Source organism: Tachypleus tridentatus, chromosome 7, assembly GCF_004210375.1.
Source record: "Tachypleus tridentatus isolate NWPU-2018 chromosome 7, ASM421037v1, whole genome shotgun sequence".
NCBI lineage: Eukaryota > Metazoa > Arthropoda > Merostomata > Xiphosura > Limulidae > Tachypleus > Tachypleus tridentatus.
This window is the reverse complement of record NC_134831.1, coordinates 88,528,888-88,652,629: the sequence shown is the minus strand read 5'-3', so window position 1 is coordinate 88,652,629 and position 123,742 is coordinate 88,528,888. Positions and strand designations below refer to the sequence as shown.

At 33.1% G+C, this 123,742-nt stretch overlaps 1 pseudogene across 1 annotated transcript; it reads left to right on the top strand.

Annotated features, from left to right (window-relative positions):
• Nucleotides 1-9,820: 9,820 nt before the first annotated feature.
• LOC143256142 (stress-activated protein kinase JNK-like) lies at nucleotides 9,821-104,624 on the top strand (annotated as a pseudogene). The gene is made up of 13 exons (XR_013031184.1): nucleotides 9,821-10,173; nucleotides 14,349-14,622; nucleotides 37,606-37,738; nucleotides 51,825-51,883; nucleotides 57,399-57,537; nucleotides 67,339-67,504; nucleotides 76,553-76,624; nucleotides 79,298-79,483; nucleotides 80,049-80,173; nucleotides 93,103-93,166; nucleotides 94,172-94,249; nucleotides 94,924-95,006; nucleotides 104,378-104,624. The product of XR_013031184.1 is annotated as a stress-activated protein kinase JNK-like (transcript).
• Nucleotides 104,625-123,742: the final 19,118 nt, after the last annotated feature.

Genomic DNA, 123,742 nt, shown 5'->3' with positions numbered 1-123,742 from the left:
CACTTCATTCCAAATGCCAAATACCCTGTTTGACAATTAATATTGTCGAAATTTTAGGCAACTCCAAAGTTGCCAAAACTTGAATTTATGACCCCTTGTCCTATTGTTTTCATTGCTAAACACAAAAGATTTTGATGGACCTATATTGTCAATATTCTTAATAATCCTAAAATCTTCAATTAAATACCCTGCCCCTTCTCCTCTCCAGAGAAAACATGCTTAGAGACTTTGGTCTCCCTTGGACAATTCCAGGTAATTCCTAGTGGCTTTTTTGTGAAACTTTTCCAATAATTTAGTGTACTTCTTAAAAAAGGAACCCAGAACTATTCACAGTACTTTATACAAGTGATCTGTACAGTTAAACAACAATGTATGTTGTATTTAATATTTTTACAGATGCAACCCAAAATCCTATTAGCCCTATTGCTAACTACAATATGCTGTATAGAGGACTTAACTGGTTTTTTTTTCTTCAGTCATAGTATTTAATGTATTCCTTCTGCAACTATAACAATAATTTAAATTATGGAAACCTACACAGATCACCTTACATTTGGGATAATTAAATATCATCTGGCATGTATTAGCCCAATGCATCAAATGATCTAAATCCCCCTGTAAGTCTGCAGCATCTTTCATACAGTAGCCACCCCAAAAAATCTTAGTGTTCTACAAACTTCAAAATTGTGTGAGTCATTTGAGAGTAAATATGATTGACATAAATTACAAACAGCACATGCATCACTTGTAACTGTGATCCAGTCTGATATAACCACTTTACTGTTTTTATTATATACTGATTTTTACTCTCACCAATTTTCTATCCAACTGAATAACTTTTTCACTACACCCATAGATTTAATTTTTGTAACAAGTATTTTCTGAGGCACCTTATCATATGCTTTCTGAAAATCAAGTTAAATCATATCCTCCATATTTTCTTCATCAACTTTGCAGTAACATCCTTAAATAATGTCAGAAGGTTTGTTAAACAAGACTTTCCCTTAGTAAAACCATGCTGGCTTATTGACACTATATCAAACTGCTTCAAGTGACCCTGTAATCCATCTGTAATTACACTTTCCAATAACTGATGTAAGACTAACTAGCCTATAATTGCCTGCATTAAATATTGGATTAACGTTAAACAATTTCAAATATTTTAATATTCTGCCACTACTCAATTATCTATAAAAAATATTAGCTACTGGTTTACAAAAAAAAAATATTTAAGTTCCTTTAAAACTCTTGGATAAAAATTTTCTGGTCTGGGGATTTATCAGTTTTTAGGTTACCCAACTTTTATTACAGTTTAAGAACTTAAAATATGTTTCACATTAATATTTTCCACATATATTAAGTGCAGGTTGAGGCAAAATAATAATACCTGTATCTTCCTTTGTGAAAACTGAAAAGAACTCATAATTTAATAAGTTTATCTTCCCAGATCAGTTCCCCACTATCATTTTAAAGAGGCCCAATCCCCATCCTAACACTTTTTTACCCATCATATAACTAAAGAATTTCTTATTGTTTGACTTAACTCTCTTAGCCAACCATCCTTGATAAACAGGAAGTCCTTTTTAATCGGATTTCTTGATTTCCTCTAATCTTCCAAGTTCTTATTTTCAGTAAGTTTAAATTCCTTGAATTGATTGATTATTATCCCTGGTATGATATCTTAAACCTTTACTAAATAATATTGTAAGCTAACACTTAGTTATCAACAAATTAGTATCTGTAAACTAACACTTAGTCATCAACAAATTAGTATCTGTAAACTAACTTTATTTATTCAACAAATTAGTATTTATTGGTTTTACTTTAAGCAGAGCTTTAGTTTACAATTAGTAGCTTTACTGGTGACTGAATGCTCATTGATTTCATTCCAGTTTTGATTTTACCAAAACTTTGTTTAAAACTCTGATCTCGGACTGAGTGTTAATATTTCCCAACAAGTTACAACAGTTAAGTCACAAAGAAAGAAATAAGACAAATTTTCCACTAATACAAGAATATACAATAAAATGGGCAAGTGATAGTGTGTGTGCCTGCCTTTTAGTTTTAAATAGAAAAAAAAAAAGGCCCAACAAGAAGTAATACAACTTTTAACAGGACAACTCTCTCCTCTTGGTCCATGTGCTTCCCCTTGTAAGTTAGACTGAGTAAAACGAAACCACTAAAAATAATAGTTTAAAATATACTGACTTTATATAAATACACTAGAACTGTGAAGTCCAAGTCCTTACTTTGATTTCACCAGCAAAATAAATTAAATGACTAACAATGGCAGAGCCAACACTTCATGAACTCTGCTTTATGACTCAAAATAAGATGATCTCCAAGAATTATTCAAGTAGGATAAATATAAAATGAGAAACATAATTCTTTCTTTATTCATTCAACATATTCATGACTTTTTTATTCACTTCACAATTTCATAATATTTTGTCTCCCTCCAGAAAAAATTCTTTAGACACCCATGTACATAGTCTATACCAAATATATGAATATAACCCTATACTTGTCGAAACAGTAATACTTACAACAAAAGGAAATGATTCTTAAAGAAATAAGTTGTAAGTAATGATAAAAACTGATTATCCAGAATCAGGAGCTATGATCAAGACTGTCATTGGAGAAATGGTGCAGGTTGATACTTTGGTGTGATCTTGTTAGAAACTACTATCACAGACTATTTTGCTCTTATGGAATAAATATAGTGGCAGCTGATACTCTGGGGGTAGAGGTTACTGAATGAGTGGCTGTCTCAGATTCTTTTTTTACTGGTCTGGATTGTGGAAAGATTCTATTTGGGTATGGAGTATTACAATTCTACCTAAACTATTCACTCATACAATGTTGATTATGTTTCTCAGCCAATCATTATTTTAGGCCTATACAAGGGTCGGGGGGTTTCTCCCATTGAAATTTTTTGATAAATAAGTAATATGAGATTAAATCTGGAAGCAATTTTGCATGAAATATAGCTTAATCAGTTGCATGGCTATTCATAAAAATCCACAAACTTTCAATGAGAAGTAAAAAAAAACTGTTGTAACACTGTATGGTGAGCTGGACTTTAATTACCATAAATATGTATGTGTTGTTATAGGAGTATATTATTTACATGCAAAATAGTTTTTCATTTTTAAATTATATTACTAATTTAAACAATTCTGTATAACAGTAGTATATTAGCTATTTCAATCATTATGAATATGTGTTGAAGGATTATTATTTAGATCTATACTGTGTGATTGTGAGTTTAGCGATAAAGAGTGTGTAGTGATGTTTTTAAAAGAATAAATATAACAAACTGTATTTTAATAACAAAGTAGAGAAGAATAATTATTTTATCAGTTGTGTTCTAAAGTAATTGAACAAACCTGCATGGATTTTAACAAAAACAAAAGAGACAACTGTGATAACCAACAGTGTAACAAATATTTTTATATATGCTTGACATGTTTTAATACATAGTTTTAAAGCAAGTGGACTGTGTTGCTATTTGTTAAAAATTTGTCACCAATAACTTGCAGACACTAACTGTAAAGAATCCAGTCTACAAAACCTGAGAGCAGCAATACAGCTTTGGACTTTGAGTTACAAAGTATCAATAGAAGCCATTACATATGATTATTTTAAGCCAACAAAATATTAATATTTCATCAGAAGAATGTACACTACATAGGAAATGTTAAGTACCATAACTACATAAGCATATGTTTTATATCACGAAACTAGTGGTTCAGCTGAGCCTCCTAGAACCTCCCTGTATATATGCATACCTTCAATGTGCTACTTCTCTGGCTTCTGTAATGCTTTGATTTGTTATTCTTGTGTTTCTTAGTCCTTTTGGTTATCTCTTTCACATTACTATGGGTCATTATTAAGGGAATGGTAACCAGCTAACATACTGAATGTTGTGTAATAATCTGAACTTATTTTCTCAGACTCCTTATCATCAGATGTTGGTAGAATAATCAATAGTAAGGTGGCTAGGAGTGATTTAGAATGCTCTGGTGTCTGAAGGAACAAACCAGTACCCACCGACTCAAGAGCCTATATGTTGGATGCATTATCCAGCAATGTATCTTCATCCATTGATTCTATTTATTTATTATACATGTTATTGTGTGGCTGTATAATGTAAAGAACTGAATAGTGGTCAATGACACTTTCTTCACTTTACCTATCTAGTGTATAGGTTTTTATCATAGTGATTATAAAGCACGTTCATATCAACAATATGTTTGACTCTAAAGAAGTAAAAATTAATACAATCTGTGGAAAGAGTGTCTGTCTGGGAAATTCCATGGTATGAATAAAACCAAACGTAATAGTTCCTTTCATCTCAGCAGTTCTGTGAAGGTTTCTCCAAAAGATAATACTAAAGAACCACTGGTCAGTTTTGAAAATGAAGACTGCCAGTAAAATTAAGAACTTCCAGTTAAACAGGAAAAGTCAAAATTAAAAATACTGGGTCAAACAAACTGACAAACTCTATCAAGAGTGATGGATTAACACTTCATTCTGGAACTACCTGTCAGTGCGAAACATAAACTAACACAGATTTTAGCTACCTGTCTGTTTACTCACATACATGCCATGCCCTGATTAGTTCTCTGGTCATTTGGTATAAAACACTATCCTAAATTACTTCAAGATATCTTTTTCTCTAGATATTTAACTAAATACTAGTCACTGTCTGTACAATGTCTTCCTTAAATATCACATCAGTTATTCTTATTAGTAGAATATGTAATTTCATTATACATGTAACCCTTCTTTTTGATCAAGTACCTTGTAACAATTACCACTGCAAAACTTATTTCCTTTGAAAACCTTAATTGTAACCTATACAGGTTCAACCTTTTGATTGAGTTTTTTTTTTTTTTCAATCCTAATAGGCTGCAGTTCATACCTGACATACAGAGTTACCTCAGCCCTTCTTTTACAATCAACAATTAAATAATTTATAGTCTGGAATTTCTCATCTAATCAAATAGGTTAGTGAGTAATAATTTGATTATTAAGTTCTCTTATATCATCTCCATACCTGTATTATTTAACTAAAAATGAGATATTTCACAGTTGGTAGTTTAATAAAACATTAAAATATATATTAGTACCTACCAGCACTATTTTTTACTCGTAAACCACGTCTCTTTGTTACACCTAACTAACCGCAATTTTAATAATTAAATGTATTAAATTATTAGTAGCTACCAATATTCAGAAAAAAACAAACGAATTCATTCTTAAAGTAAGTGAATTATCTTTTTCATTTAAATGGCACTCACGATAAAATTTCTACTTTAATATAACAATTAATAACAGATTCAGCAAATGGCAGGCATAGTGTTAAGCGAAATCTAGTTCACGTTATTCAAAACTGATGAGTGCAAATGAATTTGAAGATAAACATAAGACATTTACTGCCGACCACAATCTTAAGACCAATGAACATAAATAAAAAAAACAAAAACATTTTGCGTTGTTAGACTCAACTACTTATTTGAGTAGAGCTTCGAAAGATGACAATAAGAAAAAAAGAAAATAAAAATAAAAAACTTTTTTAGCATTTAATAGGAAAAATGTGAACACTATGAAATTAGCCTAAATACTAGCTGGTCAAAAGTTTAAGACCATACTGAAACGGAGCGTTAATCGGTAAACACGTAACGAAATTTAGTCATTTGTGTTCAAGCAACAGCGTTGTCAACATCTCTCACTTACATCTCCTGTGTTACATTGGGTAAAAACATGGCAAAGGCTAAAAAGTTGACAGAATTTGAACGTGGCAGAATTGTCGAGCGGCAAAAGCAAGGTCTCTCTCAACGTGCCATCGCTAGTGAGAGTGGGCGTAGTAAAACTGCTGTTGCAAATTTCTTAAAAGACCCTGGGAGATACGGGAGGAGAATTTCAAGTGATCGTCCCAAGAAAATTTCGCCGGCGTTGAGCAGGAAGCTTCGTCGGGTTGTCTGGCAAGACACCAGCCGATCGTCTAACCAGATTAAGGCCCTTACGGACGCAGAATGCAGCTCAAGAACAATAAGATGGCATATACGAGAGAAAGGTTTTAAAAACCGTAAACATCTTCAAAGGCCACTTCTCCTTCTACACCACGAATCAGCTCAGTTAAACTTTGCTGAGAAGCACCAAACATGGGACGTAGAAAAGTGGAAAAAAAGTTTTGTTCTCTAATGAGAAAACATTTAACTTGGATGGTCCAGATGGCTTCCAACGTTACTGGCACGATAAGGATATTCCACCAGAGATATTTTCTACACGACACAGTGGAGGAGGCTCCATCATGATCTGGGGTGCTTTCTCCTTCCATGGAACAATGGAACTTCAGGTTATACAGTGGCATCAAACAGCAGCTGGCTACATTGGCATGTTGGAGAGAGCACCTTTATTGACTGAAAGCCCTCACTTGTGGAAAAATGACTGGATCTTTCAGCAGGACAATGCTGCAATCCACAATGCCCGCAGAACAAAGGACTTTTTCATGGCGAATAATATGATTCTTTTGGACAATCCAGCGTGTTCGCCCGAACTGAACTCTATTGAAAATGTTTAGGGGGTGGATGGCAAGGGAAGTCTATAGAAATGGACATCAATTTCAAACAGTGCACGATCTTCGTAAAGCCATCTTCACCACTTGGAATAACATTCCAGCCAGCTTTCTGCAAACGCTTATATCGACAATACCAAAGCGAATGTTTGCAGTTATTCACAATGACGGCCATGCAACTTACTACTGAGACCTCTTGTTGGGCATTTACTACCCTGTTTAGGACTTCTTTTTGGTATGATCTTAAATTTATGACCAGCTAGTATTTAGACTAATTTCATAGTGTTCACATTTTGTCTATTAAATGCTAAAACGTTTTTTTATTTTTATTTTCATCTTTCGAAGCTTTACTCAAGTAAATAGTTGAGTCTAACATCGCAAAATGCATATTTTTTCTTTATGCTCATTGGCCTTAAGATTTTGGCCAGCAGTGTATGATCAACACTGTTTTGTACCAACAGTGAAGTATCGTCGAGGCGCAAAAGCGTTAGTGTCATTGATTCAGAAAATTCTCAAGATACCAACAAAATTCTGAAGAATCAAATTTTGGGAGCCGACATGGAGATTTTCGAACATCAAACAGGTACGATATATCAACAAAAAAACACTCCTGATCATGTTTCTTAATATAATCAATATAGCTGTTTCACCGGAGCGCTTATCTGAACCTAATTAAGCAGGCGTGACACATTTAAAGGTGTGTAACACCACTCTAGTTGAAACCAGTTTGCACATGTTATTTGAACAGCGATGCAACATTGCATTTTATAATGCCTGATTCTGCCAAGATTTATGAGACGTGTAAAGTTGCCGTCAGGGAAAATATTTCGTATTAGAAACCTAATTTTCATTCTTGTGAGCACATTTTAAATAAAGTACATACAGTAGAACTGAGTTGAATGTGCGTATGTAACTCAACTTCTTTTAAGTTAAGGAGCAAGGATAAACAGTTAAATACTGCATAAAAATGATTAACAAGTTTGAAAAAACCTATATCTTATTAATTTACTATATACATACTACACTACAGTGTTAACAACAGTATTAAATACTTTGCACATCTTCTATCCTGCCAACACGAAAAACTAAAATATGCATTATTCCTTGTATATTATGTAAATAATAAGTGTGCTAAAAAGGTTTTCGTTTTAAACGCACGATATAATAATAAAATGCAGTTTAATAAATATTTTTATACCATATTCCTGTGTCATTATAACCATTTAACGTATGATATAAAAATGAAAAATTTAAATGCTCTAACACCTGGTTTTAAGCCTGAATAGTCCACGCGTTTCACAAGTACACTGATGGTGTCTGGTCACGAAATACATGCAATTTTGGATGTGAACATAATGTCTTTGTTTCTATATACGTGTTCTAGTTTTCGATACGTCGAAACTGCTTCAATTTCAGATACCAGAGTGGCACTCCTGTACACTCTAGTAGCACTACACTCTACATTTGAACATTTGAAGGTGGTATGGCAAAAAGTCATGACAGACTATTTGAGGACACTAAATGAAAGCTTGACACATTGATTTGCGGCAGTCAGTTTGGACTGGAATTAATACAGTATCACACTTATCCTCTGGATACATAATTATGAGGATACCGTATTACCTGAATACATACGCCAAACAGCATAGACTAGGGCTTAGAGTGGTTTAGTTGTTAATCTGCCAAATAAAAAAGTTCAAGGTTAAAGCCAAATTATAATCAGTGCTTCTAAACAATCCCAAATTTTCAGATTTGTGAATGTTATAACTTTGTTGTTGTAGATAATTTTGATTTTCGTTTAAGAGTAGCTAAATGTGTAGCAACTACTGCTCATTGATTGCTCTCCAATGGTCAGAAGTTCTAAATTAAGGATGGTTATGTCTGACTGGCCATCTGATATCGCATAAGGTGATATTCAGGATAAAAATACGAATACATATTAATAAGTCAAAATTAGAATGATAATTTACTCTATACTCTTAGTGATATTATAATGCTTTCAAATAGCACTAAATTTTAATTAACAAGTGAAATCCACCAAATAAAGGGAGATTCGTCAAGACAATTCAGTAATATCTGACAGAATTCGATAGAAATAAAAAGCCCAAACACAAATGCTGTTGTTGTTGTTTGAATTAAGCATAAAGTTATACAACACCGTTCTCTGCCCACCACGGTTATTGAAACCCGATTTCTAGTGAGTTGAGTCCACAGACATACCGTTGAACCACTGGGGGGTAAACACAATTGTACAATGACAACAAACAATCTTTATTTCACTAAACAATATTAAATATACTTACTTATTAGAGTAGACAGTTTCCTCTACTGAAGAGTCGGAGTTGAACTTGTCTACAGCACGTTCAAAAGAGGTTGTATGCAAGACTAATTTGCTATAGACGGCATATGAAGAGATCATTTTTCAGACTGAATAAATATTTCTTTACTTAGATAAATCATTTGCTGTGACTAGCATAACTCATGTAACTTGTTATTTCCAATTAAATATAAGATAGATATTTGTCTGAGAGATCAGTTGACTGCTTATGGAAAAAACGACTGTTTATTTTCACATACTGTAGGCCAGGATGTTCACAGAAAATTTTCTATGAAGGGTCAAAGTTTCTTGGAGGAGGGGACAAAGAAGTGCAAAAGTGTGAATTGAATAAAAAATTCATATATATATATATATGTTGATTGATTAAAAGAAAAAAAAAGAAATAAATACGTTTCTCATCTTCTAGAAGGTGGGGCCAACTATTGCCTACTTCCCTTTGGACGCCTGTATCTAGAGGAGACTTTGTAGTTATTTTTTACCATGGGAAGACAAAAAAATATTACTCTAGGTGAATGACATAAAACAATAGGTAACTAGGGTAACAGTAAATCACGACCTTCTTAACCAAGTGCAATGTGGAAATTACAAATACTTGCGCATATAACAAACCTTGAGAAATTCCTATATTAATACAAAGATATTTTTATTTGAAATCAAATACAAAGCTAGATGTGATCTGCATACTATAAATATGAAACTTGATTTTAGTATTATAGGTCCTCAGACTGAGCCACTCGGGGAGTTAATACAAGGAAGTAGAAAGTATATGGTGTACTTATACTTGTTTGTTTGTTGTTAAGCACAAAAGTTCACAACGTTGTAAGTCTGCAGACATACCGCTGTGCTACTGGGGGACAAGTGTACATGGTACAGCAATAAATCTATAGATATATGAAACTAAAAATAGAGTTTCGATACTTGTGGTTGGCAGAGTACAGACTGCTCATTGGGTGGCTTTGCGCTTAATTCGAAACAACAGCCATTAATACCACAATACATGAAGTACTAGCAGATCCGTATATCAACTTTTTTTTCAAAGATCAACTGTCTTTATAGGATCAACTTTTACTCGCCTTTTGGTATAATAAACTAAAATATCTTATGATTAGATATTTCTCCAAATTTTTTAAATGTTGAGAAAGGCTTTTCTTCGTATTTTATAGTGCTATGACAACTACTCACGTACTGATGACGTCAGCATTTCTCGATGTTCATGAGGCTATGGTGTTGCCGAGGTAAATGCAGAAGTAAGGTAGGCTTAGATTTTAGACAATTTTTTGTTAAATTGGATTAAATTGTTAAAGTAATTGATTTATGAGAGAAAATTACAAAATATAATAATATGAAGACTGATAATCTTTTAGTTGCGTCATGTGATAATTATATTATGCGAGAGAATGAAACGGCTTTTAAGCCGGAGACAGTCCGAAAACATGTAGAAATACTAATAGTAATACTAATACTAGTACCACTAATACTGATAATATAACTGTCAGTGTTATAATAGAACTTAGATAGATATTAATTATTTTAGTAATTGAATATATTTCTAATACAGTAATATGATTAGTTAATTTTAAACTACTAGTAATAATATTACCAGTATTAATAACATAATTTTATTAAATTAATATTGTTGTAGATGTGGCACAAACTACAAAAGTCCAAGTTAAATATGATTTATACAACTGATAAGTGGGGCTATTATTTGGTGATTTATACTTACAGTTATACTACATAGACACATTTTTTAATTTAAATGTTATTAGTTTGCATCATCACTACTCTGCCTTAAAAATTTTATTGTTATTTTGATTGAACTGCTGATAGTGTTGTGCTGTAATCAATGGTCTAACAAAATCACTTGTATATTTTACAGGTGGGATTTTTTAGACAAGAGTGCAGAATCTTTTTGATAAGTACTTTGATTTACATGTAATATTTGGTTAAGTAACCAAAGTATGGTTAAAAAATTAAAAAGTACCTCCAAATTGTCCCATCATTCTAAAAACTTTGTCCTTTAGATGAAAAACAAACACTTTCTATATTGGTGCTATTAAATTGTCTTTAATATAAAAAGCAAGAAAAATTTTGTAATAATGATAAATTGCAAACAATTTAGTAATTTTAACAATTTTATCATACAAGTTAAAAAAAACACTAAGGTTTTGTTAACTGCTGATTATTTACTACATCAGTTTTTTAACTGTTTAAATGCATAACAATATGTATAGTATTCATACAGAATGTGTTGTAAGAAATGAAAAGATTTATTGTGTTTCTAGAAATGGATTTATGTGCAATAGATTTGATCAACTCCAGAAGAATTAAAGAATTGTTTAAATGTTAAACATTTTCTGAAGCAACATTTTGCTTTGATAGGTGAACACACACTTATCAAAGAACATCAGTTTTGTTCTCTGTCGTATTAAAAGATTTAAGTGATAAAAGAAATCTGAAACTGAAAAGGAGAGTATGTTTGTGTTTTTCTTGTAGCAAAGCCATATCGGGCTATCTGTTGTGCCCATTGAGGGGAATTGAACCTCTGGTTTCAGCATTTTAAAATGAAGACTTATTGCTGTTTCACCAGGGGATAAACAGGAGAAAAGAATATATAGAAATGAGGAATTTTTTAAATAAGCTTTTGAAATGGCTGTATGGGAAGATGAAAACAATTATTAAAGTTTCAAAATAGCTGTTTATGGGGTGATGGATTTATATTAGTAAGTTTGTAACAGTGAAGGATTTACAATGCATTCACATTACAAATACATCCAATGAAATAATTATTTATTATGATACTAACTTCATTTGTTTTTAACTTAATAGAAACATAATGAAAGTTTTGCTGTTCTTTATTTTTGTGAGGTTTTAATTTTTTGATCATGACTCTTAATACTTCGAAACGTTTTCTTTTGTGAAGGTTTTTCTCTACATTTAATGTTTTAAAAGTTTGTGGCATCTCTGAACCTTACACTCACTTGTGTTTAATTTCATTTTTCATGTTCTTTGCTTCTGGTCATTATTTTTCTACTTGTTTCTCTTGTATAAAAATTTTCAGTCTTAACATTTCATTTTTTTTTTTACTCTGTAACATTGCCGTATGTTTTTAATTTCATAAAAACATTTAGTTCTTTTTAACTCTGATAAAACATAAGTTTATAACTGAAGAAAAAAGATGTTGTGAAATAAATCAAATATTATGAAAATATAAAATGTTTAAACTACTGTAATGTTCAAAATGTTAGAAATAAAGGTTTTGTGTATACAGTAAACTAATATTTGGAAACTACTATTTCTATGGGCTCTGTTAACATTCTTGAGTTTTTTTAGTATCTTTTAGAATTTGTTTGTGTTCATGACTAGAATTACAGTATTATTAAGAAATCTTTTAGCTCCCCTATTAAACCTGAAAGTTTTTTAATAATGAAACTGCTTCAGTACTGTAAGTTGCTTAGAATTAAGGAACTTCCTATGTAATATTTAAAACAAAATTCATAAATCACCTATTTTGTCTGATTTAACTGATATTTCTCCTAATAAGTTGCTTAATAAATATATAACATTTATTTATAAAACAAGTAATTGCGTATCAGATGAAAACATGTTATAAGTGGTTGCCACAATCTTTTTTATGAATAAATGTATTTTTTAGGTAGGTTTTATCAAGCTGTTTTATAGAATGTTGTAGTTTTATATGAAACATTTCATATAAATGAGGAATTGTCTATTTTAATTTTTAAATGCCAGAAATATTTAAATATATAATAACTTCTGCTGGGAAAGAACAATTTAAGGTAATTTTGGTGTATCTAAGCCATCCTATCCATCAAGTTAACATTCAAAAACTCTAAAGCAGCACCTTATGAATCAATTATTTATCAACTTTCTTTTAAACTCCATTAATTTATATTTTCTATCTCATTTGAAGGCAACTTGTTTAACTTCCTTGTTACAAAAGTAAAGCTGTCTTAATTAAAGATGACTTCTACCTGCAAATATTTATATTTATTTCCCTTTTCTTTCTATTCTGACTATGAACACTATAAATTCACCTAAACACTTGTTTCTCCCAGCTCTTTCTTCCAGAGAAAAGTTCTGTCATCTGTTACCTATTCTCATATGATAATCTTTTTATTCCAGGTTATGTCCTGGTTGCTTTTCTCTGATCTCTTTCCAAAAATTCAATGTTCTTTCTAAGGTAAAGAACCCAAGACTGAACACATTACCGAATGTGGCTTAAGCAGTGACCTGTACAATAATGCTATAACTTCTCTAGATTTGTATTTGACATTTCTCTAGATACAACCTGAAATCCTATTTGCCATGCTACTAGCCAACAGCACACTGCTTGGATGGTTTAAGAGAATGATCAACCATTACATCAATATCCTTATCTTTCACAACACTGTTAATTATACTTATAATTCAAATTATGATAAGCTACATATGTTACATAGCATTCATTATAATTGAAAGTCACCTGTCATTTCATCAGGTAATCCAAATCCTTTTGTAAAACAGTAGTGTACTATTTACAACCAAACCCAAAGTTTTATGTTGTCAGTTGATTTAAATAATCTGTTGAAGATTCATTCATCATTACCTCATATTAAAGATATGTTAACTTTTTGAACAAGGCTTATTACATAAGTACATTGATTCATCCTCTGAGTATTGCAGGTGCCTGTTTATGAAGGCTGTAGACCAAAATGCAGTTATTTCCCATTATGGATTGTGTTAGTTTAAGGTTATTCCCTTTGGCTTGTGTAAAGTAAAATCTAGTTTAATCTTCTATGTGCCAGAGCTGTTCTATAAAAAGTCATCTAATGATGATAAAAGTAGCAGCCTCCCATACATTTAAGTAATGTTAAGTAAATTTAAATGAGGAAATGCAGTGATTGAACCAAAGCTCACTACAAAGCTGAATATTATTTTTACCAGACTGAGTGCTCATTTTTAAGTTTTATTGTTTTAGAAACTGGCTGCATTTGTCATACTTAAAAAATTAGATACTACTCATAAAAAGCACTGTTATTTGGTTTACATAAAATTCATCACTTGTAAACCAGCACTGTCATCAGTATGGAAATAATTTGGGTATATCCAGGATTTATTGTATCATAATGAAAAGTTAATGTGGATAGCCAATAACAAACGATTAGCTGTTATTTCATGAGTCCTTGAAATTGTGCTGTGTCTCTTTATTAACTGTGATATATAATTTTTTTCATGTACTTAATTAAAATTGTTTTTCACTTAGTAAGTTAAAACTTACAAGTAATGTTTATACCTTGTGCCTATACTATTTGCTCTTTCATGGTGTAAGTGAACTTTGAAATCCATGGTGTTGATCTTATGTAATTATAGACCATAGCTATAATTAGTATATTGCACCTAATTAGCAGCCATCTAATTTTTTTGCAGGTGAACCTTCAGATACACCTTTATCTGAAGCCATAGCATCTAGCACCTTATTCCTGTAACTGGATATTTGTGAGATCTATGTTTCTTAAGTGGATGTGAAACCCCTGATGCGATTGTATCCTGAAGGATCTAGTGTAGCCAGCCACTCTAGTGACATGTCCAGCAAAAATTCTAGCATGTTCTATACTGTTGAGGTGGGCGATGCCCAGTTTACAATTCTTAAAAGATATCAGAACCTTAGGCCTATTGGTTCTGGTGCTCAAGGAATTGTGTGGTGAGTTCTTGTATTCGATACATCTACTTCTTTTATGTGCACGTACGTTAATAATGATGGTGTTAAAATAATGATAATAAACCTGATTTCTCTGTGATCTTCACTCTGACTTGAAGTATTGCCAGGATAGTGTTCTCTAATAAGTAATTAGGTAGTTCTCATATGCCTACTCATCATGACTAAAAATGTTAATATTGATTTCATTTTCAAAACAGTAACATTTTGTAAACATGAAATGGTAAAACAAGAATAAACATGTTGATTTGGTATAAGATCCCTTTAAATCACGAATAAGATGTGGTTACATTTCTGTTCATGGTGTTTTATCATTTTAAACAGCTTAGGAAATGAAAACAGGTGATATAAAGTTAGGTTTTTTTTTTTACATTAGGCTTAAGAAAGATATCAATCATAAAAATTGCTACACTTCACAGGTGAAATGATATAATTGTATTTTTATCTATAGTGTCTAATAATTTATTTGTTACCTCTCTAAATTTTTGAAAACTTCATGTAATTGCATGGTCAAAATAAATTGATCAAGTGATATGTAATTGTTTAAACCCTTCAGGTGCCAAAGTATAGTCACGTGTAATGGTTATACTAGTAAACAATGGATAAAGCAAAATACCTCATACTTGTATGACATGAGTTTTTGTAGGCTTCTAAGATCATCAAAGACTGTATTGTGACCAGCTGTTCAAATTTTCTTTTATCAAGTTCTACTAAATGTGCAATGACAAATGCTTGATGGTAAAAATAGAATAAAACAACTTGAGATACCCGATTCTCTATTGTATCATTATTAACTAATAGAGGTGTGTGATGGTATGGAGAGCATTGTAATAGTGTTTGGATTGCCTAATTTCTTTTGAAAGATAAATAACATTCACTGTGTACCTGAACATTATTGCCAGTTGTTTTCACTCCAAAGTTCTTTGTTTTTATTCTGCTAATGAGGAATCTTACCAAAATGATCACATAACAATCCAGGATTTTGGTATTCCTTCAGTAATCTTTCTCAAGCAGCTTAATCACCAAATCTCAGGCTGATTGAATATTCACCACCACAGTTCTCAGATGACATCTTGATAAGTGAGCTCAGTTGAATAAACTATCTTCTATCTTGATGAAACTTTGTAGAATGGACAGCAACTGCCTGCTGTGGAGACACAAGTGTAGAGGACGACACTTTGAAAGTCTTTCATCTTCAAGACAGAAGACTTTTGAAACGTTGTCCTCTACACTTGTGTCTCCACCACAGGCAGTTGCTGTCCATTCTACAAAGTTTCATCAAGGATACTCTGCCTAAACCATCTATCAAAGAATACCTTCTGTCATATTGTGAGGTCTGTGTTGAGAGCATTATTTCTACTAAAGATGATCAAATCCAGTATTACTAAGTGTATATGTCACTTTTACATGTGTACCCACCTGGTATTTATTCAATTCAGCATACATGATTATGGGTATAAAAGCTGAACCCAACTACTACAGTAATAATTGAGTTGTTACAACTCTGTCTATGTATATAGCTCATGCATCTAACATTTAAAACATTTCTCCAGTGAAGCAAAATAGCAGAGGTTTTGATCAATAAGTATGTAAATATTTTGTGGAATATCAAAGCTATTATTATAAATGAAACAAAACATGTTTAAGGGGTAACATTTGGAATTCTTGTAGTGTGTGTGCATGTGTTTATGAATTGTGTATTATAAATAGCTGAATTAAAAGTCAAAATGTTTTTAGCCTTTGTTATAATATCACTTGTTATGTAAGCACATGGTTAGTTTTAACTTATATAAAGACTGTTTTATAAATTATGATAGTTATTTTGTTGAATATTTGACTTCAAGTGACTTGTGAGAGAAAATTATGCTTTGTATATGTTGTAAAATTAACACTTGTTTTTGCAAAAAATATTGTAAACAGTAAATGATATAATAAACTAAATATGAAATTATTCTAAACCATTTTGTCAACATAGTTAAAGAACATTTCTGTCCCCCATGTGGCTTAGAAGGTAAGTCTTAAAGTTTATGAAATTGAGCTTCAGTGTCATTTGTGGCCACAGCACAGATAGTTTTGTTGTATATTTTTGTGATTAACAACAAAGAAACAAAAGAACATTTCTGATGTTACAAGCTGATATACAATAACTTGAACAAAACATATTCAGTAATACAAGGAAGAAAAAAGTATTTTGGTTAGCATATGATTCTGAATTAACACGTGTTATTGTATCATAACTGAACATTTGAATAATTTATATGAAAAGAAACTATATGTACAGTTGCTTAGTTTTGTGTTGTATAAAGTTCTTTGTAAGTTACTGATCAAAATGTTTCTCATTGTGTATAAGTGGGGCACTTATGAAACCTCTAAAGAAAGAAATTTGAAAAACAAACAAACAAAATTTAGTTAGTATATGAATTCTAATACTAGTGTATGATTTCCAGAAAGAGGTTGTGTGGTGATGGGTATACTGAAGGTTTTAATTAAAGGTTAAGAAGTATTTAAGATTACATATGTATTGTTTGAGTTGTTATCCAGAAAAATGTGCTGCCAGTATTTTTCTTTCCAATCCCTTTTGATTTGTGTTTTGAGGCAAAACGATTTAATTATGCATGTTTATGTTGTTGTGTTGTTTGTGTACTATGTAAAGATTTAGGTAATTGCATCCTTTTACCTTGTTGGTGTTTTTATGAGAGTGAAGATTGTGTGTACAACTATATATAAATGCATCCAGTTTTTTCTGTGATTGATGTATAAGACTGTTGTATTTCTAGACACAAGGTGTAACTGTAGATTTGTTGTTATAATTATTTTTCGAAGATAAACCATTAGCTTTATTAATCTGTACACTGCAGAAATCTAGAGATTATTCAGTAGGTCCAACATAATGCGTTTGATCTTTCTGAACACAGTAACTATTCCTTGCATGTGCATTTTGAAATTTTGTATGCTGATAGTATTGAGGTGTCTGAGATGTGTTTTAACATAAACTGAGTTGATCAAGTGGCACTAGCCTTCCACTTATAGCAGGGTGCAATATCCTTCATGTATAGTATAACACTAACGTATAAAATATAACCCATGTTGTGGATTCTTTAATACCTTCATTACCTCATCTTTTTGTCCTTACCTCAGAAGTACATTCCCCTCAATTTTAAATGGAGAACAACTATATTGATCAGCTTTTCCCTAGGTTTACACTGGGCTTCTCTTAGCCTGTAGATGACAATGTTCACCCTTTAAGCTCTTCGTGTATTTATTTACCTGGTTTGTTCTTTACTTTATCTTTCTCTCTGTCTTTTGACTCTTCTTCCTTACTGCATTCCCTCATGTTGAAAATTTAGTTTTCCTCTTACTGATATGTTAATGCTGTTTCTTTTGGAATAGTTTCATTTACATGCTTTATCCTTCTTAACTCCAGGATTTTGTTGCCATGGTTTACGGCCATTCCCCTTTACCATTCTTGTTTTTCCAGTCCTTTTTATCTACTTGGTAGGCTATAACCTCCTTACCTCCAATAATTTTCTTTAGTGCTAAATGTTCCTGTTTTTGTCCTTTTTCTTACACATTTTCTTTGTTACCTAACCTCTATTCATCATCTTTCCAAATCCTTATACTATGGTCTTGATAACCTTTCTGGGGATTTAAAGTTGGTACTTCTAATTACCTTGGTCAGGGTTTCTTCTACTTTGTATCATCTCAGTTTTATTTTCCTCTTGGGATGAGACACTCTTCACTCTGTTTTTCATCATCTTCACTCCTACTCTCATGACCTTTGTCTGGCTCCTTTTCTTTACCCTGAAGATTTCAGGGATATTCCTTATATGTTGAAGACACCAGTACTCTCTTTCCATGTTTTCTCATCATTTTCCAACCTCATGATTCCATGTCTGCTTCATAATCTGTAACCTCCCATCATTCTTTTCACATTTCTTGTCTACTTCTTGCTTGTACCCCTTCTGGATTTAATTAGCCATTGCACATCCCATCAGTGGCTACCTACTTTTGTACCTGGGGCACATTTGTTTGTGTGCACACATCTGGACCCTTTGCAGTCAATTTGTGGGTCATTCAGTTTTATACCACATGGATTTTCTCTTTACTTTTCATCTTTTCCTCCTTTTTTTAATTCCTTTTCCTTCTACTGACCATCAGCATCTCCTGCTTCTCAAGGCCATGGCCATTATATTTTGTGGACAAGAAAACCATCTCCAGAATTTTATTATCTTTTTGTTGTCCCCCCCCCCAAATCCAGGTACTAGTGTCTTGTCATTTACCTTTTTTTCTCTCAATTAATATCTTGTAGTTCCTCAGTTCAAAAAGAATTTTCTTCTTATCTGTAAGTTCTGCAAGTTAGGGCAGCTCCCAGAATCTCAGAGATTGTAGAACACATAGGAGCTTTGGGATGTCTCTGAAAAGAACCTTTCAGTTTACTCCCTTTCCATTTTAATGCAAGAATTTCATCATACTAATAGCAACAAGAATGTCATGGCTTGGTGGTTAGGGTATTTGTCTTGCAGTTTGAGTATCATGAGTTTGAATCCCTGTTACCAAATGTACTTATTATATATGGGTGTAAAAATTCCTAGCATACAAAAGTAACAGCCATCCTCTAGTTCAATGAGACTAAGAGTTAAATAGGAATGAAAAGTGGCTTGTTGAGAGCAAGCTAAGCAAAATGGTTAAAATATAGAACTTATGTAGCAGAAGTCAATCATTCTAATTGATAAGAAACTCTGTTAGGAATTTCACATTCAATGTTGTAACAGCCCAGCTGTTACAAGTTTGTGTTAATAAACACAGAGTATTAGAATAATAAAATTTGAGTGATAGCCAATTACATCTTAACATGTGAATACATGTGTATTCCTTATAGCTAATGCATTTTTTATACCTATAGGCTTCCCAGTGTGGTAGGTTTCACTCGATCTATTGCTTAATCTGTGCTATCTACTGCTGCCATTTCTGTGTCAACATCTTACACAGCTAACTCTGGAACCAGACTGCATTCCCTTTAATACTGTGTGTTTGTTATACTAGGAACCTGGTACCAATAGATTAAAAAATGGGGGATCTGTGGCTGTAAGAAATGACCAAGTTTGTGTGTAGGGGTTAAAATAAGCACATTTTTTCTTCATCCCAAAATTTAAAATCTTGTAAAATTCAGCCAAACTAAAAAAAATTTTCAGCTACACTTATTTCAGCCAGGATTAATATTCATGTTGTTGTTACATTATAGACCAACCTAGATAAATACAATATTCCACAACAAAATAAATATTGTCCTAGACAACTGCTAACATCAATAGCCAAACTAGTGAGATATTCTGTCACTATTTGTGGGTTGAATCACTCCATTTATTTGGTATCACAGATGTCATGCTACTACTTGGCTATACAGGATGATCTACTTTTACAAAATCTTGGAGACAGTTTTTGCTTAAAGAATTGCTTAGTAACTTAAAAAATAAGGATCACAACAATCTTTCAGCATTTTTGGATTTATAGTGATCCTGCTCCGTCATACAAACTGATGATATTTCAGTATTTCATCTGATAAAAACACTCATCCTAACTGTGTGATAATGGGTCTTGTAGATATCTTGTTATAAAACATCTTGATAGCTTGATAAGAAAGGGTTGCAAAGTGTTTTGGTCCAATAAATCTTGCATTCAACAAAACATTCTAACAATCAATCACACAACATAATGTACACAATTCACAGTGAAATACCACTTGATAGGTTCAGGAAGTACCTAATGTTGCATCACACAACAATGTATACACTTCATAGTGAAATACCACTTGATAGGTTCAGACAGCACCTAATGTTGCATCACACAACATAATGTACACACTTCATAGTTAAATACCACTTGAGAGGTTCAGGAAATACCTAATGTTGCATCACACAACAATGTATACACTTCATGGTGAAATACCACTTGATTGGTTCAGAAAGTACCTAATGTTGCATCACACAACATAATGTACACACTTCATAGTGAAATACTACTTGATAGGTTCAGAAAGTACCTAATGTTGCATCACACAACATAATGTACACACTTCATAGTGAAATACCACTTGATAGGTTCAGAAAGTACCTAATGTTGCATCACACAACAATGTATACACTTCATGGTGAAATACCACTTGATAGGTTCAGAAAGTACCTAATGTTGCATCACACAACATAATGTACACACTTCATAGTGAAATACCACTTGATAGGTTAAGAAAGTACCTAATGTTGCATCACACAACATAATGTACACACTTCATAGTGAAATACTACTTGATAGGTTCAGAAAGTACCTAATGGTGCATCACACAACATAATGTACACACTTCATAGTGAAATACCACTTGATAGGTTCAGAAAGTACCTAATGTTGCATCACAAAACAATGTACACACTTCATAGTGAAATAACACTTGATAGGTTCAGGAAGTACCTAATGTTGCATCACACAACAATGTATACACTTCATAGTGAAATACCACTTGATAGGTTCAGGAAGTACCTAATGTTGCATCACACAACATAATGTACACACTTCATAGTGAAATACCACTTGAGAGGTTCAGGAAATACCTAATGTTGCATCACACAACAATGTATACACTTCATGGTGAAATACCACTTGATAGGTTCAGAAAGTACCTAATGTTGCATCACACAACATAATGTACACACTTCATAGTGAAATACTACTTGATAGGTTCAGAAAGTACCTAATGTTGCATCACACAACATAATGTACACACTTCATAGTGAAATACCACTTGATAGGTTCAGAAAGTACCTAATGTTGCATCACACAACAATGTACACACTTCATAGTGAAATACCACTTGAGAGGTTCAGGAAATACCTAATGTTGCATCACACAACAATGTACACACTTTTTAGTGAAATACCACTTGATAGGTTCAGAAAGTACCTAATGTTGCATCACACAACATAATGTACACACTTCATAGTGAAATACCACTTGATAGGTTCAGAAAGTACCTATTGTTGCATCACACAACAATGTACACACTTCATAGTGAAATACCACTTGAGAGGTTCAGGAAATACCTAATGTTGCATCACACAACATAATGTACACACTTAGTGAAATACCACTTGATAGGTTCAGAAAGTACCTAATGTTGCATCACACAACAATGTACACACTTCTTAGTGAAATACCACTTGATAGGTTCAGAAAGTACCTAATGTTGCATCACACAACAATGTACACACTTCATAGTGAAATACCACTTGAGAGGTTCAGACAGCACCTAATGTTGCATCACACAACATAATGTACACACTTCATAGTTAAATACCACTTGAGAGGTTCAGGAAATACCTAATGTTGCATCACACAACAATGTATACACTTCATGGTGAAATACCACTTGATAGGTTCAGAAAGTACCTAATGTTGCATCACACAACATAATGTACACACTTCATAGTGAAATACTACTTGATAGGTTCAGAAAGTACCTAATGTTGCATCACACAACATAATGTACACACTTCATAGTGAAATACCACTTGATAGGTTAAGAAAGTACCTAATGTTGCATCACACAACATAATGTACACACTTCATAGTGAAATACTACTTGATAGGTTCAGAAAGTACCTAATGGTGCATCACACAACATAATGTACACACTTCATGGTGAAATACCACTTGATAGGTTCAGAAAGTACCTAATGTTGCATCACAAAACAATGTACACACTTCATAGTGAAATAACACTTGATAGGTTCAGGAAGTACCTAATGTTGCATCACACAACAATGTATACACTTCATAGTGAAATACCACTTGATAGGTTCAGGAAGTACCTAATGTTGCATCACACAACATAATGTACACACTTCATAGTGAAATACCACTTGAGAGGTTCAGGAAATACCTAATGTTGCATCACACAACAATGTATACACTTCATGGTGAAATACCACTTGATAGGTTCAGAAAGTACCTAATGTTGCATCACACAACATAATGTACACACTTCATAGTGAAATACTACTTGATAGGTTCAGAAAGTACCTAATGTTGCATCACACAACATAATGTACACACTTCACAGTGAAATACCACTTGATAGGTTCAGAAAGTACCTAATGTTGCATCACACAACAATGTACACACTTCATAGTGAAATACCACTTGAGAGGTTCAGGAAATACCTAATGTTGCATCACACAACAATGTACACACTTCTTAGTGAAATACCACTTGATAGGTTCAGAAAGTACCTAATGTTGCATCACACAACATAATGTACACACTTCATAGTGAAATACCACTTGATAGGTTCAGAAAGTACCTATTGTTGCATCACACAACAATGTACACACTTCATAGTGAAATACCACTTGAGAGGTTCAGGAAATACCTAATGTTGCATCACACAACATAATGTATACACTTCATGGTGAAATACCACTTGATAGGTTAAGAAAGTACCTAATGTTGCATCACACAACAATGTACACACTTCATAGTGAAATACCACTTGAGAGGTTCAGAAAGTACCTAATGTTGCATCACACAACATAATGTACACACTTAGTGAAATACCACTTGATAGGTTCAGAAAGTACCTAATGTTGCATCACACAACAATGTACACACTTCTTAGTGAAATACCACTTGATAGGTTCAGAAAGTACCTATTGTTGCATCACACAACATAATGTACACACTTCATAGTGAAATACTACTTGATAGGTTCAGAAAGTACCTAATGTTGCATCACACAACATAATGTACACACTTCTTAGTGAAATACCACTTGATAGGTTCAGAAAGTACCTAATGTTGCATCACACAACAATGTACACACTTCATAGTGAAATACCACTTGAGAGGTTCAGACAGCACCTAATGTTGCATCACACAACATAATGTACACACTTCATAGTTAAATACCACTTGAGAGGTTCAGGAAATACCTAATGTTGCATCACACAACAATGTATACACTTCATGGTGAAATACCACTTGATAGGTTCAGAAAGTACCTAATGTTGCATCACACAACATAATGTACACACTTCATAGTGAAATACTACTTGATAGGTTCAGAAAGTACCTAATGTTGCATCACACAACATAATGTACACACTTCATAGTGAAATACCACTTGATAGGTTAAGAAAGTACCTAATGTTGCATCACACAACATAATGTACACACTTCATAGTGAAATACTACTTGATAGGTTCAGAAAGTACCTAATGGTGCATCACACAACATAATGTACACACTTCATGGTGAAATACCACTTGATAGGTTCAGAAAGTACTTAATGTTGCATCACAAAACAATGTACACACTTCATAGTGAAATAACACTTGATAGGTTCAGGAAGTACCTAATGTTGCATCACACAACAATGTATACACTTCATAGTGAAATACCACTTGATAGGTTCAGGAAGTACCTAATGTTGCATCACACAACATAATGTACACACTTCATAGTGAAATACCACTTGAAAGGTTCAGGAAATACCTAATGTTGCATCACACAACAATGTATACACTTCATGGTGAAATACCACTTGATAGGTTCAGAAAGTACCTAATGTTGCATCACACAACATAATGTACACACTTCATAGTGAAATACTACTTGATAGGTTCAGAAAGTACCTAATGTTGCATCACACAACATAATGTACACACTTCACAGTGAAATACCACTTGATAGGTTCAGAAAGTACCTAATGTTGCATCACACAACAATGTACACACTTCATAGTGAAATACCACTTGAGAGGTTCAGGAAATACCTAATGTTGCATCACACAACAATGTACACACTTCTTAGTGAAATACCACTTGATAGGTTCAGAAAGTACCTAATGTTGCATCACACAACATAATGTACACACTTCATAGTGAAATACCACTTGATAGGTTCAGAAAGTACCTATTGTTGCATCACACAACAATGTACACACTTCATAGTGAAATACCACTTGAGAGGTTCAGGAAATACCTAATGTTGCATCACACAACATAATGTATACACTTCATGGTGAAATACCACTTGATAGGTTAAGAAAGTACCTAATGTTGCATCACACAACAATGTACACACTTCATAGTGAAATACCACTTGAGAGGTTCAGAAAGTACCTAATGTTGCATCACACAACATAATGTACACACTTAGTGAAATACCACTTGATAGGTTCAGAAAGTACCTAATGTTGCATCACACAACAATGTACACACTTCTTAGTGAAATACCACTTGATAGGTTCAGAAAGTACCTATTGTTGCATCACACAACATAATGTACACACTTCATAGTGAAATACTACTTGATAGGTTCAGAAAGTACCTAATGTTGCATCACACAACATAATGTACACACTTCATAGTGAAATACCACTTGAGAGGTTCAGGAAATACCTAATGTTGCATCACACAACAATGTATACACTTCATGGTGAAATACCACTTGATAGGTTCAGAAAGTACCTAATGTTGCATCACACAACATAATGTACACACTTCATAGTGAAATACCACTTGATAGGTTCAGAAAGTACCTAATGTTGCATCACACAACATAATGTACACACTTCATAGTGAAATACCACTTGATAGGTTCAGAAAGTACCTAATGTTGCATCACACAACATAATGTACACACTTCATAGTGAAATACCACTTGATGGGTTCAGAAAGCACCTAATGTTGCATCACACAACAATGTACACACTTCATAGTGAAATACCACTTGATAGGTTAAGAAAGTACCTAATGTTGCATCACACAACATAATGTACACACTTCTTAGTGAAATACCACTTGATAGGTTAAGAAAGTACCTAATGTTGCATCACATAACATAATGTATTCACTTCATAGTGAAATACCACTTGATAGGTTAAGAAAGTACCTAATGTTGCATCACACAACATAATGTACACACTTAGTGAAATACCACTTGATAGGTTCAGAAAGTACCTAATGTTGCATCACACAACAATGTACACACTTAGTGAAATACCACTTGATAGGTTCAGAAAGTACCTAATGTTGCATCACACAACAATGTACACACTTCTTAGTGAAATACCACTTGATAGGTTCAGAAAGTACCTATTGTTGCATCACACAACATAATGTACACACTTCATAGTGAAATACCACTTGATAGGTTAAGAAAGTACCTAATGTTGCATCACACAACATAATGTACACACTTCATAGTGAAATACCACTTGATAGGTTCAGAAAGTACCTAATGTTGCATCACACAACATAATGTACACACTTCATAGTGAAATACCACTTGGTGGGTTCAGAAAGCACCTAATGTTGCATCACACAACAATGTACACACTTCATAGTGAAATACCACTTGATAGGTTAAGAAAGTACCTAATGTTGCATCACATAACATAATGTACACACTTCATAGTGAAATACCACTTGATAGGTTAAGAAAGTACCTAATGTTGCATCACACAACATAATGTACATACTTCATAGTGAAATACCACTTGATAGGTTCAGAAAGTACCTAATGTTGCATCACACAACATAATGTACACACTTAGTGAAATACCACTTGATAGGTTCAGAAAGTACCTAATGTTGCATCACACAACAATGTACACACTTCTTAGTGAAATACCACTTGATAGGTTCAGAAAGTACCTATTGTTGCATCACACAACATAATGTACACACTTCTTAGTGAAATACCTCTTGATAGGTTCAGAAAGTACCTATTGTTGCATCACACAACAATGTATACACTTCATAGTGAAATACCACTTTGATAGGTTCAGAAAGTACCTAATGTTGCTTCTCTTCTGTCTTACAGTCAAGTAATTCCTCTAGTCACTGGTCTGATAAATAATACCAGCTGTAGTGACAAGAAGATTATCCTCAAGATTCCAACTGACACCCACAATTATATTTTTATGTTTTTCTAATCCAACTCATACAGCTAAATAACTATTTTCAGCATCTTCCATGTCATTGTCTGAATCAAGATATAAAACATTACTCTGACAACAAAACAGAATAAAATCATAATTCTGCAATGTTTTTATCTCTTTCAAGTCTTCGAAGTTAATAAGCCATCTGAATAACACACAGTACACCTTAATGATGATTTTCCCATACAGGTTGTGTCAGTAGTGTTTCACAAATACCACAACTGCTGGAAATTCTTTTGTTACACAGTATATGCCTTTATAGGAACCACGAGCATATGCATTACTTGTTCTAGCCCATTTCTGAAATTCTGATAACTCTGATTTGATGGCATTGGTATCTAACAAGAACTCAGAGTCTTAGCATGGATGTATTAACACAAGTTTCAAACAAAATCACACCAACAAGAACTCAGTCTTGTCATGGATATACTAACTCAACTTTCACACTTTATTGAAAGGAATATTTGTTCTCATTCTTTGGTCCATTTGAGATTATCATAAACTGTACATGTATCTCAGGATGGCTAGTATGGGTATTAACACTTGTACTAGTAAAGAAGAGAACAACATTTTAACATTCTAAGGTTATCTTCAGGTTAACAAACAGAGAGTTTACAACTGACTGTTGCTGGGCACATGTCTGAGGGATGAGAGAGGAAACAAGTGTGGGATTGTAGGGGGTGATGCAGTTAGATATTTAGTTATTAATTAATATAGGTATAAAGGTGTTCCTTTATATTGGTTTAATTTGGGTTTTGCTTATTTTTTGTTTTCCCTCCTTGGGTTTTCAATTCCTGCTATCATATGTAAATTATTGATTTGATGACTATTGTAGTTATTTTACAATACATTTCTTTATTAATAATTTTGCTGCTTCAGATATATCCAAATAAACATTTATGCCCACTGACTGCAAAACTTGGATTTACCCCACAGCTATCAAAAAATATTTCCTTTTACTGCAAATTATGGGAAAATCACCCTGCACTTGGAACAATCACCAAAGTTGCTTGCGTGCTGCCATCTATATTATACATCATAAACTCTGGATGTTTATATGCCTCATTACAAAATTGCCAACTCTTCAGGAACACCTATAGAATCTACATAAAGACAGCTTTTTTACATTGTGGATATAATTATTTAAATAATTTGTTTTATATTTTGTAATAATTTTGGCTTCTTACTGAGTTAAGTTTGTCTCTATTTATATCTTTTACTAAAGAACACTTAATTTTTCTCATCTTTTGTTTAAATTATTATTTTTCACTATCTAGTATGGTTTTTGAGGTATGTTACTGTCAGATATAGAAAATACAGTTTCTATCAGTATTGAAAAGGCAATACAAAGGGTCAAATTAATTATTTTAATTTTTGATGCATAATGGTTAATTTTTGGGAATTAGCCTGAAAATTAGTTGTTCAGTGAAGGGATTAAATGACTGTATTTGTTTTTTGTATATTGTTTTTTTGTTTTTTTTCTGAAGGATATTGTTTGTAGTTTTATTGGAAGACATGAGCATCTCATTTTTGAAGGGTAATTTTTCATATTAAGGCCTCTTTGTTAATGAATTATCTTGTATTTTAATGTGTTTCTTTGTTAAAGGGTTTCTGGTATTTTGTATTGTATAGCATAGTGTATTAACTGTCATCTCTTGAAGGGGCTAGATGTTATTTATTATTCTAGATGTTTTTTTTGTTACATTTTTTCAAGTATGGTTATTTTGTGATGGACAAGTGGTTCACTGAAGTAAAAATGAGTTAACTTGATTTCTGGAGTGGCTTGTAAGTAAATGGGAAGGTGAGAAATGTGGTACAGGATAATACCATATCTTTACTGACTTCATAATAACTGTGTACCTTTTTTGAACTATAATTTTTCTTTTATTTCAGTTTAGATTGCAGAGAATTGCTCACATGAGCAACATAGTATCATATTATCTGCACCTTGAACTACATCCTCATAATAATGTTAAAGTATGATCAGAACAAGCCATCTGTTTAAACTGATAGTGAACTTGGTAATGAATACAGCTAATTAAGTATTATTTTTGTACATTCTTACTTATGAAAATTAGAATGGATTGTTTTATCAGTTAATACTGTCACTGTTAACTCTTTCAACATGGGCTTGGTTGATTTCACTGACCATGTGGTTTCTTTGTACTTGTCTTTATTGATTTAATATTACTAACTTTTAATATAACAAGTATACCTTCACAAAATTTGGTAGTCTTTCAGTTAACATTATAAGTCTTTCACACACAAAATAATTGTATTTTTAGTGAAGTATTTTTAATAAAGTAAAAAGTTTGTTCATTAATATATTGAGCATTTGGTATATGAATATATGGTAAAATTTGAAAAGGCTGAATAACTGGTGACAAGGTCAAACTGTGGCCTGAAGTAGGGCTATTTTTAGCTAAATCATAAAAAGTTGCATGCAGCTAAATTTTTTTTACAGGAGATCTAACAGACTTTTAATTACAACAATTGCTGATTTATCAACTGATATGTTATAGAAAATTAGAAAAAAAAATCAGCTTTGTATCATATTAAGTATTAGAGCTATGGCTTATTACATAAACCAATGTTTTTTATGATTTTGGGTTTTCAGGTGATTTTACTGCCTCACTATGAAAATCATTAAGAGAGATAAACTTGGTTTGAGATCATTTTTGAATTCTGTGAGATTAATTCAGTCAGTGTAGCAAATTTCAGCCTTCTGCCACCATTACTCTTGCAGCTTTAAGCAGCCAAAGTCGCCCAAAAAAAAACAAAAAAACAGTAATTAAAGTTTACAGGCCTGTAAATCAGAAACTATTAGAGATATTGATCTAATCTTTGGCAAATTTTCATTATATGGGTAGATGAGCACATGTGAAGTATTGAGCAGTAAAACTATACCCTGGAGAGAGAGAGATGGACATTTATATAATTGTAGAAGTTACTTGTAAGTCTTTTGATTTTGAGTAAAATAAAAATACAGATTTAGTGTCATATTATTACAACTTCTATGTGAGGAAAAATTAAAATTTTGAACCTAATATTCAATTGCCATTTTTATTACTGCAAAGAGTTAACTGATCTGAAGAAATGTAGGTGCTTAACTTTTACATATTGCAACTTAGCATTTGGATTCCTAAATATTATTTGATCCTTCAGAGCTGTCCAAGTACACTCATCTTAATGAAAATTAAAACTTTAAACCCACCATTTATTTGTTCAGCAGTATTTAATTTCCTGTTGCATGACTCATGTAAAGTGCTGGCCTCAACTTCTGATGATGCCAGCTTGTTCCATAAATCTGTGAATGTTATTGGAATGAAAATGTCTCAGTTGGAGCTAAGCCTGTCTTTTACAAATCTTAAGCATATGTTTTCCTGTCCTATTAGCTCCTAGAATATAGCACAAGGAAATCACAATCATTCTGTGTGTTTGTATGCTTATGGCAGAACTTGAAAACAACCTTCATCATGGATAGGAAGGGATTATATTGGTAATAGTTCTGGAATGAGATTAATTTGGAAGTTTATATAATCAAATGTTGTTCAGACTTTGGTTTTTTGTTGAACACACATTTTATAGATTAATGTGTGTAGCATTTGATGAATTTTATCAGTGTTACATGTATTTTGTGTTTAAGACTTTTTCCATAAAAGCTGAGCTTTCTGACATTGTCTGTGTTGGTGATTGATTAAATAATATTTGCTTTTCTTCTAAGTTTATACATGTAGATAAACACTTCTTTTAATTTAATATGAATTTTACAGAGTAAAATAATTATGTTTGGAAAGTTGCCATATGTAGTTAATTTGACAGATACTTTTGTGCTTGTGTTTTTGCATTTTGAGCAGATAAACCTTCTGTGTTTGCAAGCTTAATATTTACTACATTGAATGACATGTATACAACTTACCATATAAATGAATATCTATACATGAATTTATTTCATTTTCTGAAAGAGAGCTGCTTAAGTAATGGTATTCCGTTAATATTGAATTTATTGAACATTTGTAGAATTTGTATTATGTGTGAAAGTTAAAAATTAAAACTAAATATGAACAAATCCTAGAATTCAGATTTTCAAGTATATGAATAAGTTGGACAGCTTCTCAGCAGCTTGGTAGTAAATCAGATGACTTGTAATGGTTAAAAAAACTGAGTTTTGATGCTTCATAGACATCTTTATTGTTTAGCTTTATGCTTAACAACCAACCAAATTTGACAGTGATTTATAATAATACTTTATAATAGCTAACAATTAATGTTTATTGACTCATTTGAAAGCTATTGATGTAATAGTATGTGTTGTGTTGTGCTAATTTTGCAAGAATATAGTTTATACATTAAAATATATAAAAGACTAAAGCTTAATATGTTATATGATGGTTTGTAATTAATAAATGATGCATGTTAAGATAAATGACACAGTTGGATGCTATACATTTACTCCAGTAACATAATGACATCACAGGAAATTGCATGTACTGGGATATTAAGTAATATAAACTTTCCTTTTCATCTCTTCAGTTGTATATTGGTCTAGGCATAACATTGTGTTTAGTGTTTAAATCCGTGAATTTAAGGGTCCATGTTATGGGTGTATTATAAGAATGATAAATATAAGAATTCCTATTACCTGATTATACGTGTCCAATAGTCAGTGGTGGGTACTGTATCTAGTTTGCCAAGTCAAAATTATGGTTGGTAGTGCAGATAGCTGTGATGTAGCTTTGCAGGAATATCTGAAAAGTTGTATATTTGGGTTTATTGGTACATTGTATTACAGATATGGTACCTGAAGTTGGTGAGTGTATTTCATCCATGTGACAAGGAGAATGTTATCAGTTATTGCCTACAGCACATTTCTTAACAATGATTTTCCAGTGTATGTAAACTTATATATGTGTGTGTTTATATTTCAATTATATAAACTTCCAGATTTTGTAATGTTTCATTAATACTTAATACAGTTAACAGTGGCATATTTAGGAAGGGGCTAGAGGAGGTTCAGCCCTAGGGCCCCTGGTCTTAATGGGGCCCATTGATAATTTTATTGTATGTAAAATTACATGGGATTTTGGGCCCACACAACCTTAAATCCACCACCGACAGCTAAGATGTACACCTCACATAAAAACAGCAAAAACTTTGGAACTTTGAACTATTTCATGCTCAGAACTCCTTTGATAATGTGTAAAGAAAGAACTAGGGTCATTGTTCCTTTAAGGTCCCCAAGGACTTGCATTGCTAAAGTCTAGGGTTTGATTGACTATGGTGGACACAGATGATAGTCCAGTGTGGCTTTGCTCTTATTCAGAGCAATGTTTTACATTACTTTAAGTGTTTTACTAATTTTATATATTTGGCTGCATTTCATTTGAATGAATATATCATCCAAGAGGATCACCAGGATATTGAAATAAATTCTACATGATATCCAGATTTTGCTGATGATATTGGGCATTTATGTCATATGCTTTCAATGATGTAACATATAAGTTGTCCATCATAGTAATCATATATGTTAACCATAGGATGCATGGATAACAGAACATACAGAAATGCATAGTAGGGGCCCTTTGAGCCCCTCATTATATTACATGAGAAATGAGAGGAAAAATTAAGTTATATGCCGTAAACATACATCTAGTAAACTTAAGTTTAAACAAAAACAAAAGTGGATGTTTGTTAAGGTATACAAGAACATGGTTTGACAATTCTTTGTTGTGGTACTTTCAGTTCGGTAAATGAAATGCTTAAAGCAGTGTTTAATTTTGGATGACTGACTAATACTCATTTTTCTGTTTATTTGATATTGTATAGAAATAAGTAATTGAGCTGAATGAAGAAATAGAAAACTGACAAATAAAAACAGATAGCTGTTTCCAAGAGACTATATGTATATCGTAGGGTTAAAATGAACACACATCATGCTTCTAGCATAACTAGAGCACAAAAGGAATATAATAGGAGCATGTTCTGCTTCATTTGGTTGAATATGTTTTTAAATTAATAATAAATTTGCAGACATAATTCAAATAACACTGAATAATTCAGGTCAGGATAAAAACATTAATGATGAGTTATTTAAGAAATTTGTAATGTATATTTATCAATTTTATATAATTGCAAGAGTTCCAACCAGAGTAATCTGTCAACTTGATGGAACCTTATGAGTTATAGGATTAATTCAGGTAGCATTGTGCACACTGGAGTGAAAATGTGTAAAATGAAAAGAAATAGCCAGTATCTGGTGAAGGTTCTTAATTTCCTTAACAATTCACCTTCATGTGAAAGTTTGAAGAAATATACTTTTGCTGGATACTAGCTGTTTCTATACATTGAACTTTATATCAACTGTTTTTTCATTTGTCATGTTAGTTATGTATTGGGTTAACTAATATTTGCATTTTAAAGTTTAATTTCATGCTCTTTTGTCAATTTAGACTTTTCAAAAATATTACTTTCTTATTTGCAGTAATGCCTACTAAGTACTGTAACTTGTACCTAATTTGATTATGACATAAAATGTAATTAGACTTAATGTAATGTAGAATAGATTGCTAGGCACAATAGCCTGTGAGTAATTCAGATAAGACAAAAACTTAATTATAGTAATTTAAGCAGTTTTATGCATCTGGTTTATTGAAAACATTTGTGGAAGTTTAGCTAATTTTGTGTTTGGATTTATAGCCTAAGTGATAAACCTACCAGTCTGGCCACACATGACTTTTAACATTTGGCACCCACTTGATAATTTTGTTTTTATGTTTGTTTACTTTGTGTAATTGTGGGTTAAATTCATGCTTAACCCTAAAATTACTTATGGGGTCATGTGTAAGATCTGATCAGCTGTACAAACATAATTTTATGGTATTTGTGCATCATGTTGCTTTTAACCCATGACTTTGTTATAGGTTTTCTAATGTATTTGTCAAACAAAAAAATTAGCTAAAACATCATCGGTAATGCTATTAATTTCACCTGTTACTAGTGGAACATCTACATATTTTAAACAAAAATGAGTAAGCTCAACCGTTGTTGTTTGACTAGTTATTTATAATGAATAATGCAACAGGTAGAAATAATTGGAATAAAGTAACCTATTTCATTATATTGTGTCATCTTTTGACTTCTTAAGACTGTATTAATTTCTGAATCTCTTCTCAAATAACTTTGTGAAAACAGGAAAACAAGTATCAGGAGTTCCAGGATTAAATGTATGGTGATTAAAAGTATTGGCATTTATGAAGGCAACTATGAGTTTAAATAGTGATTAGAACAGTATATAGCATTGAATAAAGAATAGTAAGATAATTTATCCATTGATGAAAATGATAATGATGCAAGTTATATTGATGATGAAAGTTAGAATAGTACTGATTAAAACCTAGATGTGTATTTTAGATAAATTAAGGAAGTGATGTGGTTTACAACAATAAGATAGCAGTAAAGTGGGAGATGGTAATATATCTGTGAAGGAACACTGGTTCCAATTAAATGTTCAAGAAAAATATGTACCTAATCTTTATGTGAAGAAAAGCATTTTGAAGAAATGGTGGAGTAAACAAATAAAGAAGTAGAAATTGCTGAGGAGAACAAAAGAAAACTGAAACCTATGAATTATGACAGACAGAAATATTTCTATTGTGTTATGGCTGCTGTTGTGTGTGGGATGGAAAAACTATCAAACAGCTTCAGAATTGGGAGAACAGTTTTAAGTATCAGAAGTTATGAAATTTTAACATACTTTTAGTTGATAAAAATGTAAAGAGTGTAATTTCGCATTTGCAAGTATAATGAATTCTATAAAAAATGTTAATTTGGAGTATAGCATAAGACATACAGTTATTACGTCTACTTCATGTCTGTTAACTTTATGTTTACTGAGTACACAAATCCAATAACACACATACTATACGTACATCTTAAATTTTTTTATTTCAGTCTTTTCTTGTCCACTAACTATACTCACAAGCTTGGTGTAATCCAAAATCCATTAGAACTGATTTAATTATATATATAAATGTCCAACAAGCTACTATTTATTTTTGTCAATGGAAGTATTACAAATTGGGATTTGTTTTTTATATATAAATACAAGAAGTAGATAATGAACAACTGATTTTCCTGATTGAGAATATAGTTCTCTTTGAATGAATGGTGGAGCTAAGAGTCAAATGCACTTTACTATTTCTGAACATTGATTGTAAAAGAATTTTTAGTGACTGAATCAGGAAACATTTTTCTGAAGTTATTTATACAAGTTAGCATCTTTATGTGTCTTGTTAGTCATCAGTGTTTTCATGCTGCAGATGAAATAAATTATTCTTATGATAAATTTTGGCAAAACCAGTTTTGCTTTAAATGTGTACTCAGAGAAATCAAAACAAAAATGAGTGAATTTGGTACTTTCTATATGTGCAAACACATGAAGTTGTGTCTGTTAGATATGTAAAATGTCTATCACATCTATAAATCATTATTAGATATGTAAAAAGTCTGTAACTGTAGTCTATCACATCTATAAATCATTATTAGATATGTAAAAAGTCTGTAACAGTAGTCTATCACATCTATAAATCATTATTAGATATGTAAAAAGTCTGTAACAGTAGTCTATCACATCTATAAATCATTATTAGATATGTAAAAAGTCTGTAACAGTAGTCTATCACATCTATAAATCATTATTAGATATGTAAAAAGTCTCTAACAGTAGTTTATCACATCTATAAATCATTATTAGATATGTAAAATGTCTGTAACAGTAGTCTCACATCTATACATCATTATTAGATATGTAAAATGTCTGTAACAGTAGTCTATCACATCTATAAATCATTATTAGATATGTAAAATGTCTGTAACAGTAGTCTATCACATCTATAAATCATTATTAGATATGTAAAATGTCTGTAACAGTAGTCTCACATCTATACATCATTATTAGATATGTGAAAAGTCTGTAACAGTAGTCTCACATCTATAAATCATTATTAGATATGTAAAAAGTCTGTAACAGTAGTCTATCACATCTATAAATCATTATTAGATATGTAAAAAGTCTGTAACAGTAGTCTATCACATCTATAAATCATTATTAGATATGTAAAATGTCTGTAACAGTAGTCTCACATCTATACATCATTATTAGATATGTAAAATGTCTGTAACAGTAGTCTCACATCTATACATCATTATTAGATATGTAAAAAGTCTGTAACTGTAGTCTATCACATCTATAAATCATTATTAGATATGTAAAATGTCTGTAACAGTAGTCTCACATCTATACATCATTATTAGATATGTGAAAAGTCTGTAACAGTAGTCTCACATCTATAAATCATTATTAGATATGTAAAAAGTCTGTAACAGTAGTCTATCACATCTATAAATCATTATTAGATATGTAAAAAGTCTGTAACAGTAGTCTATCACATCTATAAATCATTATTAGATATGTAAAATGTCTGTAACAGTAGTCTCACATCTATACATCATTATTAGATATGTAAAATGTCTGTAACAGTAGTCTATCACATCTATAAATCATTATTAGATATGTAAAATGTCTGTAACAGTAGTCTATCACATCTATAAATCATTATTAGATATGTAAAATGTCTGTAACAGTAGTCTCACATCTATACATCATTATTAGATATGTGAAAAGTCTGTAACAGTAGTCTCACATCTATAAATCATTATTAGATATGTAAAAAGTCTGTAACAGTAGTCTATCACATCTATAAATCATTATTAGATATGTAAAAAGTCTCTAACAGTAGTTTATCACATCTATAAATCATTATTAGATATGTAAAATGTCTGTAACAGTAGTCTATCACATCTATAAATCATTATTAGATATGTAAAATGTCTGTAACAGTAGTCTATCACATCTATAAATCATTATTAGATATGTGAAAAGTCTGTAACAGTAGTCTCACATCTATAAATCATTATTAGATATGTGAAAAGTCTGTAACAGTAGTCTCACATCTATAAATCATTATTAGATATGTAAAAAGTCTGTAACAGTAGTCTATCACATCTATAAATCATTATTAGATATGTAAAATGTCTGTAACAGTAGTCTCACATCTATACATCATTATTAGATATGTAAAAAGTCTGTAACAGTAGTCTCACATCTATAAATCATTATTAGATATGTGAAAAGTCTGTAACAGTAGTCTATCACATCTATAAATCATTATTAGATATGTGAAAAGTCTGTAACAGTAGTTTATCACATCCATAAATCATTATTAGATATGTAAAATGTCTGTAACAGTAGTCTATCACATCTATAAATCATTATTAGATATGTAAAAAGTCTGTAACAGTAGTCTCACATCCATAAATCATTATTAGATATGTAAAAAGTCTGTAACAGTAGTCTATCACATCTATAAATCATTATTAGATATGTAAAGAGTCTGTAACAGTAGTCTATCACATCTATAAATCATTATTAGATATGTAAAAAGTCTGTAACAGTAGTCTATCACATCTATAAATCATTATTAGATATGTGAAAAGTCTGTAACAGTAGTTTATCACATCCATAAATCATTATTAGATATGTAAAATGTCTGTAACAGTAGTCTATCACATCTATAAATCATTATTAGATATGTAAAAAGTCTGTAACAGTAGTCTATCACATCTATAAATCATTATTAGATATGTAAAAAGTCTGTAACAGTAGTCTATCACGTCTATAAATCATTATTAGATATGTAAAGAGTCTGTAATAGTAGTCTATCATATCTATAAATCATTATTAGATATGTAAAATGTCTGTAACAGTAGTCTATCACATTTATAAATCATTATTAGATCTGTAAAAAGTCTGTAACAGTAGTTTATTACATCTATAAATCATTGTTCCTTGCAGTACAGAGATATAATTATTTTTATCAATAGGCATTTAAAAAAAATGCTTTGTTTCTCTACAGTTCTGCTCTTGACAAAGTAACAGATCAGCACGTAGCTATCAAGAAACTAAGCAGACCTTTTCAGAATGTAACTCATGCCAAAAGGGCCTATAGGGAATTTAAACTGATGAAACTTGTGAATCACAAAATGTAAGTGAAAGGTTTGTTTTATATAATATTGATATGTTGAGCTGAATGTAGAGTGTAAGTACGTTTGGTATACTTGTACCTGGGAATAGACTATGTACGTCCATATAGTAGGGAAATAACAGTAGAATAATTGTTGAAATTAAAACTATGAATTTGGCTGAATTTATCTTGACTCTTGTGCATGTTAAATTTGGTAATTACTCATCTTTACCTTCTTTTGCCACATTTTAAGTAGTTTTTCCTTTAGTTTGTGATTTAACAGAAAAATAACATGCAAGTACTATATTTTAGAATATTTTTCAATGGAAATTAGTTGTATAACAGCTAGTTCTTTCAGTTAGTGATAGAAGGTAAAATTAACTAACCATTTAATAAAGTAACTTAAAATAAAGTTTTTTTTTATAAGCCACTCTCTCAAAAGACATTTTCTATAACATCTGTTTCTTTTAACCCTTTCACAACAGGTCATGGGTTAAAGGCCATGTCACTGAGTTTGTTGACTTGATTTCAAAATTTTATTGAACTACTATTTTATAAATTGATTCCAATAAGTTTGGAATCAAATTGTAGATTATAATTCAAACTTTATTATTATATATGAGTTAATTTTTTAACATTAAAGTTGCAGCACTGTGAATATGTTTATGATGTCAAAACACTAAGTCTGTAATACTGCATTTATAGTTTTGTACAAGTTAGGAATTCAAAGTATTAATACTGACAAGCTAGAATATAAAATAAGAACCTCGTATCTTTTTATTTTGCTGAGGTATGCTTGTGTACTGAATCAAACACTGTGGTCCTGTTCCACTCTTTTCATTTATTTTGAAGTGGTCTCTTATGTACTCTTACTACAGTATATGGTGTATGAATAACCAATCAACAGCTTAGAATGCCCCCAGAGCAGTTTTTCTCAGAAATTTTAATCTTTGAAAAGACTACCATGTTCTTTCAATCCAAGATTTCAATGAGGTAGGTTGTGTCTTTAGTCTGTTCAAGTTTCATGTGTTTTTTAATATAAATAAACCTTATCAACTGAGCTTGAGAAATTATAGAGGAATTCTGTGGTATCAAAATAGTTATTTGTGATTTTTTGGTCACTGAACTGTAAATATAAAACCTAAAAAAAAATTTGTTTGATAATCCTACACATGCAAAATTTTAAAAGCTTAGCAATCTATGTCAAGCAGCAACCCAATACAAAGGTTGTAGCGAGAAGAGATAATTGTTTACTTTATTTCTTGGTTTATTGTTCTATATTTTAAGACTAAACATTTGTATGTTCATGTTATAATATGTAATCATTCTAGCATGAAAAAGCGTAATTTATATAGAAATATATATTTTTTTATGATGGTTATGAAGTTCGTTAAGTGACAGACCCACATATTTGGAGTGTAGAAAATAACATTAGTAATAAAACAAACTATTTTCACAAACAAATCTTTGGTAAAAATTTTTTATTAAAAATTTTGAATTCTGGTATATAAAATACTTGTAATCTTTACTAAAAGTCTACTAAATTTTGTGAAGATACATATAATGTATTAAAAGTTATAGTGCAAATACTTAATATGTGCAAATGTGTAGATGAACTTGTGTTTATTATACTTGGCCCACAGCAAAAGGGTTAACCATAAATATAGTTTATGAAATTTACAAAAAAAAAGTTACAAATCAAAGTTGTTGTATTTCTTTGTCTATAATTTCAAATCTACAGTAGGATTATAAATTTGATGTATAAGTTTTTAAATTTGAGTGGTATATAAGAAAAAATTATCTTTTGTTGTATTATTACTTGGTAGAGAATGTTTATTTCTTTAGCAAACTGTAGCTATTGAAGCTTTCAACTTTAGCCTACAAGAGCTAGAGTATACACTAATTTATATGCAAAAACGGCTCGTTTGGGTTGAGAAAATATTTTACATAGAAGAGCGAACAAAAATATTTTCTCAACCCAAACGAGCCGATTTTCCATATATATTTCTCTACTAGTAGGTTTTCTCGACATCACTGAAACACTGATTTATTTCTTTGAGTATAGGATGCTGAGCTAGAGTAGTGTACATGCATTATTATTTATCAATATGTTTTTAAAACTTCTAAAATCTTTCTTTGTGAGGTGTCAGTGCAGGGTGATAAGATTAAAAAAAACTTCTTGTCTGAGAAACACCTTCTGATAAAAAGATTTACCTGTCCTTAATGATCAAAGACCCACTTGGTCTTTTTTTGTCCAACAAAAGAGTAGAATATAACTCTTGAGATTGAGCTTTCATTAAAAACTTGTGTGAAATTAAAAAAAATTATTTATGAAGTATACCATTACAAATTATTATATGAAAACCTAAAAATCCAGTTTTATTAATTATTTGAAATTTCATAAAATTGGTTATGTTTATTCAAAGGATGTTTTAGTCTAAATGTTGCACATCCATCAAAAAAACGTAATTGGAAATCCAGTTTTATCAGGAGTGGTGCAATTTGCACAAAAGCTCTTTGTTTACATTTATTTGTACATTTTGGTTTTTTTAACACTAAGATTTTACAATACAAGAGGTTTAGTGTCATGAATGTGTCCATGCTATAGACTTTGTTTAACATTGATATTTTACAGTACATGATGTTCAGTGGTATGTGTCCATGCTATAGACTTTGTTTAACATTAATATTTTACAGTATGTCAGGTTTAGTGGTATGAGTGTGTCCATGCTACAGACTTTGTTTAACATTGATATTTTACAGTACATGATGTTCAGTGGTATGTGTCCATGCTATAGACTTTGTTTAACATTAATATTTTACAGTATGTCAGGTTTAGTGGTATGAGTGTGTCCATGCTACAGACTTTTGTTCAATATTTTACAGTACATGATGTTCAGTGGGATGAATGTGTCCATACAATAGACTTTTGTTTAATATTTTATGGTACAGGAGATTTAGTGGTATGAATATGTCCATGCTACAGACTTTTGTTCAATATTTTACAGTACATGATGTTCAGTGGGATGAATGTGTCCATACAATAGACTTTTGTTTAATATTTTATGGTACAGGAGATTTAGTGGTATGAATATGTCCATGCTACAGACTTTTGTTCAATATTTTACAGTACATGATGTTCAGTGGTATGTGTCCATGCTATAGACTTTGTTTAACATTAATATTTTACAGTATGTCAGGTTTAGTGGTATGAGTGTGTCCATGCTACAGACTTTTGTTCAATATTTTACAGTACATGATGTTCAGTGGGATGAATGTGTCCATACAATAGACTTTTGTTTAATATTTTATGGTACAGGAGATTTAGTGGTATGAATATGTCCATGCTACAGACTTTTGTTCAATATTTTACAGTACATAATGTTTAGTGGGATGAATGTGTTCATACTTTAGACTTTTGTTTAATATTTTATGGTACAGGAAATTTAGTGGTATGAATATGTCCATGCTACAGACTTTTGTTCAATATTTTACAATACATAATGTTTAGTGGGATGAATGTGTTCATACTATAGACTTCTGTTCAATATTTTATGGTACAGGAGGTTTAGTAGTATGAATGTGTCCATGCTATAGACTTGTTTAACACTGATTTTTTACAATACAACAGGTTTAGTGTCATGAATGTGTCCATGCTGTAGACTTTTGTTTGACATTGATATTTTACAGTACATGAGGTTTAGTGCTATGAATGTGTCCATGCTGTAGACTTTAACATTAATATTTTACAGTACATGAGGTTTAGTGATATGAATGTGTCCATGCTATAGACTTTTGTAATTTAGAACTTTCAGAAAATTGCATGACTCCTGAGAAACCTACCCAGTCTGCTTTTCTAGCAGCAGAACAAATAATATAACAAAATAAATTTCTCATTCATTTGAAAGTATAATTTTAAAATTTGGTGACCTGAGTGATCGATGGCATGAATCCTACAACTTGCATTGTTTTTGTTTTTTATTTATTTATTAATAAATAGTAAGTGTATACACTTAACTATTCTGAAAACTGTTTAATCTTGAAATATTAGTTCAAGGAAAGTCAAGTTCAATCTACATCTTGATCAACATTTTTTGTTGGGTTTTACTAGTTTCAGAGAATTCCACTCACCAGTAACCCTGAACACAGTTTAACTAAAGAGTGATAAACTGGATCTTTATCATAGTGGAAAGTATCAAGCATGCAATTGGTATTAGTGTGCTTTGTACTCATTGTGAGAAAAATAAACTGAATAGTGGCCAATGACACTTTTTGTCACAGTGTATATGTTTTTCTCATAATGACTACAAAGCACATTCACACCAACAGTATAGTTGTATTCATTTGTTATTATCACAAAAAGTTTATTATTCAGTATTTCTTTTCTCAGGTTACACTGCCCTTTATATGCACACATTTTTGCTTGCCACTAGCCTTGATGAAATAATAATCAGTGATGTTGAGAAAACCCACTTGTAGAGAAATATATATGTAAAAATGGCTCATTTGGGTTGAGAAAATATTTTGCGTAGAGGAGCGAACAACGTTTCGAACTTCTTTGGTCATCGTCAGGTTTACAAAGAAAGGAAGAGGTAACTGACCGGAAGCTGACTGCATGTTTGAAAGGGGTTGTGTAACTGAGTGTTGGAATGTAGAGGGCAATGTTAGATGTTTGAATATATAATTTTATTTATTTATTTTATTATTTTTAATACAGGTATAAACATGTTCCTCTACGTAAAATATTTTCTAAACCCAAACGAGCCATTTTTACATATATATGCTACTTGCCTTGATATCCCCACCTACCCTCATGTATATTCTTGTGAAATATTGGTATAATATCATGCAAACAGTCATGCAGCAACCCTTCACCAAGATGAATATGACACAACTCCTGTTGTGTATAGTTCTCTCTATTCCATGCAGTCCTTAATCTCATTTTAGATTGGAGTGTTTGCCTGAACATGTTAATGAGGATTTGGACAGTCTGTTCCCCCTCCTGTTTATGGCTCACAGTCGTGTTGTTATAAGATAGGTGACCACACTTTCTCCTTCATTTCTAGATTTAAACAATCAGGTATGCTGTATTTTCTTTTATCTCCCATTTCCTATTATTATACTCCTGCCCTTCTCAGTGATGAGCTGTTGGACCACTATTTAGTGTTTCTCCACTTAGTCATTTTAGGAAACAGTTTTGTTTAGATGTCAGTATGCTTCAACCCCACATACTCTGGACAACCATGCTGGAGCATATCATTGTTCTGAATTTCCATATTTAGACTCAGTATTTAGATTTAATTGTCCCATTGTGGGAATTGAACCCTAATACTTTTGTGTTTTTTTTTCCCCAGCTCTGGTTGTACCATAATCATCTCACCCTGTATGTTCTTTTCCATTCTTTGTTTTCTCTGTATCTGTTGTTCAAGGCTATTTATTGCTTTTCTGATGGGTTTTTGATAGTCGGAATCCACAGTTTTCCACTTTAGCATGGCTCTCCTCTTTTGTCCTTGCTTTGCAAACATGGCTGATCTGTTTTTGGGATCTTTTGGGTAGGACATCCTTTTGTTTTGGGTTTGTTTGCCTCTCTCCTCTTTGTGTAATTTGCACATGACACCTTTTCTATACCAAAAGGATTTTTTAGGGACATTCCTAACTTTTTGAAGACCAGGATTGGGTCAGCCTGATTATATACCTCCCATTCATCCTTGGTCTCCTGCTTATCCCAAACTTCTCCCATCTCATTTTCCTCCTTTCTATCCCTTGCTGGTTGCTGCATCTTGTATTCCTGAGGTTCATCATTGGTCTGTGGAGCATCTCTTCAGGGTAACTGGTATTTTTGGTGACTGTGTAGTGGGTTCAGGGCTTGTGGAGGCTAGACTCCTCAGATTTTCCAACACATGGAGACATATGGGAGGGTCTTTGCATCCCATTTCTTTTCCTCTTCCTCAGAATTCTATTGCTGGACGTTACTTATTCTCTATCTTCTATAATTTGGGACTTGCTACACAAGGGAGCCATTAAACAGGGAGTTCCTTCATTTCTTGATGTTTATTTCCATTTTTTTGTGTTCCCTTATGAGACAGAGGACTGGCACCTCATCACTGATCTGTCTGCTCTAAAATTCGTGGTCCTCCCAAAGGTCATTGTGAATTTCTACTTAGCCCTTCATTGGATGTTCACATCTGATCTGTTGGTGATGCAATTCAATATGTTGGATGTATCTCCACATTTCCTTCTCCTCTTTATTCCAATGTTATCTCTATTTTGTTTATTTGAGATGTGTGTTTCAGTTCCAGTCTCTTGTGTGTGGACTTACATCAGTTTTAAATTTTTTGTTGAATGGTCTGGTAAGTTGTCTCTCTCCTTCATTCCTTGGGCCTTTGTTTTCTACCATAACCTGGATGACTGGCTACTTCTAACTTCCATACAGGCTTATTCTACCCTTTATAATCAGTTTATCCTAAGAGAAATTACACAGGGTGATTGGTTGGTGAGTGTAGAGAGATCTTTACTTAACTACTGCTTAGTCAGTCCTAGCCTTCTCCTCTTTGGTTGTGGGCTTTGAACTTCTAGCCCTTAGCTTCTCCTTCCACTGCATGAGAGGTTCTCTCTTTTGGGGATGTAGGCTTCTCTGTTCATCCCTCTTGTTTATGCCCACGTGCATTACCTTCAGTGGGTTTTGTTGCAACAGTAGAACCTTGTTTGAGGTATATTGAATGCCCTTCTCATTCTTCCTCTTTCCTTACAGACTAACTTTGCATGGTGGTTGAATCAAGACAACACCATTATTAGTGTTCCTCTTCCTCCTCTTTGATTTTTATATAGATGGTCTTCTTTCCAGTTGGGATGCTTATCTTGACACTTGGGAGGTTTCAAGGTTGTGGACTGTCTTTATATCAATCTTTGAGCTCCTCATAGTTCATTGTGTTGTAGTTTATTTTCTTTAGGCCCTGCATAGCTGCTCAGTGATGGTGCATTCTGACAGCTGAAGAGTGATCTTGTATATCTTTAGGCAAAGGAGCATTCAGTCAAGAAGCTTCTGATTTGTGGCACTAGATCTCTTGTATTGGGTCCACAGCCATCATGTTCTTTAGTTGGCTTGTCATATTACTGGTGCCCTGCATATTGTTGCGGACCATTTGTCACATTTTAACAGGATTCTTCCTATGGAATGTACACGTGACCCATGGGTGCTTTGGAGGTTCTATGCCTAATAGAATGTTGTTGAGCTTGAACACCTTTGCCACTCATCACAATTCTCGGCTGCTACGGTTTTGATTTTCTGTTTGATACCCTTTAGTTGGAGCAGTGGATGCTTTCATTTGGGATTAGGTTCGTATATACTGTTATGCCCACCTTCCCTGGTTCCTTTCGATCATCCAAGCCAGTCTGTGTTGAGTTCTTTTGGTGACTCCATAATGGAGAGCTCTGCTATGGTTTTCACTTTTTTTTTTCTAAATGCTGGTGTTACCTTTCCTTCCTTTCTCTCTCTCCCATACCTTCCTACATTAGTCCCAGTCTGGTTTACATTATCTACTTCCAAACTCAGGATTCATGTGTGGCTTTTGTCGGTTCTTGACTCAGCAGGCTAGATTTTCACAATGCATGATATCTTTGATTTTGCATTCCTTCCATCCTTTCTCCATGACATTTACCAAAGAAAGTAGTACATGTACAATACTTGGTTCCTTCTTCACTTCATTTCCTTTCTAACCTGGCTCTCTGACAGGGGGCTTCCAGTCTTTTCTGTCTTAGGCTATTACATGACTTTTTCAGCCATATTTCATACATTTGTGCCCATGTATTCCATTTATCAGTCCTTTCTTTTTTATTTCATTTCCTCCACATCCCCATCCTCCTCACACTGCTTCTTTCCTGGATTGAGAACTTCTGTGTCATCCTCCATGCACTTACCATTCCTCCTTTTAAACCTTTGTTGACCTGTTCTTTATATTGCCACTTTTTTAAGACCCTTTTCATTATTTTGTTGTTTGAATGTGTTTGATGCTATTGATGCTAATTACACCTTATTTCCCAGTCCTTTTGTGAGACTGTCCTCTGATCTTTCTCATTTTTCCATTTCACATCTCTTTGCATTATTCACATAGCTTTTTGAGCATGGCTCATTTATCTTGACTATTGCTGGTTTCTTGCTGTCTCTCTCCACTATTTTCCAGTTTTCCCATTCTGTTGGGTGTTTTTCTCCCAAGCCTCTCCTGTTATCCTGGCCTCTCTCATTGGGTATTTAACCCCTTTAAGATGGATCATATGTTAAAGAATGTCATCGTGTTTGTTGACTAACATTGAAAATTTTATTGAACTACTGTTTTATGAATTTATCTCTAAGTTTGATATCAAACTGTAGATTATAATTCAAACTTTAATATTATATATGAGTTTATTTCATAATTTAAAAGTAAATATTAAAAGAACACATTGAAATGTAGGGTTTTATGTTAAAATTTGTTAAAATTATATGTTTATGATGTCAGAATATCAAGTCTATAGTTTCATACAAATTAAGAACTTATTTTATCAGTATTGACAAGCAGAAATGTAAATTAAAAACCTTATGTTGAAATATCACTATATTCAGTAAACACTGCACAACAAAGTTTTTGCTTGTAGAACACTGTTGGGTGTTCCTTATAGATTTTTGGCTGCTGATCACGAAAATCACATCCAAATTTGCCCATCACATACTGTTTCATCAAAATCTTCAGTTTTGTCATGTTTTTTCTTATATTTGTGTCCAAAAGTTTTCTTTTCTGCAAGAGACCTATGGATAATGTTTTGTGCAGTCTGGGCATGTCCAAATATGAAATCAGGCCATGTTGGAAGCTTCTCTGTGGAAGTATGCAGCCCAGGCATGTCTGGGCAGACTGGAGCCAGCTTGACACTGTATCAGCAGGTTATAAAAGTGGCTTGCATACACAAATGCTGCTCATTGGATTAATATAAACCTTATAGTGTGTACATATTGTTTCAGAATATAGCTTTGCCTCAGTAGCACTGTAACAAGTAAGTTAGATGTTATAGATGTTTTACAGGACCATTGGTGTCAGTCAGTATGTCTTGTCAGTGTCGTAACAGCTGAGATACATTCCACTATATTTGTGGTGAGACGCTCAATGACTGCTCTTGTGAAGAGAGCATATCATCTGTACTTCGGCTGTTAAATTGGTGATCAATACCAGTAATGGGTGCCTCACATTTGTTGTGTGACATGTGCTGTCTGTCTGAGAACTTGGCTCAGAGGAACTCAAAAGAAATGCCATTTGCTGTCCCTATGATATGGGGAGAACAGAAAGACCATGTGACAGACTCCTACTTCTGTTTGACTAATGTGTCTGGTTTCTCTGCCAAAAACAAGAAGCAAATTGAATATCCTAATCTGCCTTCAACAATGAGACCCGTGCCACATGACAACAGTCTTCAAATTCCGAAACCACCAGAAGAATGGACCTTAGACGAACCAGGTGAAGAAACTGCAATGCAGGGAACTGGCAGAGACTTTGATCCTGATTTTGAACCGTGCTTCTCAGGTGATCCACATCTCATAACACAGTCAGAATTAGTGATGTCGAGAAAACCCACTTGTAGAGGAATATATATGTAAAAACAGCTCGTTTGGGTTGAGAAAATATTTTATGTAGAGGAGCATTTTTACATATTTACATATACATATATACAGTCAGAATTAAACGATCTTGTCAGAGATTTAGGTCTGTCAAAAACAAAAGCTGAATTGCTGGATTCAAGACTGCTGGAATGGTGTTTGCTGTCACCAGGTACGAAAATTTCTGTTTTTTGAAGCTGCAAAGATGATGTAACCAAATTCTTTGCACAAGTTGACAGTCTCTGTTTCTGTTTTGACATCGAAGGATTGTTCTCTGCTTTGGGATATGACCATGACCCGTAAGAGTGACGTCTCTTTGTTGATTCATGAATGTTCAGTCTCAAAACTGTTCTGTTACACAATGACAATGTTCAACCTTCAATACCTGTTGTCTATGCAGTACACATGAAAGAAACCTACAAGAACATGGAAATGTTGCTGAAGCACATCTAGTACAGCAAGTACAACTGGAATATCTGTGGAGATCTGAAAGTTGTTGCTCTGTTACTGGGACTGCCACTCGGCTATACAAAGTACTGTTGTTTCATCTGTGAGTGGGACAGTTGTGCCAAAGTGTCACATTATTCTAGGCAGAGCTGGCCACTACGTAAAAAGTTAGTTCCAGGACAGAAAAGTGTGGCACATGAACCACTTGTTGGCCTGGCAAAGATTTTTTTGCCTCCTATTCACATAAAATTGGGACTTAGGAAGAATTTCATGAAAGCAATGAACAAAGAAGGCAAAGGTTTTCGTTATTTAAGACAGATGTTTCCAAGAATAACTGATGCCAGGATCAAAGAGGGCATTTTTGTTGGCTCTCAGACCAGACATGTTATGAGCGACAAGCAGTTCGAAGATCTGTTAGTTGGGCTGGAAGAGATTGCCTGGAAAGACTTCAAAGACGTTGTTGACAATTTTCTTGGCAATTACAGAGCCCCACATTACATTCAGCTGGTAGACAAACTTCTCAAAGCATACAAAACAATGAAGTGCAATATGTCACTCATTATTCATTTTCTCCACTCACACTTGGACTTCTTCCCCACAAATCTTGGTGCTGTCAGTGATGAACATAGTGAAAGATATCACCAGGACGTTGCTATAATGGAAAAATGATATCAGGGCAGCTGGAATCCATCAGTGCTTGCTGACTGCTGTTGGGCACTGCAACGTGATACACTGGACATTGAATGCAAACAACAATCAGGAGCAAAACACTTTTAAGTATGTTGAACTTAATAGTATATTAGAAACATAAATGCAATTAAATACGTTATTGCCGGTAAACAGTTAACTGTCCATTTCTCAGAGTTCCTATGTGATGAAGCAAAACCAAAACTATATTTGTGCATACCCACCAGGTACCTGTCACAATCAGCAAAAACTCTTCAGGAAGCAAAACTTTTCAAAACAATTGTTGTGCAGTGAAATCAGATACAGTGCACCCTGCCACACTCACCTCTTTCCATTTTTGGAAACAGTTCCTTATTTCTTTACACTTCTATATGTAATTGGAAACTCATGATGTCCCCTTAGCAGTTTTCTCAGCTATATTAAAATATATTGGCATCCTCTTTTCTTTCTTTTTTTTTTAGACAAACCTTTGTGCTGATAAGTTGATTCTTTAGTATGTTCATGATTTCCTATTTTTTGAGATACAAATACAGCTTAGTTATTAAACTTAATAAATAATAAAGGAATTCTGTGAAGTAGTTACTTTCTGGTTATTGATATAAAACCTAAAAAAAATTATTTCGTTTCACATCCTCCATGTGCAAAATTTACTGAGGCATATACAAAGATAACCAGAAGAGATAATTGTGTACTTTATTTCTTTATCTACTGTTCTATATTTTAAGGAAAATTAGTTGAAGAACTTGTTTGTAAATGTAATAATCTATATACATCTACAGTTTATAATAATTTATATGTGATTATGTTTTACCAAATACTAGTCCACTAAAACACATTCAAAACAAATCACTTTTAAAAGTGAAGGCCAGTTTTCTATTATTAGATAACGATAACATAATCGCACATACATTGTATCATCTTAACTTCTGTATTGTTTGCCAGGCATGTCTGTCAATATAATAAAAATAATAAATCTATATAAATGTATAATGTATAAGTTATTTAGTGTAAACATTTATAATCTGTAGTCATTATAGAACAAAAAAGGCATAATTTATATTGATTTCCTAATTTTCAATGGTGGTTACAAGATAGGTCAAATTGACTAAACCCGTGCAGAGATTGGTTGGTGTAAAGAGCATAACGTTTTCTCTTAAGAAACATTTGATAAAATAATCTGGATATTATAAGAAAATTGTATGTGAAATTTGATAATTTTCTGATGTATAAAAGTATTTTAATCTAAAAGTGAAAATTACTTTGCATGTCAGATAGGAACGTGCAAAAAATAAAAATGGCATGAGAAAACATTGCTTAGCAAACCTTAAGATTTATTTAAAAAAATCTGGTATTTTGTGAATGAAAGTCTTGTATTGTTTACTGATAGTCTGCCAAATTTTGTGAACATACACTCATCAATTTAAAAGTAATAGAATGAAAACTATAACAAGCACATAGTGATTATGAGGTCAGTCCCAGAGAACAAGCCTGTACTGAAAGAGTTAATGTTGTTCTCATTGTCTTTACCCTACCTTCCTTTGACCTTTTGTCTCCCTTCTATAATCAAAATTTTTCAGACTGGCATGTGGATAACCTCTCACACCTTTGTTGCACACAATCACTGTTAAATATCTCATCAAGCTATGTACTGCCTCCATTTACTATTCTTCACACATTGTTGTCTCTGACTGTTCAAGTCTTTTTTTTTTTCTTATCTTACCCTCTTGGTACAGAACCTGTAAGTCCTTTAAAGGATCATGTTCAGCAGGAATTGTTGGCTACCAGGGTATACTTAAACAAAATATGCACAGTATAGGCCATTCTGGCACAGTATAGTACTCATCCATAAAATGGAGGTGTTCCACAATACTGCTTGAGGTATCCTTTTGGTGCTCATTTTCTTAAACTAGGTCTGATTCATACTATATCTATTCATTAAGGCTTGTAAATGTAAAGCAGACAGAGGGTTCCTGCCGATCCTTCTTGCCTAGTTTCAGTGATCATCCATCGCTCTGTCTTGTAATCATATAGTCCTTCAGACTCTTCACCACACTCTTTCTTCCTCCCTTTTTCTTCTGGTGGAGCATGGGAGTTCTTACACATATGTGAAAATGGCTGGTTTGGGCTGAGAAAATTTTTATGAAGAGCAGCAAACAATGTTTTGACCTTCTTTGGTCATCGTCAGGTTCACAAAAAACAAAAAAACAAAACTGACAATGTTCAAAGAAGGTCAAACGTTGTTCTCTACATAAAATTTTTTCAACCCAGACAAGCCATTTTTAAATTATATTTTTCTCTACAAGTGAGTTTTCTCATCATCACTGATTATTATTTCATCAAGGGAGTTCTTACCACTAACCAGTTCCTAGACTCTGGGTTGGTGAACTATGGAGGATGCCTTCTGAGTATGACTATCTTTCACTCAGTAGAGAATAGGACAATGGTATATTTTCCATGTAGTACAGTTCACCTCTTTGACTAGCTCTCCACTATTCTACTGCTACCTGGAAGTCAGGTTTCCAAGTGGTCTTGTGTTGGTGAAGGGACCAGCCACATAAGGCCTTATTCAGTTGTATGGTGTATGTTACTTTTCTGTTGCCACACTGGGCTTGAGGGGAAAATGATAGAAAGCCTTCTCCTACTACAATCTGGAAGTATAATTGGATTTGGACTGGATTTGATGTACCAGGTATGGTGTGACATGTCACAGTTACACTGCACATATATCACTTGTGGAAGTGTGATGCAGGCTCTAAGACCATACTTGTATCTTCTGCCTACCATTGTGACATTTCTCTTTCCAGACAGATAGTGCATTTTGGTTCAGGTGAGGTACTGTCTCCTACAAATGTATCCCAATTCTGTCCAAAGTATATAGTGCTGCATGTACTCCATGAAGGAGGCTCATCTTGGTAAAAATTGCACTGGCACCTTCACCAGTTTTGTATGGGATTCTAGCTAGATTTGAGTGGAGGTTATGTGTCAGTCAAAGGTTAAAATTTTCTAACACTGAAAATTTATTCTTGATAGATACTTACCTTTCTTTCACATTTCCCACTCTTCCTTTCCATTTCTTATGCATCCTACTTTCTTGCCTAATTTTGAAATGATGATTGAAAAAAAAAATCAGTATAATGGGAACCAGTTGTGCTTGGGGTGGTATTGTACTGCTAAGTGGAGGGTTGTTGTATTTTCATTTGCAGCAATATAGTGTAAGATTAGATATGAGCATGAAGGGAGGTGTGTGAGGACAGCACTGATTTGGGAAAGCTAGATGTAAGTGGAGATAAATATCTATTGGATATACTAAAACTTACTGGAAAATGTTAAATTATGAAACATTTTGACTTTTCAGATTATAGGTCTTCTGAATGCTTTTACTCCTCAAAAGTCCTTAGAAGAATTTCAAGATGTGTGAGTACTCCAGATTCTTTTCTAAATGTTAGATAATGTTTTATTTTACCTTCACACACAGTAACATGATAAAGTTTAGTCATACTTTTCTACTTAATTCTTTTTTTGGTTTTGTTGAAATAAGGTACATAAATTTAAAAAGTAAAGCAACTTGTCTGTTTTGTCTTTAATATATATAACTTTGATGGAGATACACTTACTATCTTTTTCTTTGAATATAAATATTTTGGGTTTAGTGAGTTCTTTAGTAAAGTAGTGATTGTATTTTTATCCAGATTGGATTACATACTGGAGCTGTTTATTTGTGTATATGTTTGAACTGTAGTGAAATTGTTCGCATGAAATGGCTTCATATTATGTAATAGGTTTTAGATTTGCTCTCTGAAGAGTATACTATTTTCAATTAATTTGTTGTTCCATTTTAGAGATACAGTAGAAGTTTATGTGGTGAATTAATTGTGTTGAGTTGTAAATTAAATAAATTATAAAACCATTCAGTTCTGTGTTTCTTAGCTCATCATTTATTTAAAATGGTAGCTAGCCTATGCCTTAGTCATGTGATGCATAAACTTCTTGTAGCTGATTGACTGTTTATACACTGCTGGCCAAAATCTTAAGGCCAATGAATATAAAGAAAAAATATGCATTTTGTGTGGTTAGACTCAACCACTTATTTGAGTAGAGCTATGAAAGATGAAAATAAGAAAAGGGAAAATAAAAAAAAAACTCTTTTAGCATTTAATAGGGAAAATGTGAACACCATGAAATTAACCTAAATACTAGCTGGTCAAAAGTTTAAGACCATACTGAAACGAAGCATTAATCGGTAAACACGTAACGAAATTTAGTCATTTGTGTTCAAGCATTAGCATTGTCAACATCTCTCACTTACATCTCCAGTGTTACATTGGGTAAAAACATGGCAAAGGCTAAAAAGTTGACAGAATTTGAACGTGGCAGAATTGTCTAGCTGCAAAAACAAAGTCTCTCTTAACGTGCCATCGCTGGTGAGATTGGGCATAGTAAAATTGCTGTTGCAAGTTTTTTTAAAAGACCCTGAAGGATACGGAAGGAGAATTTCAAGTGATCAGCCCAAGAAAATTTTGCCGGCGTTGAGCAGGAGGATTCGACAGGTTGTCTGGCAAAACACCAGCTGATCGTCAAACCAGATTAAGGCCCTTACAGATGCAGAATGCAGCTCAAGAACAATAAGATGGCATATACGAGAGAAAGGCTTTAAAAACTGTAAACATCTTCAAAGGCCACTCCTCCTTCTACACCACGAATCAGCTCAGTTAAACTTTGCTGAGAAGCACCAAACATGGGACATAGAAAAGTGGAAAAAAGTTTTGTTCTCTGATGAGAAAAAATTTAACCTGGATGGTCCAGATGGCTTCCAACGTTACTGGCACGATAAGGATATTCCACCAGAGACATTTTCTACACGACACAGTGGAGGAGGCTCCATCATGATCTGGGGTGATTTCTCCTTCCATGGAACAATGGAGCTTCAGGTTATACAGTGGCATCAAACAGCAGCTGGCTACATTGGCATGTTGGAGAGAGCATCTTTATTGACTGAAGGCCCTCACTTGTGGAGAAATGATTGGATCTTTCAGGAGGACAATGCTGCAATCCACAATGCCCGCAGGACAAAGGACTTTTTCATGGCAAATATAGTGATTCTTTTGGATCATCCATCGTGTTTACACAACCTGAACCTCAGTGAAAATGTTTGGGGGTGGATGGCAAGGGAAGTCTATAGAAATGGACATCAATTCCAAACAGTGCATGATTTTTGTGAAGCCATCTTCACCACTTGGAATAAAATTCCAGCCAGGCTTCTGCAAACGCTTATATTGACCATGCAGTCAATGATGGTTGTGCAACTCAATACTTAGTTCTCTTGTTGGGCATTTCCTACTCTGTTTGGGACTTCTTATTGGTATGATCTTAAACTTTTGACCAACTAGTATTTAGGCTAATTTCATAGTGTTTACATTTTTCCTATTAAATGCTAAAAAAGTTTTTTATTTTTATTTTCTTTTTTCTTATTGTCATCTTTCGAAGCTCTACTCAAATAATTGGTTGAGTCTGACAATGCAAAATGCATATTTTTTCTTTATATTCATTGGCCTTGAGATTTTGGCCAGCAGTGTATTTCACTTGTACATTTTTGAAGCTGTCTTGTGGTTGTCCTTATGTTCTTTGAATTGCATCTGGAAGAATTGAGATCATATACATTTTTCAGTACTTTTGTTAATATTAAGTGATATTATGTGATCTTAATGTAGGATGGAATAAAAAAAATAGTAAATCCTATTCTATAATCAACAGAAAAATCTATTTAGAAAACTAACTCTCAATTAACTGAACTATAATACATTTAATTCTCCTATTTCTCTCTTCACCCATTATTATTGTAAGTGAATAGTGTAATTTCTTAATAATCAGTCATATAAATACATCATGTATGCAAATTCAGAATTTAAAATAAAACACTGCTCTCCAAAATGAAAAAAATTAAAAAATTACACACTTTAAAACCTATATAATACAATATCACATCCTTTTCTCCTACTTTCCTTGTTTTATGTTGGCTACTTGGTTTGTGTGTGTGGGATTAATTTTGTGTTCTCAGTCCTTGCTCACACACTCTTAGTGTGGAGTATTTTTTGGCAATTTCTTCTCTAGTCTGAGCTAGATTTAGCCTGTCTGTTTTATGTTTGAGCTACGGCATATCTGGCCACCAGGTTTTACACTCTGTTCTCTCTTAGTGTGAGAAGATCTTTCACTTATAGATGCTGTAGCTTCCCTTGAAACCCTCATTCCTTTGGACCTTGTAAACACAGATTTATAATTTTGGGGTTCTTTGTTCTCCTTTGTGAACCTCTCCTCAAGATGATTGGAGCCTACCTTTTCTACTTCTACATTCCCTTACCACTTATTAAACCAAGTCTCACCCTTCTCGGATTGAGGTTCATTTTTTGATGAGCATAGAACTTCCAACATGTGGAGAATGGACAAAACTTCACATCAACATGATCTACCTTCTTGCTCTTCATCTGGCACGTTGGGCTCGACTCCTGTGTTTTGTTTGGTTGTTCATTGTGTTTTGTTGCAGACTTTTTCCTTAAGAGTTTTTGCCTCTGACAGTACCTGTCCTCGAACCATTCTTTTCCCATGGTCTTCTTTCATTCTTCCCTTTTAGGATAGGTCTGTCAACTTATTTGTTTACATGTTCATCTTTGGATGTAGATGATCACAGACTTTTCCCCTGTTATTTGTATAAAACTTGTCAGATTTTTGTTCTTATTCATATCTTCTTTGATAGCCCATGGATGAGTTTGGATGGTGGACATATGGGCTCTTTCCCCACATTCATCTCTACACGTTTTAGGAGTTTTATCTTTAGATAATTTTTGTTTTTCACAGTTTGCCATTTTTTAATCACCTCCCCCCCATCTTTGAGAAGAATATGTGCTGTTTCTTTTTCAGAGTCCATCTTTCATTTTATAGTCTTACCAAGGATCCATCACACTGAACACACTCGCCAGCTGTGGATGAATTATAATGTCACAGTCAGTCCCACTATTCATTGGTAAAAGAGTAGCTCAAGAGTTGGAGGTTTGTGGTGATGACTAGTTTCCTTCCCTCTTGTTCTTCCCTGCTAAATTAGGGACTGGTAGTGCCTTATGTATCTTTGTGCAGAATTACAAAAACAATCAAACAAACATACCAAGTGGTTGGTGTTGCCTTCCAGGCTATACTTGTGTAAAATTTTCATGAAGTTAGGATAATGGAAAGTATTCATACCATTCACCCTTGCTCTACATGTGCCCACTGTGAGGTTGAGTGTTCTGCAAGACTGCTTGAGATGTCCTGTTTGTATATATATCTGTATTCACTCTACTGTCCACTCCAGACTGTATCTATTGCATGGACTGTCATGGGAGATGCTTTGCTCATTTCTTTAGCTTATGCTTGCTGTTTCCCATAAAAGATTTTTCTGGACTGAAGAAGGATCAGTGGAGAACTGGGCACTTTCACTGGGTCTCCTCTATGTGAATCCTCTTCTAGTTAATCAAGTGGAGAATGGGAGACCCTTGCTATTTGTCAGTGTACTAATGATGATGGGCCATGGAAAAATGTTAACTGGTTGGAAGTTGACAGCTGTAGCTAGAAAAATTAGCATCAGTGCAGTGAGAAGTGGGGAGGTTGTGACATTGTTAGTGTAGTGCAAATCACTCCTGATACAAATCAGATACGTCACTCATGTACTCTTCTTCTGTATCCTGAGCCTGTCCAGTAGAGTTGATATGTCAACACTATGTGACTATGTCCTCTCCTCCTGCATTCAGTCTGTCCAGTAGAGTTAGGGTTAGCACACAATATATCCTGATATTTTATACTACTGCTCTCTTTCTGCAGGTAGAATCTATTCCATAGTATCTGTTTGAGTCAAGTTGAGAAATTGATATACAATATATATATATATATATATATAATGTCTTCCTCTTCCAGCATATGCCTTTTCAGGAGAGTTGAGGGGACCACACATTATACTGGTTTTTACAACTTGACTAATGTGTTCTCATCCTGCAGCTGGAAGAAGGAAGTCTTGTAGAATCTGATAGCTGAGGTGTGTACAGGTATCAGTATTATGTAACATTGTGTTCTCTTCCCAGGACTGGTGTCAGACATGTAGAGTCTGATGTTAGGAGTTAAGATGTGCACACCAGGTATGGTCTGAATGCACCACAACCACAATGTTTAACGTGGTTGGGATGCATTCAAATCATATGTGGTGTGCCCATCTTAACTCTTAACATCATCAAATTTGCAAGTACTTGATATACACATGTTCTAATGCCACATTTTGCACACCTGCCACATACCTTTAATTTCTTTTTCTTCTCCCTTTTCATATACAAGCAAAAATTACACTCTGGATGAGATGTGGTCTCTCATGGATGTGCATCCATGAAACCCTGCTATTCGATGTCACATACCATGGGCATTCTCAGGATGCTTTCTGAAGGCTGTAAGTAAATTTTAGTATGGGATTCTAGGTACACAGTTTGTGGAGGTGAGTTATTATGTTAGAAGTTAATATTTTTCTCACCTGAAAATGTATTTTTTTAGAAGGTATTCACCTTTCTCACATTCCCATCTATCATCCCCACATCTGGTGCACATTTTCTTGTTTGTCTCATCAAAGAATGAAAATTCACGAGTGCAAGTGCATAGGCTTGAGTTAATGTACATGGAGGTGCATCTTGGTGGAGGGTTTTTGTTACATGATGATTTCATCATTCATGATGAAATTCACGTAAAATCACATAAAATTAGGTAAGAAAGAGCTTACACCAGAGTATTTTTAAAATGGAATAACAAATAATTCAAATTCTTAGTGGTTTATGTAAATATAAAGATTTATTCAATGTATATGGTGTTTTAATTTGTTTTTATTCAATGATGTACAGTGTTACGTGTAACTGTATACAATGTTCAGGTACCTTGTAATGGAGTTAATGGATGCCAACCTGTGCCAAGTAATTCAGATGGACTTAGATCATGAACGAATGTCCTATCTTTTGTACCAGATGCTTTGTGGCATTAAGCATTTACATTCTGCTGGTATTATACACAGGGTAAGTATCTTCATGCATAATTTACTCAAATATTTCTATTTTACACCTATTATTCAAGTCCACTAGATGTATATATCATTAATTTTTGGAGATGTGATAGGGATCAAGGTATATCTAGTACTTCAGTAAAGTAGTTGTATTCTGAAAAAATCTCTATAAATTGTAAGCATAAAAATATAATAGTTTTTCACAAAGTTACCTTACTTTTATGGAATGTAAGCCTCATAGGTGTAATATTTAACTTCGTAATTTGTCTCTAACAAATAAACATGTATACATAAGACTGTGTGTGCAAACATTTATGATGTATACTCATTCCAAAACATTCTTATCTCTTCATACTTACAGCTATTTCTCAACTGCCAGGATTTCTTCTTTTGTCCATCTGAGTCTGAGTGTTGATCTGAATTTTTCTTATTTGCTTCAGTTTTTTATACCACATTTAATTGCCATTGGTTATATTTGTCTCATGACACTCCCTACTTATGTCAGTGTGCCCTTTATCCTGATACTGCGTATAAGCACCTCATTCAGATAGTCCCTTGGTGTAGATTACTGTATGTGGTGAGGGTAAGGTTCTGTTTTTTCAGTTAACCTCCTCTGGGATCTAAATATCCATCCATGTGTTTCCTGTGAGATGCAACCCATGAACCACTTTGGCCTTGAATTCCTGTACACGAGCAGCCTTGGGGAGGCCCCCTTGGGTCAGTCAGCTGGTCCACTTGGGCTGGGGTCAACCAAGTACCAGTGTTGGAAGTACTCAACAGGTGTTGTGAACATTGTATCTGATGCTGGTGTTTGAATATAGTGCTCACGAAATCCTGGCATTGCTGCAGTACCATTGTTTGGCATTGTAGTGCATCCCCTCATAGGGCTCCATGGTGGGTGGGGTCAATGGGCACTGAAATATTCCTTTTTTTATGATAGATCTCCAAATAAAAACTTAAATAAAATAGTGAAAAAACAGTCTATAGGTAAACAACCACATCTTGAAGATTTTGAGCAGCAATCTTGAATTATTATTAAGCAAGGAATATGGCCTTGAAAATGCTGGACCCTGTTCATCATCAAGAACTTCAGCTCTGCACTGGGGTTTTCCACACTTTCCCAGTTTAGAGCTTGTACACAGAGTCTCATGAACCTTCTTTACACCTCTGCCATTTGCAACTCTCTCTACTACATGCTTCAAAACTTTGTTCCTTACCAAAGCACCCCATCTGGGGTTGTGTTTTCCTTCCTCGGTGGGCCATATTTTTTCAGAACAGATGATCTGCCATTGCTCCTTTTGGCCTTTGTATCCAGGCACAGTTGGATGAATTGTGCCTGTCCTTAGATAACATTGCTGTATCCACTGGTCAGCCCATCCCACCATGGCTTCTTACAGTCCCAAAATGTGACCTATCTTTAAGTCATCTGAAAAAAAAGCAGACATTCCCGATTGGAAATACTGTTTGTTATTTGCTGAACATCTTTTGAACCATCCTTCTATTCCTGTTTATACAGATGGTTTGAAATCAGGTAACTGTGTGGGCTCTGCCACGGTTTGTTGTGGTTTGGTGGTTGCATGAAGAATTCCCTATACAGCTTCTGTGTTTACTGCTGAACAGTATGCTATTTCTCTTGCCCCGGATCACGTAGTAGCTAAGCAGTACTCAAATTGCACTGTTCATAGTGACTTGCTTAGTTTTCTACTGGCCCTGGAATTGCTTCACATTGGTTCACACCCTGTTCTCACCAATATTCAAAACTGACTGGCCAATTTGTCTTTAACATCTACTTCTATCCAGTTTTTGTGGATACTGGGCCACTTTGGTTTTCATGAGAACAAGCTCCCTGACACTGCAGCTAAATCTGTCTGCTTTGGCACTATCACGAATGTGTCTGTTCCTTACATAAACTATGGTCCTGTATTCAAGGCTCATCTACGTGCCAGCTGGCAGTCGACTTGGAGTGAGCATTGTGAAAACAAGCTTTTCCAAATAAAACCCTCTCTTGGACTTTGGCTGTCTTGCTGCCATAAGGATAGGAAAGAGGAAGTTGTTCTAACTAGACTACACGTTGTTTTCTTTTATCTGGGACTGATGCACCAATGTGTTGTCTGTGTAACACTCAGGTCACAATAAGCTGCATTTTACTGACTTGCTGTCATTATGACTCTCAATGATGGCACCATTTTAAACATGTTCTGTCCCAAGGTTTGTTCATAATGTTAGACAGTGTTATTGGTGATGGGGACACTGTTCACCTTGGAAATGTTTTTAGTTCTTTAAAGGCCATTAATCTTTTTAATACCATGTAACTTTTTTAATTTAGATATTTTTTAATGTGATTCCCTTTAAAGAATCAAAGTAAATCTAGTTTGATTTGAAATTAGCAAATGGCTGTAATGTTAAATAACTGAGAACCTGGACTGGAAAAGCCAATTTCATGTGACTGACGGTGGTTTTTCAACTTACCTGTTAGTCTTCTTGGTGAGTTATGATAATTACAATTATGCTACAGAAAGTCCTTTGCAACTTGTATTTCTGTAGTTTTTCTCTTACTGCTGTAGACGAGATGTAAAAATTGGTTTTAATGCTATTTATGTGTATTTTTTAACTTTATTTTGTTTTACCTTAATTTCCTTTTATGAATTTTACTAATTTTATTTAAATGTTAACTTTTTACCTGATGTTTGGTGGAGGTAGCATAGTTACTTTGTGCTATAAAACACCAAACTAACAAACCAACCATCCAGATAATGTTATCAATTTTTATAAATTGAATCAATCCATTCTTTTATCATTGGAGATATTATGAGCATTCTTAGTGCCACCTAGTTGCTTTTTATGAAAAAAAATTAGTAAATTAAGTAATATATATATTATAAATTTTTAAGCCATAGACAAAACACATTAGAATTAAACAAAATACACTGCATATTTTAAAAAGATCCTAGGGTGCAAGCTACAACGTGGGATTATAAAATGTATTCTAGGTTTTGGTGGTGACACATGAAGTAGGAGCCACGTTGTTGAAGGAATACACAGTGTATCAATCTTAACCTCCAGTTTGCTAATATCAAATAAGATTACAAATTTAGGAGTTAGGAGAGTGAGAGGTGAGTGCTCATTCTACAGTGTTCAACATTTGTATCACCCTGCAAACAGTTGTGGGAAGGTGACTTCTCTCCCAATTTAATATAAGAAAAAGATAAACATAAACAGATGAAAAATAAATAAATACAATGAGAAATTAAAATAAAAATAAAATAAGGAAACTAAGGTAATGACATCTGGTGGTAAGTAAGATAAAACTTACCTCTTGAAGGTAGTATTCCTGCTCCCAGTATGATAGAGGCACTAATTAACACAACATCAGTAAAGTGATAGTTTACTGTGACTGTCATGCTTTTATGTGCTGCTCAAGGTGTACATCTGCATAAAGTAGTGCCAAGTTTACCTTATCAGGAAGACAGGAGATTGGTGTTGCATCACTGATCTTTTTTTTATGTATGTCAGTGTCTCAGTTCTCTAAGATTCGTAAGTTACTCATTCTTCAATCTATGTTGACTTCATTTACTGTGATTGGGATTGTCCAAGGTTTTTGTACTCGACTTCTATCTGAACGCTGCCTTAGTAGTGGAGTCTCACTGCTGTTAACATATTTTGTGTACAACGGTTAGGTATTGCAGTTCAGGATTTTTATCTTCATACTAGTAAAGGTTCACATGGATTCTGCTGAATCATACAGGTTTTTTTGCCCCCTCCTTTCCATAGCTTTATGCACACACCATTCCACAGATGACTAGTTATGCTGGCACCATCTTCTCAATTATCAGAATAGCACATATTGATTTTGCTTTCAGAAACAACCAAGGCAGGCTTCATTCTCACATTTATTCTTTATCCATTTCAAAATTTCATCAGTCTGGATATTTTATTTTTTATCTTGTCTCTCAGTCAGTTTCAGCTAACTCACATTTAGCTATTTGCTGTATAACAGGAAACTCAATTCTTACTCATTTCTTTTTCTCTCACTGCATGGATGATTCTTTCTCTTTTCAGGAATGTGAGCTCACTCAAATTTGTGGTGCCTTTGGGATGAGTGCACAAGAGGTCCTTTTTTGTGATCTTTACATGACCGAGGGATCATAAACTTTAGTTCACCAGATTTCACAATATTCATTAGCCAGGGTCACTCTTCTGTCTTGAAGAATTGATAAGTTAGGATGTTACTGAGATGTGGGATCTGATATCAATGTTCCGTCCAATGTTACATCTCTTCAGGAATAACTTGCATATGCCAACAGTTGGGAATTCCAGGGTCAATGCATAGATATAAGGCTTCTCTATGAATTGTTTTATTTCTTGTTTTTCCAAAAGCAATGCTTCATGATTCAGCCTATTATAAGGAAAATTTTCAGGTTTTACTCTGATAATTCCATGGTGGTGTCTTGTGTTTCTCATTGAAAAGGAACTTTGAACATGAGTTCTTATTTTCAGGTCTTGGACCTCCATTCTCAAAACCACTTCTATTATATCACTTTACTAGCTTGTCATGTTCTGACAATGTTACATTGAGGTAACAGCTTGATATTTTTCAACCCATACAGATTATTCCAACAGAACCGTTGCTGTTTCACAAGGTTTTGTTGGTTTGACCCACACTTTGCATTTCTGTTTGGTGGGTTGGCCCTTTATTGGAAACCTCAACTGCTGTTAATTTCAACTTTAGTAACTCACCTCTGGGCTTTGGCAGTGGATTCATTCTGTCAGGATGGGATGGAATTACTATTCCAAACCTTCCCTTTGATTCATATGTTATCCAAGATACCAACTATGTTTTGTTCCAACTTCTTGTCAGGCCTGTTGATATCACATGACTGATGGCTGCATCCTGGTTTCTGCTGTATTTCTAGGAGTGTCTAACTCTTCTACTTCTTTTTGGGCCATCTCTGTGGAGGCAACCATGATTTGACAGGGTTCACCTGGCTTTCAAGAAACTTGAGTATGTATTTGTATATTGAGAGGAGATTGAATACACTTCAATCAGAAGTGCCAATCGTAACTCGTTTTCTGACCTGGCTCTTTGACAAGTGTTTTTGCACTTTTCATTATTGTCCTGTGTATGCTAGCCTTATCAACTATCATTTGATATTAGCAACTAAATATTCTTTGTCCCTCATATTCTCTGGATTCTTCAGGTTACTTGGGGTTGTGTGTTCCAGACAAACAACCATTCCAGTGACTGATATATTAAGGTTGCATTACATGCCCTTTCTCTACATCTGTTTGTGTCCTCAATTTTCGTTGCTGCTAATTTTTGGACATAGCTGGTAGGAGTGGTTTGCACTGTTTGTTCACAGACTGCTTTATCATTCTACCAATGTCATATTACTGGTTCTTCTCACCCAAGACATTCAGGGAAGGGGATTAATTATTTCCACTAATTTATCTAATCAGTATTTTTCACTTCTAAGACCAAACAGTCTTGGAAGTTTTGTTGTCTGTAGTAATTCCTTTTGAGATGCTAGATGACTTCTTTATTCAAACTCTCTTTCAAGAAGATGAATCTTATATGAATCATGTCTCATCAGATTTTTGTATTTCTATCTCCTTAACAGCCCAGTTCAATTGCCCTTTATTTCACATTATTTGCACAATCTTGCAGTATCTTCATCTGAAGGTTTTTCACCTAGCCCTTATAATTGTCTAAACCACTTTGGCTAAATTATACAGATGGGGGAGTATTTTCATTGCTATCTTTCAGGGTCCCTTACTTCATATTCACAGCATCCTGCTCTGTGGCAAGTGTTACCCAAATAAATGTGTTTTTATCAAGCCAATGCTGCACTGACAACCAGGCTTTGTAGAAATGAGGTGTTCCATAAGACCACCTAGGAGCTGAACAAGTGGTATTACTGTACTATGCTGGACAGCCACTTGAACTATCATGAGTAAAGCATAAGGAAATTCTACTTGTCTCTGCCACTTATCAAATTGAACAAGTCAAGAGTTGGTTTGCTTTTAAAAATTTTGGGGTCACTGTTTACCTCTTGCAATGTTTTCAGAGCACTGTTCCTCAGGACTATCCAATGTATATTACTGCCAGATTCTCTTCGTGGAGCTAGGGAGTTTTTACCATACCCAATTTCCATTCATGGGGGTGGTGGACAAAAGTTTTCCTCCAGAGTATTAGAATGAATTACTTCACCTTTAGAGAAGAGGATCAAATTGAGGATTTTGCTACCTGGATCTCTGGATTGTTTTCCCAGATATTCGTAGGAGAGGCACTAGCTTTTGTGAGAGCCAACTAGTAATACTTGTTCAGATTTGATGCTTTGCTGTCCAGCTGGAGTGTGCATGGCTCTTCTGTTTGACCAATATAGATTCAGTATATGGGTCGTGGATAAGGACTCACTGTTTCCTTGTAATTTTGAATGCAGAGTGGTTCCTTCCTAGGTTCTTGGTTGAGCACAGTTGTTCCACATCCTACCCATAATTCTGGTGACAAGTGGAATGTACCTCACCCATATGGTTGTGACATGTGGATGAATGTTCATATTTCCCAACTTGATAATATGTGTTTTCTTTGGTTGAGCACATCATTCCAAGCTGGGATGTTGTCTTTTGGGCCACTGGAGGTGGAGAAGGTTTTTTCCCTCTTCAGTGTTGCTTTTTTAGTTGTTGTGATTCCAGTGACTAGGAATGCATCACTCTATGTCTACAGGTTGGCATCTATATATATATTTCTGTTTATATATAAAAAGTATATGATGATTTAGTCTTTAATTCCAACCTTGAGTAGTGGAACATTAGCTATCTGATTGAAGCTGGCTTATAGTGATGATCACTCATATACAGGAACTAAGCTCTACTTGAACAGTATATCTGTTCTGGACTTAGTGCAGTTCTCACACTAGGGTGCCAGTCTTCTGTTGACTTACCTGTTATCTGTGCAGATGCTTTCTGTATGAATAATTTCCTCACTGGTACCTCTACCTGGTCAGGGCAAGATTATAGCAGTAAGTGTGAGAGGAGGTATGTGTTGGAAGTTAACATTTTGTTTAATTAAAAATGTAATTCCAGTAATACCATTCGTACCTTCCTGCACTTCCTCTCCACAAAGAGCTAGTGTTAGAGACTGGGTTTAAGTCCGTCTCAAAAAGTGGTATCATTATGTGAATGATATATATGAAGCACCAGGTAGAGAGAACATTGATGTAGGTGGAGAGTGTCATGAGACGAACATCACCAAGGAAAAAGAAGGGTGTGGAAAAGATTGAAGTGAAAAAAAATAGACCAATCTTTAGATGGGCAGAAGAAGAAACCTGTGCAGTTGAGTAATAGCTTTAAGTGTGAGAGAAGGCAAGTATTATTGGAAATACATTTTCAGTTTAAGAGAATGATAACTTTGAGTTGCACAGCTTTGTTCTTTGATGATAACTCCCTTGGATACTTCAGGATAGTCTCTCTTGCAACTTAGTTTCATCTTGATATAAATGTCATCATGATTACTACCACACTGATGACATTTCAAACAGGTACTTACACTTAGACTGTAAGTAAGCTTTGATGAAGTTACTTTGTCAGCCATTTCTAATGACAAAAATTGTTGCAAACCACAGAAGTGCAACCATTTCAGTGTTTTTTTTTTGCAAGTTTTTATGTAGTAGGAGTTGAAGGATTCTTTATCCATAACTCCTCAACTGTTGTGACTATGAAGGTGTTGTCAGTCTCTTTCAATTCCAAATAAAATAAAGAACTGTTTAATGCCTTCAAAATCATAATTGAAATACTGAAAAATATGTGAGTATTCCAACCTCCAAATATTTTCTGTTTGGCTAACATTCTAGATGTTAATAGACTTTTCAACAGGATTTTATATTTTATTGCACTATGTACTGGATAGATCTTTGTTGTTGGTTTAAAATGCAAGTTACAAAAGTGTTTTGTGCATTAGATTGAAAACTAAAATTATTTAAAAGATTAGTTATGTTTGAAACTATGGTATAATATGTGTTTTGTTTGATTGTTACATACTTTGAGAGTTACTCTGTGCTAAGTATGTAGGTTTATGAAACTAAAAACTGTTTCAGTACCTGCAGTGGGCACAGCACAAGATAACTCAATGTTTAGCTTTGAGCGTAATACAAAACAAACTTTTATGTTAGTCACAATATAAAGAAATAAAAGTAAATCAGAATGTAAACAGTCATAGAGCTTTGGATGGCATTAAAAATTAGGCCAACTGTTTCATCAAATATTTAATTATTGCAAACTAAGGTTAAAATGAAATCACAAAATACAAGTTTGAAAATTAAAAACATGAAAGACATTAAATATTAAGGCATTTTTCTTCATATATTTGTTCACCAGTTTGTTTGGAAATCAACAATTTAATACTAATCTGGTAACTAGAGTAAAGAATGTCATAAATTTGTTAACCTTTTTACAACAGGTACCCCTTTAAACCCCTTTCTGTGTAAGTCACTGAGGTTCTATAGATTATGCAAGTGAAATGGTAAGATAAAAGATAGTATTTTTATGCTTAACTTAAAAATTACCTTACAGGTGAACTATTCAGAGTCTGAGTTCAAATATCATTAAATAATTAATTAAATAACAATTTTTTTTATTGGAAATAGTAGAAAGGATATAAATTAAATATTTTTTTAAACTTTTAGGAAAGTTCTTGCCAAATTTCATACTCTTGTTTTAATTTTGGAACATGATACGACAAGAATAACATTAACTACTTTAGTGTAAGTAGCTGAAAGCTACAGGGTTAATCAAAAGCATGCCTGATTTTGACACCTCCTGAGGTCATATTAAGTTAAACAATTTCTTAACCTCCATGTCATTGAGAGAAGTTCCAGGATCATTTGGATGTTTTGACCACTTTTCCTCCTAGATGACTGAAGAGGACACACAGATGTATATAAATTAATATCAAGATTTTGACAGTTTGTTTAATTTGCTATGGTTTTTTTACTGCCATGGTACCATTTAAATCATATGCCCATGCTAAGTACATTATTATGCCACTCTTCAGAAGTTGTCGAGATTATGATGACAAAACAGTTTTGAGATCACTACACTAGTGTTGTGCATGCACATATTGTAGGATTTATCTTTGTGCATGTAGTTTGGAGCTATGCTCCATGAAATAATTATTACCAGGTCAAATGCCTCTTTCCCCTGCTGACTTAGTGCTTATGGTAATTACCAACATTTCTAATAGTGCTAGTGTTTGCTGCTCCATTTTTTAAATTTCAGAGCATTGATGTTTTTTCTGCAATTGGAGTATAGTTATCTGTATCAAATATTTGAACATAATCATACGCAACCTTCAGGAGATTTGCCATTCCTGTTTTAGTCAGTATTTGCCAGTCAAAAATAGTTCTCTCTAATCAGTAAACACACAGCGAATATATAGTATCCTTAAAAAATAGAGTAAACTAATGAGTTTAAGTCATTAGAATAAAGAAATACCAAAGTCTTACAGAAATCAGTATACAAGCTTAACGTTTGAAACAGCTACCTGCAAAGGGATATATAGAAAAACCTTTGTTTCTTTTCAGGATTCAATATAACCAAGTAGATATTACATTTGAACCTAGTATTTTGTGAAACGTGTATAAGCAGTAATTTAACGTAATACTGTGTCTGTCTATGTTGTAACATGCTTACTTTTAACAGAATTTATGTATATTTAGTATCTAATATGAACAATTTTGAGTAAATTTTTTAATACTGGTAAATTTAATGTTAGCCTTTACAGAAGTGCATAGTTTTGATAGGTTTTTTTGTCTCATAGGATCTGAAACCTAGCAACATAGTAGTGAAATCTGACTGTACTCTGAAGATTTTAGACTTTGGTTTAGCTAGAACAGCAGGAACCACTTTTATGATGACACCTTACGTTGTGACTCGGTACTATAGAGCTCCAGAAGTCATTCTAGGAATGGGTTATAAAGATAATGGTTGGTATATCTTAGTATTGGTATATGATAATATATCTTGTAGGAAAGTGAACATCTTTATAAAATCATTTTTCCGACATTTTTAGACGTCAATATTGAATAACAATAATTATACATCTGTAGAGATAACATCCACTGAAATATATATATATATATATTAGTTTGTTATAATCTAAAACAAGCCAAAACAAAAATGAATTAAAAATAATAAACAAAAATTGCTGCACTAATTAAAAAGTTCCTGGGGTACAAGTTATAATGTGGAATATAAAATATACCCTAGGTTTTGGAGGTGACTGAGAAGTAGGACCCATGTTGCAGTGGGATACACTGTCTATCAGTCTTTACCTCCATTCATCAGTCTCACATAAAGAAGTAAAATAAAGGAGTAGCAATAGATATAGAAATAGAAGTTAGGAGGGCAAGTTGTGGGTGCTCAAGTTCACAACATCCCACCTCTACATCACTCTTTACTGCATGTAGACAGTTGTGGGAAGGTGACTGCTCTCCAAAGTAAAGAAAAAATTAATTGAAAAATAAGAATAAGATATATAAGGTACTAACTAGTCTTTGGTGGTAAGTAAGTTAAAAAACTTATCTCTTGAAGTTAGCATTCCAGCTCCCATTATGGTAAAAAGGCACTCAGTAAATGAATTATACTAATATGAAGAGTCCCATCCAGCTATTTAAATAAACTAGTACAGCACCCAACCACTGGCTCCTACTTGCTTCCTCCCATTGTCAATCCAGAGTCCACACTCCTTAGCTCATACAAGGTGCAGAATGGGTTTGTTTCTTTATGAAGGGGTGTTTTGTTGTGGGGATTCTTCTTCATAAGTACATTCAGGCCCAGCCTTTTTCTCTTCAGGTTTGGAGTGAACACTTCACGTCCTCCACCTTTTTTTACGGCTCAATATCTTTTATCTCTTTGAGGATGGATATTTTTAGTCAAGGACAACAAATATTGTTAGTTGGTAGCCTTATCATAGAAGAATTGGTAAATATTATTGTGTGCAGGAATACCATGCAGTTTTTACCCTCTTATTTTAATGTCTAAATTTTATTAAATGTTCGTGTATCTGAATTTGTACAGTTTTCACATAATTTGTGATCTAGATGAGTTTTAAGTTAATGCCATTCTTGCTGTCTTTATTTCTTTATTGTTCTATCAAGATACCTGCTCCATCTGAGAGGATTATTGCTGTTTCTATAATGCTGCATTTAGTGCAAGAAGGTCAGAAACAGTAATATCCTTCAGTAGTAGAGCAAATTATATCTAGAGGATATGGCCTTATGCTAAATGATAGTGATCAGTTATGTGGGTAGTGCTAGTAACTGTCAGTAAATCTATTGTTTCCTGTTAGGTAAGAAGTGTTAGATTTGAAGTGTTAAACAGGTTCTTAAATGAGTTCGATGGTGGAAAGACCTTTTGTGGGAAGACAATGTATTGATAAGTTCACAAGTTCAATAGAGGGTGACTATCCATTGTTTTAACACAAGAATACACAATACATTTGAAACAACTTAATGTGTCAGTTAGGTAAACTTGGGTTTAACTTAAAGCTAACAGGTACATCATAGTTTGTCAAACAAATAAACAATAAATTACTTAAAACTTTATCATATCATGGTATATTAAGCAGATGCATAATATTTTGACTTTAACCCCTATATGGTTATAAAAAAATAATTAGTTAAATACAGAGTGCCAAATGAATAAACTTGATATTGAAGTTAGCCTATAAGATATGTTGTAATATACTAAGCAGATAAGCAAATGATTAATACAAGACTCCACATGGAAATACATGCAGAATGATGGGGTGTGCCAGAGTTTTGAGTATTTGTAGTTATATTTTGTTGTTTGTGGTAAAGCTACTAAGACTATTTACCACAATTCCTATTTTTGAACCACTAACCAGAGGGCACCCATTATATACACTAGGTGATTGACTTTTACTCTTATAACACACCCACAGTGTAAAGGAGATAAATGTTTACAGCATCACATGGATATTTAACTTAAATAACTTTATACTGTTATAATAATACGGTGTTTTCATGCTTGTATACAACATGTTCTGGCTAGACCAATTAGAGTCTTTCTTAAACTACTTTATATTAAGCCCCACAGTGTGGATTCCTGTACGTTGTGAGGGGACCTCCCAGGGTAGGTTCTTTTTTTCAGTTTACCTCCTTGGGGATCTAAACATCCACCCACGTGTTTGCCATGCATAGTGACCTGTAAGGGGAGGAGAGGATCCTGGTGGTTGAGGGGTCCAAATCTAACAAACCACTTTGACTTTGAATTCCTGTACACGGGCAGCCTTGTGGTGGCCTGCCTTGGGTCAGTCAGCTGGTCCACTTAGGCTAGGGTTAATCAAGTATCAGTGTTAGAAGTTCTCAACAGGTGTTGTGGACATTGTATCTGATGCTGGTGTTTGGGTATAGTGCTCACGAAACTCTGGTGTTGCTGCAGTGTTTTTGTTTGACATTGTAGTGTGGCCCCTCGTAGGGTTCCATGGTGGGTTGGGTCAGTGGGCACTGACATTTCCCCTTTTTATTATGGATCCTCCAAATAAAATTTTAAATAAAATAGCGAAAAAACCGTCCATAGGTAAAGGACCATGTCTTGAAGTTTCTGGGCAGCAATCTTCAACATCTGTACCACCTGTTGTACCTCATTTTCTTATCCTACATTCTCTTTCAGAAAAACCTTTAGGGCAAATGTCCCCCTTTTTTATTCAGAAGGGACTGGAGGGACTTGCTGGCTCTCTGAAGTCAACAAAGAATCTTCGCTCTTGCGACATATTGGTGGAAACATCCACATCTCAACACAGTGAACTCCTCTTGCATTCAAAGGTGATTGGGGATATACCTATTGAGGTAACACCTCATGCTACTTTGAACTCATCACAAGGAGTTATTGCAGAGAAGGATTTGAAGAACATCCTTGAGTTAGAGATTCTTGCTGGTTTCTCCACCCAAAAAGGTTCTGCAGAGATGTACCTCTACTCTCTAAGGTGGAATTATGATGCTGACCAATGTCCTCATTCTGACAATTATATCACCATGTCCATCTTCCACCATTAAGCCAGGTTATCTTAATTGCAGGGTATAGCTATACATTCCAAACTCTCTCCGATGTTACCAGTGTCAGAGGTTTTGTCATTCAAAGACTTTATGTCATGGTTTCTTCACATCTATCTCTTTTTTTCTCTTACTATTCTTCCAATTGGTTTTAACCAGATGTGGCAGGAGAATATTTTTCTTGATGCTTGGTGCCAGGCTATTGTCCTGCCTTTCTCTAAACCTGGGAAGGATACTAAGATTCTTTCTGTCCAAGTGCTTTGACAAGCTGTCTCTGTAAGACCTTAGAGAGAGGATGGTTAATGCTCACTTTGTTTGGTTCTTTGAATCAAACTACCTCCTCTCGCTCACTGAATGTGGGTTCCAATAACAGCGCTTCACCATGGACCACCTGATTCAACTTGAAATGTCAATCAGAGAAGCCTTTCTCAACTGACAACATTTTGTATCAATTTTCTTTGACATTGAGAAGGCTTGTGATGCAACATGAAGGTATGGCATTTTGTGAGGCCTCCATATGTATGAGTTATGTGGCCATTTGTCCATTTTTATTGAACATTTTTTTAATCAACAGGCGATTCCAAGTTCTTGTGGGTTTGACACTTTCCCGTTCTTTTCTACAGGAGTCCTTCAGGGCTGTGTTTTGAGTGTTCCACTTTTCAGTATAAAGATTGCCATCACTGAACAGCTCCCTCTCATTGTTGCAAAGGGGATCTATGTTGATGACTTTCACATCTCATGTCAATCATCCAACATGAGGTATATTGAGCGACAGATTCAGACTGCCCTAAATCATTTACTGATGTGGACCACAGCAAACAGCTTTAACTTCTCTCTCTCTAAAACCATTTGCATGCAATTTTGGAATTACGATGCTGACTAATATCCTTGTTCTGACATTTACATCACCACGTCCACCTGACACCATCAAGGCAGGTTATCTTAATTGCAGGGTATGGCCGTACGTTGCAAACTCTCTTCGATGTTTCCAGTGTCGGAGGTTAGGTCACTTGAAATCATGTCATGGTTCCCTGATGTGTGCTTGTTGTGTTGGCAAGGAGTATGATGCCTATGAGTGTGAAATGGACTCTCATTGCATCAATTGCAATGGTTCTCATCCGTTCTACTTTCATTCTTGCCGTAAGTGGTTGGAAGAAAAAAGAGGTGCAGCATTTGAAAACGATTCATAACATTACTTATCCTGAGGCTTGAAAGTTGCTGTCCACCACTTCATCTCGGATGTATGCTGCTGCACTTCGTTCCACAACTGCAGTGGGAGTGCAGACAGATCTCTCTGTGCCTTCAAAAGAATCATTCTCAAAACAAATAAAAAGCCTTTTGACCTCCATGGTTAAAAAAGTTGATAAATCAACTTCAACACCCACCTCTGTCTCTTACGTACATTCCAACAAACCCCAAGATCCACATCTTTTGGTTCCAGGTACAGGCATTTCCTTGGATACATCTTCTTCTACTCCAAGATGCAAAACAATCATTTGTTCACGTACTCAGTCACTGAAATTCCCTTCCAACAGCAAAGACCTGCCTAATCGACCCAGGACAGAATCTATGGAGGTCGATAGATCTCCCTCGAATAAGGACAGTAAGGAAAAATGATGTGGTCATAAACAGAAAGTTTATCCATATATTCCCCTATATGTAATTAAAAATGGCCATCTTGATACAATGGAATTGTCAAGGTTTATGTTCTAATTGGGTGACATCAAAATACTAATTGCTTCCTACCATCCTCTATGTCTTTCCTTACTAGAAACATTTCTGAAATCTGCTAATACAGTCACCTCTCGGCAGTTTTCTTTGTACAGAAATGACAGGCTTTGTGATGGATGAGTGCATGGAGGGGGTGACACTGTTGGTTGAGCAGCATATACCCACCCTGTCTTTGCCACTCGACACACCCTTGGAGGCCGTAGCCATCCATGTTTCCTTGGGTAATATCATCACTGTTTGTTTTCTCTATCTATTACCTGGAGAGACATATGATCAATCAGACCTTGATGCTCTCATTGAACAGTTGCTGTCTCCCTTTCTAATCCTGGGGGACTTTAAAGGAAATTATCCCCTCTGGAGATGTGCTGACATTGATAGGAGGGGTTGCTCCATAGAGCATATGCTCTCTGATCACAACCTTTCTCTTTTCAATATTGGCTCTGCTGCTTATTTCCATGCACCTAGTCAGTCCTTTACTGCTGTTGATCTCTCCATTTGCTCCCTTTCATTATTCTCCCATTTTTCTTGGAGGGTTGACAATAATCCACAAGGCAGTGATCATTTTCCTACAATTTAGAGCAAGACTAGCTGTGGTCGATGCCACCTGTCCTATGTGCTCTTGTCTGTAAGCAATCAATAGACGACTGTGTGTCATCAATAAGTGACTGTATTATTCAAGTAGCTGCTCAATGTATACCTAAAATCTCAACATGTTTTCCACTATATCCTCGTCCTTGGTGGAATCCTGCCTGCCACTTGGCACAGAAGGCTCAAGAACAGGCCTGGGATTCTTTCCATAGATATCCCACACTCTCGCATTGTGTTGTTTTTTAGCAGGCCTGTGCACATGCTTGTCAGGTAAGATGTAAAAGCTGGAAGGAATCTTGGATTAAGTTCACAACCTACATATCTTCTACTACCAGTTCTAAAGTCATGTGGGACAAGATTCAAAAGGTCAGTGGGCAATATAATTCTGTCCCCCTTTCAATCTTATTCTCTGATGACCAGGAGGTAGCTGATACTCTAGGTGAAAGCTTTTGCCGGGTATCTAGCACTTCTGCTTCTTCCTCCACCACCTTCTTAGCTATGAAGACTCAGGCAGAGGGATCATCTCTTTCCTTTTGAGCTGAGTCCCTCTATGACTATAATCGTCCCTTTTCACTGGCAGTACATCAGTTGGATGTGATGATGTATGCTATGACATGCTGCACCATCTATCTCTTACTTCTCTTGCTATTCTTCTGATTGTTTTTAATCGGATCAGGCAGGAGAATGTTTTTCCTGATGCCTGGTACCAGGCTATTGTCCTACCTTTCTCCAAGCCTGGGAAGAATCCCAAGATTCCTTCAAACTTATCTTTGGCCATAGGCTGACCTTTATACCATACATCAAGTACCTATGGGTCAAATGTACAAGAGCTTTGAACATCCTCTGTGTCCTCTCTACAACTGCTTGGGGATCGGATCGATGTTCTGTGCTAAAGTTATATCATGCTCTTATTTGATCAAAATTCTACTATAGATCATTGATTTATGGCTTTGGCAGACCTTCGGCTTTAACGATGCTGGATCCCATTCATCATCAAGGACTTCTGTTCTTCACTTGGGCTTTCCGCACTTTCCCAGTTCAGAGCTTATATATAGAGTCTCATGAACCTTCTTTGCATCTCTCCCATTTGCAATTGTCTTTACTATATTCTTCGAAACTTCATTCCTTACCAAAGCATCCCACCTATGGTTGTGTTTTCCTTCCTTGGTGGGCCATACTTTTTCAGAACAGATAATTTGCCATTGCTCCTTTTGGCCTTCTTATCCAGGTGCAGCTGGATGAATTGGGTCTGTCCTTAGATTACATTGCTGTATCCACTGGTCAACCCATCCCACCATGGCTTATTACAGTCCCCAAATGTGACCTTTCTTTCTGCCATCTGAGAAAAGCAGATACTCCCTATTGGAAGTATTGTCTTTTATTTGCCGAACGTCTTTCGAACCATATTTCCATTCCTATTTATTCGAAGCGATACTCAAACTGCACTATTTATACTGACTCACTTAGTTCTTTTCTGGCCCTGGAATTGCTTCACATTGGTTCACACCCTGTTCTCATCAATATTCAAAACCAATTGGCCCATTTCTCTTTGACATCTACTTCTATCCAGTTTTTGTGGATACCGGGCCACGTTGGTATTTGTGGGAATGAGCTCACAGACACTGCAGCTAAATCTGTCTGACCTGGCGGCACTATCATTGCTGTGCCTGTTCCATACATGGACTAAGGTCCTGCATTTAAGGCTCGGCACTGTGCGAACTAGCAGTCGACTTGGAGTGAGCAATGCAAAAAACAAGCTTTTCCAAATAAAACCCTTTAATGGACTTTGGCCATCTTACTCCCATAAGATTGGAAAGAGAAACTAGACTATGCATTGGTCACAGTTTTTTGACTCATCGTTTTCTTTAATCTGGGACTGATGCAACAGTGTGTAGTCTGTGTAACACTCAAATCACAATAAGCCACATTTTACTGTCTTGCCGTCGTTACAACTCTCAATGATGGCACCATTTTAAACATATTCTGTCTCTAGGTTTGTCCAAAACATTAGACAGTGTTTCTGGTGATTTGGTGATGGTGACACTATCCACTTTGGAAATGTTTTTGGTTTTTTAAAGGCCATTAATCTTTTTAATGCCATTTAAGTTTTTTAATTTATACATTAGACCTGTTTAATGTGATTCCCTTTTAAGAATCAAAGTCCATCTAGGTTGATTAGAAAATGACCGTAATGTTAAATAACTCGAAACCAGGACTGTAAAGGCTAACTTCAGGTAACTAACGCTGCTGTTTGAACTACCCATTAGTCATCTTGGAGAGTTATTATTAAAATTTTGCTACATGTCTTTTAAAACTTTTATTACTTTACTTTTCAAGAATGGCCATAATGTCAAATAACTTGGAACCAGGACTGGATAGGCCAACTTCAGGTGACTGATGGTGGTTTTTGTACTTACCTGTTAGTCTTCCTGGCAAATTATGATAATTACAGTTATGCTACAGAAAGTCCTATACGACTTCTATTACTGTAGTTTTTCTCTTAACGTTGTAGACTAGATGTCAACATTGGTTTTATGCTATTTATGTTTGTTTTTTGAACTTTGTTTTGTTTTACCTTAATTTCTTTTTATGAATTTTACTAAATTTACTTTAATTTTACCTTTTTAACGGATGTTTGGCACAGATAGCCTTGCTGCTTTGTGCTATAAAACACTAAATCAACCAACCAACCAACTTCATATTAATCTGAGGTATGTAGCACATGTATCAGTGTTTTTATAAAAACACATTTTACAGCACTTCAACATGAGTGTTATATGACATCATGTGACAGTTTGGTTATGGCAGAATATATTTAATGTGATATTAGATACAGTGGAGCGCCGTTAAGCCGCGGTATTTGGGGGGTCAACCTGCTTAACCACAGCTTAAACCTTTGTGACTGAAAAGCCGAGGTTGCCAACAGCTCTGCCGAGGAGCCTCATCTGGGCCATTGCATGATCATTATATCGGATTATCGAATTAAAAATAATACTTTAATTATTGATCACTTTTTTCACGGATTTACCGTGGATTAACTTTAATGTATAGAGAGGTGTGATTCGGTAACAATGGTAGCGTCGATAAAGCTGACACAGAGAGCGGATAAGGTAGATTAACGGTTGATATCTACTGTAATATATTTTATTTATTTCCCAAATTAAAGCCAAATTAAATTAAACTCGTTTTACACGTTCTTAAATTAGCGGTGAGCCACGATAATTTTCGCTCACAAGACTTGCTACAGCAGCTTAAGCGATTTCGCGGTTCACTGGTCCGCGGCTTAATGGCACTCCACTGTACATTCATGTTTTTTGTTGTCATTGATGAGTTTGCATGACTAAGTTTCTGTTGTAAGGTCTCTTTTAATTGTCATTATATTAACATAAAACTGTCTATTGGAAAAGAAGTTTGTAAGAAAAGGTTCATTTGAAAATGTTTAATAATTTTTTTGTTTATCATAAACTGGTCTTTAAAGTGATTGTAAAATTTTCCACAGATTTTTTAACTGCAGTCATTGCTAATTTTTAGAAGCACTTTCAAACTTTTGTTACATTCAGTTTGTATGATAATGTTTTCAAGAAGAATTGAAACTTAGGATTATATTTGTAATTGAGCAAATGTTTTCTTCTGTTCTAGTTGACATCTGGTCAGTTGGCTGTATCATGGGAGAAATGATCCGTGGAAATGTACTTTTTCCAGGAACTGATCGTATCTTTTGAAGTATTACGTGCTACCATTAAAAAAGAATATAAATATTACTGTAGTTTTAATTTGAAGAGGTTGAATCCATATATAGTCTTTGTAACCATAAAGTATTCAAAGTAATATTAGTTTACCCATATGTCGTCTGTACACATTTTCTGCCAAAGTAGTGTTGGTTTCTTCATATATCATATGTACACATACTCTCACCAAAGTAATAGTCATTTTCTCACGTATCATTTGTGTGCATATTTTAACCAAACAATATATGGTCTGTTTGAATATTTTAACCAAGGTTTGTTGGATTTAACATATATGGTCTATACACATATTCTGATAAAAGTTATTTTGTTTTTCTCTGTATATCATCTGTACACATATTCCAACCAAAGTAGTGTTGGTTTTCCTGTATATCTGTACACATATTTTAACTGAAGTAGTGTTGGTTTTGTTGTATATCTGTACACATATTTTAACTGCAGTAGTGTTGGTTTTGTTGTATATCTGTACACATATTCCAACCAAAGTAGTGTTGGTTTTCCTGTATATCTGTACACATATTTTAACTGAAGTAGTGTTGGTTTTGTTGTATATCTGTACACATATTTTAACTGCAGTAGTGTTGGTTTTGTTGTATATCTGTACACATATTTTAACTGAAGTAGTGTTGGTTTTGTTGTATATCTGTACACATATTTTAACTGCAGTAGTGTTGGTTTTGTTGTATATCTGTACACATATTTTAACTGAAGTAGTGTTGGTTTTGTTGTATATCTGTACACATATTTTAACTGAAGTAGTGTTGGTTTTGTTGTATATCCGTACATATATTCTAACCAAAGTAGTGTTGGTTTTCCTATATATCCGTACATATATTCTAACCAAAGTAGTGTTGGTTTTCCTATATATCCGTACATATATTCTAACCAAAGTAGTGTTGGTTTTCCCATGTGTCATCTGTACATATATTTTAACCAAAGTAGTATTGGTTTTGCTGTATATCTGTACATATATTCTAACCAAAGTAGTGTTGGTTTTCCTATATATCTGTACATATATTCTAACCAAAGTAGTGTTGGTTTTCCTATATATCCGTACATATATTCTAACCAAAGTAGTGTTGGTTTTTCCATGTGTCATCTGTACATATATTTTAACCAAAGTAGTATTGGTTTTGCTGTATATCTGTACACATATTCTAACCAAAGTAGTATTGGTTTTCCTATATATCCGTACATATATTCTAACCAAAGTAGTGTTGGTTTTCCCATGTGTCATCTGTACATATATTTTAACCAAAGTGGAATTGGTTTTGCTGTATATCTGTACACATATTCTAACCAAAGTAGTATTGGTTTTGCTGTATATCTGTACACATATTTCAACCAAAGTAGAATTGGTTTTTCTATATATCTGTACACATGTTCTAACCAGAGTAGTATTGGTTTTCCTATGTATCATCTATACACATATTCTAATCAAGAATTATTGGTTTTATCACATATCATACACATATTCTAGACAAAGTTATATTGGTTTCAACATATATCATCATGCTAGTTTTACTCAGGCTTTACGTTATTTAAAACTTACTTTAACAATTTTTACTATGTGAAAGCATATTGAATTTTTTAATGTTTGGTATTTTCAGTGTGATATACAGTCAATTTGAAAACAACTGAATTTGTATGTGCTTACACATACACTGATGGGTTTTTTAACCACTAAAACTAATTTATTACACATAACTTGTGTACCATCGTTACTGTCTCCTCATTACATTTTACTGGGGTACTTAGACATGTGAGAACACATTAACTGTTAGCAGCTTTGTGGGAAAAAAAAAATTCTATTTTATATATAGTAAGGTTCAATTTTATACTTTATATATAGTAAGGTTCAATTTTATACTTTATATATAGTAAGGTTCAGTTTTATACTTTATATATAGTAAGGTTCAATTTTATACTTTATATATAGTAAGGTTCAATTTTATACTATATGTATAGTAAGGTTCAATTTTATACTATATGTATAGTAAGGTTCAATTTTATACTTTGTATATAGTATGGTTCAGTTTGATACTATATGTATAGTAAGGTTCAATTTTATACTTTATATATAGTAAGGTTCAATTTTATACTTTATATATAGTAAGGTTCAATTTTATACTATATGTATAGTAAGGTTCAATTTTATACTATATGTATAGTAAGGTTCAATTTTATACTTTGTATATAGTATGGTTGAATTTTATGCTTTATATATAGTAGGTTAATTTTATACGTTATATGTAGTAAGGTTCGATTTTATACGTTATATGTAGTAAGGTTCAATTTTATACTTTATATATAGTAAGGTTGAATTTTATACGTTATATATAGTAAGGTTGAATTGTATACATTATATATAGTAAGGTTGAATTGTATACGTTATATATAGTAAGGTTGAATTGAATACGTTATATATAGTAAGGTTGAATTGTATACTTTATATATAGTAAGGTTGAATTTTATACATTATATGTAGTAAGGTTCGATTTTATATGTTATATGTAGTAAGGTTGAATTTTATACTTTATATGTAGTAAGGTTGAATTTTATACGTTATATGTAGTAAAGTTCAATTTTATACTTTATATGTAGTAAGGTTGAATTTTATACCTTAGTTTGAGTGTAGACATTGATCAATGGAACAAAATTATTGAGCAGTTAGGAACTCCCTCCCCAGACTTCATGAGACGACTTCAACCCACCGTTCGAAACTACGTGGAAAATAGGCCAAGATATGCAGGCTATTCATTTGAGAGGATGTTTCCAGATGTTCTCTTTCCTGCCGACAGCTCAGAACATAGTAGGTTGAAAGGTATGTAAATTGTGAAGAAAATCTATAACTTATTACTGAGTTATATGCATGCTTATCTTTGATATAATTTTAATCTAAAAATTTTAAACTTTGATGGTGTTTACAAACCAAAAATGTAATCTGTCTGGAACATGTGACACAGTACTTTGTTCTTAGGTTTTGTAGAAACTTGTTATTGTAATACATTTTATACTTGTCTGCAACTATACATTTGTAGTATTTCTTCATTGTTTGTGAGTAAAGAAAAATTAACTTTTTATTGATTTGGTTAGAGAAAACTTAATTGTTTTATTGTAAAAGATTTACAATTAAAAAAATCACTTGTTACAATATCTCCAAATCATCTGTTCTTATGAACAAAGAAACCTTCCTATACTTTTATTGTCATGTGTTACTAGAATTTATTACTTACATTGTGTAAATAGCTTTACATATATAAAAAGTAGTTTTGAACAACCTACCTGTAACATTATATCACTTCCTATGGTAGAAGCTGGTTCATAATGATGTAATTCGAATTACTGTTTCTCTGATTAGTACTTTTAATAATTTGTTGTGTTTACAGCTAGCCAAGCTCGAGATCTTCTATCAAACATGTTAGTAATAGATCCTGAAAGAAGAATATCTGTGGATCAGGCCCTCATGCATCCCTACATTAACGTGTGGTATGAGGAAAGTGAAGTCCATGCTGTAAGTATACCTTTAAATACTTGTTTCTTATTCATTTACTGTTAACACCTTCAGGTCTGCATGTAGTATTGTACTTTTTGATGCATGATAGACATTTTTGCTTTATGATTGTTTTTGTTTAAAACTAATATAATTGTATTATTGTGTTAGATTTAAGCTATGTGTGTTATATGTATAGAAATAGGCCAATACAAAGTACACATAGAATATGTTTATGTGGTGCTGAATATAGCTGATGATTATTGTATAGCACATTTAACCTTAGTGTGTGTGTGTGACTTTGCAGCTCCCTCTGGTATAGTGCTTACAGATGACGGTGGGGCTGCTTTGCTTGTTATATTTTTGAATGCCAGACATTGAAATATTCAGTGTAATGTAGGCCTGGCTTTTCTGGGGGCATTCAGGACAATAGGTCTTTGTTATTTTCCTTCCTGTGCATATTCAGCAGTTCTTTTAGGGTCGTTTTACTTTTTCAGATGGTGGAATTGACACCGGAACATGGACTGATTCCTCTACTTTGCATTTTCACTTCATTCCTCTCTTGTTTTACTGGAGGTACTGGATTCTCACTGTTTCAAAGTCATCATTTGTGTGATCTATCAACAGGTCTTCAACTTCAACAACAATGCTGAGATAACCAGCATATTTCAACTTTTAGTTTCCAGTTTGCCTTTTACTGACAAGAAAGGCATTTAGTGTCTTCCAAGAAACTGTATGTAGGCCCAGCTCTTTGACTCATGCCAGGGATTTTTGACACGTGTCATAAGGTTCCAGACATTGTTTAGCTTTGTCAACAGAGCCCATGTAATTATTATATTTCTCAATAAGATAAGGGCTATAGAAGCATTGGGATGTTCTTCCATAGTATGTTTTATTCTCTTCAATCACTGAGGTCTTATACTTAGCATGTTTTAATTACCAGAACATCCTTTTTGTCAACCCATCACAAAATTAGAGCTTCATTATGCCTTGCAAATACACTTGTGAATTTGGGCAGATTTTTCTTGGTGTAGATTTCTTTTGGAGGGCTTCTGTTTGGCTTATTTATTCCTGTTAATAGAGGGCACGACTGAAGAGGAAGGACATTGAAAGGTTGTAACAGATTTCTGAAAGGTATTTAATATTTATAATTTGTAGTAATTTTGGTTAAATAGTGCAATAATGAGTAGATATAGCAATTTTTGGAAATTAAAGTAAGATGGTAAAAGTTTAAACCTGGAGTTTAGTGATTTGAAATTGATTACAATGTTAAAATAGGCTTAGTGCATGTAATGGTACTGTAAGCTTAGACATGTTTCAACTTACTAGTAAGTTGTAAAACAGGATAGATACATTGTTTTATTATGTGTGTGATACAGTCTAAAAATTAGTTTGTTGTCTCTTGGTGTTTTAAGTTCAGTTTATACTGTTATATCTTATATATAAGTTATAGATTAGGCTAAATACATTTTTATTAATGTTAGGCATTTTGTTAATTCTAATAAATAATTTTAATAGTAATAAATTATTAAGTTCTGTTTTGAAGCTCTTTATCATAAAAGATAAACTTTAGTGTGAAAACAATAATAGTATTAAAAATAGCTACTAATATTTAATTTCAAGTATTTATTTTCAGGGTACAAGTATAAATACAATGATTAAAACTAGTGTAGGGCTAGCACAGACTCATTTTATGGTGCATATATGGGCTAATGATGTAGGAAAAGGTAGGTTAGAGGAGCTAATTAATAATTACAAGTGGTTCATAAAGGCATTTGAATATAAAGGCTATAATTGTTTCAGGGATACAGCCCATAAGTAACTGTAAGGATGATGTTATAAGTATGTCACTAGGGCTAAATGCTAGACTTAGATTAGTATGCAAGAACAAGCAAGTAGGCTAATTTGGGCTTGTGGGATTGGTTCAGTGGGAAAAATGAGCTATTTGGAATGGATGATTTACATTTAAATAGGATAGGGGCTGACTTGTTTGCTAATGCTATTAACTTGGCTGTAAGGACAGTTCTAAACTAGGATTAGACAGTGGTAAGGACCAGGAAAATGTAAATGCAAAAAAGAAAAGAACAGAGAAAAGTTTGGCATAGGAAATCAGTATAAAAGTAGGATAGGCTTAACTGTTACTGTTGTATTGTTAGAAATATAAGAAATAAAGTAGGTTACTTTTTAGATAATAAGTGGGAATGATGGAGTTGATGTGTTGAAAATAAGTGAAGATGGATTTAGTGTCTGAAGTTTCTTTGAAATCAGGGTTACAGGCTATTTAACAGAGATAGAGTATTAAATTAGGGGAGTGGTTTTATGTGTAAAATGTGTTACATGAGGTTAAAATTGAGGATATTATAGATAATAGCAAAGTGATTGAATCATTTTGTTTTTCTGTTAGTGGATATAAAGTGGAAATTATTTACAGACAACCCAATTATACTGTTGAAATTAGTGAGAAGCTTTACAGATTATGATTTTAGCTGTTAATGAAATCATAATTGTGGGTGATTTCAATTTCAGGCTTATAAATTGGGAATTGCTAGAGTCAAACTATGAGGGAGAAAGGTTTTTGGGAACTGTTACAGATGAGTTTCTTCACCAATTTGTCAAGGAACCTACTAAAACAGTGCTATTTTAAATTTATTGTTAACTTCAAATAGAGCAATGATCAAGAATGTGGAAATTGAAAAACATTTGGATTAAAGTGGTCATTGCTTTGTCAGGTTCAATATTTTGCTGCAAATGTACTTAAGCAAAAATGATATTTTGGTTAAAAATTTTAAGAAAGCAAATTTTGAAGGAAAGCAACAAGAAATATCTATTGTGAATTGAACAGCTGAGTTACTTGGAGATATTGATCAGGTGTGGAACATTTTAAAGATAAATGTTTAAATATTCAAGGTAAATATATTTATTATAGAAATAAAAGGGTAGCTGCAAGTAAAAAGCCAGGTTGGCTGACAAAGGGCTTGACAGATAAAATTAATGAAAGAATCATAAATTTAAATTGACTGGTATGACCAGAGGTTTAGAAGATTATAGAATATGAAGAAAGTTGGTGAAACAGGAAGTTAGAACATCAGAAAGGATTTATGAGAAAAGGTTTGGCGAAAATATAAAAACTAACAGTAAGAATTCCTTTAAACATATTAAAGTTAAACAAAATGTTAAAATGGGGGTAGGGCTCTTGAGGGATGATAAAGGAAAGTTAGCATCTGATGATTATAAGATGGTAGGATATTAAATTTTTTTCTTCAGTTTTTAATAATGATTATTTGAGCAGTATTCTACCTTTTGAACATTTGGTAAGTGGAAACAAGATTAAACAAGATGACTTATTAATTCTGAGCTGGCTTAAGAAAAACTTGGGAAGTTTAAAGAATGATAAGTCTCCTGGGCCAGATAATATTTATCTTAGGGTTGTGAAGAAGGTTAAAGATTGGATATGCAAATTATTTCTCATCATAACAGATTATTGAGCTACTTACTACTATTTTTGTCAGTCTTTGAATAGTGAGCAGGTACTAGAGGTTTGGAAATTAACCAATGCGACTTCTTTTTTCAAAGGAGGTAATAAAAATTGCCACAGTTATTATAGATCCATTAGTCTTACCTCAGTTGCTTCAAAAGTTTTGGAAAGTCTATTAAAAGATTCTTTACATTGTCCGTTAATAAAGTTTGGAATTTTATTTGATGGTCAACATGGTTTTACTAAGGGAAAATCTTGCCTTATATGTCTTTTGAGATTCTTTGAAAAGGTTACTGCTTATGTAAATTTGGTGTATTTGGAGTTTCTGAAAACATTTGACAAGGTGCAACATAAAAGACTTGTAAAGAAATTGTCTCCATAGTTGTGTGGGGATAGGTTAACAAATTGGATATAACAGTGGTTGGATGTGAAGATAGCTGAGGGTTGCTATAAATGGAATTCAGTCAAATTGGATTAATGTTACAAGTAGGTACCTCAAGGCTTAAGCTTAGGACCATTGCTCTTTTTGAATTACATCGATAACATATATGAAGGAATAGACAATAAATTACTTATATTTGCAGATGATATTAAGGTCTTGGGTGTTGATAGCTGTGGAGAGGATGCTGCTGATTTACAAAAGGGTTTAGATTATTTAGTGATTAGGCAAATAAATGACAGATGGATTTTAATTATAATAAATGAAATATATTGTATATGGGTTTTCATAATCTGAATTATTTGGATGGTAATAATCTTAACAGTGTCATGAAAGGAAGATCTTGGTGTATTAGTTGATCAGTCTCTTAAGCTATCCAAGCTTTGTGCTATTGCTAGTGGTAGGGCAAATAGGATTTTAGGTTATATCTACAGGAATATTGAATACAAGTCTAAAGAGGTTATAATTTCATTGTTCAGTTTGGAATATTGTGTTCAGTCTGGGACTTCTTACCAAAGGAAAGAAATTGAATTGTTGGAAAGGGTTCAGAGAAGGGCTACTAGAATGGTATCTGGGATGGAGGGTTGCCACATGAGGAGAGGCTGAAATCTCTCAGATTGTTTTCTCTTGATGCATCTTTTTACATGTTGAACAGTGAGAATAGTAGGACTAGAGAACACAAATATAAATTTTAGCAGGGTAGGGGACATCTTTATGTAAGACAGTTTTATTTTTCTAACAGGATGGTTGGCCTATTGAATAGCTTGCCTTCAAATGTTGTAGAGGCAGTATATGTAAATAAGTTCAAGAAAAAAAACTTTACATGAATGGTAAGGGAAGAAAAAAACTTTACATGAATGGTAAGGGAAGAAAAACTTAACATGAATGGTAAGGGAAGAAAAACTTAACATGAATGGTAAGGGAAGAAAAACTACATGAATGGTAAGGGAAGAAAAAAAACTTTACATGAATGGTAAGGGAAGAAAAAAAACTTAACATGAATGGTAAGGGATGGCTTTAAATGTTTAAATTAGTTTTGGGTGTGGAACAACCAAGGTGGACCAATAGGTCCCGTGTTGTCTTAAAATGTTATGTTTTCTCAAATCTAAATACTTGGCTAATCTCAAACTAGAATACAAGTTATCACCAATTATGTATCGTCTTTGGTCTTGTACACTTTGTGCAAGATGCAGAACAATTCTCTTTCACACTGAAAGGTTTTTGAGCATAGCATATTGTAACTGGATGTGTCTTTTCTATAATATACACTGAAATTTCAGGTTTATCCACTCAAATAGTCTCCAGAGGGACACGACAGAAAGTTTTAATCCAAAATGCTATTTTTTTTTTATATATTGTAAGAAACCTAACCTGACCTTCCAAATATTAAAATGTCATCAATTGCACTGTTTTCTTCTGCATTGACTACATACTTGGATTTCTTATGCAGAAGGTCACAGAAAGATTATTTAAGTTTGAGCATTCCCACTTTCAACATCTGCAACATATGAGAAGGTTGAAACATTTTTCTCTGTTTTATTAGTAAAAGTGTTAACACCCATACCAGCTGTCCTTAAATACAACATTTCAACCTTTTATGTCATCTACAGGTTAACAAAGAGAACCTGCAACTCAATGTTGCCAGGCACATGTCTTAGGAACAATAGTGTAAATGGGTACAGGATTGTTGGGGCATTGCAGTTGAATGTTAGGTTATTAATTAGTATTGGTATAAAGGTTGCTTTACATTGGTTTAATTTTGGTTTTAGTTGCTGTATAAGTAGTGCTTCTTTGGTTTTGCATTTGTTTATATTTGTTTCCCTATTTAATATCTGGATGTTTTCTATGGTTATGTTGTGTTTATTTGATTTGCAGTGTCAAAAATGTGTGATGTTTTTTGTGTTCTTTGAATCTGGTTTCCATTTTTCTGCTTGTTCCTCCAGTATAGAAGTTGTGGCAGTTGCATTGTATTTTGTATTTTATGAATAATATTGGTGTTGTGTTTGCCAGTGTAGTGTTTACTTGATATGGACTTAAGTTTTGTACCTGGTTTTTGAATAAATTTGGTATTTAGTGGAATGTTGTGTTTTAAGTTTTTCCAAATGTTGATTATTGTTTTCTGATGTCGGGAATTTATGGTATGCAGCAGTGCAAGGTTTTATAGTTTGTTGTATTTTGGAATTTATTATTGTTTGTTTGTTGATCTTATAGATTTTAGAGGAAATTTGATAATGTTGATGAAGTGTTGTTTTCAAAAAACTGGTTGATTTCATTGTTAATTTTATCAGGTGAGTGTACTTTTATGTCTTTGTTTATTTGGTTTTCTAATATGTTGAGTTTTTGTTTTGTTTCATGTGCTGAGTTCCAGGGAATGTATAGTCTAGTGTGGGTGATTTTTCTGTGGGTTTCTGTTTTGAATTGTGTATCGGTTCTAGTGATCTTGAGGTCAAGAAATATTACTTACTTATTTTTTCTCATGCTCACAGGTGAACTTAATGTTTGGATGTATAGAATTAATGTGGTTGAAAAACTGTGTGTTCTGTAGATGTGCATCCAGAAGTTGTATCATCAACATACCTGTACCAGTATAGTGGCAGGTGTAAGGCTGAATTCAATCTGTGTCATAAAAATGTTGCTAGAACTGTTGACAAGGGATTCCCCATAGTTAGTCCATTTATTTGCCAGTGATGTGTATCAATGGGTTGTGATCTTGGATATAAAATTTTAAAGCTGTCTTACAGGTTTCCAGTGGTTGGGACTGCTGTGAAGAGGGAGATTACATCAAGACTTGCATTCTTGTTGAAATATGCTTTAGCACAGTCATTTATACATCCATGTAAATAATGCATAATTTATTCACTAAGAAAGAGTTTGAAATATTTGCCATGTATTTTTCATTGACTTTATCTATATTGGTGTTTATTATGGTTGGTTGAATGGAGCAGTGTCTTCAGGCCTAGCAAAAACAAAATGTATTGGAAATTAATTTCCACTCAGTTAGTGTTTCCCTTGCAACTGGCACTGATTCTTTAAAACCATAAGAACTGGTGTCACTGTCACCTCCACCCAGTCACCCTCGCAGTTAACAGTGATTCTTCCAAATCACAAGAACTGGTGTCACTATCACCTCCACCCAGTCACCCTCTCAGTTGGCAGTGATTTTTCCAAATCACAAGAACTGGTGTCACTATCACCTCCACCCAGTCACCCTCGCAGTTGGCAGTGATTCTTCCAAATCACAAGAACTGGTGTCACTATCACCTCCACCCAGTCACCCTCTCAGTTGGCAGTGATTTTTCCAAATCACAAGAACTGGTGTCACTATCACCTCCACCCAGTCACCCTCAGTGTTGGCAGTGATTCTTCCAAATCACAAGAACTGGTGTCACTATCACCTCCACCCAGTCACCCTCTCAGTTGGCAGTGATTCTTCCAAATCACAAGAACTGGTGTCACTATCACCTCCACCCAGTCATTCTTCCTCACAAGAACTGGTGTCACTATCACCTCCACCCAGTCACCCTCAGTTGACAGTGATTCTTCCAAATCACAAGAACTGGTGTCACTATCACCTCCACCCAGTCACCCTTGCAGTTGGCAGTGATTCTTCCAAATCACAAGAACTGGTGTCACTATCACCTCCACCCAGTCACCCTCTCAGTTGGCAGTGATTCTTCCAAATCACAAGAACTGGTGTCACTATCACCTCCACCCAGTCACCCTTGCAGTTGGCAGTGATTCTTCCAAATCACAAGAACTGGTGTCACTATCACCTCCACCCAGTCACCCTTGCAGTTGGCTGGTGATTCTTCCAAATCACAAGAACTGGTGTCACTATCACCTCCACCCAGTCACCCTCTCAGTTGGCAGTGATTCTTCCAAATCACAAGAACTGGTGTCACTATCACCTCCACCCAGTCACCCTTGCAGTTGGCAGTGATTCTTCAAAATCACAAGAACTGGTGTCACTATCACCTCCACCCAGTCACCCTCGCAGTTGGCAGTGATTCTTCCAAATCACAAGAACTGGTGTCACTATCACCTCCACCCAGTCACCCTTGCAGTTGGCAGTGATTCTTCCAAATCACAAGAACTGGTGTCACTATCACCTCCACCCAGTCACCCTTGCAGTTGGCAGTGATTCTTCCAAATCACAAGAACTGGTGTCACTATCACCTCCACCCAGTCACCCTCTCAGTTGGCAGTGATTCTTCCAAATCACAAAAACTGGTGTACTATCACCTGACAATAAATCTTATTCACTGTCACTATAAGTCAGAAATAGTAAACATCATTACTGTCACAACTAGAATGATTGTTTACAGCCATGTATTTTACTAATGAAACAGTCATGCTGAAGACAAACAAAGAAATGATTCCTAAGGGTGAATGGCTTGCACATTGTTTCATAAGCACCTGTACCAACCAATCATGATTAAGCAGAGGAGTTAATTTATAGATGACTTTTTTGGAGGTAGCTGAATAATATAACAAAATGTTATAGTAAATAGGTAGGCATGCAGCTGTGTATTGGAGTTCTCCTACATACAGAAGTATTTACTCATTGTGAAGAGATTACACTTATGTCCAGCTGAAGTAGTTATAACATGATAAAATGTAGCTAATTTAGCCATTTAACATGGAATAAAACATTCACAGTTTTAATAAATGTTTTAGTTACAATTCAGTGAACAATGTGAAATATTTAGCTGCATTTTCTAATATTTAAATTTGAAAAAAACACTTCACACACCCAACAAATGTACATTTCAAATTCTTAGTGTTTTTTATTTACATTATGACAAATATAGGTTTTCCTTCAACACAACTAGTGTATGAAGTCTTTTAATAGACCACAAAATTAATGATTTTTTTAACCCAGTCTGACTGAATTTTATTAGTCAGTGTGGGACTTGTGAAAGTGTGGTATAAGATGTAATATTGTATTATTAATTCTTCCACAGAATATTATTAAAAAAACTATAACATCAAGTTTTGTACACAGTTTTTTGTAAACTTTCTGTTTTATAGACAAGTGCTCTGTTATTCATACTGTTCAAATAAATTCAACTTTGTGTTTCTTTGTATATAAAAGTGTTGTATTTTGTACTGTTACTGTGTACAAACACAAAACTGTGTGAATGTTTTCAATCTGTGGTATTTTCAGTTGGTTGTTTTGATTCTATAACAGCCTGTTAGAGAGAGTTGAATATGCTATATTAATATAATTTTGATTATGGAAATCATAACACATGTATTTTAATTGTGAAATAGTCTGTTAAAGAAGTTGAGTATATTATATTAAAATAATTTTGATTGTGGAAGTCAGCAAGTCATGAGAGCTGGTTATTTTAAATCTGTAACAGTCTGTTAGAGAGAGTTGGTTATATTAAATAATTTTGTTTGTGGAAGTGAGCATGTCATGACACTTGGTTATTTTAATTCTGTAACTACCTGTTAGAGTTGAATGTATTATGTTAAAATAATCTTGATTGTGCAAATTAGTAAGTCATGACAGTCATAGTTAATTTAAACTGGCATGTATGAAAAGTATATTTGAACACTGTTTGGCATTTCATAAGTAATGTGATACTGCTGAAAATTTATTACTTTTGGGAAGGTAATAAAACATAACAGGTTTTTGGACAGCTTTTGCCACTGCTGCAATATAAATATATCTCAATCAACACAATAGTTAACCTCATAACAGCTATATTCCTGTCACCGCTGTACTGTTGATGCCGTACATAGACTCTAACAACTTCACAAAAGTATAAGATCACTACAATACAAATGAAATGTCTGAAATGACTCCTGACAGTATTGCACAGAGATGTAATCAAGAATGAAGATATTTGAGAAAGACTGGGAGTAGGATTAGTCATAAAACATTAAAATAAAGTGGTTTGACAAAGTCACTAAGATGATTTGTGACAAACTTCCACAATGAGCAACAGTGCAACTGCACAATGGATATAAGGCAAATGGAAGACCAAGAAGGAGATGGTGTCAAGACATCATAGATAAGACTAAACACCACAGAATCATCCTCAGAGAACCTCTGGACAGAGCACATTAAGAGTGCCCTCATTTTCACTATACACCTCGCAGTAGACATAGGACGGACAAGTAAAGTAAGTAATAAAGTAGTCCTTTCTGATGCAACGTATTCATACACTGAGATTATAAAGATAAGTACAGATTGAGAATTTAGAATTTCCAAGATGGATATTCTTTGTACATAATGACATTTGTCAAGATGGATATTCTTTGTACATAATGACATTTGTCAAGACGGATATCTTTTGTACATAATGACATTTGTCAAGACGGATATCTTTTGTACATAATGACATTTGTCAAGACGGATATTCTTTCTACATAATGACATTTGTCAAGATGGATATCTTTTGTACATACCGTTTTTATTCGTTTATAAGACGATTCGCTTATAAGACGGGTCCCAACTTCACCTGAGAGATTGTCGATATTCTGTTTAGACTCGTTTATAAGACGAAGGAAGGAAAGCAGGTAACGAGAGAAAAGTGAAAAAATGGAAATTAATAGAAACCTAATTTTGGGTTTCGTATACGATATTTCGATTTCAGATTAGAAGGAGAAAAATAGAAGAGATAAAAAAGTGAAAATAAATGAATAAATCCAAACTCGGTGTTCAAGCGTTTAATGGTATTTCATCAACTATTTTATTTACTGTATGATAAATATTCATATTTAAAACACATAACAAAGAACAATCTAACGCATATCACAACATATTTCAGTATCAAAGTACGTTTATGCTAACTTTTAAACCACATTTCTTCAAAGTATTAAAAGAGTTTACGCAAACTGCACTTTAATAGAACACAGCAAATCAGTATGCAAGTTATGAAATTCAAAAGCCTTCAAATTATTCGTTGTCGCTATCTCCAAACAGTTCATAAAACTGCTCCTCGGACAATCCATCATCGTAGAGGTCACATTCCTCCGTGTTCTCCACAATCACAGATCTAATAATAACAAGATAGCTCACTTCCATATTTTCACTGTCTGAAATATCTGCACAGTTCTGAGTGAATTAAATTTATTTTCTATGTCTGTAGACCTCGCCTATAAGACGGGCCCCCCCAATTTGAGCCCGAAATCTCGAGGAAAAATCCCCGTCTTATAAGAGAGTAAACACGGTAATGACATTTGTCAAGACGGATATCTTTTGTACATAATGACATCTGTCAAGACGATATCTTTTGTACATAATGACATTTGTCAAGACGGATATTCTTTCTGCATAATGACATTTGTCAAGACGGATATCTTTTGTACATACCGTTTTTATTTGTTTATAAGACGATTCGCTTATAAGACGGGTCCCAACTTCACCTGAGAGATTGTCGATATTCTGTTTAGACTCGTTTATAAGATGAAGGAAGGAAAGCAGGTAACGAGAGAAAAGTGAAAAAAATGGAAATTAATAGAAACCTAATTTTGGGTTTCGTATACGATATTTCGATTTCAAATTAGAAGGAGAAAAATAGAAGAGATAGAAAAGTGAAAATAAATGAATAAATCCAAACTCGGTGTTCAAGCGTTTAATGGAATTTCATCAACTATTTTATTTACTGTATGATAAATATTCATATTTAAAACACATAACAAAGAACAATCTAACGCATATCACAACATATTTCAGTATCAAAGTACGTTTATGCTAACTTTTAAACCACATTTCTTCAAAGTATTAAAAGAGTTTACGCAAACTGCACTTTAATAGAACACAGCAAATCAGTATGCAAGTTATGAAATTCAAAAGCCTTCAAATTATTCGTTGTTGCTATCTCCAAACAGTTCATAAGACTGCTCCTCGGACAATCCATCATCGTAGAGGTCACATTCCTCCGTGTTCTCCACAATCACAGATCTAATAATAACAAGATAGCTCACTTCCCTATTTTCACTGTCTGAAATATCTGCACAGTTCTGAGTGAATTAAATTTATTTTCTATGTCTGTAGACCTCGCCTATAAGACGGGCCCCCCCAATTTGAGCCCGAAATCTCGAGGAAAAATCCCCGTCTTATAAGCGAGTAAACACGGTAATGACATTTGTCAAGACGGATATCTTTTGTACATAATGACATTTGTCAAGACGATATCTTTTGTACATAATGACATTTGTCAAGACGATATCTTTTGTACATAATGACATTTGTCAAGATGGATATCTTTTGTACATAATGACATTTGTCAAGACGGATATCTTTTGTACATAATGACATTTGTCAAGATGAGTATTCTTTGTACGTAATGACATTTGTCAAGACAGATATTCTTTGTACATAAAGATGTTTGTTAAGATGGATATTCTTTGTACATAATGACATTTGATTTCTAGTGCAAATCTTGTTACAGTCTCTTTCTTGATGCTGCTGATACCCCAACAAGTTTGTGTTCAGTTTCTTATAAAAGATAGGAGATTTACAAAGACAAATATTTTTCACAAAACCTTTCAACATGTGTTAGGAAACCATACACAACATAATCAATAAGGATATCTATTTAAAAACAAGGACAACAGAGTACAAGTTCACCTAGATAAGCTTTCATTCATATCTACCATCGAGCTACCACATTTCAATTAGCTGGAAGATGAAATGCGTAGTGTGCCCATTCCGTATTTAAAACACTCTGGTCAAATCACTGGACACTGTCCCTTTTGATTTTTTTAAAAATTGGGCTGTTGATATAGGTGATAAGAAATTGTCCGTGTACTCTACATAGAACATGGAAAGCCTTTGGGTAGGAGTGATGTTTTTTGATAATGACAGCCTCATGAGAGAACAATTTGTGAAGGAAATTATGTTGCAGAATTATTGTGAAGCTGGTGATATGTACTGTAAGATCATAGTGAGGCTGAAAATTATTTTAATATAATGTACTCAACCATTCTTTAAGAATTTCAGATACATTTTGACAAGTTTTTAGTATCGGTTTCTGTACTAGAACAGACTCAGAAGTGAAAGTAGTTTTTTTTTAATAGCCTGCTCCTGCACCTTATGACCATTCAGTTGATGAAAGAGAACATACTGTAGAGCAGTGGAAAGGTAAAACTTTTGTTATATATATATATATATATTGTTTGTCAAAATATTGTAATGAAAACATACAGTAGGAAAATTAAAAATAAGGAGTTTCTTTAGATATATTGTCTAAGAAATCATTCTTGGGAAATATAAAATAGAGCAGTTGAAAGGTAAGACATCTTTGTAAATATTTTGTCAAAACATTGTTAGAAACTTAACTTTCTAAGCTGAATGTCTATCTGTTTTTAATTCTAATGAAAGAGAAGTGCTTGAAACTTCAGTATTATATAGGAACAGTTTAATGGTTCCCAAACATTTTCATGGCATAACTGTTTGCCATGTTCCTCATTAAAGAAACATAATAAGAATAATAAATTTGTGAAACTTTTTGTTAGCAAAACCTATGCCAAATTATGTAAATTCTATTACTTTGACCAAAATATGTGGAAACAGAGCTGTGACTTTTCATACAAGCTGCTTCTATGTTTTACTGAATTTGGTTGTGGACTTGTTATTGTTTCAGTAGTTTTGAGTTCCACATCTTTCAGTAAATAACACTCATTTATCTTTGTTAAACCAATATGGAAAATCTTATTTTGCAAAAAAAAAATAAAAGAATATTTTTATAATAAACTATTGCTGGTTTTTTTCTGTAAACATTACTAAGGTCATGACCTTTAAGAAGTCTTGTTTATATATTGTTTTGTTTTTATTATTATTATTATTATTAAACTTTTTCTCCATTACACTAACAGAAGAAATTGGTACACAATTGACCAAGATGCTATTGTGCAAGAATTAAAGTAGTGACTTGGAGAATTCATCACGAGTTTCTTGGCTGTAGATATGAAAGTTGAAAAAATTGTGCATGTTGGCCCATGTTTTGAAATTCTTATTTTGATGTGCTCTTTATTTTAGCTCCTACTTGCTTTAATTTGTGTTGGAAGTGTTGATAGTCTAAAATTACATGCTAAGTACAATTACATCTCATTTGACAGTTGTTTTTATGTCTTGTTTGAATTACAGCACTAATATACCAAGAAGTATTGGAATATGAACAGACACATAACACACTAGGGTTATCAATAAATCCGCATCAAGCAGGTATGATCTATATCCGATGTTTTACTGTACTACTTAGCTTAATAGCTTTTTGTCATCATGTTTTAACTGGTTAAGTAGGTGATGTGTAATTCATTAGAGTTTTTAAAATGAGTAGATGTGTGTATTTTATATATTTCATTACAAAATAAAGACAGTAAAAAAAGATTTCTTTGGTTTTAAAACTTTATTTTATTAAACCTATGTCATTGATGTGGTTATTTCAAAGGAACAATATTTTCCTAATATTCCTAGTACATATGTTGAATTCATCTAGATCATGTCTCACCATAGTGGGTATAGGGTTGCCGAAATGAAGAACTGCTGTGATCAGTACATCATATTGGTCTCAGTGAAACTGTGCATAATGTTACTGTAATTTTTTGCTGTGTTAAAAACAGAACACTACTCTGTAAACTGGAGAATTCATGCACCACTTGACATGTGGTTGGTCATTTTTACTGTTTTGAAAATTAATTTTCTAAATGTGTAGTCTTGTTTACTTTTATGAAGATTGTTCCTTAGCTAAGGAACACTACCTACATATCAACCAGACAAATAAAACTATAGGCTTATTGATTGTAACAATATTTTTATGAAAAATAACACATGGAAATTTGGCCCACCATGCTTCTAACAGAAATATAGTATGATAACACATGTATGTTCATTCACAGACCGGTGTCCTGATTTCCAACCATTGTGGATAAATGAAGGAGGCCGGCAGACTAATTCAGGCGATAATGACCAGGAGACTTCGGTAACTCTGGACATTTTGTTACTCGACAGTGTAACATTGCATTAGCCCTTTTTTTCTGCTTCTCGTGTTAAACCTTTTTCCTCCACTATGCTTCAGCTTGCGCTTTGCTATCTAGGAACATTTGTTGATGGTGATGTTAAAACAAAGTCACCATATATTTTTGTTGTGCAAATGTCTGTGCTGCTATTATTCCTATCTAGGTATTAAGTATCTGACATGTTATAGATAAAGGAATAGTTCAACTTCTGTTCACAAATTTCATAAAACCCACCATATAATGCACGAACCAGCTAATTAATATAATTACTTCTCACTTGAAATATGTTCAACTTGTATTCAACTGTTTATACTGAATCACAAGAATCATATTTGAAAAAGTTATTTTAAGTGTTGTTAGACCACAGATTTTTTAAAGTGTACTGAATCAGTTTCTTTATACAAAAGAAAAACATGCATTTTAAAAAAAAAGTTTAAAGTTTTCGTATTCAACCATAATCTGTTTAAGTTGAAAATTAATAAGAACATTTAATACTGGTTTTGTTTGTTAGAAGTACAGTTTTGTCTAGTTTTAAGAGTTATTATTTAGTTTATTTAGATATTTATAATTTAATAATTATTTAGTTTTCCTAACAAGAGTGTTAAAAGTTAATTATTTTAAAGGCAATATTTATGACAGTTTTGTTATATAACTCTGTCAGAGTCGTATGTTGTTTGTGTTGTTCAGTTGTTATAAAATGATGTTACGTTTCTTTAACCTTCAGTATTTTTCTCATTGCCTTGAGTGAGTATTGTTACATCATAGTGTCTCATAGTTTTTAGAAAGTTCTAGTTCTCAGTTTGACAGTGTTTATATAAAGACCAAGTGAGGGAAAGTGAAGTTAAATTGCGTGATTGTTAGTTTAGCTGTAATGGGTGATATTTAAAGTGAGTTTCCCAGTTTAACAGAGATAAACAGAAGTAATTTGTTTTATCTAAGGTAATTGAACATTTGATGAAAAGGAAACAGTTATTTAAATTTCTGGATACACTTTGGTAATGCAAGTGAATTTGTCAGTTTGTATACTGAGAAATAGAGATAGAGAAAAATAATTAATTTTGTCAGTTGGGTTCTAAATTAATTGAATCAGTCTATGTAGAAGAACTGAGTATATTATTTTAAAACAAGTGGATTGTGTACTGTCCATTTATTGTTGAAATTTATAGCCAACAAGTCACAGACAACTATTGAAAAAAAGCCATTTGTCCAACCTCATAACCATGAAAAAAAATAAGGAAGGAGATATAAAATATGCTTTTTTCGTGCTGGACCAACTACAGATTATAACACAAAAATACAAATCTTTAGTCTACGTAGCATAAGTCTCATAACATTATGTAATTGTATATATTTATTATTTTGTATTATATTAACCATCCTGTCATGCCTGGCTAACATTACATAACTTGCATTGAGGTGGTGCATGCACACTCATGTTTCCATGTCCAGTAATATAAAACTGACCTTTAGTCTTTACAAAGTGACCCTGTGTTGGCTGTGTGTTAATGAGCTAGTATTTTGTAATACATTGTCACTTTTCAATTGCTATACATTATGTGTGTGTGTAGCTTATAACTATTTAGAAATACACTATTAAAATTATTTTTTTCGTAAAATATAGAACAAGAAATAAAGTAAAGCATACGTTTATCTCTTCCAGCCACTGCCTTTGAACTTGGTTGCTGCTGGATATAGGTTGCTACTGCTGGATATAGGTTGCTAAGCCTTTAAAATTTTGCATGTGGAGGATATTGCATAAAATGTTTTTTTAAGTTTTATATACATACATAACATATATGAATAACCAAAAATATCAAATTGCTATACAGATACCACATAATTCCATTAAAATTTATCAAGCTTAGTAACTAAGTTGTATTTAGGGCTTAAAAAAATATGAAATTTTGAGCAGACTGAGGACATAAACTACCTCTTGAAATCTTGGTTTGAAAGAACATGGTAGCCTTTGCACAGGCTGAAAAAAGACATTAGAAGGACATTCTAAGTTGTTGATTGGCTATTCACATGTTGTATATTGAAGTAAGTGTATATAAGGGACCGTTTCCAAAAATAGAAAGAGGTGAACAGGGTCACTGTGTTTGATTCAGTACATAACCCGTATCTCAGTAAAATAACAAGATATATGAGGTCCTTTTTTTTCATTCTGGCTCGATATTATTAATAATTTGAGTTCCTAATTAGTATGAAATTATAGACTTAGTATTTAGTATTTTGACATCACAAGTATTTAATTTTAACCAGTGATGTATTTAGTGTACCACTTGGCTTGCCAAAATGTACATTTAGGTATGTTCTTTTAATACTTACTTTTAAATTAATAAGTTAACTCATTTTCAGTATTAAACTTTAAATTATAATCTGGGATTTGACACCAAATTTATTGACATAAATTTTTAAAATAGTAGTTCACTAAAATGTTCAATACAGGTCAACAAACATCATGACATGGCTTTTGACCCTTGACCTATCATAAAAAGGTTAATGAAGCTTGATAAAATAAATAAGATTATTGGTAGTTGAATAAGGAGTGCTTATTATGTAAGTTTGAAAGAAAAAATATAGTTAAATGTTAAGAAATTAGAAAAATTCTAAATGAGAAACATGCTGTGTGTCTCTTAATATTCTATACATTTAATAAGAGATCAGACTTTCCATTGAGAATTCTCTTTAAGAAACTTGACAAATATAATTAGTGTTGTGAGTCATTTACAGCTTAACACTGAAATGCAAAACAAATCAACCATGTAAAACAAACTCATACTTGATGCATTCATTAGTATTTAATTAAATGTTAGCATTTCATAGTAAAATAAAGGACTGAAAGTTATCATTGTCCATTAACCCCAGATTCTTAGTATCAGTAATTTTACATTTTTTGGTTGTTGATTGTAATCTTCCTTGATACTCATTGCTGGGTTCTCTTATTTAAGTTCCTTTTTCAGTTTCTAACTTATAGGGAATAGTGATATCTCAAGATCGAAGAGCTGCATTACATCCCAGTAACATGGTAGTATTTAGGGAGTTGTTGAATCTAGGGAGTGCCCAGAGCTGTGTTCTTTCAGTATTTTGAACTAATGATTTCACTCAATTAATATCAACAATTAATAAACAGAAAATATGTTAATGTTGAAAATCTAGGGCTGTTGGAGAGATTCTTGCTGGTTTCTCCACTTGCATTTCTGCAGTGAGGAGTATCTCCACTCACAAAGATGGAATTACGATGCCAACCAGTATCCATGTTCAGGCATTTACATCACTATATCCACCTGCCACCATCAAGGCAGGTTACCTAAATAACAGGCTATGGCCAAACATTCAAAACGCTCCCCAGTGTTTCCAGTGCCAGCGGTTTGGTCACTCAAAGACGTCATGTTGTGGTTCCCTGACGTGTGCTTATTGTGGTGGCAAGGACCATAATAACCATGAGTGTGAAATGGACCCTCATTGCATCAATTACAATGGCTCTCACCCTTCCTACTTTCATTCTTGCCCTAAATGATTGGAAGAGAAAGAGGTGCAGCGTTTGAAAACAATTCATAACATCACTTATCGTGAGGCTCAAAAGTAGCTGTCCACCACTTCATCTCGTACATATGCTGCTGCACTTCATTCCACAACTACAGTGAGAGTACAGACAGATCTCTCTGTGCCTCCAAAAGAATAGTTCACAAAGCAAATGAAAGGACTTTTGATCTCCATGGTTAAAAAAGTTGATGAATCAACTTCAACACCCATCTATGTCCCTTACATACATTCCAACAAACTCCAAGATCTACATCTTTTGGTTCTGCGTACAGGCATTTCCTCAGCTACATCTTCTTCTCCCACTCCAAGATGCAAAATGATAATTTGTTCACGTCCTCAGTCACAGGAATCCCCTTCCAATAGCAAAGACCTGCCAAGTCAACCCAGGGCAGGATTCATGGAGGTCGATAGACCTCCCTTGAATAAGGACAGTAAGGAAATAAGACATGGTCGTAAACAGAAGGGTTCTCCACCCAATTCACCTACACATAAATAAAAATTGTTTCCCTGATACAATGGAACTGTTGAGGTTTACATTCTAATCTGGATGACATCAAAACACTTATTGCTTCCTACCATCCTGTATGTCTTTCCTTACAGGAAACATTTCTGAAATCTGCCAATGCAGTCACCTTTCGGCAGTTTTATTTGTACAGAAATGACAGGCTATGTGATGGACGAGTGCATGGAGGGGTGGCTGTTGGTTGATCAGCATGTGTCTACCCTGTCTATGCCACTTAACACACCCTTGGAGGCTGTAACCATCCATGTTTCCTTGGGTCATACCATCACTGTTTGTTCTCTCTACCTATCCCCTGGAGAGACATGTGATCAGTCAGACCTTGAAGCTCTCATTGAACAGTTGCCATTTCCCTTTTTAATCCTGAGGTACTTTAATAGACATCATCCCCTTTGGGGAAGTGCTGATATTGATAGGAGGGTTTGCTCTGTAGGGCATATGCTCTCTGATCACAACCTTTCTCTTTTCAATACTGGTTCTTCCATTTATTTTCATGCACCTAGTCAGTCCTTTACTGCTATTGATCTCTCCATTTGTGGAGGGTTGACAATAATCCACAAGGCAGTGATCATTTTCATATAATTTGGAGAGAGACTAGACTATTCGATGCCACCCATCCTGTGTGCCCTGGTGGAAGCTGGATCAGGCAAACTGGCCCTCTTTCACTGCTCTTTCAGAACTTGATCCCGCCATCGTCTGTCAGTCATCAATAGACGACTGTGTGGCAGCAGTAACTTACTCTATTATACAAGCAGCTGCTCAATGTATTCCTAAAACCTCGACATGTTTTCCAATGTATCCTTGTCCATGGTGGAATCCAGCCTGGCACATGGCATGGAAGGCTCAAAAATGGGCCTGGGATACTTTCTGTAGACATCCCACACTCTTAAACCACATCTCTTTTAAGTGGGCCTGTGCATATGTTAGGTGGGTAAGACGTCAAAGCCAGAAGGAATCTTTTACTAAGTTCACAACCAGCATATCTTGTACCACCAGTTACAAAGTCATATGGTACAAGATTCAAAAGGTCAGTGGGAAATATAATTCTGTCCCCCTCTCGATCTTGCTCTCTGATGGCCAGGAAGTAGCTGGTACCCGGAGCATTTGCCGAAACTAGGTGAAAGCTTTTGCCGGGTATCTAGCACTTTTGCTTTTTCTCGCACCATCAAGACACAGGCAGAGCAATCACCTCTTTCCTTTCGAGCTAATTGTCTCTATGACTACAACTTTACACTGGTGGAACTCAAACTAGCCCTTCATTGGTCTAGCAATATATCGGTTTGACCTGATGATGTACACTATGAAATGCTGCACCCTCTATTTCCTGCTTCTCTTGCTATTTTTCTGATTGTTTTAACCGGATAAGGCAGGAGAATGTTTTTCCTGATGCCTGGCACCAGGCTATTGTCCTCCCTTTCTTTGAGCCTGGGAAGAACCCCAAGATTCCTTCAAACTACTGTCCAATTGCATTAGCTCTGTAAGACCTAAGAGAGGGTGATTAATTCTCGTCTTGTTTGGTTCCTCGAATTAAACAACCTCCTCTCGCCCACCCAGTGTGGGTTCCAACTACAGTGTTCCACTGTGGACCACCTGATTTGACTTGAAAGGTCAATCACAAAAGCCTTTCTCAATCAACAACATCTTGTATCAGTATTTTTTGACATTGAGAAGGCTTATGCTACAACATGGAGATATGGCATTTTGCAAGACCTCCATATATATGGGTTATGTGACCATTTGCCCATTTTTGTCAAACACTTTCTACAGGAACTTGGAATCTCTCAGGGCTGTGTTTTGAGTGTCACACTCTTCAGTATAAATATTAACACCATTACTGAAGAACTCCGTCTCACTGTTGCAAACGGGCTCTATGTTGATGACTTTCAGTTGTCAAACATGAGGTATATTGAGCAGCAGCTCCAGACTGTCCTCAATCATTTACTGAAATGGACCACAGGAAACGGGGTATTCACCTTGATTCTGAACTCTGTATCGGTGAAGCTGTGCTGCCTGTGGTCCTAGAGATGAAGTTCTTTGGGCTTATCTTTGACTATAAGCTGACCTTTATGCCACACATCAAGTAGCTACAGTTCAAATGTAGAAGAGCTCTGAACATCCTCCATGTCCTCTCTTCCACTACTTGGGAAGTGGTTCGATGTTTCATGCTAAAGATATATCGTGCTCTTATTTGATTGAAACTCGATTATAAATCACTGGTCTATGTCTCTGCCAGATCCTTTGCCTTAAAAATTTTGGACTCCATTCATCATCAAGGACTTTGGTTCTGCACTGGGGCTTTCTATACTTCCCCAGTTCAGAGCTAATACACATAATCTCATAAACCTTCTTTGCACCTCTGCTGTCTTTACCATATGCTTTGAACCTTCGTTCCTTACCAAAGCATCCCACCTGGGGTTGTGTTTTCCTTCCTTGGTAGGCCATACTTTTTCAGAACAGACGATCTGCCATTGCCCCTTTTGGCCTTTATATCAAGGTGCAGTTGGATGAATTGGGTTTGTCCTTGGATAACATTGCTGTATCCACTGGTCAACCCATCCCACCATGGCTTCTTACAGTCCCCAAATGTGATCTTTTTAAAGTCATCTGAGAAAAGCAGACATTTCCAATTGGAAATACTGTCTGTTATTCGCTGAACATCTTTTGGACCATCCTTCCATTCCTATTTATACAGATGGTTCAAAATCAGATGACTGTGTGGGCTCTGCCATGGTTTTTTGTGGTTCAGTGGTTGCACACAGAATCCCCTCTGCAGCTTCTGTGTTCACTGCTGAACTGTATGCCATTCCTTTTGCCCTGGATCACGTAGATGCTAAGCAGTACTCAAACTGCTTTATTTATACTGACTCTCTTAGTTCTCTACTGGCCCTGGAATCACTTCACATTAGTTCACACCCTGTTTTTGCTGATATTCAATACCAGCTGGCCCATTTCTCTTTAACATCTACTTTTATCCAGTTTTTCTGGATACCAGGCCACTTTGGTATTCGCATGAAATAGCTTGCCGACACTGCAGCTAAATCTATCCTATCATAACTGTGCCTATTCCATATATGGTCTATGGTCCTGCATTCAAGGCTCGGCTCTGTGCTAGCTGGCAGTTGACTTGTAGTGAGCAACGCAAAAACAAGCTTTTCCAAATAAAACCCTATGTTGGACTTTGGCTGTCTTGCATCCATAAGGATCGGGAAGAGGAAGTTGTTCTAACTAGACTATGCATTGGTCATAGTTTTTTAACTCATTGTTTTCTTTTATCTGGAACTGATGCACCAGTGTGTAGTTTGTGTAACACTCAGGTCACAATAAGCCACATATTACTTTCTTGCCGTTGTTACGACTCTCAACAATGGCACCATTTTAAACATGTTCTGTCGCAAGTTTTGTCCATAACGCTAGACAGTGTTATTAGTGATGGTGACACTGTCCACTTTGGAAATGTTTTTAGTTTTTAAAGGCCATTAATCTTTTTAATGCCATTTAAGTTTTTTTAATTTATACATGAGACCTTTTTTTAATGCAATTCCCTTTTAAGAATCAAAGACCATCTAGTTCGATTTGAAATTAGAAAATGATCGTAATGTTAAATAACTTGAAACCAGGACTGGAAAGGCCAACTTCAGGTGACTAATGCTGCTGTTTGAACTACCCTTTAGTCATCCTGGCGAGTTATTATTAAAACTTTGCTACCAGTCTTATAAAATTTTTATTACTTTACTTTTCGAAAATAGACATCATGTCAAATAACTCGGAACCATTAGTAGAAAGTCCAACTTCAGGTGACTGATGGTGGCTTTTGAACTTACCTCTTAGTCCTCTTGGCTAGTTACAATAATTACAGTTATGCTACAGAAAGTCCTTTTCAACTTGTATTACTCTAGTTTTTCTCTTACTGCTGTAGACTAGATGTAAACATTGGTCTTATGCTTTTTTTAAAACTTTGTTTTGTTTTACCTTAATTTCTTTTTATGAATTTTACTAAATTTACTTTAATTTTAACTTTTTATCAGATGTTTGGCACAGGTAACCTAGCTGCTTTGTTCCATAAAACACAAAATCAACCAACCAAACAACCAAATGTCTTGAGGATTTCTGCTAGTCTATTGTAATAGTACTCAGTTTTTGTCTGTTAGGATAATGTATGCATATCTTACCATCTAAATATGCATGTGCACACATCATTTTTGTAATATGTACACAAACAAATGTATTATTATATAGGCTCCTTTGCATGACTATAAAGACATTGTAATGCTTCTTTGATGTGATTTTAACTGAGTTTATTATTACACACATAAAAAGATGTGCTTAACATGAGGCTATTTGATAATGTTTAATAACACCATCTGTTTTGTGACAAAGGGAAATAGCTTTTGAAGACACATATGGGACTACCTAGTCTTATTTCAGAATCTTAACACTATTGACAATGAGTGTTAAACTTCTATTATGTGAAAGAATTGACTTTCATAAAAATATAGGTTGCTCAAAGTTTCGAGTCTTATTTTTGAAGAAACTTAAAACATTATTTTGATTATAAACCAGTAATTTAAAAATGTTCATCTACTCCATGATTAGAAAAGCCAGTCTAGCTATGTAAGAGACTTAAGAATTACATAAAACAAGGACCAAAGTGTGGTTCAGTGGGTGAACATGGTTACATATAAATATTTTTTTTTTCAGCAGCAACAAATACTGGATCGTTATAAGCTTATTTTCTCTACTTTAGATGAGATCTGATTTTATTTTCTTAAAATTACTTTCATCTGTTGATTCTTCCTTACTTTTGCTGTATACTCTTTCATTTGTACTAACAATGCTGTTACTTTTATTGAGTTAAAGTTGTTAAAGATGTTTTCCTTAGTTAGATGAATAGGATTAAAACTGGTGATATTATAACTTTAGTGGACAATTTGCTTTTCAATTTACACATTCAAAATGTACCTACATAATACCCTAAATGATAAAATAATCTACCCTTAAAGCAGCTGAAATTTGCTTTTATCCACTGTTGTTTTCCTGCTTTTCTGTTAAATGTCTACATAAATATTTTAATAATTTGTTTTTCAAATTGATTGTTAATAAGGAATAATTCTTCATTGGAAATACAGTAGTATAAGATTTGAAATCAATGGATAGGATAATATGTAGTTTTACATAGAGGATATTTTTTAGAGAAATATATTTGGTGTAACAACTTGTATTGTGAGATTATAGTTTAAAATAATAACAATATTATTTTGTAACTTTTAGATGGTGATTTAGAGGATGGAGTTGCATCAAACCAATCTCTGTAATTCTTGTGTTTCTAAAGAGGAACTGTATGATCACGACTTCCAGATATAGTGGACAAGGATAACATAAGATTGGTTAAGAGGTTTGGAACATGAAAGCTTATCCATTTGTTATGTAACCTTTCAGACCATACACCAGTGGAGAAGAGGGGCTATTTGTAGACCAGTCTTTAAAAGTAAATAAAGACTTATAACAATGGAGAAAACGTTGAGGAAGCTATAGTTTTATTGAGCTCTTGCTGGTGAGTAGAACAGGCAAGAAAGATCGCTTCCACCTTGGTTTAATCCTTTTCTCAATGGCCGTTGGTGTGTTGTTCAGAGTAGAGCTGTCAGTGTCCCGAAATTTCTCATCATTTAATTTCCAAATTCAATTGGTCAGAGTGTATATGTACAAACTAGTCTGCTCACTTTGGTGTATAATATCAGTTTCTTGAAAACATTTGTTTTTTTCTCCAGATTAACAACAAATCATGCATCTGAGTGAGTCACTGTCATCATTGTGTTACTGCATTAAATTTCTTGTCCAATCCTTTTCAGTGCTGCCTTCTGTATGTGTCAGATGTTGCTGCTTATATTGTGATACTTTCTTTCACGGTTCTTTAGTACTGTTGATTGTTGTTTGAAATAATTTAAGAAGAAACATGTATCCACCATTCCTTTTTTTATTAGAAAAGAAAATTTTATTGGGATATATTCCACTTGACATTTGTCTCATCAATAGGTTTATTTATTGATTACAACAGGCTTTTGTCACTTTTCTAGATATTTGTTTACTTCATATACTTTGTTTGTTCAAATAGTACAGAGTTTGGTTAAAGAAAAATTAAAAGTAGAACAAAATGGATAGTCTTAGTACTGCTTGGCTCACTGTGTTTGAGAAAAATCTACATGTCATCAAAACTTTTGTCTCAGATATTTCTATTAACAGAAAATTGATAAAATTATTATTTTATTGGCTTCTAGATAAATATTTATTAAAACGTTAATAATCTTACGTTTTGTACAGATGTGGCAATAAAACATATTTTCAACATATTGGAACAAGCTTATAGTTTTAGGAACTGAATTTTGCTGAGTTAAAGTTAGCTTCAGTTTGACAGTCACTTGACTCATGTCTATGAATGTTTACTTGCCTATCAGTTGTGCTAGCAGCATTATATTTTGTCAAAAAAATTCTATTTGATGCTTCAAAATAATGAACTAGAAAATTCATTTTAAAAGGTTAGATTGTACATGTTCCTTGACAGATCAATAATAAGTGAATTTACAGTTTGACAGTTGTGTTCCTTTACCCTGTAAAGTTAAGTGAATGTTTGTGTCAGTCATACTTACAGGGTTGTAAGCAGTTATTTGTGAACACGTGAAGAACTAATTTCCAGTAAGAAATATTTGAAGCTTAAAGAATTTAACAGATGTTTTGATGAGTCATGCATGGGCAAACTGATTACTAAGGATAATGATTGTAAAAAACTTGTTACTAAATGGTGGCAAACTGGTTACTAAGGACAATGATTTTGAAAAACATGTTACTAAATGGTGGCAAACTGGTTACTGAGGATAATGATTTTAAAAAAAACATGTTACTAGATCGTGGCAAACTAATTACTAAGGATAATGATTGTTAAAAACATGTTATTACTAGATAATGGTAAACTGATTACTAAGGATAATGATTGTAAAAAACATGTTATTACTAGATAATGGTAAACTGATTACTAAGGATAATGATTGTTAGAAACATGTTATTACTAGATAGTGGTAAACTGATTACTAAGGATAATGATTGTAAGAAACATATTATTAGATAGCAGTAAACTGATTATTATGGATAATGATTGTAAGAAACATGTTATTACTAGGTAGTGGTAAACTGATTACTAAGGATAATGATTGTAAGAAACATGTTATTACTAGATAGTGGTAAACTGATTACTATGGATAATGATTGTAAGAAACATGTTATTACTAGATAGTGGTAAACTGATTACTATGGATAATGATTGTAAGAAACATGTTATTACTAGATAGTGGTAAACTGATTACTAAGGATAATGATTGTAAGAAACGTTATTATTAGACAGCAGTAAACTAATTACTAAGGATAATGATTGTAAAAACGTTATTACTAGATAGCAATAAACTGATTACTATGGATAATGATTGTAAGAAACATGTTATTACTAGGTAGTGGTAAACTGATTACTCAGGGTAATGATTGTAAGAAACATGTTATTACTAGATAGTGGTAAACTGATTACTAAGGATAATGATTGTAAGAAACATGTTATTACTAGATAGTGGTAAACTGATTACTAAGGATAATGATTGTAAGAAACATGTTATTACTAGGTAGTGGTAAACTGATTACTATGGATAATAATTGTAAGAAACATGTTATTACTAGATAGTGGTAAACTGATTACTAAGGATAATGATTGTAAGAAACATGTTATTATTAGATAGTGGTAAACTGATTACTAAGGATAATGATTTTTAGAAACATGTTATTACTAGATAGTGGTAAACTGATTACTAAGGATAATGATTGTAAGAAACATTATTAGATAGCAGTAAACTAATTACTAAGGATAATGATTGTAAAAAACATGTTATTACTAGATAGTGGTAAACTAATTACTAAGGATAATGATTGTAAAAAACATGTTATTACTAGATAGCAGTAAACTGATTACTGAGGATAATGATTGTAAGAAACATGTTATTACTAGATAGTGGTAAACTGATTACTAAGGATAATGATTGTAAGAAACATGTTATTATTAGATAGTGGTAAACTGATTACTAAGGATAATGATTGTAAAAAACATGTTATTACTAGATAGTGGTAAACTGATTACTAAGGGTAATGATTGTAAGAAACATGTTATTACTAGATAGCAGTAAACTGATTACTGAGGATAATGATTGTAAGAAACATGTTATTACTAGATAGTGGTAAACTGATTACTAAGGATAATGATTGTAAGAAACATGTTATTATTAGATAGTGGTAAACTGATTACTAAGGATAATGATTGTAAAAAACATGTTATTACTAGATAGTGGTAAACTGATTACTAAGGGTAATGATTGTAAGAAACATGTTATTACTAGATAGCAGTAAACTAATTACTAAGGATAATGATTGTAAGAAACATGTTATTACTAGATAGTGGTAAACTGATTACTAAGGATAATGATTGTAAGAAACATGTTATTATTAGATAGTGGTAAATTGATTACTAAGGATAATGATTTTTAGAAACATGTTATTACTAGATAGTGGTAAACTGATTACTAAGGATAATGATTGTAAGAAACATTATTAGATAGCAGTAAACTAATTACTAAGGATAATGATTGTAAAAAACATGTTATTACTAGATAGTGGTAAACTGATTACTAAGGATAATGATTGTAAGAAACATATTATTAGATAGCAGTAAACTGATTACTATGGATAATGATTGTAAGAAACATGTTATTACTAGGTAGTGGTAAACTGATTACTAAGGATAATGATTGTAAGAAACATGTTATTACTAGATAGTGGTAAACTGATTACTATGGATAATGATTGTAAGAAACATGTTATTACTAGATAGTGGTAAACTGATTACTATGGATAATGATTGTAAGAAACATGTTATTACTAGATAGTGGTAAACTGATTACTAAGGATAATGATTGTAAGAAACGTTATTATTAGACAGCAGTAAACTAATTACTAAGGATAATGATTGTAAAAAACGTTATTACTAGATAGCAATAAACTGATTACTATGGATAATGATTGTAAGAAACATGTTATTACTAGGTAGTGGTAAACTGATTACTCAGGGTAATGATTGTAAGAAACATGTTATTACTAGATAGTGGTAAACTGATTACTAAGGATAATGATTGTAAGAAACATGTTATTACTAGGTAGTGGTAAACTGATTACTATGGATAATAATTGTAAGAAACATGTTATTACTAGATAGTGGTAAACTGATTACTAAGGATAATGATTGTAAGAAACATGTTATTATTAGATAGTGGTAAACTGATTACTAAGGATAATGATTTTTAGAAACATGTTATTACTAGATAGTGGTAAACTGATTACTAAGGATAATGATTGTAAGAAACATTATTAGATAGCAGTAAACTAATTACTAAGGATAATGATTGTAAAAAACATGTTATTACTAGATAGTGGTAAACTAATTACTAAGGATAATGATTGTAAAAAACATGTTATTACTAGATAGCAGTAAACTGATTACTGAGGATAATGATTGTAAGAAACATGTTATTACTAGATAGTGGTAAACTGATTACTAAGGATAATGATTGTAAGAAACATGTTATTATTAGATAGTGGTAAACTGATTACTAAGGATAATGATTGTAAAAAACATGTTATTACTAGATAGTGGTAAACTGATTACTAAGGGTAATGATTGTAAGAAACATGTTATTACTAGATAGCAGTAAACTAATTACTAAGGATAATGATTGTAAAAAACATGTTATTACTAGATAGCAGTAAACTGATTACTATGAATAATGATTGTAAGAAACATGTTATTACTAGGTAGTGGTAAACTGATTACTCAGGGTAATGATTGTAAGAAACATGTTTATACTAGGTAGTGGTAAACTGATTACTAAGGGTAATGATTGTAGGAAACATGTTATTACTAGATAGTGGTAAACTGATTACTAAGGATAATGATTGTAAAAAACATGTTATTACTAGATAGTGGTAAACTGATTACTAAGGATAATGATTGTAAAAACATGTTATTACTAGATAGCAGTAAACTGATTACTAAGGATAATGATTGTAAAAACATGTTATTACTAGATAGCAGTAAACTGATTACTAAGGATAATGATTGTAAAAACATGTTATTACTAGATAGCAGTAAACTGATTACTAAGGATAATGATTGTAAGAAACATGTTATTACTAGGTAGTGGTAAACTGATTACTCAGGGTAATGATTGTAAGAAACATGTTATTACTAGATAGTGGTAAACTGATTACCAAGGGTAATGATTGTAAGAAACATGTTATTACTAGATAGCAGTAAACTGATTACTATGGATAATGATTGTAAGAAACATGTTATTACTAGGTAGTGGTAAACTGATTACTCAGGGTAATGATTGTAAGAAACATGTTATTACTAGATAGTGGTAAACTGATTACCAAGGGTAATGATTGTAAGAAACATGTTATTACTAGATAGCAGTAAACTGATTACTATGGATAATGATTGTAAGAAACATGTTATTACTAGGTAGTGGTAAACTGATTACTCAGGGTAATGATTGTAAGAAACATGTTATTACTAGATGGTGGTAAACTGATTACCAAGGGTAATGATTGTAAGAAACATGTTATTACTAGATAGTGGTAAACTGATTACCAAGGGTAATGATTGTAAGAAACATGTTATTACTAGATAGTGGTAAACTGATTACTAAGGATAATGATTGTAAAAAACATGTTATTACTAGATAGCAGTAAACTAATTACTAAGGATAATGATTGTAAAAAACATGTTATTACTAGATAGCAGTAAACTGATTACTATGAATAATGATTGTAAGAAACATGTTATTACTAGATGGTGGTAAACTGATTACCAAGGGTAATGATTGTAAGAAACATGTTATTACTAGATAGTGGTAAACTGATTACCAAGGGTAATGATTGTAAGAAACATGTTATTACTAGATAGTGGTAAACTGATTACTAAGGATAATGATTGTAAAAAACATGTTATTACTAGATAGTGGTAAACTGATTACTAAGGATAATGATTGTAAAAAACATGTTATTACTAGATAGCAGTAAACTGATTACTAAGGATAATGATTGTAAAAAACATGTTATTACTAGATAGCAGTAAACTGATTACTAAGGATAATGATTGTAAAAAACATGTTATTACTAGATAGCAGTAAACTGATTACTAAGGATAATGATTGTAAGAAACATGTTATTACTAGGTAGTGGTAAACTGATTACTCAGGGTAATGATTGTAAGAAACATGTTATTACTAGATAGTGGTAAACTGATTACCAAGGGTAATGATTGTAAGAAACATGTTATTACTAGATAGCAGTAAACTGATTACTATGGATAATGATTGTAAGAAACATGTTATTACTAGGTAGTGGTAAACTGATTACTCAGGGTAATGATTGTAAGAAACATGTTATTACTAGATAGTGGTAAACTGATTACCAAGGGTAATGATTGTAAGAAACATGTTATTACTAGATAGCAGTAAACTGATTACTATGGATAATGATTGTAAGAAACATGTTATTACTAGGTAGTGGTAAACTGATTACTCAGGGTAATGATTGTAAGAAACATGTTATTACTAGATGGTGGTAAACTGATTACCAAGGGTAATGATTGTAAGAAACATGTTATTACTAGATAGTGGTAAACTGATTACCAAGGGTAATGATTGTAAGAAACATGTTATTACTAGATAGTGGTAAACTGATTACTAAGGATAATGATTGTAAAAAACATGTTATTACTAGATAGCAGTAAACTGATTACTAAGGATAATGATTGTAAAAAACATGTTATTACTAGATAGCAGTAAACTGATTACTAAGGATAATGATTGTAAGAAACATGTTATTACTAGGTAGTGGTAAACTGATTACTCAGGGTAATGATTGTAAGAAACATGTTATTACTAGATAGTGGTAAACTGATTACCAAGGGTAATGATTGTAAGAAACATGTTATTACTAGATAGCAGTAAACTGATTACTATGGATAATGATTGTAAGAAACATGTTATTACTAGGTAGTGGTAAACTGATTACTCAGGGTAATGATTGTAAGAAACATGTTATTACTAGATAGTGGTAAACTGATTACCAAGGGTAATGATTGTAAGAAACATGTTATTACTAGATAGCAGTAAACTGATTACTATGGATAATGATTGTAAGAAACATGTTATTACTAGGTAGTGGTAAACTGATTACTCAGGGTAATGATTGTAAGAAACATGTTATTACTAGATGGTGGTAAACTGATTACCAAGGGTAATGATTGTAAGAAACATGTTATTACTAGATAGTGGTAAACTGATTACCAAGGGTAATGATTGTAAGAAACATGTTATTACTAGATAGTGGTAAACTGATTACCAAGGGTAATGATTGTAAGAAACATGTTATTACTAGATAGTGGTAAACTGATTACCAAGGGTAATGATTGTAAGAAACATGTTATTACTAGATAGTGGTAAACTGATTACTAAGGATAATGATTGTAAGAAACATGTTACTAGATAGTTGCAGGTTTTTATACTTTCCTAAAACAAATTGCTAGAAGAGGGTTCCTTAAAAGAGCCTGAGTTTATTTATGGAAATTAAAGTATTGTATGTTTCACTGATAAAGTATATTTCATGTTTCTGATTAAATCTATGTAATCAGTGTTTTCTAGTTACATGCTATTCAGATTCAACTTGACCCATTCTTGTTTATCACTCTTTTAATATGTATGAAGCATACAATTACATTAGTAATTAATCAATGTGGAATATTACCTTCAGAGGAAGTAAAATAATTTATTTTTATTTATTTATATTTGTTTGAAAAAAAGACAATTTTCTGATACAGTTGTTTGGAAAATATACCCTCAAAAAAGTCTAAAATTTATCCACAAAGTTATGGAAAATAAAACCATAATGTTTCCTGGAAATGTGTTTGGAAACTAGGAGTCATTTACTCAGGTAAGAGAAATAAATGTATAGAAAAAGTAATAACATAGCACACATTTATTTTACTAAATGGATTCTGTTGCAACTGGCAGATTTTTGATGGCCAGCAGTAACAAAAGTGTAATGACAGTATTGTACCTGTTAAACTGAAACATTGCCACTTCTGCTTTTCTCAAACTGTAACTTTGTTCCAAGTTTTTAATAATATTGACTTATGATAGTTTATTTTTGTTATTTAGTTTTCTTTAAAATTTGATATAGTTTTAAAACTTGGTAAACTTGATAATTCAGGGGATTAAGTATTTCTGTGTTTGTGTTCCAGTTGCATCATGGATGTTTTTGTGAAAGGCAGCTATATGTCACAAACACTAAAGTATAGTAATAGCCTGTAGATACAAAAGGAATAGGAATATTGTCTACAATTTGTAATGTTTTAGCAAGAACCGGACATCAGATATGTTTCACATAAAAGTAGAAGATGGGTATTGATGTAAATAGAACAAAAAGATGGGTTTTGTCATCCTGTTACTGCTTTACGTAGGACTACGTTGAAGCACAAGCAAAGTGCAGATATTATTTGTAATATTTATTTAAAACTTGGGTTTCATTATGAATGCTTTAAGAAACAATACTTTGCAAGGAATTCTACTCCACAGACAAGAACATGGATACAATTTACTAAAACAAATGTGGATATCACTGTTAGTACTTGAACAGAAGCTTTTAATTTATAAGCTAGAACATGAATGTTGTTGTTAATGGCTTAAACATAAGTTGTGAATTCACAGAGTTTCTTGTATTCACTAAATGCACTCAAGAATGCTGAAATCTTCAACAGAAATGTTCTCACAATTTTGATAGTTTAAGTACCTACTTTCAGTTTAAAAATAAGATTCCAACAACTCTATATTAAAAACAATAGTGAAAACCTTTAAATTTGCTCATATGTGAAACCAGAGTATTCCTTTTATGCCAAAGTTTTACATGTTTTATATTTGTAACATTATTGTTTCTTTGTCAATGATTATATTAAAATATTCTAGAGTGGCCAATTTTCTCTAGGACTAAGAGATAAAATGTTTACTCTGTTTTTAACTAAATACAAAAATAAATCAACCAAAATGATAAAATGTTCTTAAGCTCCCAAAACTACAATGAAAGTTGAGCAGTGTTTCAAATTCTGTATAATGTCAATAGTAGTTTTTGAACTGTCTTTTCATTTATTTGATATTAGACTTAGAAACTCTATGGTAATGTATTATTTATCAATATCAAAACATAGTTTTTGTTGTTTTGTTTCGTTAAAATGACTGAAAGATAACCATAGCTATTGTAAGTTTTACTTATCACTTACATTGTGGATAATATTAGTGTAGTGTAAATTGATATCCATGTGAGACAAATAAATAATATATTAATCTTTCCTGTATTATAAGCAGTGACTTACAACTAGTGTATTATGAAATATTAACTATAGGAAATAGTATGCATCATGAACTCACTGCCTTCCTAAAATTTTAACAATCTAGAATTACTTATTTCAATCCAAAAATCACTAGTAGTTGTGAAAGTTTAGTAGTATTAATTAAAACTAATGGACTCATTTGAAGCAAGTATGGTATTCTTACAATACTTGTATACAATTCCTTAGTATTGCAAGCTGGAATTTCACTCATTTTTTTACTTTGTTATAAAAGCAGCAACACTATGGCATTATTGGAAAACATATTTAAGTTTCAGGATTACATAATTTTTGTTTGATTATCTGCAAATGTACATAATGAGTATATGTGAAATAAGTAATAGAACACATACAATGTGCTAATCCAGTAGCATCAGAGCCAGTAGATTTCTTTTTACCCCAATGAAAGAAAACTAGAAATAATTAATGGTTAAAAGTTTTAATGATTTATGTGTTGGAAAGGACCTATGATTTTTATTAGGAATAATTGGAACCTTAGACATAGTGCTTGAAGCATACAAATACATGCTTTTAGCTAGATGACGTTCAGTACCTTCTCCTGGCTTTATTACTTGCATGGCACATATCTGAATTTATCCTTTGTCATAGTTTTGCTCTTGGTAAAAACTTGATCATGTTTTTTTTTTTTATTATTATCTTTTAAAAGAGAATTTACTATGTTCATAAGACCTGGCACATGGCAAGCTCCAAGAGGAAAAGAGAGAGAGTTGGTTTGAATGAAACAAATATAAAACAAGACCATAGACTACAAAGGCCACAAGGTGGTTGAGTTCTTCAGTTAATGTCCATATACACCAGTATACAATTTTTTATTGCACCAAGATGTTGTTAGGCATGCCAAACAGCTGAAAGTTCTAGCAGTCATCAAGTTAATTAAAGACACTTCAAGGAACCAATGCCTCATCAGTAAGTCCACACACTTATAAAACTAGAAACCAGGCTTGGGTCTACAAGTGCATTATAAAAGTGATGGCTCAAGTACTCCTATTTGATTAGATTAGTTTAAGTTTTTAGTGGGTACTATCCACTAACTTATTTCCTTGTCAGCTCCAAATTAGCAATGACTAGTGCAGATAGTTTAGCTCCTTTGAAATAACCTTTTTATAAGACAACTTCAAAAATAATAATTGGTGAAATAGGATATTCTCAACTACAAAATTTTTGATGACTTTTTATTAACAGGTATTAAAGCACTGTGGGCTACCATATTAAAAACAAGCTAACTTCTGTTTATTAGTGGTGTTCACATAAAAGAACACAACAAATTCAATTGTCATGAAATTGAAGAGATTGTGGTAGATACTATTAAGTTTTTATGTGAATATGTGACTAAGAAGTATTTAATATTTCTGTCCATTCTCAAATATGTACCTCATTTTGAGTGATTATTTGGAAGTATGAACCTCAGAACCACGATTCCTGTCCCAAGGTATACATATTTACCTTGTCTGTGTTGATTATTTTAAAATACTACATTTTTGTGTCCATATACAATGATGTAACATATTTCCATCAGTTATTTTACAATACTAGCTCTATAATCATATACTAATGGATTACTGATCAAATAAATGATTTAGGAATGAACACCAAAATTTAAAAAACCTTAGGTCATTTATCTATTTTATATCTAGGTATTTTTACTGTTGATTTTTTGTTTTGTAGATCTTTATCAGCCATTTTATGTAAGTGTTACTGTCTTGTTCTGTTTTATTTGTATGGCTGCTTTTATACATGGTTACATGTAGGTGACGATGAATTTGTTTATCCCAAACCATACAAGTACGGATATTCCTTTTATGTGATTGTTTATGTGTCACAACTACTGTTAGTAGTTGTTTCTACTAATGTCAAAGGAACCATACTCCAGCATGAAAATTGACAAAAGTTTGATGTAATCTGTTTAATACGTTTTCAGAATTTTAGAGGAAACAGACTGATTTAAGAAACATTTGAACAACAAAAAGTTTATCTATTTCATGGTATTTTGTAAAGGCTCAAGTGTGACAGTGAATTGCAGCCTAATAAAAAATTGAACTTAGGTTAATACTTCGAATTTTCTTTAAAGTGTTTCTCAGCTGATCTTCAATAATTGAGTATTTTGAAACAGTGATTTTATTTTTATAAAGGTGTCGCTTTTCTGGTTCAATCATCTGATTAATTAGGATTAGTAAAGGTGAATTTTACGTAAACCTTTCAGTCTTTGTCTGAAAGCTTAGCTTCCTTAAATAGAATATACATTGGGTTTTAGTATGACATTAGCGTGAAATCTCTATTAATAGGTGGAGACTGTATTTTCACTATGTTTATAATGATAGAAGTCAGACACAGAATTAGTTCTTATAGGAACCATTTAATGAACTGTATGTACAAGCTATCTGAAGATTAGTGACTGTACTGGTAGGTCTCAAGTGTACATAAGGTCATGAAAAAGCTTGTATTTTATAAATAGAGAATTAGTTGTGATAATAATCACTTTACTAGTGGGTAAATAGAGATTGGTTTCTGATGTGTTGATTTGATTGTATAGTCTGTAGTAACGAATTATTATTTTAATCATGTAGAATATTTGTGAATAAAGTACTATTTTCATTTTAAGTAAAGATCAGGAATAGTTAACTTATTGTTGAAACACTGGTATCAAAACGTCGTGAAACTTTATATTCATTAGCTATACATATGATACAGTTGTAGTGAAAGAATGAAGATAATAAAAATAGAACTGTCAGTTTAATAAACAACAATAATAATAATAAAGAAACGGGTACTAGATGTAAAACAAACAACAAGGAATGTATAATTATTAGAAGTGAAACAGTCAGAATAAGAAACTCAAATTAATCAACAACAATAATAATAAAGAGACAGCGACTAGATGTAAAAGAAATTCTGAGAAACGTATGATTATTGTAATTGAAACATGGAGAATAAAAAACTGAAATTAAAAAAACAACAATAAAGAAACAGGGACTAGATGTAAAACAAACTACAAGGAATGTATGATTATCATAATTGCAACATTCGGAATAAGAAACTGAAATTAATCAACAATAAAGAAACAAGGACTGGATGTAAAACCAACTGCAATAAACGTATGATTCGTGTAAGAGAAACAGTCGGAATGAGAAACTGAAACCAATCAAACACAATTATAATAAAGAAACAGGGACTAAATGTAAAACAAACGACATGGAATGTATGATTACTATAAGAAACAAACTAACCAACAACAATAATAATAATAAAGAAACAAGGACTAGATGTAAAAGAAACTCAAAGGAATGTATGATTATTGTAAGTGAAACAATCATAATAAGAAACTGAAAGTAATGAACAACGATAATAATAAAGAAAAAGGGACTAGATGTAAAAGAAATTCTAAGGAATGTATGCTTATTGTAGTGAAAACATGGAGAAAAAAAACTGAAATTAATCAGCAATAAAGAAACACGAACTAGATGTCAGACAAACTACAAGGAATGTATGATTATTGTAAGTGAAAAAATCGGAATAAGAAACTGAAACTAATCAACAACAATAATAATAACAATGAAACAAGGACTAGATGTAAAATAAACTAAAAAATGTATGATTATTATAAGTGAAACGATCATAATAAGAAACTGAAACTAAACATCAATAATAATAAAGAAACAGGGACTAGATGTGAAAGAAATTCTGAGGAATGTATGATTATTGTAATTTAATCATCGAGAATAAAAAACTGATATTAATAAACAACAATAAAGAAACAAAGACTTGGTGTAAAACAAACTATAGGGAATGTATGATTATTGAAAGTGAAACTGTCGGAATAAGAAACTGAAAGTAATCAAGAATAATAATAATAAAGAAACAGGTACTAAATGTAAAACTAACTACATGGAATATATGATTATTGTAAGTGAAACAGTCCGAATTAGATACTGAAAGGAATCAATAAAGAAATAGGGACAAGATGTAAAACAAACGACGAGAAATGTATTATTACTATTAGAAACTGAAACTAATCAACAACAATAATAATAAAAAAGAAACAAGGAATAGATGTAAAAGTAACTAATGAATGTATGATTATTGTAAGTGAAACAATCATAATAAGAAACTGAAACTTAGTAAGAACAATAATAATAAAGAAAAATGGTCTAGATGTGAAGCAAATTATGAGGAATGTAAGATTATTGTAATTTAATCACCGAGAATAAAAAACTGAAATTAATAAACAACAATAAAGAAACAGGGACTAGATGTAAAACAAACTACAAGGAATGTATGATTATTATAATTGAAACAGTCGGAATAACAAACTGAAATTAATCAACAACAATAATGATAAAGGCACATGTACTTGATGTAAAACAAACTAAAGAATGTATGATTATTGTAATTGAAAGAGTAACAATAAAAAACTGAAATTAATCAACAATAAAGAAACAGGGACTAGATGTAAAACCAACTACAATGAATGTATGATTTTCGTAAGTGAAGCAGTCGGAATAAGAAACTGAAAGTAATCAACAACATCAATAAAGAAATAGCTACTAGATGTAAAACAAACTTTAAGGAATGTCTGATTACTATAAGAAACTGAAACTAATCAACAACAATAATAATAATAATAAAGAAACAAGGACTAGATGTAAAAGAAACTCAAAGGAATGTATGATTATTGTAAGTGAAACAATCATAATAAGAAACTGAAACTAATCAACAACAATAATAACAAAGAAAAAGGGACTAGATGTGAAAGAAATTCTAAGGAATGTATGCTTATTGTAGTGAAAACATGGAGAAAAAAAACTGAAATTAATCAGCAATAAAGAAACACGAACTAGATGTCAGACAAACTACAAGAAATGTGTGATTATTATAAGCGAAACAGTCGGAATAAGAAAGTGAAATTAATCAACAACAATAATAATAAAGAGATAGCGACTAGATGTAAAAGAAATTCTGAGAAATGTATGATTATTGTAATTGAAACATGGTGAATAAAAAACTGAAATTAATCAGCAATAAAGAGACATGAACTAGATGTAAGACAAACTACAAGAAATGTGTGATTATTATAAGCGAAACAGTCGGAATAAGAAAGTGAAATTAATCAACAACAATAAAGAAAGAGGGACTAGATATAAAAAAATTACAAGGAATGTATGATTATTGTAAGTGGAACAAGCAGAATAAGAAACTGAAACTAATCAACCATAATAATAATAATACAGAAACAGGGACTAGATGTGAAACAAACTACAAAGAATGTATGATTATTATAAGTGAAACAGTAGGAATAAGAAACTGAAATTAGTCAACAACAAAATAATAAAGATGCATGTACTTGATGTAAAACAAACAAGAGAATGTATGATTATTGTAATTGAAACAGTGATAATAAGAAACTGAAATTAATCAACAATAAAGAAACAGAGACTAGATGTAAAACCAACTTCAATGAATGTATGATTCGTGTAAGTTAAACAGTCGGAATGAGAATCTGAAACTAATCAAAAACAATAATAATAAAGAAACAAGGACTGAATGTAAAACAAACTACATGGAATGTATGATTATTATAAGTGAAACAGTCGGAATAAGAAACTGAAAGTAATCAACAACAACAATAATAAAGAAAGAGGTACTAAATATAAAACGAACTACATGGAATATATGAATATTATAAGTGAAACAGTCGGAATAAGAAAACGAAAGTAATCAAGAATAATAATAATAATAAAGAAACAGGGACTAGATGTTAAACAAACTACAAGGAATATATGATTATTATAAGCGAAACAGTCGGAATAAGAAAACGAAAGTAATCAAGAATAATAATTATAATAAAGAAACAGGGACTAGATGTAAAACAAACTACAAGGAATGTATGATTATCATAATTGCAACAGTCGGAAAAAGAAACTGAAATTAATCAACAATAAAGAAACAAGGACTGGGTGTAAAACCAACTGCAATGAATGTATGATTGGTATAAGAGAAACAGTCGGAATGAGAAACTGAAATTAATCAAAAACAATTATAATAAAGAAACAGGGACTAAATGTAAAACAAACTACATGGAATATAATATTACTATAAGAAATTGAAACTAATCAACAACAATAATAATAATAAAAAAACAAGGACTAGATGTAAAAGAAACTCTCAGGAATGTATGATTATTGAAAGCGAAACAATCATAATAAGAAACTGAAACTTATTAAGAACAATAATAATAAAGAAAAAGGGACTAGATGTGAAAGAAATTCTAAGGAATGTAAATTATTGTAATTTAATCATCAAGAATAGAAAACTGAAATTAATAAACAATAAAGAATCAGGGACTAGATGTAAAACAAACTACAAGGAATGTATGATTATCGTAAGTGAAACTGTCAGAATAAGAAACTAAGAGTAATCAACAACAACAATAATATAGAAACAAGGACTAGATGAAAAACAAACTAAAGAATGTATGAATTTTAGAAGTGAAACAGTCAGAATAAGAAACTGAAACTAATCAACAACAATAATATTGAAGAAACAGGAACTAGATGTGAAAAAAATTCTGAAGAATGTGTGGTTATTTTAAGTGAAACAATCAGAATAAGAAACTGTAATTAATCAACAAAAATAATAATAAAGTAAAAGGGATTACATATGGAACAAACTTTAATGAGTGTATGATTATTGTAAGTGAAAGAGTGATAATAAGAAAGAGAAAATAATCAACAACAATAAAGAATCAGGGACTAGATATAAAACAAACTACAAGGAATGTATGATTATTGTAAGTGAAACAGTCAGAATAAGAAACTCAAATTAATCAACAACAATAATAATAAAGAGACAGCGACTAGATGTAAAAGAAATTCTGAGAAACGTATGATTATTGTAATTTAAACATGGAGAATAAAAAAACTGAAATTAATCAGCAATAAAGAAACACGAACTTGATGTAAGACAAACTACAAGGAATGTATGATTATTGTAAGTGAAAAAATCGGGATAAGAAACTGAAACTAATAAACAACAGTAATAATAAAGAAAGAAGGACTAGATGTAAAACAAACTATATCGAATGTATGGTTGTTGTAAGGGAAACAGTCGGAATTATAAACCGAAAGTGATTAACAACATCAATAAAGAAGCATGGACTAGATGTAAAACAAACTACAAGGAATGTATGATTATTGTAAGTAAAATAGTCAGAATAAGAAACTGAAATTAATCAACAACAATAAAGAAACATGAACTAGATGAAAAACAAACTCTAAGGAATGTATGATTATTGTAAGTGAAACAGTTAGAATAACAAACTGAAAGTAATTAATAACAATAATAATAAAGAAACAGGCACTACATGTAAAACAAACTACAAGAAATGTATGATTATTATAAGTGAAACAGTCAGAATAAGAAACTGAAATTAATCAACAACAATAATAAAAAACACGGACTTAATGAAATGCAAGCAGTGTATAATTATTATAAGTGAAACAACCAGGGTTTTTGTATCGTCTTTTCCTTCCACAGAATGATGTCTTTCGGTAATTGTGTCACAAAACATGTCCTTAAAATAAAAATTATATGTAGCCATGGCTGTTTTTATCAAGGGTATTTCAGATTTGTAATATTTTAGAACATTTGTTTTTTTGAGATGTGGCAATGATTAGCTTAAGTTTTAGTCTCAGTGAAGTATTAATACCGCAAATACCTGCTCTTATAGTAAGCATGTCAGCTAATAGTTTGTGACCACGTACAGTGTGCAGGCCAGCTAATCGGCCTTCCTGTTGAGTTTACTAATGGTATGTACATGTACATGTATGAGTGAATACTACAGATTAACGATATTACTTAATAAACATCGGTGGACTCGGTAGATTACCAGATGTGGCTTTGCAATAAGAAAACATACACCCACTTAATGAACAAAGATTGAACCGTATAATTTGCATAGGACGGCCTTACTATTAAGTACAAAAACCGAAGCATTGTTGTCTAACTATGTTTTAAATGATCATTATCAACAGCGTAAAAACAGAAAAAACTGCACATGTTCCAGAAATATGTGCTTTATTCATTGTGAAATAATAAGATAAAGTGTCTGAGGTATCTGTCTGGGTTATTCCTCTTCGTTGTGGTTTTTCGTGATGATCCCACAGACATTCATTTCATCAGAATATAAAATGTGTTGACGCAACACTTGGAATGAAAATTACCCGAAAATACTGTTCCTTCGTATATTTCACATTCCATATTTGGTAAATAAAGGGTGTACTATACGCTGGTATTTACGGTATCTGCAACCTGCTTATTCAATACTGGGATCCTGTACACTTGTGTCTCCACGACAGGCAATTGCTGTCCATTCTACAAAGTTTCATTATTATTTTCTAATGTAATGAATAATTATTCACCTTCTTCCCAGTTGCCAAGTTTTTAATTGAATAATCATAATCAGCTACATTTCACTTTGCTAGAAAATTAATTACGACTTTGTTGAGTTTGGAATTACACACTTATTATTTCTTCTTCGGAAGATGCCAAGAATTCACATATTTAGTGAATACAGCTTACAATAGTATACACAACAGATGATATGTACGTGTGTATAACAAATGGTCTTATCATCAGTGGTATGTATTTAGTATATATAGCTTACTATACGTGTATATATATATAAATGTATCAAATAGTCTTATAACGGTGATATCTATTTACTAAATGCAGCTCACTATACATGTGTAATTTCTAATTTTCTTATGTGGGTCTCGCAAATTGTAGGTTAAGACTGATATACGGTGTATCCCCACGCAATGTGGGTCCTACATAGTCTGCCACCTCCAAAACCGAGGATATATTTTATTTATAGCTTGTACCCTAGAATCCGTTTTTATTTTGAATTTCATGTTAATGTGTTTTGGTTTATGGCTTGATATATTTTATGGTTATAATTAATCAGAGGTTGAGATTTGCTGTTTCCAATGCAGTCTTTCCTCATGATTTTGGATTATTCATTTAACTTTATTTAGATATAAATTTAATTTTACTACAGATAAACACGCACACGTATAACAAGCTGTATTCACTAAACATGTAACACTGTGTAAATATAGCCATAAAATTTTCAAGCCATAAATCAAGACACATTAATATAAAATTAATGTTTTTTAAGTGCGCTGCACATTTTTTTTTAAGGTATCCTAAGGTGCAAGTTTCAACGTGGTATTATAAAATGTATCCTAAGTTTTGAAGGTGACTGTAAAATAGGACCCACATTGCGGTGGGGATACACCATCTATCAGTCTTAACCTCCAATTCGCTAGTTTCACATGAGAAGATTAGAAATTAGGAGAGCAAGATGTGGGTGTTCACGCCCACAACGTCCCACATCTATATCACTTTTCACTGTCTGCAGACAATTGTGGGAAGGTAACTGATCTCCCAATTTAGAATAAGAAAAAGATAAACATAACAAGATGAAAAAAGATAAAAAGTAATAAATAAAAATAAGATATTACAATTTGGGGGTAAGTACTATAAAACTTACCTTTTGAAGTTAGCCTTCCCTTTTTTAATTTATTTACAAGAAAAAAAACAGTACAATGAATCATGACGACAAAAACGAATATACTGTACATATATATTATACACATGTGAGTGAGAAGAAAACAAAATACAAAAATTAATAATAATAATAATAACAATATATATGTGTGTATATATATATATAAAGAGCAAAAAGAAAAAAAATATGATATATACACAAAGCAAAAAATAAATAAATACATAAAAGTAATATTAAAGAAAGAACAGAAAAATATATATAAGAAGCAAAAGTGGAGATAGGGCGGCTCAGAATCCAAGCTCGACACGACCTCCCACCAACGCACAGAGAAGCGAGACGTCTAGCTGCCACAGATGGAAAAAGTCTCTAGAACTCAGCCACCGAAAGTCCGCATAGAGGCGGAGTAACAGCCTACACCTGGCCTTGCCCAGTTTTTAAAGTACGACGCTGGGTCCTGCTCGAAAACTAATTCGTTTCGAACAAGCCAGATGAGGTACTTAACGACTGTTAAAGCGTA